This window comes from Corapipo altera, unplaced genomic scaffold, assembly GCF_003945725.1.
Source record: "Corapipo altera isolate COAL_440 unplaced genomic scaffold, ASM394572v1 0, whole genome shotgun sequence".
Classification (NCBI taxonomy): domain Eukaryota; kingdom Metazoa; phylum Chordata; class Aves; order Passeriformes; family Pipridae; genus Corapipo; species Corapipo altera.
In genome coordinates this window covers 6,206,902-6,351,080 of record NW_020884872.1, presented here as the reverse complement: position 1 = coordinate 6,351,080, position 144,179 = coordinate 6,206,902, and the positions used below count along the sequence as shown (strand labels likewise).

The window sequence follows — 144,179 nt, the reverse complement described above, 5'->3', positions numbered from 1 at the left end:
TTTGCATTTTCACTTTCCACCAGCTCAGTGTTTCGTGCTGTTTCCAGGTTAACTAGTGCCTGTAAGTGACTGAGTTTTGCTCAGCCTGAGTATTTGAGGAAACATGCCCATGACGTGCCTGAGACACGGCACAACCGTAAGATACAGGGAGGAATGAGCCTGTTGGGAAGTATTTTACTCATGGAGGGATCTTTCACTGGGCTTGGTGAAACAGTGAAAAGGGCCTGACTTTCTAGGGTGGCCAGGGCATGTTATGTTGCATAAGCAAGCCTGACTGCCTTTCCCTGGTTAAAGAGCTGCTCTATCCTAGCGCTGTCAGGAGGTGTTATTTCCAGAACTGTGAGCCTGTTAGTTATCCATTTGTGTTTCACACATATCCTGCCTTTCTAAACAGACAAGCCTATTTCCAAGCAGGCTGAGTCTTATTAACTACATAATCCAGAACAGAAATATGCATTCATAATTTACATATAGCTGAAAAAGCAATTGTAAACTCTTAAACATTCAGCATTACAGTTTGGCTTTGCTTATGTTACATAATGGTATGAGCTTTGGAACAAATTACCTGCAAGTTTGCAGTGTCTGAGTATTTGGTAGCATTAGAGATTTCCCCCCCTTCCTAGATAACATCTAACTGACTTTCTAATCTATTTACTGTCAAAACTAGGATTGAGCCATGTGATGCACATTACCTATTCCCTTTCCACACTGCACTGGCTTGTTTACAGGCCAGATTTAACATGGATACCACAGCAAGCTTTTCAGACAAACAATAGATTGCAAAAAGTGCATTAGCCAACATTTTATTCTATCCTTGTACTAGCAGTACTGTAAACAGGATCATGTTCTTCATTGTATCTTGGCCTCTTAATTAGACTCTCCTTCAACTAATTATCAGCTCATTTACTTAGACCTGATAGCCAAGGTACTTTGGATTTTAAAAAGCCCTTATGTTCACTTCCTTATTCATGTCCTGTTTCTCATTCAAAAACATTGAGGGACTCTTCCTCCCCATTGCCTTGGTTCCCTCTGTACACCTGGCAGTTTAACTGCTCCCTTCCCTGCTGCCTTCCAGGTGTAGGGTCATGCAAAAATACCCATGAAACATTTATCAAAAACCTCAGATGCACCTGCCTGAGTTCAGTTCCTGTTCAAAATGAGCTGCAGATCACAGGGATGTTGTGCATGTTTCATTAACTTTTCATCAAATCTAGACACCAGGTTTCTCCACTAGAACTTTCCTTAATGAACAAACTGATTATTCACTGCCAGACAGCTTTTTCCACTCTGAACTGCTCTGTGGAAACTATCCCGTGGGGCGAATTGCACAGTAGCTTGTGATTGGAATAGCAGCCTTCCTTCCCTTCCCTTCTGACAAAAGACAAAGCCATGCAAATGTGTACAGCCTTGAAACTGGAATTCTTGTTCTGGGGTGTGACCTGAGGCAAATTGGATTAATTCAAAACTATGTGTAATAGAAAAGGAAGGATCTGCATCTTATCCACACAGACGATGAAGATAGAAATAAAAGGAGACTGGTTTTGAACCCGAATTTGTAGGGCACATGCAGCTTTTGGGCTTTGCTCATACTCAGGAATTAAAAGAAATTCAAGGTTGGCACTGTGCACCTTGGGAGCAGTCCCATGGGGACACTCGGTGGCTTTAGCCTGCAGGTGGCACACGGAGAGCACCGAGTGAAGAAGAAACAAATGGGCACAGAGACCCCGGGGCTGGCGATAATAAAGAGAATTTTCTTCTGATTAAATCCAGCCTTTGCATCTCAAAGTGCTGTAGCAGCTTTCAGGTGTCTTGAAAGACCTGCTCACAGACACTTTTGCCATTATGCTCAGGGAGAAAGGAAGGGAAAGGCAAGGCAAGGGAAACAATTGGTGATACTAGTTTAAAACAGAACTATCCTTCTCCAGGTAAAACTGATCTCAAAAACTGTCATAGCTAAAGAAAAGAATGTGTGGAAAGAAAAGGTCTTCTCCACTGGATAGTAAATAGCTGCAAAAGGAGTTAAGCCACCTGTAATTTGGCATACAATACCATTGAGATATTTGTTGTGGCCCAGCCTACAACAACAAATACAGGAGTTTGACTCTGTATTAGTTTACAGAGTAAACTAATGGGGTATCCAACAGGATACAAGAGCATAGCTAATGGTAATTCTAGTTCTGGGGACTGAAAGTCGTGTTATACAGAACTTAATATCTTCTGAAGATGCAGGCCATGAACTCTGAAAAATAATAGTTCTGTACTGAAATATCTTCACTGCACCACAGCATCAAGTCCATAGGGCCACATGAGCCAGTGACCAAAGAGAGAGGATGAGCTGTTCTGGGCACTGAGAACCACTGGGATTTTCATCTCCCACCTTGGGCCACCTCTTCTTCTGGCTTTCTGGTTTGCAAAGTCTGTGAATCCTGGCAGTGCCAGGCTGCTAGAGTATTGTCAGCTGGGCACTAACATACAGAGAAAGGCATTTTCACGTTATAGCAATATTGGCTGTTTCAGAGAATGAAATTCTGGTAGCAATTCCACTGGAAAACCCTTAATCAAAGTAAGTGACACAAAAAACTTTGACAAGGCTGGTGTAAAGGTCATTTTGTTTGGCATGACCACAGCTGTGCTTTGTCATTATTATGGTCACCAAACGAAAAGGTTTCATGGTGCATTAACTTTTTTTATTAAGCCACATCACTGATGCAACTGTGCTTTTTGTGTCTAATGCACATCAACATTAACTAGGTATTGACTGGTGCCTGGAGTTCACTGTTAAGGTGGAGAAAAACGTAGAATGATAAATTCATAGAATCACAGAATCATAGAATCAGCTGGGTTGGAATGGACCTCTGAGATCATCAAGTCCAACGCTTGATCCACTTCCACTGTGATTACTAGACCATGGCACTGATGCCACATCCAGTCTCATCTTAAAAACCTCCAGGGATGAAGAATCCACCACTTCCCTGGGCAGCCCATTCCAATGGGCTGATTACCCTCTCTGTAAACAATTTCTTCGTAATATTTAACCTAAACCTCCCCTGGCAGAGCTTAAGGCCATGCCCTCCTGTCTTACTGAAAGCTGCCTGGGAGAAGAGACCAACCCCCACCTGGCTACAACCTCCTTTCAGGTAGTTGTATAGAATTGTTTATGTTGGAAAAGACCTCTAAGATCACGGAGTCCAGCTGTTAACTCAGTCACTGCTAAGTTCACCACTAAACCACATCCCTAAGAGGCACATCTACATGTTTTTTAAATACTTCCAGGGATGGTGTTTCAATCACTTCTTGGGCAGTCTGTTCCAATGCCTGAAAACCCTTTTGGTGAGGAAACCACAATAAATAAACTGGCAAACAGTTATTGGTGGTGTCATTTTCAGGGGGAGTTGTAGAGAATACTGCCAGACCATTCCACTGACTGATCCACCACACTATATACTAAGAATGGGGAAGGCTTCTGGATCTGTTTCTGAAAACACACTTGCTAGTAACTGGCAGCTTCAGTGATGCACAAAATGACCATGACTGTGAACACCCCAAGGGCCACGAGAGGAACAGTGTCTGCAACCTGAGAGCACAGGCTGCCATGCAGCTGCCACAGCCAGAGGTGAGGTGGCTCCTGACCTCCGAGGGAACAGGAGCAGATCCCTCTCACAGTCAGGATGCAATTTGCTCTCGCAGTCACCACAGCCATTCTGGGATACATCTGCGTATATTGGAACCAGTATAACCAGTATAACACTACATCAGTATAACCATACTGCTCGTACCATACTAGTTTAACCATACTAGTTTAACTAGTATAACCATACTGCTGTAGTGAGGATCCAGCACACCTGCCCTGTTTCTCCCACTTGTTCATGAAAAACACATCTTTGAGCAGAGGAAGGAGTAAGAGGAGTGGAGCTGGGTTAGGGAAGGGATGCAGGGGAGCAGAATTCCACTCCAAGCAATCCCACATTTATGTGAGGCTTTGGGTGAACCTTGCTTTAACAGTGTCAGAGGTGTCCCTCCACATTTTTGAACAGGTCCGAGGTGTGTGTGACTCAGAAATGTGAATGGTTTCCTGATTCTCTCCTCTCTTTCACCTCTTCCCCAGTGTTTTGGGTCTTTGTAGGCCCATCTATTCAAAATATACATTCCATTTCTTTCAAGTCAGTAAGGTTTTTCTCTTCTCTCCTTGTGTCTTCTACTTACAGCTTGCACAGCTGTTGTATTGATTTTCATGCTCATGTATTTCTATACACTATCACCTTTGCCCATACCGATGTGCCCTTTATATGGCACCCTTCCTGAGGAAGTAAATATTGAAGAATCACAAATAAACAAAACTTCAGGTGTGGGGAATGTAGGAGACTTTACCTTGGTGGAAGAGTTAGAGCTGGAAAACAGAGGCAGCATCAGCAGGAACTAAAGATTTCTCTCCAATTATAAAAGTGAATGGTTAGGAAAGCAATCCACCAGACCTCAAATAACAAACCAAGTGAGGCAAGCACTTCTCAGGCCTGTGGGTTTCATTCCCTTTTCTATTCATTTACTTGCATCTTGCTCAATATCCAGTGCCTCCAAGCATGCCCAGCCCTCTTTCCTAGTGCAGCATCTCCTTTGATAATGCGGTCTGTGCAAATTGCATCCTGACAAACTTCAGTCTCATCAGGATGGCAGAGGCACAACACAAGTAGGTGCTTCCCCCTTGTAATCCTTTACCGTCAAAGAAGCCAATAAATACAAAATCTTCATTTGCTTTGAGACACCCTATGGCAAAGCAGATCAAGCTGCTCTTTTCCTTTGTTACAACTGTGTTTCCTCTCTGCAAGATTAAGAAGCATTACTGTGGATTTGGGGTATCTGCACTGTCAGGGATTGCTTGCAGGCATCGCCAGCTCAAGTGCAGCAGCACAGCAACTGCTGGGACACTGCTCATCAAACCCAGCAATCTGTGCTTCTTCTTCCTCATTAAAATGACCAGGGCTGCATCCTGATTTGGCTGTGTCCGTGCCTGTTGCCTGATTCACGCATGATGTGGAAGAATGCACTTCTAGGAAACCAGTCCCTTTCTTCAGGGCAGATAAGGCAGTGTTGTGAGATAAAAGGGAAGTTTACTAGACAACACTGATTTAATGATGTTAATAAACCACAGCTATTAGTCCAATTACATAAGAGCAGGTTACCCTGCCAGCCCTAATACCAGAGGATGATAAATGCAGATTAATTTCAACTTCTTTACCCTATTCAGTAATCCAGATAGGGAATTAAATGCCCGAGTTTATCTTTTTGTAAATTACTCTGATATAGTTTAATTCTAACTTACAAAGAGATTTCTGACCAGCAAAGGAAATCCTTAGCTCTCCCCTTAAGTAGGGCTGAAATTGTTCTCAGCTTGCACTTACTTGCAGGCTGAAAAATGAGTTCTTAAGGTGATTTTCCCATTTTTTTTGTACTTAGAAATGCAGAAGGGAAGCAGTGTTTAGCCAGTCTCAGAAATGTTACATTTTGGGTTGTTGTGTTTTTGAGCAGTTGTTTGGAAAGATACTCAGCTCACTGGGTACCACTGCAATGGTGCAGGGCAGAATGAGGTTTTGTGCACCACATCATGGCAAGGCTCCAAAAACCAGGACAGCATCACCATAACATTCACTATATTGTTAGTCACAGAAGCACCAAACAGGATCTGAGCTGCTGAGCCATCCACTTCACAGGCACAAACAGGCTTATATAACAGCATGTTCCCCATGGTGTCAGCACTTCAGCCCATGGCTGACCCCACAGCCCTGCTCCCAAAATGACATTTCGATGCCCCCCAGCACTCTGCTGACATGGCCCTTGGTGGGGCAGCCATGCTGCCTCATGGCTTTGAAGATATGCCCTTAATTAAATGCTTACAGTTCACTCAGTTGAGGGCAAGCAAAGAGAAGGGATTCTATTTCCTGTTTGTATTTAGCTAAATTTCCTCTAGTTACACTTCATCACTTGATCCTGTCCCTTGATCCTTGTATAAGGGACTAAACAACAGTGGCCACCCCAAATTACAGGGCTGGAAGTCATGGAAACCCATGCTATGAAATGTGTAGTCCTGCTGGAAATACAGAACTCATTTTAATGTATTTAAAATATTAGTTCAGAGTTATTATAATTATCCTATTATAAAGCATATTTGCAAAAATAACAGTTCTGGAGGTGGGTCTTTCAGGCCAAGTTTCATCTCAAAATGAACTCTCACAGCACTTGATATCACTGTGAGACTGTTAATTATATCTTGGCAGAAATGGAACCCCTATAATTAGACTGATGTACTCGACAGATTGTTTTCCACAAAAAAATTGACCACAAATGAACTTCTTGATGGACCTAGCAACTCTCCCATTTGAAAACCCCTATGCAAATGTAAAAGCTCCAGTCCATCTTGCCTCTCTAGTGGCCTTAATATGACTTGGCAGGACTTACTGAGTAGCTTGAAGCCAATTTATTAGTGGAATGAGCTAAGAGGTGATGAAAGAGTTTTAGGTCTTGAGCTGTGAGAAGGCAGTTGGCCACACAGCTTCTCCTACATATTTTTTTTCCAAAGAGAACTCCAAAGCTTCTGACCCTTCATCTTCCCTGTACCAAACTCCCAACTGTGGCAGTGTGCTCTGGAGTTATAGATCTCTCTAGCCCTGAGACCCCTGGCTATGATATCAAACGTGTAATTCCCAACATTTCCATCACCTCCAGGGGTGAGGGCTTGGCTGGAGTAAACCACAACCTGGAGACCCTGTTCCAAAACCTACCACAACCTCCTTTCTGCCCTTCCATCATCAGTCCCCAGCAGGAAGGACCTTTCCTGACTTATAACAGTAGATATTTGGGAGTGGGGCAGAGAAGGGTGGGAAATGGACATTAGTTTTCAAAGCTTCATTCGATAAATGGAAAATAAAATGCATTGCTGGATGAATATTCCCAAAGGATTCATATACCCTAGAGTGCCTTTGTTTCCAGTGTGCAGGGACAGTCAAAGATCCCTCAGATTCAGCCTTTCGTTTCATATCCTTGCAGAAGTTACTTAACAGAGAATCACAGAGTTCATAAGTTTTTTGAAGTATTTCATAATTTTTTAAAGCTGGTAAACATGGAGTGGTTGACCCAGTTTGCTCTCAGTAACTGACTGGAACTTGCTCTTCATGTGTCCAAATTAATGCCATGTGCCTTGGCTTAAATTCTGCTTAGTGAGGTTTAGGCTAAGGGAAGTTATTTCACAGCAGGGCGAAGATAAGGACATACACAGGGGTATTTAGAGGGACTGAGCTGAAGGAAGCTGACTCAGGGAGCTCAGTCATGTGCCTACATTTGATCAAGAATATTCTTCTTGTCTCACACTCCATGTCCAGCAGAGTCACCTCCAACACAGAACCCTGGCGTGGATACAACCTTGCCCCTTTCCCATGTGACACCTGTCTCTCTTCAGGATGAAGGGCTATTTGCTGAATTCCTAGACAGTTTCAGAGATTTCCTTTTGAAGTTTTCCTTTTGAAAGCTTTAGTTTTGATTATTATATTAAAGTATTATTTGTGAGAGGAGGTCATCATTGCTAGGCTTCCAGAACGAAGATTTGGGAAGGCTCTATCCACATTTGTTACAGAGTGAGAGGAGATATTTCTATTGTAAAGATACAGCAGTTTTCCGCAGGATTTTGTCCATTCTATCCCTATAGAAAAGCTTACTTTTTTTAAAAAAAGACCTTGAAATCAGAAGTTAAATTGTTGAGGTGCAGGAAATGTGCTAGGATAATGTTCCAAGGACAGTACTCCTGTTAAGTGCAAAATCTCTCGTGCCTTCAAAAGGTGTTACTAACTAGGGCTGCCTTGACAATACCACAGATTGAAATGATCCTTGAGATTCAAAGCCCTTTTTTCTCATTTTGTTTGATTTGTCAAATAAATTTGATAAATAGATAAATGGCTTCTGGAAGTGAAACCTCACGTGGGGCAGACTGTGCTTTTTTGGCTGGAAGGAAAAAGAAAGTTGGACTGCACATAGACTGGGAGAGAAAGTCTGGGCTATAGTACCCACAGAGGAGCAAAGGAACAGCTTTTGTGAATGAGCCTGGTGATGTGGGGTTTTTAAGTGTATATTCCCATACATGCTATCACTAATAAACATTTATGTTGGTACAATGCCCAGTCGTTTCAGCCTGATGAGAATCCCTCCAAGACTCCACTCTGGTAACTTCTCTACAAACTGATGACAGTCTGTGCTTTCCATTATTTTGGAATACTTGATATATTTTTATTACACTGGATACCTTGGCATGAATGATGTGCTTCTGGACACATTTGCAGCCAAGGCCTCTTGTTTTCCCAGAGTTGAACATTAAGATGTTTGCTAAGAGAGATGAATTTCCTTATACCTCAGTGATGTTCAAAACATGCTTTTTGGATAATTCCTGCAGTTTCTCCTCCAATTGAAACATATTCCCTAAACCTTGTGAAATTGTGGACTTATCTAATTCCAACACTTATCCTCCAGAAACCTCTATGCTTCTTCACAGTATTTTTACTGCAATACCTACACTAGTGATCTTCAGCTGAGCACTCTGAGAGACTGAAGTGTCATTATCTTCAGCTTTCCAAGTGGGCACAGACTAATGCAGGAAAGGAATTCATCTCACTTAACTTCAGCCCTGTGAAAGTTAAGGATTTGGTATAAGCTTGTTTTTGATAGGCTCCTTCTGTAGTCCCCGTAGTAAGAGATCCCTTCAGAAGGTGATTAATCCTGTCTCTCAGGCACTTTTCTTAAGAGTGGGACAGTTCATCCTCTGGAGGTGCCTTGGCTGTGAGAATATTAGAAGGATGTGAAAGAGGAATGAACAGTATCCAGGTTGCCTGATTTCTTAATTCAACACCTCTACCTCCCTGTCCAACTACATACGAGAATGAGAACACAGATTGTTCATTCCAACACTGTATGTTCTGTACAATTAATTTCTTCAATATTTTATGCAGTTTATTGGATCTTATGCATGCTTATTTACATATGTATGTATTTAATTTTATTGTATCCAGTTTTACATAGTGACAACAGCACTCAGCAGACTCCACTGCAGTGTTTTCAGGGAGTGACTAAGGCTAGAACAGGTAGAGAAATGTGTATTTTTGCTAGAACCACTCTTGGGTCAGAAGCTGCTCTGAAGTTCACATATGAATTATTATTTTGTTTCCTCTGTGTGTGTGTTATAATTTGTACAGGTATTATGCCTTGCTAAAGGTATGATACAGCTCTTATCTCAATATGCCAAGACTCTGTGCACATTTACTCACAGTATAATAATGCCCAATTATGAGACCTCTTGATTACCAGCAGTGTTTGCATGCCAGGAGCATTCCTTGCTCCTTTTATGTTTGTAATTCCGTATCTTCATGTATGGAAGTACTGTATGCCAGCATCTGTTTCACTCTCTGTTGACAGTTAAGTAAACTTGGATCTTAAGCAGTTGTGCACCTAAAGGTCTTTCTTTCCTAAAGAAGAAAACTGTATAAAAAGGAGACAAATTTTTCAGTGCATTTCTTCAGTGGACTTAAAGATGTGAAAGGCTTCTGAGGCTCAGGAAAGGGCTTACAAACTAGCATGTTTGCACTTCTCTTCCAGTGTCTTGTAGAAATTCAGGCTTCTGAAGCCCATAAGCACATACATTTTCTTCTTAGGGTAATGAGTTCAAAGTAATGAAATCAGAATTCGACAGAGTTCATAAATATAGACTTCATTACCATGCACTGTTAATGTTGGCATTTGAACTTTCCATCTGTATTTCTCTTTATATATTTGGGAAGCAGTGATTTGCGGAGTCCAGAAAAGCCAACTTGTAAGCAGGAAGGAAAGAGGATTCTTCATAATTTCTGACCTGAGCAGGGTGACTTTCCAAAGATGGAACAGCCTGTGAAAACAATGTCACTGGCCAATCAGGATCAACAAGCTGTGAGTTCACCCTTCTCGGCTTCAGCCTTGGACACCACGGAGTCCATGGCTGTGCATCTTCAGATTAGAAGAGTAGCTAAAGTTATAAAAGACAAGCTCAGCTGTGCATAATAATTAATGGGCAAACTTTTCCTCTTCACTCACGCTGAGTGACCTCTTGCTGAACAGAGTGGGGCTATTCAGGAAGAAAGATAAGTGCTGCAAGTGAGCAACTGCTGTAATTTTCCAGGCCTTTCTATACTGCAAAAATAACCATGGCTGTACAGCTGCACAAATGGATTGCTGGGGGTAAAGGGAGCAAAGATCTGGTTCTGCAGTCCTGGAGGACTTAAAGATGTATGTGCATACACTCCTCAGCACCAGCTACATTTAAGTAAAATGATTCCCATGAGTAGGGTCTGTACTGTAACAAAGGGCCTCCTTTCTCTAGCCCAAGTCCCACTCTGAATAATGAGAGAGTTATGGTGGATACACCGAGAGCAGCCCAGCAGGGCGTGGTTGCTTTCAAAGCACTGCTGCCTGTGGATAAGCCAAAAGACTACTTGGCAGCTGCATGAGGAAATTTACACTGATTATGGTCTGACTAAACAAAAAATAATTTGAGGCCTAACATATGTAAGGCAGTAGCTTTTCCCAGTGCTTACTCGAGTTTAAAGGAGAACTGGGCCAGTTCCAGGTAGTGTGTGACCATGGCCAGTCATGAGTGATTAGTGTAATTTTAAGCAGGCTGGGTGCTGGCTAGTGAGAGTGCAGCTTGCAGGGCCGGAAGGGAAGCAGGTTTTCACTCTGTTCTTTACAGATCATTAAATGTTTCTAGAGTTCAGTGGGAGAAGGCTGGCACTGCACCTGTAACTGTCTTGTCCAGGAGAGAAGAGAACCATGGCTGTGAATGTTAAATATAGATCCATACAGTCACGAGGTGGAAAGCAAAGAGCACTCTGTGGGCAGCCAATGCAACTCCACTCCTGAGCAAGTGAAAAGCAAAAAAGGGAACTCATTATCTTCCTTTGCAGCCTTAAGGGAAGCTCTGCTATAAGGAAGGTTCCTTAGCATGAACTGAATTTGGTGACCAAGTCTAGCACAAAATAATTTGCAAATTATCACCAAGATGCTTAAACCACTAAAGTGTTTGGCTTAGAAATAGTGAAATGGTGGGATATATGTCTGCTTGTGTCTATAAGGTAAATATATGGGCTGCCTCCAGTTTGTACAGCAAGATTTTTCTACTCCTCAGTGTAACTCCATTTAAAACTCTCAGATCTGAAGGCAGTCAAAAAAGCTGTCTCTGAGAGCTTTCCCATAAACATTTGTCTGCAGAAGTATGTTATTTTTTAATAAGCAGCAGCTAAATGGATCAACATTCCTGCCAAAACAGGGACTACATGTGTGTGGGTATCCCACATAAGCAGAGGGATAAAGTATCCTGTAAGTTAAATTCCACCAAAAAAAAAAAAAAAAAAATAATGTGTCCAGCTGATGTCTAGGTTCCAGTTTAAGACAAGGAAGGTATAGGTTCAGTTCAAGCTCTGGCAAATTTAAGGGAGAGCTTTTCATTGCTGGGTGATCTCAGGCACACAAAGTAAAACTTAAGCACTCAAACAAGACCAGGTGTGAACCCACTGCAGGGAACAGACTTGTGCTCCCTGACAGACATTATAGAAATACAATTTTGAAAAGTTTTCTGTTGCTCAAAGTCAGACAGGGAAAGTCAAGTTTTACTAGCAGGCTCAAAATGGCTGCATGAGCTGGAAAAATAAGTAGATCCACCTGCATCTAAGTGGGCCATGCGGGTTGCCCCATGTGAGCACTAATAGTCTTCTATCACATTTAATTTTAAAAGTAATGGTAAAAAAGCACATAAATTACATATACTGCCTTTCTATTTCATCACCTCTACAGTTCACCTTTCTTTGGAGTATGACCTTAGACAGAAAGAAAAATAATTATTTCATTTTAAACCCCTCTGTAATTGACATAAATGGTTTTGGTTTGTTTAGGGTTTCTTTCTTTCACACAAATGCATTAGGTTTTTAATGGTAGGAGACTCTGGATGACTGGGAAGCTATTGGACTGTAAACTGGACTTTTGAAGAGTTGCTACTATTATCAGGCCCAATGGCTGTGTAATTTTGGTAAAATTATCCAGATGGATGGGAAATGAAGATAAGAATTCTGTTTATCAAGGAGTGCAAGTATAATCCTACAGCAGATTAAAATTGGAGGTGTCAAAGTTATTAAAGTTATTTTGAATTATCAAATATATCTATATTTTATTACATGGATGCTACTATCATGAACACAACTGGTATCAGTGTCATTTCACTGGGAAAATTTTGAGACATTTTAAGATTTACTTAAATAGTTTTACCTTCTGTTAAATCCTGCTTTGCAGAAGTCTAGCCAAATCTGAACTAGTTCCCTTGACTTTTCTTTGGAGACTGAGATCTCCACATTAATGTGAGGGAGAATAATTGACAGTTCACACCAACCATGTGTTAATGATGGCAGCAGAGCTACTGTTTCATAGGAAATATCATCAAAAGGACATAGACTTCCAAGGACAAAAAAGCAGAGTGAAGACCTATGCCAAAAGGTTTTGGATGGAGTATTCACATTCCGAGCACTTTCAATGTATAATAGCTTTCCTTCACTACCAGCTCTCATATTCTGATAAAACAACACTTCATCCTTATTATCTGTGAGATGAGTTTGGTGAGATGTTCATAGGCTGAAATCTGCAGACCAAATCATTCAAGATTTTCTGTGGGCCTGATTCTGCACCAGGAAAGTTGATGTGAATTTTATTGCTGATTTGTCAGGGCATCTGATGCTTTTATCTTAGAAAATGTTCATATGAAACAAAACCTGAAGTACTTTTGATATTGCATTTTATTCCTTTAATATGCTAGCAGAAATTCAATGAGCCAGTGCTGATATAGATTTAGATGATGTGGACTGTATAAAATTGCAGGCTCTGAAGAGCAACCTGCAAGTAGCAGGCAACCATTGTAAAAAGTAGCAGGCAAAACTAATCTTTAAAAATACACTGTTTTTTATTAAAGAAGGTTGTGCTGGTAACACACTAAATACTTTTAGAGTGTGGGAGGTGAGGCAAAGTGGTTGAAGGAGTCCTTGAAAACTGTAGAAATGCAAAAGGTCTGACCAGCCCTATCCCTCCCTCCTTCGCTGCCCAGAAAAAAGCAAGAAGTAACACTGGGATTTTCTATGTTTTCCTGGTCACAATACAGTTTTCAGAAGACACTTTGATGTGATATGCAAATTTAAAAGAGAAAATATTTGTCTTTTAATGTAGTTTGGATAGTAACTGTAAAATTGGATGTTTACTGTAATTTCAGATGTGCTGTTACCTTTAGTAATCTGATTCTGTTCTGCCAGTTTCTGGGTAGATGGGCTGAGAAGCCATTCACTGTACTATGCAAAATGAGCCAGGTTATTGCTTTGTCTTCAGAGATCATTCTTTTATTCCTTTCTATCACTAAGGTTCATATAATATTATTACATTATATTACATTATATTATACTCTACTAATTTCTGGTTTCTGGTGCTGTATCTATTAAAGTGTTATGGGTGAGCTTAACAGGCACCTGTTTATGCTGCCAATGTTTGTGGCAATTACTAAAAACACAAATATCTGCTTTGCACTAAATTGCATTTCAAGGGTTCCTGCTGCACATAAAAAAGGAGATTTGTCACAGTAAAACAGTTCCACAGACCAGACTTTGCAATAGGTCCCTGCTACAGCACGGGAAGGGCTGGAGGAACGAGCCCATCATCCCTGGGCTCCCCCAGGCACTGTCTGCCTGACAGTGCTCCAACAATTTCCCTGGGCTCTGCACAGCTCCAGCAGCCCCAGTGTTCAGACACCATGGGAGAAAAGCCCAGTGTCAGTAGTTGACTGGCTCTGGTCGCTACTAAAAATTCCCTCTACAGGTCGTGGAGATGGGTTTTATTGGCTGTGAGTGCCCTTTGATTGCACACCAGGAGCCCTCTTGCAAGCCTTGATAGATAAATGCTAGCAGCTCCTGTTGAGACTGACCATGGTTCAATGTGGAAAAATGAATGTTCAGAGATATTTATTCATTACATGGAGAGCTTCAGTTTGAACCAGGTGCCCATGGAACAACCATTTCACATCCCAAGGTTTCCCTAAGCTAATATTCAGTCTCCTAGTGAAGGCAGTACATGATTAAGGGTCTCTCAAAAAAGAAATGGAACTAAACCCTGATGAAAATGATTTGAAGAGGAGGTAGGTCCTTACACAGCTAAAGGCTTTAAGCATGAAAAACTGGATCTGACTATTTTGACATGGTCCACAGATACCTGCAAATTGTCAGACAATGAAGTCCCAGATACAGCTGTAATGGCTTCCAAAATGGATGCCATCAGCAATCCCTGACAAGTTTCTATTGCTGAGCATGTTTAATTTTAGTTACATAAAAGTATATCACTCAAGGAGCTCATGTCATTGGGCATCCATAGCGGACAAAAACAGCGTGTTTCATCAGAGCTGTTCAGATTTAAAAATTTCAGATTTAAAAAAAAAAAAAAAATATCATACTTCAATTAAAAAGAATTGGATTAAGCAGTAAAATCCTCGTAAAGCACACATTGTCCATTTGAGGAATTGCAGTGCTAATGGCAGGGTATTGAGGTCTCAGAAGGCAGTTTAGGCAGTGTCAATAATGCTTCCTATTAGTGCAAGCAAAGCTCAAATGGCAAAAAAGGACTGAATTTGCCCACATCAGAAGTAGGTGCCACTCCATCGATAAACCAGCCTACATTTATCTCATCTCATGTCACCTCTCATAAAAAACCTGGGTGTTGCTGACAGATCCTTTTATGATCATTCCTTTCTACGTGCAGAAGGTCCCTCTTCCCATATGCAGGAACATCCTTATCAAAGTCAACAGAGGCTGGCCAAGATCTCTAGTTAGTTTGACTTCTTTTCTCCAAATCCCAGTATAGCACCATAACTACTCCTTTGGTCTGCTGAAATCCAGAGCCACACCCTGAGCTCGGTATCAGCCTGAACCACCTCAGCAGGCACCAGTCAGAGCATTGCTTCTTCTTGCCCTCCAAGGCAGGTGTTTCCAGCTTAGTGTTTCTGATCTGTGGAGAGGTTAAAGCAAGCTAATGCAATCTAGTTCCAGTTCAGCAGAGCTTGTAAGTGCATGGCTTAATTTGATTGGAGTCTCTGGGACTATTAAGTTGTGTGTTATTAACTGTGTGCTTATGTGCTTTGCTAGCATGGGAAAAGACTTCCCAATTTTGTAGATCTCTAACAGTAGAACTATCTAGACAACACTTAAAACAACCATTGTTTTTCAGTAGTTGTTTGGTAGAAGCCATTTTTCCTCCATGTATTTTGCAATGAGGTTTTGCCTGAATGCCCTTCTGTGAGCCCAAGAGCCTGGGGTCTGAATGCACAGATTGACACAGGATCACCGGATCCTGAAGTCCCAAGTTCTGTTGTTGGACATGTCCATTAAGAGAAGTTTCAGAGAAGGCTGAATACATATCTACCTCAACCAGCCAGCTGTGTTGTGTTCCTTATTCCCTGCTCCATATTGCATGGAGCAACAGAAATGAGCTACTCAAACTCCATGAGAAAAATTGCATTGACCACGTTTTTATCAGCTGGGTCAAGTGCTTGCTTTTTTCAACCTCACAATGTCACGACTGAAGATGTCTGGTCTTCTGCTCCACAGATCTGATCTGCCCAAGGACTGTTAATGCTTTTTACCTTCTTTTCATTTTTCAGCTGTCTATTCTATGCATAAAAAATGACTGGGGACTGGGAGATTGTAATTATGGTAGTTTTTGCACCCTTACAGAAAATTCCTTCATGCTGAGCCCTGTTAGCCCTCACTATCCACTGTTTGGATGCTTTTCATCAGGGATGCCTCAACAGTACCATGCACACCTGTGATGAGGCAGGTAGGTGCTGCTATCATGTATGTATCTCCAATGAACATCTAAATTAATGAGGCATAAAAATAGCTGCAGTTCCTTGCAATCAATCACAGACTTTAATGGCATGAAACCCTAATGTCAGAGCCTTTTCATGGAAAAATGAAATTTCTTCCAAAAGAACAGATATTACTGTATAAATTAAAAATTACAAAATTCATAAATTTCTGCCCAAAAAGTGATTGACGTTAGATCATAGAGCTGCTGTGTTAGAACACTCTGCTGTAAACTGGACGAGAAAGGGATACGGCATTAAGTAGTATCAGCTACAACATTTCGGAAAAGCAGTGCTTTTTTTTCTGCTATGCAACAGAAATTGAACATTCCTGTGTTCATTCTCTAGTTGCTTGTGCCATTTCAGAAGGGTAATTTCAATTAAAGGAACATATGGCCTTCTTTAGTCCTCAAAGGAGACTCATTTAATCCTCTGGTGTAATGCAGCTGGGTGCAGCAAACCAAGTCTTGTGAACCATTTATCTAAGTATAATGTTGTTGCACTAAACCAAAGAAAACTGTTTCTATCTGTGTGTGCCAATGTTGGACATGGGGATCTTATGAGAATATCAGATGACCCATTAAAAAACTTCAGTGTTTAAAAATCCATGGATGTTTTTCTACTCTTTGGACATGGTTTCCAATTCAGGGTTTTCCCTGGCATTGACCTCTCTGTATTTTTGATTTACATATCACTGTTTTCTCGTAGATACAAAAGACTATAAAACTTAACTCTTAGGCCAGTGCACCCTTTTCCCTCTAAAACACGCAAAGTAGAGTGTGTAAAAGTGACCTGAAGTGTGTGCATGGACGTGTGCACACAGAGGTGCCACAGGGATTCTTTTCAGTAGGATGACACAGTTCACCAGCTAAACTAGAAGGTCAAGCTTTTTTTATGCCTGGTTTGGTCAGGGATGAGACCAGAAGATAAAGGAAGAAAGCAATGTAAAAATTTTAGAATCTATGTCTTATAGAAATATAGAAAGTCTGGAAGCTAAAATAAAATTACCCGCTGCTGAATTGATACAGAAGGGCTGCACTTCCAAGGGATGCACTGGAAATACTATAAGCTTATGGAAATGGGGGAAATGGCACAGCCACAACGAGAAAAGAAAAAGAAGTGTATCCCTGTGTCAGGACCACAGCACATAGATACAGGCAGCTACTTTGCAAGAGAGAGGGAGGCATTTAAATGGCACTGCCATTTAAAAAAAACAAGACTCTAAGCAGTGGGGTCCCAGTCGTGAGTCAGGCAGACCAAGCTATTGTTCTTGCACACAGAACAATCAGAAATGATGAAAGGTCTGTGGGATTTTGTCTTTGCCCTTCTAAATCAGAAAAAAAAAAAAAAAAAAAAAGTGAATTGCCTTTCACTTAGTGGGTTTTTAGAAGGAATTAGCTGAAACTGGAGCTCTTTCCTTGTAAAGACAGAACCATCAAGGGGCAAATGTCTGTGGAAAAGCAAATGGTTCCCATTGTCTTCCCTGAAGGAGCAACAAAATGGGGATAATTCCGTTTCTATTTCCTTGCCACAGGAGAGGGATAAAAAAAAATTGAAATCCAGCATTAGGTATTCCTAAGTGAAAAAGGCACAGAGGAAACATCATTTGACTTTCTTTCATACTACGGTAAATTTACAGGTTTGGCTTTGCAATTAGCTCACAGTGCAGCTGGGTGAAACTAAATATAACGCACCAGCCGGAGGAGTCCAGCTGTAAGCAAACCCTGCCGCAACTCGAAGAACCCAAAGGATGTGCAAAACAGAGGGTGCCGAGGTCCTCCCGGCGCAGAAGCCGCGGTTGCCATGGGAGCGCGGATACTTTTCCCTCACATCAGCACCACATCTGTCCGCCAGTGCTCTGTCCTTACAGCCGTGCGGACCTGTTCTCCGCAAATGCGTGTGACATGACAGACTTTGGGAGCCCTCCGTGTTTATTGGAGGGAGGACCGACGACTCAGCCCTGCAATTACCTTCTGCCCCGCTGGATTTTTTTTTTATTTTTTTTTGGGAGGGGGAGGAGAGTAGGGGGGATGCAGTGTTCTCTTTATCTTTTGAGCGTACGCTGTGCGCGAAGGGCTCTGCAATAGCCGTCGCTCGGTGCCTGGCAGGGATGCTCAGGGATGCTCAGGGATGCGGGAGCGGGCGGGGCGGCGCGGAGCTGCTCCGGACAGCCCGGCCCCGGTCCCAGCCCCGGGTGCGGCGGTGCTGCCCGCAGCTTTCACGAGCCGATGCCGCCCTCTCGCGGGCTCCGGGACCGGCAGCCGGCACTGGGGAGCTCCAGGAAACCTTATTCCTATGTGAAAAAAAAAAAAAAAAAAAAAAATCCGGGCTCCCCTCTGCTCTCCAGACAAATACCAGCCTTTCCAAAGGCAGGGCGCACTCAGGCAGAAATGGCAGAAACAGCACTCTTTAGGGTTTTTTCCTTCTTTTCCTCGTTATACATTTACTTAGGTATTTACAGGTCTATTTGTATGCGCCTCCCAGCGCTGGGATACGCGGGTGCTATTCCAGCTGCTCTCACGGGCAGAAAGCTCCTGGGGGAGGCAAACGACCATGGCAGACTGACCCTGGTTCTGCTGTACTGATTAATTAGGGGTCTGTCGAAGCAAGCACACTCTCCCTTCAGACCCAACATTCACAGGTACTGGGTCTCCCAGGCAGCTTGCTGGAGAAAGCACTGTGTGTGAGCTCTCCCATGAGAGCTCTTTGTCACCAAAGCTCTTTTTTTGGTTTCAGACATCAAAAAACCACCACGAAAGCTGCCCTGCAGACTCAAATTGCATGTGTTGTTTAGTGGTTCTTATGAGAAAGAAATTACGCCTTTGGTAGCAAGTCTCCAAGAAAGGCAAACTGGAGTCAGTCTGAGATTTCAAACACTGCTTTAAATCTTGTGACCTCATCTGCTCAAAGCTACAAAGGCTGATGGTGTCCCTGTCCTGCCAAAGATTTTTCCTGTCATCTCAGGTAAGTCCATGTTGCTGGGACTTGACCTGGGTGCCTGGACACTTCTGAAATGCTGAGCTGGGGGGGGTCACGTTCTCACCCTGAAAAACAGGTAAGATTGTTCCTCCCTGTTCTGCTTGCATGTACGGGAAAGAGAGAGGGGACTCAACCAGTGTGATACAGGGGCTGTAAAAACAAAACTTTAAGCTTCTCAGCTGAAGTGTCTTCAGAAGAAAACACCCTGCCAACCAGGCCCTGGCTGCACCGTGTCACCCTCTCAGGAACAACAACAGGTGAGTTTGCACTAGAAAGGAGGGTTTGCATCTTCCTAACTCACCTGGGCAAATACGATCCATAAGAATCAGGGCTAAATATCAACTCCATTCAGTGATTATTTGTAAACTGGGTGTGCATATCCCCACAGTGGTAACACTTTGTGGTCTGAGATGTTTCCAGGCTGTTGTGTTCTGGCAGCATTTCTTTAGGGCTACAGCCACAGGAAAGGCTGCAAATCAGCAGTAACAAGGAAGCCCACACTTGCACCCCACCTGGGCCCAGGCTACCAGGGACCATGGAATAGCTAGGGGAGTGGACAACATTTTTCCTCTAAATTAATATTTCCATGGAAAAGGAGAGCAAGAGCTCCCAAGACTTCACCTCTTCTCCTGTAATCAGTGCTGGTGAGGCCACACTTGGAGTGCTGTGTCCAGCTCTGGGCCCCTCAGTTCAGAAAGGATATTGAGGTGCTGGAGCAGGTCCAGAGAAGAGCTGGTGAAGGGACCGGAGCACAAGTCCTATGAGGAGATGCTGAGGGAGCTGGGGTTGGAGAAGAGGAGGCTCAGGGGCGACCTCATCACTCTCTATAACTACCTGACAGGAGGGTGTAGCCTCGTGGGCATTGGTCTCTTCTTCCAGCTATCGGTAGGACAGGAGGGCATGGTCTTAAGCTGTGCCAGGGAAGGTTTAGGTTGGATACTAGGAAGAAATTTTTTACAGAGAGAGTAATCAGACATTTGAATGGGCTGCACAGGGGGGTGGTAGATTCACTGTCCCTGGAGGTTTTTAAGATGAGACTGGATGTGGCATCAGTGCCATGGTCCAGTAACCACGGACCATGTGTTGGATCAAGGGTTGGACTTGATGATTTGAGAGGTCTTTTCCAACCCAGTTGATTCTGTGATTCTATGATTCTAAGAGCAAATCCTATTTGTTTGTTATCATTAACAGTCCTCTCGGATCAGTACAGCCCAGCTTTCCAGGTCCCAGCACATCTGTGCAGCTGTACCCTGGAGCTTGACAGCAGTTTGGGCACCATGAGGAAACAGCACTGCGGAGCTGCTGGTCTTGGAAGGAGGACAGCCAAAAAACTGAGCATTAGTACAAAAGATCTTGGAGAATATAGCCATGGCACTAGAGGGACCTGTAAGCATTTTACACTGAATTATTTTCCTCCAAATGTAAAGGGTAAGAAGGCACCACAGAAAGAGCTCCAGTACAAACACTCACCAGTGTTGGAAAACCTCCTCAAGTGCAGAGGCTCTTCCCAAGGACTTTATTGCTTATCATGGGCAATAACAATTTATTTCAGTGTCTTCACTGTTAGATATAATAGCCAAACAGAGGTATGAAAGACCCAAGCTGACACTCTGGTTAAAATCTATTGCTCTGCCTAATCTTCGTATAACCAGTAACGGAGGAACAACAAATCACCAGTGTGGCTATAAATTGTGTATTTGCATAAATAAATAAACAGGTAGTCTTGTGCAGACAGGTTTCCCATTGCATAATGTGATTTCTCTAAGACTCTTTCGGGGACTTCTGAGTGTTGCTTCTCAAGCTCCCAAATCTCAAAAGACAGCAGGATTGTTAGTTTTCTACCAAGTTGAAAAGCACCAACATCTTTGTCTGGTCCAGAGAACATTTGGGTGCATTTGGGCTGCATATATTTTAGAGAAAGGGATCCAAACTATATAGAAGGGGAAAGATTTTGGACAAAAAAAAAAAAAAATAGAAGGGATGTGCTGAGCATCTGTGGCCATGAAATAATCAATTATTCTTCTTTACAAAGGTAGGATAAATCACCACACGGTTCTGTGCCCTGCCCCATCCTGCCTCCAAAGTGAAATTTCCACTGCAGCTTTACCATTGTGTGAGGTTAAAAGGTTCCTGATTTCCTGCCCACTGTGGAAGTAATTATTGATATATATTCTCATTTGTAGAACACTTTGGTATCTTTGGGAAATGAAAGACAGCAAAAGCATGCAGAATTTGGTGAGTATCTGTAGATTTCATATTTTCTGGATGAACAGAGGGAGCAGTAGGCTACTAATCACATCTATATGAATCTTTATGTTTGCTCCATCTCAGTCTCTTTGGTCTTCATTATTGGTTTCCCTTTCTCCTCCTTGATACAACGAAGTAGACCTGGACATTTTGTGATTCCTTTAATAGGCTCGGTGCAGCCAACTGGTTTCTGTTTATACATGTTATTTTGATTTCAGGAAAGTAATGGCAAAGTTAGGGGCATTTTCAGAAAGAAAAACAATTTTTAACTGTTATCTCTAAGACTCCCTAAATAACTTACCTTGAGAAAATTTTTCCTGAGAGCTCTGGGTAGGTGTACTATTATTATATGCAATTTTTGTTGGAGTTTCTGGTTATTACAATGCTCAGTCAATTAAACAAGTAATCTTGATTGTTAGTACTTTTGCTGGTGTCTTAGGCCCCAGCTTGGCAGGGGCTTCTGACTGGACCCATCCACATGAGATATACCCCACTGAAACAGAGCATTTGTGGTAAATGAGAAGAACAAAACCACAAACCAATAGAAAACCTGTAGCATGTTTATCAATTTGCCATTGTTTGACAGGATGAGAGGAAATGACCTAAAGTTGCACAAGGGGAGGTTTAAATTAGATATTAGGAAAATTGTTTTCATTGAAGGGGATTTAAAGCATTGGTACAGATTGCTCAGGGAAGGGGTGTAGTCACCATCTATTGAAGTGTTCCAAAAACATGTAGATATGGTACTTGAGGTGCTGGTGAACTCATGGTGAACATGGAGGTGGAGCTGGGTTGACATTTAGCCTTGATGACCTTAACGGTCTTTTCCAACCTCAACGATTCTATGGTTCAATGAAAACAAAGCCTGAGTGATAAACCTGGCTCTTCTTTGTAAAGATGTAATGCTAAAATGACTTATTCAGAGGCATAGTTTCCAACACTGGGAGCAGACTGCAATTGGAGGTACTCACATTCTTGTTCTGCCAGGAGGTTGAAGGTTTGGGGCCATATTCTCAACTGAATTCTCAGCTGAGGTTGTAGTCTCAGTGAGCATCACTTCTCTACAGCCAGGCCCAGGCAATGTCACCTAAATCTGGTCTAGTGTCTCTTCTCAGACAAGTGCTTAATTTTTCCACACTAATTTTCTCTCTCTCTAAACCCCCATACAGCTTTATTCTTATTCGTATTTGAGAAGGGATGGTGGGGATTACTTCAGATGTTCTTCAGACTCCTTTTGGTGTCCACTGGATGTTCCTTCCCAACAGGTCTGTCAGGACTGTACCAAAGTGAAAGCTTTTATCACAAGTTGAATATTTTATTGACCCCTGTATTCATTTGCCACATAGATATTTTGGCTTTGGGTGAAGTTAGTCAGAGACTTTGGTGTTTTTACCAAGGATTACCTTTCCTTGGTAATCCAAGTCACGCATGAGAAATAGGGGTTTCAGTGTAATTGGTTGCTTAATGAAGCTTGAAATTATTGATGGTGTCCACTGATGAATGAACAGTGGACATTGATCCAAATCATGAAGTTTAAGCCCTTTTTGTTCAGCAATTCATTAGCAACAATTAGCATACAGCATGTGGGACATCAGGTGTTCTTCACTACAGCAATCAGTTAACTTTCAGTGCAGGCTGCCAAACAACTCATCAAACTGCTCTGACAGCACAGGTGGGGACTGGTCCATGTGTGAGCACAAACCAGAGGGCAGGCACAAGAACCTGATCCTGCATTAATGAGAGAATTGCCATGCAAACACCACTTTACTCATTGATGAAAACTACATCTAATCTAGAGCATCCTGGACATGCCTTTCCTTGTTCTGCTCTGCATTTCCTTGGGCTCTCCTGAGCTAGTAAGTAACCCCAGGCATCCTAAGGTTCACTGTGTGGGGACCCAGTGCAGATGCCTGGCTGGGCTTTGATCTTCAGAAGATGTGTTCCCCCACATTAGGTCAGCACAGCCTAATTTTCATGCCCAGTGTCAAAGCTAAGAAGATGAGAGGACTCAGCTTTTCTCCAGCTCCACAGATATGAGAGCAACTATTTCCCAAAATGTTTCAACAGTGCTGAAGCATTTGAGATGTGCACACCAGATAATGTGCCAGTGCTTTTCTTAACATCTTCCCTTTCCTGTACTTTAACCAAGAATGCACCTTTAACCCCTGTGCATGTTTCTGTCTTCTTGAATGAACACCTTGCTCTGTTGGAAATCTGGACCTTAATTTTGTTTCACACCATACTTATTTTCAGTTAGTGAGTAGCTTGATTCATCATAGCCTGGCGTACTTAGCTGGCCCCTCTCAAGCAGTACACAGATCAGACCATAAAATATTTGTTAGAAAAATGCCCCTTTGTTATGGTTATACACAGCAATCTCAAATAGAGCTCTTCCCACAAAGCAAACATTACCAAGAACCTCAAAACATAAGATTAGACCACTTCAATTGACTGTGCATGAAATCCAGAAAGCTGCCTGTGTAACGAAGTTCTTTGTTCCCTCCCGAGGGGAATCACTAATTTCTCTCAGTGCTGAAAGATAATCAGGCAGAAATGACCAGGCAGCTTCCTGTCCCTGCCCGTAACTCTTTCTCCAGACCTTTCTCCTTCCTCTTGCCTCTCTCTCTCTCTCTCTCCACTCTCTCCTCACACCCTGCTCTGGGCTCTGCAGCCCTGCAGCAGCTGGAGTTTGGCCATGCCAGGTGCCCTGTCCGGATCCACATGTTTTCCCTGGCAAGTGGGAGTGTTGAGGTTCAGGGTCAGAGCTCAGGTTCAACCAAACCTAGGTAATTGCTTCTTGTCTGCAGCATTGATGGTCCTGGAGTATCAGTTAGTGGGAGTGTACAAATCTCACTGCATCAGCCTAAAATATCCCCAGACAATCTTTATCAATATTGAACACGCTGCACAGGGTTTGTCTCAGAGCGTATCAAAGTGGTAAAATAATGTCCGATGCAGAAACAACATTTTTTTGGTTCATCCACAGGAATTAACCACTGAATTAATTTAGTGTGGGTCTGAGTTAATGATATTGGAGTCTGGTCAGGCCCAGCCTTTAAAAGAATACTCTGCTTCAGGGTACTGCAGGTCACAGATATGTGGGACTCAGGACTAAGAAATGCCACCAGAGTGGGTTTTGCTGTCCCTGTAGAGAGTTGTCCAGTAGGAGCCTTGAAAATACAGGTTCCCAGAAGCTGTCCAAGAGAGAAAAGATCATCAGATCTTTAAAAAGACACAAACACTTCCAAAGTTCTTGTGGCATTAGAAGTTGTGACATCTTTTAAAAGAGATGATGCCATTTTGAGTTTCAATATTTTTCATATGATTTTGGCTTTGAGCAAGAGCTCAGCTGGGGAGTTTGAATATATTGACAGTATAATTGGATGGGAAAAGAAGGAAGCAGAGAAAAAAAAAATCATGTCTGTTAATGTCTAAAATCTTAACATGAGCCTGAAGTCCAGGAGTGTTGTTAAAGATCCAGTACAGCTCTGGAGTTTTGCTTTTCTAGCAGGCAGCCAAGCATGAAGAAAGATGCTGGTGCCTTTACTGAACTATTTCTGAAACTTTTAGAGAATCATACTTTGTCTCTGGAAAACCTGAAACACAAGATGTTGGGTAGCAAAGGGTTTTGCAACAGCAGAGTGTTGCAAGGCTTCTTTAAAGCCTCATTAGAAAGCCCCCTTCCTTATCCGTCAGGCAAGGGGCCATGTGCTCCTGTGCTGGAGGATATTTTCACAGTTGAGAAGTGACCCATTGGAAAAGCAAATGCCTTGGCTTTTCCAGCCGGCCTGTCAGAGGTGGCATGGAGCCAGGTGACAGCCTGCTCTGCACCTGGGTGCTGCAGGAGGCAGTCCCCCAGACCCAACTCAGCTGCTTTCCTTGGAGAGGCTTTCCCATGTGGTTTGGAGGCAGAGTGTCCAGGCCACCCCAAGAGCTGCCCTGCTATTTGGGACAGTGCCCTCCTTACTCACAGCTTACTCGCCCCTCAACAAATAAAATCCCTGTGGTGTGTGCATCCCGAGGAGTCTGCTCAGGAGGAGAGGAAATGATCTAACCCATCCCTGATCCAGTTTGTGAAAACACACAGTGCCAAAAACTAGTCAGGAAACAGCCCCATCCCCCCCTAAATCAATCTGACAAAAAGCACATGAGGAGGGAAGAGGAAGAGGGGAGATGTCCAAAAGTGCTGTTACCAGAGGAGTCATTGTGAACATGATGCAGGTGTCTCTGAGAAGGAAGAGCAACTGTCAGGGTGGGAGGGGAGGCTGCTGAGGTGCAGGTACAGCACTTACCCTGCCGAAAGGGTGTAAGTCCATTACAAATGGCAGACAGGCTAACTGAGATAGAAAGAAGCTCTGGTCAATAAGAAGACATGGTCAGACAAGCTCCAAGGCTGGGGAAATCATCTAAAACACTATCTTTCCATTTTGTACCTCAGAGGCCTCTCCCAGAGAGACAAATTCTCAACCAAAATAAAGTTGCAACCAAAAAACTTTATCCTTCGCTTTCCCAGACTGCTTTTTTTTTAACTTTCATTTACCACCTTTGAAAAGAAATCACCTGACTTTGAGAAACAGGCACTATATTTTTACTGCTCCACAGATATCCAGTTGTTAACAGAGTGGCATCTACTTTGCACGTTTACTCCTGGGCAAGCAGGGCAATTCTAGGACATGACTTAGTAGCCACCAAGCTGGCAAATCACAGTCCAGCCTGATGACAGAATGGTTTGGGCTTGAAGGGACTGTTACAGGCCATCTAGTCCAACCCCTTGGAGGGAGAAGAGACATCTGTAATTAGATCAGGTTGCTCAGATCCCTGTCCAAACTTTGAATATTCCAGGGATGGGGCATCCACCACCTCTCTGGGTAACTCGTTCCAGTGTTCACCACCCTCATCATAAGAAATATTTTCCTTATATCTGATCTGAATCTACCCTCTTTTAAAACCATTACCACTTGTCCTATCACAACAGGCCCCGTTAAAAAGTCTGTCTCCAAATGTGGGAGTCAAGTACCAGAAGCTGGAAAGAAAGAGGCAGTAGAGTGACTCTATGTTGTCACAGTTTAAGCTTAAATATCTTCCTTACTTTTAATTGGTGGCTAGGGTTTACTGCTGAGATTTTTATTAATGTTCTGGAAGCAGGGGAATTAATTCAAGCCAGCTATGTTGGACCACAGGAATATTACTTTTCTTAGCCTGTGAGATATCTGTAATCCACTATTCCAGGTCTGTCACAAGGAGCACCTACAGCCCCGATGTTAATTCTTTAGGGTAAGCTTAGCCAGCTTATGGTTTTATCTCTAAATATCTACATATAAGCTACTGGACTCCGCTGTAATGGTGGCTGTCACAGAAGCACATACCCTGCTGTTTTTCTCTCTCCAGCTACAACTGAGATTTTAGACTCCCTTGGGAAGCATCATGATCCAGGCTAAGTCTTTGCAAAGGCAACCCTTTCTGACATGTTTAAGAATGTGAAATCTATCCCATTCCTGCTCATTGACACATTTGCAAAATGTCTCTGTTAAATGCCACTGAAGTGAAGGAGTTGAGCACCACTATTTCAACTGACAACTTTTGCGAAAGACCAGCAAAGTGCAGTGCTGCTGGTGAGATCAGCAGCCTCAGAAAGCTTGTTCTGCTTCTGTGGCTCTTAGCATTCAATGAATTCAAAAAGAAACAGATGTGGAACTCCACCTCTGACTCACTTTCCTCAGTAGCACTTGTCCTATACCTGGGCCACTGCCTCTGTCCTGAATGCTGGAGCACCCTGAGGAAGTGACATATTCAGTGTCCAGGCAGGCTGGGAGCCTGGTCTTGCTGCAGTCCCTGGGAGATAACCTGCCATTTGTTGTGCCAGCTGTGTCTGTCCCCGCCAGGAAAGCAACACCTGATCTATATTACATTTTACAGTGCCAACACTGTGCATTAACTGGATTTTGCATAACATATTTGCAAATGTTGTACAAATATTTCATTTATAATCCAGCCTCTGTTTTGCTATGGAAAGAAAGAAGGAAAATATTGATTACAGAAGAGTATTAGTACAAGTACTACATAGGTATGGAAGGACATCTGTATTTCTAATTGTCATAAAACATCTTGTCTCCACAAGCTTGTTCCTGAAGGTGCCATACATTTTTATATAAATCATTATGCTTGGACAGAAATCATAATTGCACTATTGGAAATGCTGTATTTTTGTACCAGCTGCCTCAGGGCTGAGTGTAGAGAAACAAGAATAAAGAAAACAACCATTGAAAGCTCAGGATTATTCTTCCTAGAGCCATGCCAAAAATTTCCAGGCTTTTCTTAAAGTTACTACAACTGTTGGATTTTCCATACAACTGAGATGCACAACAAGCACTGCCCATTCTTCTGCCTCCACCAAAGATCTCATGGTTATGAGAATTTGTCATTAGAGCTTTGGATTCCAGGTTCTTAAGATGATACGAAAATCTTGGACTGTGTTGTTATTAAAGAAGCACGTTTCTGCTGTTCATATCTGCAGGGAAGAAGTTGCACCTGTAACTTCAGTATAAGCTAACCATGCAAAAGAAATAGCAGAAATACCCCTTTTCCTTCTAGGGTTTTCCTTTGTTACGAAGAGTTTTAAGCCCATTTCCCTTTTTTATAGGGTCTGTCTGATGGTGCTTGGATATATGCCACCCTCCATCCTGGGAACTGTGAGAATGAAACCAAGTGTACCCCATGATTTGGAGGTAACCACTGCCCGTGTTGTTCCCTTCGGTCACCTACCTACACCTCTGGTCATCAGGAATTATACATCAGCAGGTGCCTTCAGTTTTGCCTTCACAGATAACTGGAGAGGGAGTGCTTAGCCACGGAGAGCTCATTTCTAACAGGTCAGATGGACTGGAGTAGCTGTGCAAGGAGAATGCCACATACACAGACTGCTGGGCTTCAAGAATGCTCCTGGTAGCACTTCCAGACCATGGGGAGAGGGAGGTACAAGTGGATGCAGAGTCTCTCTGAGGCTTGAGGTCTCTCTGATGGTCACCTCCCTTCTGCTTCCCAGCACACAGTGGGACTAAACCCATTGTTTGGAGCTGCTAAGACTCTGGGAGGAAAAGTGAATTCTGACTCTTATGAAAAGAGCCATCTTTCCAGTATCTCAGCTTTTATATCCTGTCCTAATCAGATGGAGACTGGCCAGAGATGCATGAAAGTGCAAAGTAATCAGGAAGAACTGTGGCCTTTATTAACCATGAAGGCTGAAACTATCATAAAGTCTAACCTTAACCCTAACCCTCTGCCTATCTTACGCAATTTTCAGAAACCAGAAAGGTTTAAGAAAAATGTTTTTATCTTGCTTGCCTGCTTTTCCAGTGGGTATTGCAGGCACCTACCTGCTATTCATGAAAAGAAAAAAAAGTTCAGCTAAGTGCTGTATTAGCTGTAAAAAAAAAAAATATTCTACAGCTGCTAAAAAAAATCAGAAAATTCAGAAATTACTTTTAGGAAATTTAATCATCAGTTCATATTTAACAGATACTCTAGGATTTTGCTGTTTTCTACATTCACAGGTACAATCCTACACAACAGAAAAATATCCTCACACTTTTTTCTTCTTTTCTTTCACAGGTGCTTAAAAATACCTGCTGCCTTCTGGAATGGATTTCTTCTAGAGAGCCACAAAAACACATTTTTCAACTTCCTAAATATTCTGTTTGTTAATGCAATGGTTTATTTTTAATAGGTTTCTCCTTTTCTGAATTAGCATTTTCATTTTTAAAGGTTTTGTCAGCTTCTGGTGTAATGGATTCTGGAACTGATCTTAGCACATGGACTTTGTTTATATTAAATTCCTAATGAGAGGGTAATGTGTGCCTGAACCTTCAGAACTTTGTGTGTTCGTGTGTACACATTAATAAAAAATATTATACATACACAATTCCTCTGTTAAAGGATCTGGGAACAAGAATGAGATTTTGGCTACAGTCATCACTGTCAAGAGCTTGCTAAACATACTCATCTGACAGATTTTGTGCTGTATTATCAGCAGGTTGGTGGCTGGCAGCTGTCAAAATGCAGGTCAAACTAGAAGCATGAAAGCTGGAAAGTTACCTGAGCTGTCCACATATCTCAAACTGAAATCCAGATGGTCTTTGTATATTTAGGCAAACTTGGTGATGGGCTCAATAAGAAATTTCCCAGAGGGAACGCATGAAGTCAGCACATCTGTCTTGGGGATGACAAAATGGGACAGTTTTCTCTTGGGATCTCAACAATTCCTTTTCCAGTCTCAGCCATGCCAAAGAAGCACTGAAGCATGCAAAAATGTAAGTAGGACCCTCAATATTGTGTCTTGTGCTTGTGCATCTCATCATTCTATGTGCCCAAAGTGACAGTGAACCTAGAGGCAGCATCCCGAAGTGCTGTGAAGGAACTCATCTGGTCCACAGCATTTCCTTTCCAGTTCTAGTTGCCACCAAAGGAAAGTTCTATTTTTCTTGGGGTTTTTATATTGCCTACCACTGCCACACATTTACCTGTAAGCACTATTTGGGCAGAATAAATTGTGCCTGTGAAATACGTCCCTCTCTCTCTGAGCTATACAGACAACCTAGATGCCTTCTCATTAGGTCGAGCAGGAGAGATGTGTTGTACTCAGAGCCACTGTCTCCTTATTTGGCCTGACAGTAAGGGATGCTTTTGGTTATGGATGTCCCAGAAATAATGCAGGAACATCTTTTCACCTGCAGGAGGCTTGAAACTGTGCAGTCCACCTGGGTGATTAAGCAAAAGCTGTGCAAGCAGGAGATCCAACTTCTTCTCCAGGCTTGGAGAGCAGGAGTCAGGCAGCCAGCACGCCCTGCAGATTGGGAGCTGCTCTGTTAGTCAGGAACAACTCTTACACTTGCCTGCAACCTGTTTTACTTGCCCTTGGCCCCTAGACTTTTTTTCCCAACAGAGGGAAAGCCCCATGTTAATTATGGATTGAAGTTTGGGCTTAAGACCTGGGATCTTCCTACGGGGGTGTTAGTGTGGTGCTGGTAGGGGACACAACTGAGGGGAGGTGGTACAGACACAGGCTACCAGATTGTCACCTCCAGTTCACAGCAGCTCCATGGGATCTGTCACTAAATGGGTTCAAGCCTGCAGCAAGTTGAGTGGGAGCAAGTGGCTCAGCTGCCCACTCAACCAGGAGGACCAGAAACACCATACCATGCCTGGGGCAAGGCCACGAGGAGGACTGCATCAATCCTTGCATCTGGAAGTTGCTCCTCTGCTCAAGTCTCCCTGTAAAGCTGTCCTGGACAGCCAGAATCCCCCCTTCCTGTGTCATGGCTGTGAGTGATCACTGCAACGTGTTTCCCAAATTCCAAGGCTGCTGTCTGTTTGTTCTCGGACAATATTAACCTGCCGGATCCACATGTGCACTGACCACTGACTGCAGCAGGCAGGATAACCACAGCATTTGTAACAAGAAGGATTTTCTACTGTATTACACAGCATGATGATATATATATATATAAATTTTAAAAAACACAGATAATCAATATGGTTTACTCCATAAGTATCTGAATTACACGGCATAGTAATAGATATTTTTCTTCCGTGGAAAATAAAATAAAAAGATCTAGCATAGTCCTCATAGAAGAATATTTAATAAATAGGATCATTTCCCCTCAGATTGGTCACTAGGATCTGAATGTGATCAGCACACCTTACACAAACAAGGAGTCTGAGCGGATGGCAAACATAAACTAGAAAAGAATAGCTATTAAAATTAAAATAAGCACAGCTCTTTCACAAGCTGGTGGTTTAAAAAGGTGTGGAAAAACATACAACAGAGTGTTTTGGGAGTGGTTCACACCAATACCTATGTCCTAGCCCACAAATACACAGGAATTGCACACCTAATACTTTATTGTAACTTTGTTTATTCATTTTCTCTCCCAGAATCTCCTGTCAACAGTCATTCCCTTACCATAGAATTGCTTTCTCAGGAAAAAGAAATTATAACTGGGTATTATTTCTTTAGAAATATATTTGAAAGCAGTCAAACTGCAGAGGAGGTAGAATTATACTTTCAAAAGACTCCATGATTCACCACTGTGTAAACTTCAACGCCTGCAAACACAAAATGTCCTGCAGATAAAAAGTCCAGGCAGATATAAAACATCAAGTTCAGAAAGTGTACTTTCACACTAGAGAGCAAACACAATGAATTGTTTATTGCTCTAGGCTGCTTTTGATGGCTCTATGGCATTCGAGATAGTAAAACTCAGATCTGCCAGAACTCAAAATCCAAAGAGCACCAAATAGGATATTTGCTTACTTAAGCACTGTACATTGATACACAGAAATAGTCTTTACAGTGAGACATTAGGTAAGGCAAGTGCCCGAAATTACTAGAGGCTGGGGAAGCTGCAGGAACTTGTCTCAGGTGGCTGTGTCATGTAGACAAGAGAAAAAGTCCAGAAAGGGAAATTAAGATGCAGAAAAATATGAAGTGAGATCCACAGTCAGAGTTCCTGCTGATGGTGCTTGCACCCTGCAGCTTGTCTGGGCACTTCAGCCTGTGCTGTCCTCCCCAGACCCTGCAACAGGTGGAGAAGTCACAAGCTTCCTCAGAAGGGGCAGAAATCAGCTTTTGGAGGCACCGTTTTTCTTCTAGTTCCCTTTTAATGCATTGCAAACACACAAGGGAAGGTGTTGTGAATGTCTCCTCTCAGCCCCATGCCTCCGCTTCCAAATCCTGGAGTAGGTATCATGTCACCCCAGACTGATGATGCTGTCCCCTCTCCCTGCTGCCTCCCCTGGCACTGACTATCCAGCCTGGTGGGCAGAGAGGTTTCATGGTGAGAATTAGCCCTGGTGGACCCTGCTGATGGAGCCATGTACATGCCTGTCCAGACTACATCAGGTAACTTCTTCTTTCTCACTGTGAACACAAAGTAAACGTACACTCCCATGTGTGGTTTTCCCCTCAGTCCTCTTCTCACAAGTGTAAGATGAAGATTGAACTCATTATGATGCCTGTAGCTCATAACACTACTCACAAGACTTAAAACCACTTTTACAGTCCCCTAAGAAACACCCAAAAATATTCAGAAAATTGCACCTAATCGCTCTATCTCTTAAATGACCCATTAAGAAAACAGACAGCAGACAATGCATTTTCCTGATTACTCCAGAGAACAAGGTGCCTGCAAACCTGCCTGCTGCTGCTCCCCTCATTTCCAGCTCTATGGAGGAATGAGCAGCTTCATGGTCTGGTGATAGCAAGTACTTTGCCACCCTGCCTGGGCACCTGCACTGGCAGTAGAAGTACAGCACTGTACTTGAGTGTGTGCCAAAGGTGTAAGCAGAATATAAATACAACTGCCTCCCGCTGCTGTAAATCACAATTACATCCGCACTTGGCATTTTGGCTAGAGGTAAATCAGCACCACTGAGGCAAGCAGCAAGCAGCTCACATTTGAGAACAGCTCTCCTGTCCTTCCTCTCTGTTTCCTTGACACTACAAATTGAACTCTGATTGCTTTGCTCTGCCCGTATCGTGTATAACCCTGTGAGGCCCTGCAGGCTCACACTGTGTGCAGTTGAATGCAGCAGGGCTGCACATGTATTTATTAATCAAGGAGGTGTGTGTAGGCAGGGATTTGCATTTGCCTTCTGGGACTGTCTGGAACAATCTTTTTGAAGCTGGTTGTGACTACTGCTAAACAGAGCTATGATGTGACTTACATTGATCAGAGATTATTTTCAGTTTGAGGATTTTGGATTTTTTAAATCTAGATCCAGATGAAGATATTTTTTCTCTGAAACAGTCAAAAAGTTTAATATGTTACTAAGTTGCATAAAGTAGAAGTAATCAATACTCTTCTAGAGAATGTTTGATATCACCAGATAAGCAATAATGACTATCATAAACACTGCTGAGACAGTATAGTTACACCAGAGGTCAACGAAATTACTAGCAATTCTCATGATTTTAATTGTAACCAATTTATTTAGAGTTCTTAATTACAAAATCTGCTAATTCATTGCCCTGGTCAATTTCTAACAATTGTCCAAATTTGAGTAATTGTGAGAGGAAGAAGGATGCACTTCTAAGTCAGTCTTAGGAATGAGCATGATTTAGGATCTCAGGTGTTCTACTTAAGATTTGCAAAAGGAAAAACAGGTAATTAACTTTTTTTTTTTTTTACTGCAAGATTGTGGTTCCTTGGGTCACACTAGAAAGTGTGCTAAATCTACAGGGTGACTTCCAGTGAAGGAGTTTAAAGAAAAGAAGAAATGGTACCTTGAAAATGAGCCCTTCTGTCCTTGTCAGTTATTCTGTCTGACAGGGATGGGGGTATGTGTCTGATTTCTACCTGATGGAACTTGGGGGTGGGTCTGATTGCCAAGTGCCAGGTCACTGCGCAGTCAGAGGAGGGCTGGCAGAAAGGTTTGTTCATCTCCCAAACCCCTGCAGTAAATTTGCTTCTCAGGAGGAGCACTGAGGGTTTTAGGTGTTCAGTAAAGTAGTCAATAACCCAGAAGAGAGATAGAGCTGTGCACAGGGCTTCAGTTCACTGCACCCTGTACAGGATTTGCAGAGAAAAACCTTTATTTCTTTAGATGCTTTCTGTAGGCTCCCAATGCTGTTTTACCTTATAGACAGTGAGAGGGCATGACAAATTTCTCTGATCTAGTTATAACCAAGCTTTTTGATGTCTTTGGTTATTGTATCAAAGGCTGGAGTTCGATGGCTCTAAGTGCATTATTTATTCCTGCTGGTGTTTCCACCAGGCTTTTTCTTGCTCCAAGATCAAATCTGACTGTACTTCTTTAGCATTTAGATGTCTTCACTAATGATCTCCACTGATGTCTCCATATTCCTGTAATGGCAGCTCTACTTTTAAAAGCCTGTTCAAACTACAGCCAGGCTTTGTGATCTATAAACAATACTTGTTCTCTATCATATTCAGATTGTTTTTATCTCTTATACAAACTCTGATCTTACCTCAAATGATATCAGCAATCCATGAGCTATATACAAATCACTTTTTTATGGAGCTGGTAATTAAAGGATCATTTAGTAAATATCAGTGAAAGTGCGTTTTAAAATCTGATGCATAAAAATTATCTAATAGTGGGATGGTGGTGAAGGGCACAGAGAAAACTTGATAGCAGCAATGGCACTGCACAGTATAAATCTGCTTCGTGTGCTTTAAAGAACATGAGCAAAGTTCAGGCCTTCACATAAAGTCCTATTCACTAGCTGGGGCATTTGTTGTGTAATACCAACCCTTTCCCCTCCAAAGGTCAGAAGGCACTTGCACTCACATGGTGTCTAAAGCCTGAAAACCGAGTCTGGGCAAACTAACAGAAGCTGCTAAACTAAGAATCGAATTAAGTCAATTTAATATGCCCTCAGAAATACCACAGGGTGAGTCTGGTACACAGTGACACAGTCAGAGGCCTGAAACGCACAGATCGAACGTTAAATCCATGACTGCTCAGGGGCTGAGTCCAGGAGGGAAGACACAGCAATTTTTCCCCATTTCCAGAGGCTGAGGCTGCTCTGCCATGGCTGTTCCTTGTTATCATCTATACATCTGCTTGGGGTCTTTGCACGACTTTTGGCCAAAAATCTTGCAGACATCTGCTGGCAGCTATTTGGGCAGCTCCTTTCAAAAGGGAGCCCCTGCTCTGAACTGTTTGCACGGCCACTTTGCTCCAGCTTGCTCCTGCTGTGCAATGAAAACGTGTGCTGCCAGCAAGGTCTTTCCCCACCAAGATTGGATGAGCTCCAGAAGTTTGAGGAGTACCTGAAGCCCTTTTTCTAGACCTTCCTTGCAGTCTCTCCCTTATTGACTTCATACTGACCTTCTGTTGGAGCTGAAAGTGTTAGCTAAACTAAGGTTCCTGAAGGATTTATTTAGTTTAAGCTTCTTGAAATAATTTCAAGGCTTCTTTTACTTGAAAGCAAATAAAGACATATACATATTTCTTAAATCCTCTTTACTGCAGTCAGTGAATGTGTTTTATCTCACAGTTATTACAATCAACTCCCTTTATAGGCAAATGAGTCATGAAGATAAATTAGGGAGAAAGGGAAAGACTTCATGTCTGTCTTAACTCTAGCATTTGAACTAACACATATAATTAAAGACAAAAAATCGTGAGCTAAAGAGATTAAAAATGAGTTAACAGCATAATCTTTTTAGTCACGCATTCTAACTTTAACTTGAATTACCTCTATTTATTTTATTAGCAACAGATGTATCCGAAGCTATTTTTCTTTCACATATTCTGTAAAAAAACCCCACTCGCATACAGGGGGCTTGTATATTTTTAAAGGCAACAATAATATTTTGTGATCATCTGGTACAGCTCCCAGGAGATGTTTATCAAGAGGTGGTCTGGAATCTGTTGGTGCCACTGTAATGGAACTTAACGTGCTATGAAATTACACAGATCTCTAAAAATCATTGTTTTCTTTCAGAAAAGCTGTGTAGGGGAGAAGTCTGAGTCTGGAGAAAAAGTGGGCTTCTGGCACTTCATGTACTTCTTCCTGAAGTACTGTGTATATATATTCTGATAGTAGGAAGTAAACTCTCCTCACTCTACCTGAACATATCTGGCTTCTGGTACCTAGAGGTTTGTGCTTTATTTCAGCCACTGATGAAACTTGCCTAATGTTCATCAATATGATGCTCAAATTTTCAAGATAATAGAAAAATTATTTTAATTTAAAAGTATTTGATAATTCTGAGACTTAGACAAAGAGCAGCATTTAACGCTGTTAAAAGATCAATAATTCTTTTAGTCAGACTGCACAATTATGCAGAGAAGTTACTGTAAAAATTTTAATGAGGTAATTCAGTCTTCTTCTCAAATTATCTTCTGAATTATTGTACCCCGCATGCCTAAGTATGTTATATTATAAAATGAAATAAAGAGCCAGAAATATTTTACAAAATTAAATTATTTATGGTCTCCTATCACAAAAAGAAAATATTTACCTAATTCCTTGGTGGCTAAGAAGTACTTAAAATTTTATTCCACGTTACTGTAGAGTCAAAATATCTTTTGGTGTTTTGAGGTAGTGAGACTATATCTGGTGAATACATAACATGTTTCTCTGGGGAAACAGAAAACTGCACAGTTCACAACAGAAAATTCTCCTTTAGGAAGTAAATCTCAACTTGAATTTTGTTTTTCTGTTCCCAGGTATAGATGAGCACTTTGAAATCTGGATGAATGTTTTAAATATATTTTAGTAGATTTACGTAGGGACATTATCATAGAATCACAGAATCACAGAATATGCTGAGTTGGAAGGGACCCATCAAGATCACTGAGTCCATCTCCTGGCCCTGCACAGGGCACCCCCAGAATCACACCATGTGCCTGAGAGTGTTGTCCAGATTCTTCTTGAACTCTGTCAGGCCTGGGGCTGTGACAAATTCCCTGGGGAGCCTGTTCCCGTGCCCAGTCATCCTCTGGGTGAAGAACTTGTTCTCAATATCCAACCTAAACATCCACCAACTCAGCTTCATGGCATTTTTTCAAGTCTTACCACTGTCACAGTTGCACGGATGTAGTTGGCCTTTTCTTCATGGCTTTAAGAAGACTCCTTACATGTAATTGCCTGTTTTTCCCATACCCAAAATTTCCGCACCCCTAAATGCAGTGCAGTCACATGAATGATGCCATCTGCATCCAGGGCTGTGGAGGGGACCAAGGTCTCAGGAGTGACACAGGGGATGGAAAGTGAGTAAGAAGGTCTGGTGTCAATTGGTCACTGAAGAGCAGAAGCTCTGCCAGTGATGGGGGCTGGCTCAGATCATCCCACTCTCCACATACCCTTCCACATCCCACTGCCACCTTCTTGCACGTGGGGACAGGCACCACACCAGAAGGTTTGTTGGATGCTCAGTAACTGAGAGAGTGGGAAAGATGAGTCAAAGAGAGGGTGAGCAGTGAATTTTTATTGCCTGTGCTTATATTCCAGAAGAATCCTGGTTGTGATGAACTAATCAAATGTTAATAGCCATGAGTGATGATTATTTGCTTCAAGGTGCTTATTCATTGATTAAAGTTTAGCACAGTGCCTGAAATAGAGCTAGTCAGGAAGCATGAAGTCACTACAGCTGTTGAAAATGCACCAGTAAAAACGAACAGAGGTGAATAAATATGCTACAGCCACCTTTGTGTACAAAAGCAATTTTTATACTAGTGACGGCTGCTTTACAATATCAGGCTGTTGATTGTTTCTTGATGGTTTTGAATACACATCTAAGGAAGAAAGTGATCTTGAAAGCTAAGAATATACATCCTAGTCTATAAAAATTAATACTCTACAATGCCATTCATAGCCTACCAATCTGATTCTTGCCAATTTTTACCAATATGTTACACAATCTCTTTGTGAATCCCCGGGTGGTACCATTCCATTGCTCTAGATAACCACCTGATCAGGGGAGCAGAGAGAGGTGGAGAGATTACAGTATTCCCTAAGGGACTCACTGAGGACATGGGATCATGATGTTTAACATTCAAGACCTACTGTGTAGTGTTATGAGTTTAATGCTTCTGAAAACACCTCCAACTGAAGAGGTTTCCAAACAGGAAGAACCCAGAGTGCCCTGTGATGTAAAAGGGGCAACAAGCACAACCTGGAGACACAGGCAATCCTAACCCAATATGAGGGGAGAAAAGGGTTCACTGTGAAGGTGGTCAGACCTTGAAGCTCACAGAGGATATGAAAATTCCATCCTTCAATGTATTCAAACTAGAAAAGTCCTGGATCTGCTTTGGGCAGGAGGTTGGACTCCCCCTTCCTTGCTGCTTGGGAGTATGTGTTTTCCCTCTTTCCTCTTTCATGCAGTCCTTGGAGATACTTTGATCTGGGTTTGGTCATTTGGAGTTTGTTTCAGAGGAAAGCTCTCTGAAGCCTGAAACAATTTATAGTAAGTTTTATAGTAAGTTTCCCTTTTTTTCCTACTTATGATGTGCAATATTGTCTATTTCCATGTGCTACATGGTATTTTATCATTTCCATTATTGATAAAGCCATGGGTAGGGAGGGGGGAGGAGAGGAAAACCACAATTAGCAGTAAATTAACTGTTGACTCTAAATTCACCCTTAGATACTAAGATAGATTCAAAGACACTGTTCCAAAATAGAAAATTGTTCTTAGAAAATACAGTATCACCTACAGCTGAGGTTTGAAATTAGTCTATACCATGTGCACTCTTGCCCCACAAATGGACTGCCCCACAAATGAACTACTGAGTCTGATATCTGGGAGTGTTTGGGTTATTTTTCACAGCTTTTCATATTTCAGCTTGATGCAACCCAGAGTTGTAACCATATAATTATGAGAATTAAAATGTGTGTGAAAGTAAATTTATGTGATTCAAGCCTCACAAAAGGGTCTGGTACTCTCTGGAAAGCTCATCTTTGTGCCTGCAGAGTGGAGTGCTAATCAACACAGATGATGAGTTAATGGCAAAAATTTCAGCTGACAGGAACACTTAAGATGACATGTTCTACAGTATTTTAGAGAAGCTCTGTTGATATCATTAAGATACAAGAATTATGTGACTTTAGATGTGGCTAAGTGGTGGTAATTATGACCTTAAAAATTACAATCAGTCTTCTAGTGATAATGCATTCTTATCTTACAGAAATTAGGTTCTATTTACCTCTAAAAATACATTCATAATACAAATAAATAACTAAAAAGTCTGTACTGGATACGATATGTACATGTATGTACACACATGTATTTAAATGTGTGTACATACATGTATGCAAAACAGATAATATTTTTTTATTTTTACAAAAGCATTTTATTTTAATGTTAGGGATTTTCCCTTCATTTGTGTTCTAATTTTCAAATGCATCAGCAAAATAAATAACAGTGAAATCAGGAAGGAATGAAAAACATATGTGTCTTTGGCAATGATTATGACTGATTTAGCTCATCATTTGAGCTACCAAGCAGATATAAAATAAAACATGTAATTGTGACTCCTGATGGCATGACCTGAGAAGTTTGACTTACTTACATCAGTAGCTGGCAAAACTAAAAGCAAAACAATTGTAGTATAATAAAGGACTTGGTGATGCCACTTTTACCTTTGGATATTTTCTTCATGTTCTTTGATAATTGATCCATTTTTGTCCATTCTTGGGGCTACTTGACAATTTTTGGTTTTGCTGACATGGCTGTGATCTCTAGTGAAAGCCTTTCTCTGGGTATTCCACTGTATTTCTCAGCAACTTTCAGTATTTTCTCCCTGGTAAATTTGAAAGTCTGTGCCAGTCCTGTGACTTTCTATACCTTCACATTAATGATCATGAACATTCTGCAAGCTCAGCAATTATTGCTACAACTCACTCACTGAAGTGACTTAAATCAACCAGAGAGATTGCTAGCAAAGGGTTTCAACAACAGAAGCTTCCATGTTCACCCTTCAGTATTGTCCCTGGTTTTTATCATGTATAACGAAAAGGGTCCATTAGCAAGCATTTCCTTATTACTCAACTCTCTGTTCTGAGCAAAAATTGACATATTTTCAAATAACATTTTATCTGCTTAGAATAAGATTTCCTTTACTGTAAAGTTTGCTGTCCCTTTAATTTCTGCTGATTTCTGGCAACTTTCAAATTCCTCTTTGAAAGCACGGTCATCACATTTAGGAAAGGAGAATCACTCTCAATACAAAAAATCATCTTCTTCCTTCCAGGCTTCTTGCATTTTCAGCAAATCAATTGGACTCATCCTCCTGCTCTCAAGCCAGGCTTCATCATCTGCTTGTTTTGGTTTTTCCAAATCCTAGATGTCTGCAGGTCTGTGTGAGTTGAGGTAGAATTATTCTGAGGTCTCTTATTTGTTTCATACAGACACCAAGGACTAAGCAGTTACGCAGTTCTGACAGCCGTTGTTACCTCTGCCAAACCTTGGTAACCTCCTAGGAATTTTTTCATTCCTTACTGCAAGGGTTGAGCCAGCAACAATGTGTACAATTCACACTTTTATATCATCTCTCATCATTAGAGCTGCTCTGGGTAAAACCACTTCAACCACCATTGCTCTTTACCAAGACTGTTACTGCTCCTTTTAGCATTAGAGATTTGCTGGCAGGCTTATCTGTCAGCAAGTTATCTAGATACACACAAGTTTCCTGTTGTTATCACAAAGGATGTTTTTGCTGCTTTCCTCCAAACTTGGCTTCTAGATTCTGAGGGAGGAGTCCTTTGGTGGAGCTTTCTATTCATCAGATTCCCTGTGACCTTCTCACTGGAGCCAGCAGAGCTGTGGGAGTGGGTATCCATATCACCCACAAGAAACAAAGACTTTTCTTTCCCCAGTAAGCACAAACAGCTGTTGGTATGCTGTATTTTCTGTTTCAGAACACATACCACTCTCACAATCTTGTTCTGTCCCCTTTTTTCTCAGTTTGCTCTGGCATGGAAGCTGCAGCAATCTCAGTGATAATGAGCTTCTGTGTCAGCAGATGAACTCTCAGAGCAGCAGGGATTATGTTTTTCTTACTTGATACAGTGTCTGGCACTTCTGTGTCTGCAGCTCTTGCAACACACTTACTTAGCGCTGCACATTTACTTTGTAAAGTACTTGTTCTTAGAAGATCCATTATTCTGTCTCTCATGCTGTTGCTTAGTGATTTTATAGATGTTTCTGCATTTAGTCACTGCTGTCAGAAATCATAGAATGGTTTGGGTTGAAAGGACCTTTAAAACTCACCCAGTCCTCCCCCCCTGCAATGAGCAGGGACATTTTCAACTAGACCATGCTGCTAGGAGCAATCTGACCCTGAATGTTTGCAGGGATGGGACATCCCTTACCTCTCTGGGCAACCTGATACAGTGTTTTGCAACCCTCATTGTAAAAAATTTCTTCCTTGTATCTAACCCAAATCAGCTCTCTTTTAGTTTAAAACCATTATTCCAGTCCTATCGTAACAGGCCCTGCTAAAAATTCTGTCCTCATCTTTCTCATAGTCCCTCTTTAAGCACTTAAAGACTCTCTCTGGAGTCTTCTCTTCAGGCTGAACAAACAGAACTCTTTCAAATGTTCCTCATAGTAGAGGTGATCCAGACCTTTACTGTAGCCCTCCTCTGGATTCACTCCAACACATCTACGTCTCACTCATTTGGCACAATTTAGTATTGCAGTCTCATTTGATTCTTTGGTCACACCCAGGCATGGAATATGAGTGCAGAATCGGGCAACTCAGAACTTATATCAATATTTAACATGAAGCAGCATTAGGATTTTTTGTAATTGTGTGAATTTTAAAGGTCTTCTGTGCTTACTTGGAAGGGGATGGATGGACAGGCTCTCTGTTTTTTTTTACTCACTTCACAGAGATGACATTTGCACTTTATCAATAAAAACTGTACAAGCTGTAAAACTCATGGAAAAAAAAAATCACAACCATCAGATATTCCAGAGCCAGAATAGTAGCTAAGGACTAACTACTATGAATTTTGACAACTTCAGGCATTGTCTTTGGGAAGACACTTTCATGGAGTTGACCCCTAGTTCCCTGGCTCATGGATGGAGCACAGCTTGATTCTGGTAGGAGATGAGGACTGTATGCTGCTGTAACCTTTGGCTTTATGGATGTCCTCCTCTCCCACACTCACTGTGAGTTACTAACACGGGATTAAGTGAGGAACAGGCTGTTCCATGTGCTGCATCCTGTAACAGGCACGCTGCCGCCCGCCTGCTGCCATCCCTCCTGAATCACAGAATCTATTAGGCTGGAAAAGACCTCTGAGGTCATGAAGTTCACCCTTTGACCTAACACCACCTTGTCTACTAGACCATGACACTCAAGGACACATCCAGTCTTTCCTTAAATGCCCCCAGGGACAGTGACCTCCACCACCTCCCTGGGCAGCCTGTTCAAATGCTCAATCACTCTTTCTGTGAAGAACTTCTTAATGTCCAACTCCTCTAGCTCAGCTTAAGACTGTGTCCTCTTGTCCTATTGCTGTCTGCCTTGGAGAAGAGAGTGATACCCACCCAGCTACACGCTCCTGTCAGGGAGTTGTAGAGAGTGATGAGATCTCCCCTGAGCCTCCTCTTCTCCAGGCTGAACACCCCCAGCTCCCTCAGCTGCTCCTCATAGGACTTGTGCTCCAATCCCTTCACCAGCCTTTTTGCCCTTCTTTGGACATGCTCCAGCACCTCAGTGTCCTTCCTAAATTAAGAGACCCATAACTGGACACAGCACTCAAGGTGCAGCCTCACCAGTACCAAATACAGGGGGAAAATCACTTCCCCAGTGTTGCTGGCCACACTATTCCTGATACAGGCCAGGATTCCATGTTCTTCTTCCTGTCAAGCAGAACCCCCAGGTCCCTTTCTGCCTGGGTGCTCTCCAGCCACTCTGTCCCCAGCCTGTAGCGCTGCACGGGGTTGTTGCGGCCACAGTGCAGGACCCGGCACTTGGTCTTGTTAAACCTCCTGGACTGGTGCGACACCGAGCCGGTCCCGAGCCGTGCCCATGGGATGCAGCATTCCCGACCCCCCCAGAGCACTCCCGGTCCCGCTCCCACCCCGTCGGGCCGGACCGGGGGCGGGGCCTGGCCAGGCGAGACCCCGCCCTTTGGCCGCTCCCATTGGTGGATTTGCCGCCTGGCCCCGCCCAGGGGCGTGACCGGGGCGGGCGGGACGGCGCTGTCCCGATCCCGGCGCCAGAGCCTGGACGGAGTCGCCGTCGCCGGAGCTGGGAGAGGGACCGCGGGGAAAGAGCCATGGCAGAAAAATACGACGTGATCGTGATCGGGGGCGGCATCTCAGGTGGGTCTCGGGGGGATCACCCACCGGCCCTCCCCGTGGGGGCGGTCCCGGAGCGCGTCCTGCGCCACCGGTGCAGTGAGTCTGGGGGCGGCGGGAATGGCGATGGATAACGATGGATAACGCCGGTGGATAACGAGAGTGTCAGGTCTCCAGGGGCTTCAGGTGCGCTTGCGGAAAAGAAAGAGGGAAATGGTCCAAATAGCTGTTTTAGGGCGAAATTGCTCCTCGCTGCGTTGGTTTGTACTTCGTGCTCAGCCAGAGGGAGTCTGTAGGAAAACTGACTTTTGGTGTCCACAGGTGCGGGAGAATGCAGGGATACAGGCTGGGGTTGTTGCGGCCCGAGACAGATTGCTTTTTGACACTGAGGGTTTTTTAGGTTGCTCTTGCTGAGCTGGAAGGTGTTTTCTTTTGATAAATACTGCAGAAAAACATCTGGGAATATCTGGGGTTTGTCGCTGTGAAAAGAGCTGTGCCAATTACAGGCAGCCCAATTCCCTCCTCAGACTTTACTAGGCACCACTTCCCAAAATACTCTTCAGATCTACTTTGCCATTAGCAAGTGCATGGTGGCCCCTCATCCTTTGCTTTACAAAATCCCAGTAATTAATTATTTTTACGATACCTAAGATAAGAATGTTTTTATGTTGGAGAAAAATCCATATTTAGTTTGTCTATCAGACCAATACTGTTTTGGCAGCATCAGCCAGGTTTCAGTTTTCAGACAATCCTTGCTTCACTTATGATTCAGAAAAGGTGAGTTTTGTGACTGTGTGACTTCAGCTCTACTACAGCCATTATTGCTGTAGGTAAAGTTAGGTTTTATTAGTATTTTAGTTTTATTAGTATTATTAGCTTTCCTTTCCTTAATCTGCAGTGAATTAATGTGTGAAACAGCAAGTGGTTTACTTAATTACATTATTTCATTTACTAAAAGAATGGCAATTGTTTAAATAATTATTTGTGAGCATGTAATTGTGCAAATAATCTGTAGTATCACCAAACAGAAGGAATAAGTTTGGACCTAGATTTTCTTGCTTTTTAGTTTTACCAGATGCCTGGTAATTTTCCTGCTAGAAAGAGACATTTGGTCTTCATCCTTAAGGTTCCTGTAATGCACAGAGTGTCCTTAGGGAATTACCACCCATTCTGTGTGCAGCTGATGGCAATGTCATCTCGATATGGTGTTTTAGGGCTCTGAGAAGCATTCATTTCCTTCAGGGTGCCTTACTCTTCCAGCTTTCCGGCCTGTTGCATTGTTTTGGAAAATGCATTGAGCATTTCTAAGTGGTATTTTGCCTCACTAGCACAAGAATCAGTAAGCTGCTTCAGAACACTTATGCCTTGGACCAAAACCTGGTGTGGGGACTGAAATGGAGCCAAGCAGGAAATTTCAAGGCATTTTCACAGTCCCTGAAAATTTGTCAGTGGCATGAGGAAGACAAATAAACACGTCACAGCACTCATGGGGTACAGGAACATTTTTCATGTCAATGGAAACTCTTTGTCAGTGGCACAGAAATTGGTGTTTGCTTGTTATGAATTAGAACCGGCATCATTTTAAGAAAGCAGCCTTTGAAAAATAGACGATAAATGCCTTATTTAATAATTAATCCATCTTTACTCTACAATGCCGTTCACAGGCGAGGAATATAACTCTGATCAGCCTCTGGTCTGTTTTGCTTTTTGCACAGCTTCTCTGTCACTACCATTCATGTACCAATACACCTACACCTCACTTCTGCAGGAGGTTAGACAGTGCTGTTTTCTGGTCTTAAAAAAAAAAAAAAAAAGAAAAAGGAATCTGTATCTAGAATTTTGCTTCTCGTGGGATACATAGTAAAACATGCTCCAGTATGGGCAGGATTTCCTCTCAACGTCTCTCTGACTCCAATCTTGACTTGCTGTTTCTGTCTCTGAAGTTAAATTTGCAGTTGACTCATTTGTCTTCTTTTCTTCTTCTGTATTTAAATACTCATTACCTGGTGCTTGCAAGAAAGGACGGGAAACTTTGGAATAAACTAATTATTTACTAGAAATAGAGATGTGTATGAGATACAAGCAAGGTGCTTGTTATATTGAGTGTGAGCTTCCCAGTGGTGAGGTTATGACTTTTAAAAATATTTGTACAGTATTTATGAAATTAAGCTCAAATCCTGACTGGCACATCTGGAGTTGTCCATTCCTAAAAGCAAAGCATGGTCCTAAAGGCCAAGCTCTGAACAGCCTAACACACTCTTCTCATCCCTGCTCCTGGCCTGTGTATCCACAAGTCTGTACGTGGTCACTCCCAGGGACACAGAACTGACTGCCTGTAGGAAGCTGCAATCTAGGGATGGAGGGAGCTTCTGCAAAGAGTGATGCTCACTAAAGAAGCTCTTGGAAGAAGAACTCAGCTCTAGTGGCCTCTGCTGCTGAGATTTTCCTTCTGCACCCCATGGAATAATGTTCGAACTGTCCAAACTTTATCAGTAAATGTGTTTGGACCCCTACAGAGAGGGATCTGCAGAGCCTGGGCTAGATTCCTCTTTTCACAGACTTGCATGTTAAAAATGTGGATTGCGGCCAGTAAAAGCCTCAAGCACATTTATTATGTCACTCTTAATAGATAATGTCCCCTGTAATACAATTAATATTAATTATAGCATTTTATTCCGAAGCATAATAAATAAACTGATACTTGAAGTTAAAGACTTTGCCCATACCCACAGGGAGTTTTTATTTATACACCTTGAATATTGCTCCCATTTCCTATTTATGGGGTTTTCTACAGAACTGAAGAGTGTGTGCTGGTTTGGATTGATTTTGACCTTTTCCTTGTGCATTTTGGTCTAGGCCATGCTACTCCCTCATTTGTTGAAACACAGCAAGCTGATGGCACATGATGTGTCATGGATGAGTGTGTGATTAATTGTCAGGATCATAACCCTGACATCCCACCAGAGAGTCCTCTGCTGCCTGGTTTAAGGGTGAGGACACCTGTTGGAGTTGTTGTGGACTAACTACTGTATTGACAGCTTTCAGAAATTGTCCCTTTTATGCAGCATATCACTGCCATATCTCTCCCAACACACTGTCCTCATCCCAGCTACATTACCTCTCCACAAGGAAAGGCCACAGTTACAGGGAGATTCAGATTTTGGCTCCATAGCCTTTGGATACAGCGTGCCCAGGTACTCTGAGATACAAGATGGGTTGTAAGGAGGTCCTGGATGCTCAGCCACTGCTTGGGGACTGCTCATTATCAACTGGACACCACTAAGTGCTCAGAGTTTTGACTTAAACCTCATATATTTCAGCTTGTCACTTCTGGAAAATGGCTGCTGCCTACGTGTGACCTGTAATTTCTCAAAACTTTCTAACTGACCTTATCAGGGCATATTTTCACATGGATAACAAAATGTGCTGTTGACTCAAAGGCTACCTCCTTGCCAAATTTCAAGTTGCTGCTAGAACTTCCAAAACAGGAATAAAAAAAAAAATAAAAAAAGCGGCGAGTTTTCAGAATCAAAGAATACTTTTTCCCCTAGATGTTTAGAAATAGCCAGTCAATTTTGACCAAGATTTTCCAGCACAAAAGAATCAGCCTGATAAACACACCCTGAAAATTCAAGCTGAAAGAGCTCCAAATTTGTCAAAAGGAAAGAGTGTAAGCAAAATACTCCAGCTTTTTTCTGTAGGAAGTTTGGGGTGGATTCATGTGCCAACCTCACCTTACATGGAAGCCAAGTTTATCAAGAGATGTCATGGAGAATTAATAATGTTTGTCTCCATAATGCAAACCAGAGAGGCCTCAGATATGGAGAAGTATGTCCAGAAGCAGGCAAGTCCAAGAAAATGTGTGTGCTAATATCTTTTGGAAGAAATTTCAGTACATCATGTTACAAGTACAAAGCACAAGGGAAAACCAGGCGTAATTGAAACTTATGCTTAAGATTATAATTCTATTACATGGATAGTTATTATTGCCACATAAAAAGACATTTGTTCTTATCTAGAAACAAGGAGATTGCGTGATTATACAGAATGGTTGCTTAGATTTTATTGGCCAGGAAAAAGAACTGTTTTCTATTGCACTTAAAGAGGAGTCCATGGGCCACAAATTGTAGGAAAATCTGGGATGTAAAAATAGTAGTGATTAGTCTTTATATTGAAATAAAACATATGATATATTATTAAAACGTTTTTCCCCCTCTCCATGGAAAAGAACTCTGTGTTGGCATCTCCATCTCCACAGTGTGTGATGGACAACTTTACCACTAGAGCTACCTACGCCTTGGCTGCGTTCTCTGAGTGAAAGACAATAATGAGGAAATGCAGATTTTCATTGCTGGCTATCATGGCAGCACAACTTATGTTGTATACTGCTCTGTTTGTTTTGACAGCATGCCAAGCTGCTGGTGGGTGGTGGTGTCAGATAAACTGTCAAACACACAGTTGCTGGTGTAAGATAGAATCATTCCCACTTGTATAAATCTGGAGTAGTTTCCAGTAGATTTTTCTTTCTACTGTTACTTCTGAATTTGCATGAGATTTGACCTGTAGGACAGCTGGTTCCTAAAATATCCTCTGTTTATCTCTTTGCATTTCCCCAGTGCTGGGCTCTGTCTACCCAGTTCCTTCCAGCTTTCTCTCTGGATCCAACTGGAAAGCTTATCATCAGTGATATATTGTCATCTAGAACCAGAGATTCCTAAAGACCATTTTTTGGGATGCAGAAATAAATGGAAAGGTTTCACAGAGCTCTCAATTCCCTGTGTACTGCTAGCAAACTGTCATTATGACAAAAATTTACAGCAGGGAACCCATATAAAGTGTAATGGATGTTTTATAGAATACTTGCAAATAAGCAGAAGAACTTTGCTGCTAAAGATGCAAAACCTTATGATGTTGGGCATGGGTTTTGATTAACACACTCCTTTGTGTTATGCCCAGTGCTATGTATTTAGTTTTGGCCAAAATATGGTTGTGATGTGTTCATTATATAATTCATATATATATATATATATACATATATATATATATATTCTGTATCATATTAGTAGACAATATAATTTAAATGTTCACTTTTCATCATATCTTTCACTTGGACTTCTATGGTAAATGCCTCATTTATAAACATTCCCTAACCTAGGGGATAATCTGAGTAGTGACAGCTGGTTCTGTTCCTGGGTGAAGAATGTGTCATGTTTGGTTTTGGCAAAAAGAAAGTGTACACAAGCATGATTCATAGGTTAGCAAATTCAGAGCTCTAAAGAGGGTGCTGTTAACTTATGGCTTGTCCTTGAGGAGCAGATTTTGCACCATACCTGAGGCTTAGGAGAAAGGTATTGAAAGGTAGGAAAGAATACTCCTGTTAACTGGGTAGGTCTGAAATCTTACAAGTGTTATTTACCTCAAGGAGGAAAAGAAATAGCCGGGTAGTTAGGACAGATCCCAAAACATCCCAGCATAACAGAAACTGGCATGGGACAGGCATTATGTCTTTCCTGGGAATACCAGTGATTGTGTTCTTGAAATTTGTGGCAAGGACATTGATCATAACTCAGCAGCAACATTTTTTCACATACTTATTTAGTTGAAGATCACTTTTAGCTAACAGGAATTTATTCTGCATAGACTAAAAAAAATGATCAATAGTTGTAAAATGTGGATAATTACTTTAGATGTTTCCATTAATCAGGTGGCATCAAACCATTGTTGTCTTAACTGGTGCTATTCATTTAAATGTGTAAAGGGAAGGAGGGTACTGCATTTCTAACTAATAATGCTTACACTTGCTAACTTTTTCTGCCTTTGTTTTGAGAGGAGGACATTACTTGGTCGAAGAGATGTTTACTTCAGTGGGCTTTGGACATGAAATTCTCAGTGGGAGTGTATGGAGAGTGGATTCATCCCCAGGGTACAATTCCCTCTTCCTGCCCACTGTGTTTCTGTTAAAATTGTCCATGAGAAACTGCCTTTGTGCTCTTCAGAACAAGGCTTGCAGCTGTAGAAAGCATTCAGACAGTAGTGCCATTGAAACCACTGAGTGGCTTGGTCTCAGTTGGACAATGTACAGTGTAATAGAAAATATTTATTTTCTTTTGCTTAAAATCTTTACTGAATCACGTGGTTTTGTTTCGGGAGGGGGGTGTGGTTTTTTTGTTTGGTTTTTCAGTTGTGGTTTTGAGGTGTTTTTTTCATTTGTTTGTATTTTGTTCCTAGAAGGGAAAAAAAGAATTGATGGAAAAGAAATTAAAAACATTTACCTGAAAATTGCAAAATACATGAACCGAGTCTGACTCCAATATCAAGTATTCTATAAGAAAGGATGTGGACAAAAGTATGGAAAGATAAAACACAGCTCCTGACAAACAGAAAATTGGTGATGTTAGGGTATTAAGCAATATTGAAGAAGAAATAAATGTAAACTTGTGATCCACACTGTGTATTTTTGTTGTTTTGTGAATTTAAGGGGCTGTAACTTAATTAATAGTGTTGTTGGGGGGGTGGTTTATATTTTCAGTGGCAATTTAAAATCTTCAAATCCTTGGTCTGTGAAAGGAAACAGTTCTTTCATTCTCAGCCTTCTGTATTTTGTTGCCCATTAGTGACTTCTCTGGTCAGTCTGATGTAACTGAGCACATTTTAACTGTATTTGGAAACTTCTTTAAATACTTTGATGTGCACAAAAATTCCAATGCCAGTAAAATCAGGGATGGGGGAGAAGGAGAAGAGAGAGGTGAGGAGGGGGTATTTTACCCTGTGGTCATGGCAGAAATATTTTCCTTCTCTCATGACATGTTTACTTGGCAAAGAGACTTCTGGCTGAAAAAATGAGAGCTGATTCTAAGGTGGCCACTGCCAGATTTAATTACTCAATTGTGTTTGGGAAAAGTTAGGTTTTCCATCAGTGAAACAGTAAAAATAATCACAGCATTAGGATACCATTATTTTGGAACTTCAATAAGGATATATTGCTAATTCTCTCACTTTAATGATGTCTATTAGAATAATGAGCAGAAAAGTCTTAAAATTATTTCCCTGCTTAAGATCAGAAAAATGTAAGGATTTTCCAGGAAGATTTTTTTTCCCCCATGCTACTCATTTAAAGCTCACTCGTACACTACAGTAATAAGCTAGTCTTCTTTCACACAATATAATTATCCCACGCCATGTGTAGTAGGGTGGATTAACAAGGATTTTATGAAGGAATGCTTTAATAGGTTGGGTTTGGTACACTTTCAGCTTGATAGTGGATTGATAAAAGGCAAGTGCACTTTGTCAAAGAAGGTAGCAAACAGGTAAACAGCACATCTAGAAAACCAGCAGTTTCTTTTTCGGTAGTGACAGGTAACTTTCTCTGCCTTCGTTTTGGTGTGCTCCATATGACACATAGAGAGTGGCCTCAGTTTGAAAGGTTAAAAGTTTAATGGTATCAAAGTGTATCACTGGTATCAGTGGTATCAATGGTTTCAGTGATATCACTCCACTGCCCTTGAGTGTTTTGCAGAGGTTCAGCATAGACCATGTGAGAAGTGCTGTCTCTTATGAGGGAAAGGTGCTGGTGATTTTTGTTTCTGACTGTGGTATGTCAGTGAATCTGCTTGGTGCTGTGGATTTGCAGAGCCTAGTTTTTGAAAAGTAGAATTACTATTTATTAGTATAGAGTTACTATCACATGTCCAATTAAGTAACTTTTCAAAAACTCACGTTGTTTGTGCTACAGAACTCATATCTGCTTATATGCCCTGTATCAACCCTGATATTGAGGCAACTTGGAATTATTCTCGTAAGTCTACCTTTATAAATGCTTCCCTACAAAATGAGGAACCCCTTCCCACATTACAGGACTTGTCTGGGGATCAAGGTTCGGTCTGTTAAGTCCCAGTGTTGTGCAGTACCTGTAGAGTTGAACTTTTCTCTCCTGTGAGGTAAGATATGGCCTTTGTTGTATTTTTCATCAGGCTACATACAAAATTCAGTGTTGTTCAGCATCTGTGTGTTTCAGCCTTGAGGTATGTTTTGTAGTCTGCAGATTGGCATCAGTTCACCTCAAGTTTTTGGTTTTTTTTTAACTGTATATCCAGTGTTTTGATGAACTTGTAAGTGCTTTGCTTGCTAGGATTATGACAATTTTCTGAAATGAAAGTGGCAGCACTATGATTTGTAGCAGCAGTAATTCCGAGTCCCTTAATAGTGCTGCAAAATCAATAGGAACAGAGCTTTCCTGCATGGCATCTTCAGACCGGGGAGCTGCTGGTGAGATTGCCATAGAAACCCTTGTGGAGGATGTCTCGCCTTGTTTATTCTCATTTAACAGTAAGTGAATTTCTACAGCCAGATACTGCAGATGAGGCATGGTTTTGGCAGGCTCCTTCCATCTTGCTGAGGCAAGTAGTATATTTCTAATTCATAGAATTAAAGTGATATCTGGAAGGAGTGCAGCCAGTGATTCGGGGAGGTTTGCAGCTTTATCTCAAGGCTACACTTGGAGGAGCTGGAGATGTCACTGGGGCACAGACACAGCCTTGGCTGAGACAGGCATGTCTGTGCTGCAGTCACACCCACACACACCAGTGTGTTTTAATTACCTCACCTGGGCCTTGACTGTGACCCAAGAGGTCTCAGCTCAGTTCTGGGTTCAGCTCGATATGGTGTGTTCACACAGAATGGTTTGGGTTGGAAGGGACCTTAAAGACCATCCCACTCCAGCTCCCTGCTGTGAGCAGGGACATCTTCCACTAGGCCAGGTTGCTCAAAGCCCTATCCAACCCAGCCTTCAGTGCTTTCAGGGGTGAGCATCCACTGCTGCTCTCTCCCTTGGCAGTTCCTGAAGGTGCACTGTGAACTCTGGGGAAGTACTGGAGATGATGGAGGGGACATGAGAGACCAGCTGAGGGGAGCTGAGCAGGAGCAGATGGGGCAGGGAGCTGGAGAGGAGGTCTCATTCCTTCCTCTCTCATTCTCACTCCATCGATCAAACAGTCACTCTCTGGTGTCCCAATGTATTTCCTTCTCTTTCCCATTTTTTTTAACTCTGAAGCCTTTTTTCTTTTTGGACAAATGTCTAAGGTGACACTTGAGTTAACAATAATGAAACGAATCACCTGTAAGTCTGGAGTGCAAGTACAGTTTTACAGGCAAACAGGTTAGAGAACCTTGGCCACATTGCAACACGTTCTTCATCCTCTAGCAGACCTTCTTTATTTGGATTTATCACATAATTAAGCTATAATCCAGTAGTAAGCTTAACTTCCAACTCAGTCTGGTGCAACCATTATTATTTCCAAACAACTGTGGCAGCAATATAGCTATTGAATACCTCATGAAAGGATGGTCTTAGGCACTGAGGATTTTCATACAACCTTTTTTCATACCTAGGCCAGATTATTTATTGCTTTATGTTCCATAGGATTACACATAAATGCACTATGCATTTTTTCAAGATGTATATCTACAGTAAACTTTCTTACAAAAGAATTTCCCACTCAGGCCTGAGTGTCTGGTGGTATTCACACAGAACAGAGAATTCAACCTTTTATATTATGCATGTAGGAAATCCATTATTTGGTGACAAAACCTGCTATATGTTTTGAAAAATCACTTTTGCTTATATAAAAAATATAAATATTGGTAAGAAAATGCTGCTCTTTGTGTTTCCAACATTATAGACTCATGGTTTCTATGTTGAGGAACACATGAATGCCATCACTGAAAGAATTAAAGAATCAACTTTAAAAAAATTGTAATATATTTCTCTAGACTTTCTTGGAGGAAAAAAAGTTATCAAAACTACTGAAATAAATTAGATCAATTTATAAGATATCCATTCCACAGGCAAATGGTTTGCATTTTTAAAAATTAGAATATCAGACAGAAGGAAGAATTAAGTATAGTTCTGCCCCAGCAGCAATCTAAAGAATGTGTTGCAAGGATGTAAAGTTATTTTCAGATGAGCATGAAAGTTGTATGTATAATTTCTGCCTATGTCAGACATTTGAACTTCCTCAGTTCTGGTTTCCAGTGAACAGTGTTCACTTCCCCATTAAAAGATTATGTGCACGGAAGTTTATAGTCTATTCTGTATTGTCCTTAGAATAAATGATTCCTCTCCTCTGATCCTTTCAGACATGCATTCTTTGTAGGCTCACCGTTGATTTTAATCAAATTTCAAGTTAGTGTAATAAACATGAGTATAATATCATTATTCCTTCCTGTAGGGTATCTTGGAAGTTCTGATCAATAAGGCTGGCTTTTGTGTACTTAAGGAGGGGAAACAACTTCAAAGAAACAATGCTTCAGTGCCAAACCAGCCTGCAGGGCAACAGGACAATCTGATTTCACCAACTCATGATTGCTTTTTACAATTTCAGATCCCATTTGTCAAAAGCAAAGAGGTCTCCTGTCCTATTGAATTTTCAGTTGTCTCTAGTGGCTCCATCACAAAGTCCCATAATTAGATGATTTTTGCTGAGACCATAATTCCTTTTATAAAGTGTCTACATACAGCCTCTTTGATTGTCATGGTCAAACTCCATTGCTGAAAATGAACCCTGACAGTGAAGCAGACTTTCCTCCTGCATGTGAACGAGGGTGGATAGGAGTGGAGTGAGTAGAGAGTTATGTGTGAGAGAAGGCATTGGAAGACTTTCTTGCTGCAACATTGCTATTTTTGTCACTTTAGCACTGCAAATCCCACAGTCTGGGTGCTGCCTTTCTATGCATTGCACAAATGAAGAGTAAGATGTGTGTCCCTTAATAATTGAGATTTTACTGCTTTTAAAATGACGCAATGCTGATCCAAAGGGGGAACTTCAGTCTGTGAACACTGCCTATGGAGATGGTTATAACAGGCAACTAAGCAGCAGCCACATGATTTCTGTGGTGAGACACCAGGAAAAGTTTCTAATTTCTCTCAGGAATTTTTGACAGCGGTTTATTGAAATCTCTGGTTGAAGCTTTGGTTCAGTTTTTAATGTGGCTGATTGCTGCCAATTGCTTCAATGTACTTTCTCTTTTTCTGGTAGGTTTGTCAGCTGCCAAATTGCTGTCTGAGTCTGGGGTCAGCGTGGTGGTCCTTGAGGCCCGGGACAGAGTTGGAGGAAGGACATTCACTATCAGGGTAAGTGCTTCTTGAGATGCTGGACCCTCACTTGTGCTGGTCTATGATATGGCAAGCATTACTCCTATCTTTGAAAAGATCAATTCTTTTGACCCAAGGGAACTACAGCCTCAACTCAATCCTCAGAAGATGACAGTGCAACTAATCTGAAGGTCATCAGTCAGAATGAGTTCACCAAGAGGAATTCATGCTCAATCAACCTGACAACCTTCTAAGAGGCAGTGACTGGCTTGGGAGATGAGGGAAGGACAGAGAATATTGTCTACCTAGACTTCAATAATTCAGCACTGGCTTCCATAAGATCCTCACAGATAAACTCATGTAGTATGGGTTGGTAGAGCAGACAGAGAGATGGACTGAAAACTGGCTGAACAGCTTACTCCAGACGATGGTGATCAGTGGTACCATCACTTTTGTCAAAGTAACAGAGCTCTGTTTGGACAGGTTGCACTGCAGTATATGCCAGTGGGCTTCCCTTTATAGGAGGTCATTTAAAATTGGACCTGGAAGCCACTCTCAGAGCCATCCAGTGGGATTTGTGTGCCTAACCAGAAGTGTATAGTTCCATTTTAGCTGCCCTAGGATACCTTGCTTGGCATCCAGCTACAGGTCTTCTTTGGATCATTACTCAAATTTGTCACCCTTGCAGAGAAGTCTTGGATAGCTTGGGTTGTCTAAAATGGTGTTAAACATCTATATTAAGGTGAATTCCACCCACACAGTCCTTTAGCCTATGTCTAAGGTAGGATCTGCTTTGCTTTTCACATTACACAGGAAAACCATCATCTGAGAACATGAGTGTCAGAGCACTTCTCCTCTTATTCCCATCTTGCTTTTTGTGATGTGACAGGTATGATAACTTAGAGCCCTAGAAGAAGAAGGCTGAGCAGGACCAGACATCATTACAGCTCAGACACACATTTTAAGGCATCTTAAAATTATCCAAAATAACACTCCTTCCTCTAAAAACAAGCTGCATCTTGATTGCCATTAAAAAGCAAATGAAATAAGTGAAGAGTCACCTGTGGCACGGGGTGATGTAATACAGACATTACCTCTGTTTCCCACTCTGGAAGTGAGGGAGGTTTAAATTATATGAGATGCCATTGCTGGGCAACAAGAGATAAACAGTGGTGTTCCAGCAGGAATCGTTGTGCGTGAAACATGAAGTATAAACACCATCCTTCTGTGACACTGAGAATGCCTGGCTTAAAATACTCACTGTAAACAGTGTTAAAAAGAGTTACTGTCTTGGGAAATCAACCTGCTGTAATGGTATGCATCCCTGAAAGTTCCTGCTTGCTTCCTGCTTCCCAAGGGAGTGCAGTGCTGGACTGAGAGATGCATTGAGCAACTTTGATGACAGGCATGGCTGGAGGCTGCTGGCCAGATGGCTCCAAGGTGTGCAGTACTGGAAAGGAGATTAATCTCCTTGAAAACTGCGGTGCAGTGCTCAGCACCTGCAGCATTAAGTCTAAGCAGGTATCTGCAGAAAGAAAACAAGCCTTGGTGCTGGAGATGGTTTCAATTTGTGAAGTGTCTTGCAGTGACAAGAAAAGTAGCATGAATTCTGAAAAAATTCAGTTAGATTTAACCAAAGTGTTGATGGGGTTGGATATTTCTTCATATCTCATGTCTTTTGTAGAACTAAAAGGGCAATACTGAAAACTAGTGAAATTTAAAAGAGAGTTAAACCCAACTGCACACTTGTGTGTCACAAAGTGAAGACACTGTGAACTCTGTGTATCTGTCATTACAGAGCTCAATGCTGCCTACTTTTAGGTCAGTAAATACACAGAATCACAGTCACAGAATCATTTATGTTGGAAAAGACCTCTAATATCTTCAAGTCCAATCTTTGGCCAATCACCACCTTGTCATTCCAATACCTGACCACCATTTTCACAAATAAATTCTTCCCAAATGTCTTACATATAGATTCCATGCACATTTCAGCATGGGATAATTTCTTCTACTTCTAGATGCTCGTATTGAGGACCTTCCTGCACAGCTTCTGATTCCTGTGTTCTTTTGACAGAATGAACACGTTGGTTGGGTAGATGTTGGTGGAGCCTATGTGGGACCTACCCAAAACCGGATTCTCCGGCTGGCAAAAGAGCTGGGTGTTGAGACCTACAAAGTGAATGTTGAGGGCCATATGTTCCATCATAAGGGGGTAAGTATTGCATCTTCCATGTTGAGATAACCAACGGTATCCTTGAGCTTTGGAAATTACTGACAGTCATTAACAGGTTTTCGTTTAAAGCTCATGTTTAATAATCCAGAAAGCAGCTGTTTTAAGTGTTGTTATTCTGTTTTAACTTACTGGGATCAGTGGTTCTTATACTATTTTCAAAAGATTTCAGAAAATGGAACTGAGAGGAGTTAAAAAATCTGGGATACATTTGGCACATTATTTCTGAACAAGCCCCTACCAAGGCTTACCATAAGCTTCATGTCTGAGATGTGAGTCCAGGTGGCTGGTCTTGAGTAGGTACTGGTGTGGCTAAAGCAAACTAGAATGAAACCTGCCTTCAGATCAGAATTCCAGCCCTTGTCTGAGATCTTTGAACCACTGGTTTTTTGCTCAGGTCCTAATCAGGACCTACTGCCAAAACAAGTGCAGAGTGAGAACAGTAGGGAGAGGCACAAAAAAGGGCTTAAGATTCATAGGTAAGAGATAAACTGTCTATCTCCTCAACTCACAAACTATTTTAGTTTCCAAAGACCAAATTTTCAATTTTTTTTTAATATCCTTTAGTTTTGGTACTTAACACACTCTGGCAGAACAAAACTTGAAGCCTATATGAGTAAGAGTTCACATACTTGGTAGGGTCAAGGCTATGTGATGGATCCTTAATTGGTTTCATTTCTATTACCTTCCCACTTTTTCTTCCAAGAATTAAAGCAATGTATTCATGCTGCAAAGTTTTATCATCTGGTTCTGCAAGCACCCCTTATTGGGGAGATTGGTGCCATACTTATAAAGTAGACACATCCTAAACAATTGCATAGTGACTCCACAATAGTAAAAAAGTTATTTTTCATGCCTTCATGTAAAATGAGTGTAATTCTACAGCAGGAGGGCTGAGCTGATTTGTACCAGCTGAATGTTTGTCCCAATCTATTTAATTTAAGCTCGGGCATGGATCTCTTAGCATCCTAAAAGGCACTTATCTTCTTTATGTTAAATAAAAAGCTGTAATGGGTTACATGAATTTGAGCCTTTAATCCATTTTGACACTGAAGCTGCAGCTTTTTATTGTCCCACATTGCATTATGCACGTCCTTGCTAATGACCATGTAATTTTGTACGATTTCTTTGAAGTGAAAGCATGTTTCTAAGCAAGGGGCAGCATTATGAGCTATTCAGCCAGATCACAGGCTATGAATCCATTCTGGATTTGGCACTGTGGTCCTGCTAAGCTAATCAGGGTCCCAAGGGAGCTGTAGTTGTTGGACAGCAAAGGGGCTTTAAGGTCTACCACCATGGACAGACTTAAGCAATGGACAAATCATAATGATGCTTTTCCTCCAGTAGGTCTCATTTCTCCCACATCGTCTTCCCATGAATTGTAGGGTTTGTCTTTTATTTTCTTTTCCTAAGGTTTTCCACAGCTGCTTCTCCTCACTCTTACCTTGAGACATTGTGTAGTCACCGTGTCCTTTGATTTAGGGATGTGTTGCTGAAATCTGTCTTACATCCCACTTCTACAACACCATCTGTGCAGTCCTGGCTGTTGGCTGGGTGGGTCAGTGCCCAGGGCTCCAAGGAATTGTACGTTTTACCTGCTGCACACTGTTATCACGCTGGATGATGAGTTGGCCAGGTAGGGATTTGTGCTCTCCTAGCTGTAAATGTGCCTTTCATATTCCTTAAAGATTCTGCAGGAACACGAGCACCTGTGGTATTTCCTAGATGACAGAAAATGTTAAAGACATGATTTGATATTAAAGGATCATTGCCCCAGAAATTAAATATTAATCTGAAAGACGGACGTGTTGGGCTAAGACACCATCAACTATGGGCCAGCTGCTGCCTTTCAGGCTTTAGTTAGACCTTTCAAACTTTCCTCCTTGTGTCTCATCTGTTATTTCTGTCAGCTGGTGGCTGTCCAGGAGCCTGTAGCCAGGGCCAGACAGGAAGGTCTCTTCCCAAGGGCTTTCTTCAAAGTCTGCAATGTTGTGTGGTTTGTCAGAGGCGACAGAGAGTGTTTTGAGCACTGACTAAGCATGGCTTTAGATTTTGTTGTGACAGTCAAACAACTATACGCCATCTCCAGCACCCGCAGATTAAGAGATTTTTGATCTCCTGTTTACCACAGCAATCAGTTCAGTTTGGCTTTTTCAGAAGATTTCCAGGGTGCTGCTTGGATTGAGTTAGGGGAAAGTGGGAAAGTGGTTTATCCTAGCAACGGAAGCAGCCAAGGGAAAGTGGAAATCCCCAGAGGGATTTAATGAGCTTCTTTTCTCTGAAAGGAATTTTTCCCATATGTGTGTGGAAAAACTCCACGTACTGCAAGCTTTAAAAACCACGTTGCTTCATTTGTGCAGGTTTCCTTTGTAGTTACAGTTTATTTGAAAATCCAGATATGCAACTGTTGTTTATCTTTTTTCTTTTTATTTGTTCATTCTTTCCCATCAGTTAGCATGGTAACATGAACTGCTTTGGCGTTAATTGGGATTTTTTTGTATCCTGTTGTTGCAAATTTGTAACTTCAAACTGCAGTGTTTGTTATGAGCCCCAGACTTTCTTTCCATCAGAATTTCTTTGTGGCTACTCTCCTGTAGTTCAGCAAGAATGCTTTAGGACTGAGAAAAGGCAGATGTGCTGGAGTTTTCCCTTCCCTGAAGAGGCAGACAGCATTTTATTTTTACAGAGGTCCTTGAAGGTCGCTCTGTCGTTTTCACCTTTTTTTTTTAGAGGAAGACCCTATAAAGTAAAGGTATTAGGGCCTTGGTGTGGTGTTAAGCTTCTCATATAATTGCAGTCCTCTCAGATCTGGCAGTAGCACCCAGCTCCAGTATATAGAACATTAGTAAATAAGGACTGATTCTGATTATTTTTTGCTTATGATTCTCAGAGCAAGGTAGCACTTGAAAAAAGATGAGCATCTCTATGCAATGCTTCACGCTGGACATCAAGTCTTTTCTTTCCAACATCTTGCCTTAAGCTTAGGGTGCAGCAGGTAAGTCTGTGCAGATCACCATAAATCTACAGTTCAGACACAAGGAACCACAGACAGTCCCAGGTATTGCAATGCTTTCAGCGTTGGACCTGTTGGAGATGCTGAGCAGAGGAGGAGCTGAGGTCTCACACTGCCCAGAGCCACTGCTCTGCCTGTGTGTGCTGTGCATGGCCCAAGGCAATAACAACTCCTGCTCTGGGGCACAAGGGATGCTCCTCCTGAGCTTCCTGATGTGTACCTCGTCCCCTGCACAGCAGGCAGGAGCCAGACTTGCCTTTCTCAAGACTGCAAAAATTGTCAGCTCCTCTGGCACAAATTGAAACTTGGAATGGTGTCACAGCTGGGGTGACTTGGGACTAATTCCTGTAGTTATGGCTACAAGCTCCAGAGTAGCCCTGGGCAGGGAAAAGACAGACAGAGCTCATCTTCCTCTGCTGCCTTCTTTCTAACCACTGAAGTATGGTGCTTGAGGACCTTGTTTCCTTTGGATTGGTGTGAGGTAACTAATCCAAGCAGGCAGCAGGACCCAAATCTGAGCTCTGCAGGAGCTAGGACACGCTAGGAAATGAGAAAAGATAGATAAACTCTGTGGGTCAGTCAAGCAGCCATGTGTTGGCATGGGAAAAAAGCCAGTAGGTTATTTGCCTTTCAGTTAAGAAAACAGTTGTTCTCAAAATAGTACATCCAGAACACTATAAAAACTTGTTTAAAATCAGAATATTGCAAGACCTTCCCTGTTTGCAGTGAGCTCCTCTGTGAAACATGCAGCCAGAGCTTCTCTCCCTAGTAGGGAGACAATATTAAAAACAAATTAATAACTTACCAGCCCCAGGTCACTTGGGCTAGATCTATTCCCTGCTGTGGAGATACTTGTGCAAGAGAGAAAGTTGAAAAACTGATGTGTCTAAGGCTGTTTGCCTTGCGCTGTCTGATGGGCAACGGGAATTTCTTTCCTGGGATTTGTTAGAATTGGGCTTTCCCTTGATCAGCTCCCATGTCTGGTAGGTGCAGCCCCATCTCACAAGGGGTTAGTGTGTCTGTGAACTATTTCAGGCTCTCTGAATTTGGTCTTAGCCTCTTCCAGGTCTGTTAACACTGTTAAATTTTTCCAGCTTTTCCTGCCATTGCTCTCTAGTCTTACTAAAATTATGGTTTCTTTGCATGCAGAAGAGAACAACAAATAATACAACTTTAGACTGTTAATTATCAGCTGCCATTTTTAGTTCTCAGTGGATAAACTATGTTTTCCCATTGATCTCCCTGGGCTATGCCATTGTCCAAAGATGTGGGACTAATAATATTTTCAAATCAGCAATGAAAGGGTTGTTCTTTTTTCAAATAGCAGATAGTTGAATATCACATGTGGTACATGTCATACCAGTGGCCAGGATGGTAAGATTTCTTGATCAATCCTGAGCAGTTTGTGGTCATGGTGGTCTAATGCTAGTATAGAGTGGAAAAGCTGGAGAAAAATACTAGCTAGCCACAGTGGACAAGGTCTCTCATCAGTTGCTCCATCTGCAGCAATCAGGACAGTTTGGAAGTTTCTCAACCTGTAGCTCTTGAACTCAGGGGAGTTTATGCTGGGGGTTGGAAAAGCTGTTTTGATGCAAATCTCATCATAGAGTTTCTGAGAGACACTTTTCTTGGGCTGGTTTTTTCCAGCAGTATAAGGAGTAGGTTTGGCTGAAAGCAAGAGGAGGAGAGGAGCCTTAGAGGAAGTTAACTTTTTACTTTCTTTTTAAAGAAGTGCTTCCTGTTTTAAGTTAAGTAAACTAAGGATAGGAGGAGGGTTTGCAAGTTACACCACTCCATATAAGCACAATCACTTATCAAAAAGCCTGTTGTGAAAGGAGGTGTCACTGAACAGTGAAAAACTGGGAAGTTTTCACTGCTACTCCTGATTGGGAGGCTTATCTTTTCCCTTTGCCCCCTTGCAGTATTGACATTACAGAACTTAAGTAATAACTTATTTTCACCTGGATTTGGGTGGCCCGACAGCATTGCTTAAAGGCAGGATTATTGGTGTTAAAACATGTTAAGGAAGACACATGGATGGCACCTGTGTTCCCAACCAGAATAAAAAGTTTTGCAATAAATGAACTTTGAAGGAGTGATATTTGATGATCTTTTTCAAAAAGTAAATGTTTTTATGTGCATCAAGAAGAAAACTATTAGCAGTATATTGCTGCTTTGTATCAGGATATCCTTCTTTGATACAGAATCGCTTTATGACAGCAAAAGCTGTAACATGCAGTACACCCCTTTGCATACATTTTTTGTTCCTCTTTTCTGTGGCTGAACACACAGTGCTCCAAACTGACAGCGAGAAATTTTCCTTAAGAGAAAGGAAGAGGCAGCATCTTGTGAAGGAGTCCCCTGCTGGTGGTTCACGGGAGAAGTTTGTCTGCTCTTGCCGTGGCAGAAGTGTTTTGCATGCACATGTGCACCTGGTGAAGGCTGAAGCAGCAGCATCCCCCCCTACACCTTCCTCCAGTGTAAATCTCTAAAACAGAATGAAATGGAGATAAAAGAGAGAAAAAAGTATATGGTACATAAGGTTAAGATTGCATACCCAGAAATCTAGGGGTAACCAGCCACCTCCAGAGTCATCCTGGTGACTTGAAAGCTCAGTGTTTGTTGGAAATTTGAAAAAAAACCAAACCCTTAAGCACTTGGATCTCAAGCTGAACTGAGTGCTGAGATCACAGCCTGGTGCTTTTCTGGCCCAGAGCAGAGATTATTGTGTCTAGGTGGAACAGGAGAGTGGCTTTGCTGCTCCCCTCACTGAAGATGATGAGGAGGAACAGCACAGACTGGCCCTGACAGACTCCAGAGCTGGGGCACTGCTGTAGCCCTCTTCTGAGGACAGAGGCACCAAGCAGTGTTGGCCAAGTCTTGTTATGGCCCCTTGCCCACATACACTTGTCTCTTCTATTGCACCTGTCCTGGAGCTGACAAAAGTTGACCAAAATGTAGGAATTTGGATATTTTACTGCTTTTGCCAAGCCTGAAAGCTCACTATGGTCTCTGAGTTTCATCTCACGCCTTTTGTCTTTGTTATGATCTTTGCAGAAAAATGTTCTGAAGAAAAACAGAAATCCGTAAGTGGTACACACACACACACACAATTATCAGAGAGAAGACCAATAAGTTCTGTCTTGACAAGTGGGAGGAAGGTGCATTTGGCTCCTGCTTCGTGTCCCCTGTCCTTGGGTCACCATCTCATGCATTTGCAGTGCTGCAGCCTCTTGCTTGGACTGTTCAGGAACAAGGAATATTGCCTCTTTGGCCATTGCTTGAGTCTCCTTAGCCCAGAATTTGACAACCTGCTCAAATGTACCCCTCCCCATCCCTTCTGAATAACAATAATAATAAAAAAAGGTGTTATTGTCCTTTTTAATATCAGTCCAACTGTTTTTTCCCCTCCTACTTAGCTAAAACCATGTCATGACTTTGAGAATTTTGTGTCCTTTGGTAATGAAGGTTATGTTTTGTTTTATTTAATTTGTTTGTGTTTTTATGTGTATTTTAGGGAAAGTCACGCAATTTCACGGGTATTTGCCCTTCAACATGCAACCCCTTAGTTTATCTGGATTACAATAACTTCTGGAGAACCATTGACAAGATGGGAAAAGAGGTAGGCTGTGGAAATTGCATGTTTCCTACAATGTTCAGGCCACCATGAATAAATCAGTTTTGGTTTTGTTTGGTTTGGTTTCTGGTATGTTTTTTTATTGCTTCTTTAATATAAAAAAAACTCCTCAACAACAAAACAGAAAAGAAACATCCATCAGGAAAGATATCTATATTGCTAGGAACTGTCAGAAATAGTAGGTCTTCCTCACTGAGAGGGGATTGGACTAGGTGACTTTTAAAGGTCCCTTACAACCCAAACTATACTATGATTCTTTGAGAGGAGACAGAAAGATCTGGAGGTGTCTAAGATATCTGAAGAAAAATGAGGTTGAGCTCAGTGTATGTACTTTCTCATGACAGAGAAAACCATTCCATGAGCTGAGATGAGAAGGGGTTTTTTTTCCCTTCCCTTGTGGCAACCTTTTTGAGTAAAGATGATTCTTTTTTTGTAGCTGCCTAAGCTGGGCTTCAGTTTGACTTCACAGTAATTTTATTTTTAAGATTCAAAATTTAAGCAGTATGACTGCAGCCCCTGGAGCATTATACTGTCTTTCAAATATTCATAAGTTACCTTATAATCTATCTACAAACCAAGGACTCTACCTTGTCAGAACCTTCAGGCATAACTAACTGTATTCCTGCGAAGTTCATTGGGTTTATCTGGTTATGCAGAGTCAAATTTGTGTGTGATGTTACACATTTTTTGTAAAATAATACATTTTTTTTAAAGATTCATATATATGGTAGTGTCCTCACATGTCATGGTACTTACACGCAAAGAACTATTATTAAGAATTTACCTGTCTAAAAATAATTCAGTAGTATCTAGACATCTTTTTTTTGCTCTGTAGTTAACAGAGACATAGGGGCCTTTGGATACCCATCTTGGAACTGACTCAGTCTCTACTGGGGAAAGAATTTCCCCCTCAACTCAAGACAACTAAATTGGAGTAGGCACCTCACTTCTGGAGAACTAAAGGCCAGATGAGTCTCATCATAAGGATATAGTTCATTGTTCAGACAAAGCCAGATTTTGTGATCATGGTACAATTCATGCCCAAAGGTGTGAATGGAAACTGTTCCATTTGGTGAATTTATTCCAAATGGATATCCATTTGCAGGGGACAAAATTAACTCCTGGTCAATATATCAATCAAATCTGTGCTACTAACTATGTCAAGGCAACGATAAAGTTCTGAATAATTTCTTGAATATTTCACCTCTGTCTCCAGATTCCTGTTGATGCACCATGGGATTCTCTGCATGCTGAAGAATGGGACAAAATGACCATGAAAGATCTGATAAATAAGATTTGCTGGACCAAGTATGTAACTCTATCCACTTTGAACCCCAGCTGCAGAATGATAGTGGCTTTCTGGTAAATTCTGTGATACAGCTGAGTTCAGCAGGGGTACAGGCAGTGAGAGATCAGGAGGTGCTTGAGGTGAGGTTTGGATTGGCTGGCAGGTGGCATTAAAGGTGCTGGAGAAGCCCAGGGTTTGCTTCAGCAGGCCTGTGCACACAGGAGTGACAGGGTGGGCTCTTCCCACCACGCTTTTACTTCAAACCATTGGAGAGTGTGTGCCTTTGGCGTCGGGAAAATCAGCATGTAAATAAAACTCCGCTTTGTAGACAAATAAAGGTCACTTGCAGGCACAGAAATGGAGGCAGGTGAGGGTACTTCCCTAGTCCCATGTCAGGCTAGGAGGAGTGATGTCCTCTGATTCTTGGCTCCTACACAGTGTCATGTGCATCTGCTTTTATTGTGTGAGCTGCATGGCATGTGCCACAGAGCAGGCAAGTGCCACTGGTGCATCGGAGAGCAGCCACGGGAAAGCAGCTTCCCTCTGCCTGCTCAATGCAAGGGGCAGTCTAAGGCCTGAAGAGTGGGGAATGAGCAGCTGTTTGGTACTGGAAACTCTGGATAAGTCAAAATGCTGCTCCTTGTTTCAGCAGTGGTGTCTGCTGGGCCTCTGAAACCCTTGCAGGGAAACAAGGGGCAGCAGAGGCAACCTTTTTTGTTGCCTTACGCCTCCCTGGTAGGTTTGTGCCTGAGCCAGGCCGGGTGCTCCGTGTTTCTCCCAGAAACCTGTGACTGAGCTTGCTCAGCTCTGCCTGTGGCTGTGCCCCCTCCCTGTGTGCCCAGGAAGCTGCCCTTGAACACCAGCCAGTTCTCCTGGGGCTCTTTGCCCTACAGGATAGTTTCCTGTGGGACACTGCGAAGCAGGTGCTCAAGGAGGATGAAATCTGCTCTTCCAAATTCCAGGGCTGCAATTTTGCTGTTTGTCTTACTTCTCTCAGGATCTTAAACTCCACAGTCTCATGGCCACTGCAGCCAAGGCTGCCCCTCACCTTTGCGTCGTCCAACAGGGTCCTCCTTGTTTGTGAGTAGCAGGTCCAATGGACCATCAACCCCAGCTGGCAGGAAGAGAGCTAAAGTGTTGTATCACCCATAAAATGGCCAGTGTGTTTTATGTGTCTGTAAGGGATCACATTGTATAAATAACAAAAGGAACAGTGTTCAATAAATTGAAGTGACAACAACTGGAAATTCTCTTTTCTTCTTTCCCTTTTTCAATCAATTCTTGTTATAAGGCAAAGAGAAGTGTGCCCATATGAACCCTCATATCCCTGTTTACTGTGCCAGCCCCTGTGCTGTTCTGTAACACTCTCCTCCCTCATATTCACTGTCTTTTATTTGTGTGGCTGTGCTTTGTTCACCCTTTCATTCTGACTGCAGTTTAGTGCTGTGCCTGCAGCTTCCTGACCAAAACTTTCCTTTTGAAATTTATTTTGATGGCTTAAATCTTGCTCCAGCTCCATGTGATATGTGGTATGGCCATTTGGACTTGCTCTCTGTGGCAATGTAGTTTTCTTTACAATCAGTTTTATGAGCCTTTTGCCTCCAAACTCGGTTACTTTGAAGTACCCTTACTGTAGCAAGTGCACTGGCTCTTCCTCTTCTCGTTTTTACTGTTCCTCTTAGTCAGGGAGCTGGTGGAGTATAAACAGAACTGTGTTTATAGTGATCCCTCCTGTAACAGGCTTCTATGCAAGGCAGCTTCTACTGCCAGTGGTTTTGTGGCAGTTTTAATGCATGTGCTCAGCTCAAACACATTCAAAAACTCAGTAAAAACCCATTTTAGATCTTCAAGCCAAGCCACATTTTTCTACGCATAGTTAAAAAACACAGTGCTTAAACAGAAAAGCCCTCCCACAGCATTTTTTGTATGACTTGGGCCCAGATTATAAAAGAAGATTTATTTGCCATGTGTCACAGATCAGCACCTTCTGATCCTGGAGACTACCTTCATATTTCTTAGGCCTGAACCTGCTACAACTGCTTAGTGTCTTGGTGCTTTTGGGATTGTGGCAGAGGGGTCTTGTGTGCAAGATGTTTTCATGTCCTGGCTAATGGGATAAGGGTGACTGGACTTCATACTGAGGGAAATAAGGTTACAAAAGTTTATAAGTTACATATTTTAGCCCAGATAATTTGCAAAGTTCCTTTCTTTAGCAGAAGATATTAAATTCATGTTGTTTTATGAAACTTCATCCAAGTCAAATTCTTTTTACCTTCTTTGCAAAATTATCTCAGTTTCTTTAGTAATCTGTAGCCAGAAATTAAAGAAATGTGAACAGGCAGACCTTCAGTTCCTGCTGTTGTATCTCTGTTTATGTTCAGAGGACTTGCTGTGGTGACCCTTTCCTTATATTTATGGCAGTGATTGCCAGTTTGGTTTCTCTGTCTGGCTTATTTACTTTTTATTTACTATGTCTGATTCTTGGTTTCACAAAAGATCTGTGCAGCACTTCTACATGGGAGATGGGGAGTGTCTTGGTTAGTTCAGTCCCTCAGGACCCTTCAGACCTTGGAATTGTTCTGCCCAGTAAGCTCCCCATGGAGGAGAAATGCAGAAGTTTCCTGAACTGATTACCAAATCTATTCTCCTCTTGAGAGAAATATTTGCTGTGATGAAAGGAGTAGCAGCTGGGAAACTATTTAAAGACATAACTGAAGTGAAATCAGTGGGATTTCAAGTTGAATGGGTAAATACTTTGAGAGGGAGGTGCTGGTAGAAACCTTTTTAAAAAGTCTCACTGCAGACTGAAAAATCAAAGAGATATAAATCATCTTGACTTTTCTAACTTTGGAAAAGCAGTCCTTATTGAGAATAACAAAAAAAATCCTGAAAGCAGTCAGGAAGTCACATTTCTCACTGTCTTTTTCTGCTCCTGTGTCTGATGCAGAGCTGTTAGAGATTTTGCCACCACCTTTGTGAACGTCAACGTCACGTCTGAGCCTCATGAAGTGTCCGCTCTCTGGTTCCTGTGGTATGTGAGGCAGTGTGGGGGCACATCCAGGATCTTCTCTATCACCAATGGGGGCCAGGTACAAAATGTCTCATATTCTTCCTCTTCTCTTGAAGCTATAGGGAGCAAGTAGAGTGTTGTACCCATCAAAGCCCTGCAATTAATGAAAAGACAAGAGCATTTGGCACTGGAGACAGTTTTGTTCTCATGGGGTGATACAGCCCTTGTCAACTAACCCTGTTTAATGAATAACTTTATTAGGTAGGCTTTGGGATAAATTGGGACTGTTTAAACAACTGGGGGGAATTCTGCATTCACTTCAGCACAATACTCTTGTTACTGTTGTGGTGCTTTTTTGCCAATTTATTTTCTGTGGTTACTTGGCACATTTGAATGTTTTCAAGAGTTCAAAGTAAGTGTACTTCAAAGTGAAATAGGGTGTTTTTTCAGTGTTGAAGCCTCTAACAACAAGAGCTGGACGTAGATAGCAAAAAGCCCTTCATTTTTGGGTCAGCTTACATGGCAACATTTTTTATGAGCTACTTCAGACTGTTCCTTCATCATGGCAGGTGTCTGGCTGCCTGGAGAACATCGTGGTTTCCATGTGATTGTTGTGGATGAAATTTCAGAAAAGAGAGGAGAGGTTTGTCCAAGTAATTTGGATGTGGTATGTTGGCACCCTCTATTAGCCTCCTACCTCAGTTAACACAGCCTCAGAAAGTATGTGCAGCATTTCAGACTTAAGCTACCAGCTGGAAAAGAGAAATTGCCTGGAGAGAGGCAGTCTCTGTCTACATCTGTCTGCTGGGGCAAGAATAGACAACCATGTGTCAATAAGGATGTCAGTGGTGCTAATGCTGTCCTGAGGAGGAGCCAGACCTAAGAGTCTTCCTCCTCAGAATCCCCTCAATCATGTTTGCTGTCCCACATCAGCAATGGCTAGACATTGCAGCAAGAATTAAAAAGAAAATTAATCCCAGGATACTCATAGCTAAACAAGACATGTGGAGAGGAGCAAGCTAGCCTGGAAAGAGTACTTCCTTCTCTTTGTGCCTAGGTGGAAAAAGTTGTCTTTGTTTCTATAAGGTTTCCCTCTTCCTTTACCCCAATTAATATCAGTTGAGTGAAAACACTAAGAGTTTCTGACTTAGTGGCCATGACAAGCCTTATAAAATTTTCTTAGGCAGCCATTTCAGTTTTTCAGCACAAGACTTCATGGACCTTTTCCTCCCTACCAGTACCATCATCTTATATGTAAAAGTGAGCTGCTTTGATACAGCACTGGTGGCTCATAGATAAAAGAGCATTTAGTGCTTCCCCTGAGCCTCTGCACAGACATCACAGGGAAATGTGTCACAGACTGCTTTTTTCCAGATAGCACAGTCTTTGTGTCTTCCCAGGGACAGATAAAGCCTGTTGCCTCTTGCACTTGAGACCAGACCCAGTTAAATATCTGTCTTGCTTCTGGGCTGGTGCAGTCTTTCACTGTACAAATGCAAGTTGGTTTCTTTGTCAGACATGAGGGTTTTGGTAGCACCGTGATGGGTAAAATATTAAAAACCTCTTTTGAATGAAGTGATATATTTATGCTAGCTAGAATACCTACATTAGATGTGTGTGTTCTCTAGGTTTCAAGAGCCTTTAAGCCATATCATTAGGGAAGCCATTGCAAAAGTGGTTTAGTCAGCAATAGACACTGAGGCTCAGGTTTATGCCCTCACTCTTCTGAAAGTCTGGGTTTCTTTATGCACCCTTAATTCTTGCAGATTTGGCCTGGAGTTTCGTGATGGTGAACAGACATCATATTCAACGTTGTTGTGATTAATGCTGTTGATTTTTTTGATTGTGTTTGTTTTCTCTTTTTTTTTTTTTAGGAGAGGAAGTTTAAAGGGGGTTCTGGTCAGATATCGGAGAAAATAATGGAACGCCTCAAAGGCAGAGTTAAACTGGAGAGACCTGTGATCAGTATTGATCAGACAGGTGATAATGTCCTTGTGGAGACTCTAAACCATGAGATATATGAGGTAATTCGATCAGAATAAAAGTAGAGTACGCATTTAGTAGGGGAATACATCTGCTGTAGCTCTAAGCCAGATGTAATCAGGAAGTACCCATTTGTGTGTGTCTATTTCTTGGACTATGCTGACACTCTGTGAAACCTGCTTTACAGCTTCGTTTGTGACTGGGTCTCTTTTTGGTGTTCTGCTACTTAGTTCCTGTCATTACTCTGACTTTTTCTGCCGTAACTTTTTATGCGTTCATATATTTTTACATTTTAGTTCTGCATTGCAACCAGTTCAAAGCAAGAGAAAATAACCTTCCTATTTCTATCTAAGTTTGTGGTTTGCAGCACAACAAAAAAGAAGACATTTCAAATACCTTGAGTAAGATTTTGCCTCTGTGCAGGGGTGCTATGAAATGCTCCATCAGCACATCATCACCCATGGCACCCATGGGGCAGCAGCTCCTCTGCATGCAGTGCCCAGCATGCTGTAGGAGTCTATGCAGTATAGTCAGGATCTGCAAGACCCTGTCTCACTGGTGACAGTATTTGGAGGATATTTAGAGAATGCTAGCAGAAAGGACTGTTTGACAGGGAAGCTGGTCCAAAGATGTCCTGGAGGAGGGACTCTCCTTTCCCCAGGGATTTTTAAGCCCAGGAGTTAAACTGCTGTCTGCCTCCGTTATGACTGACTGACAGTCAAGTTGGAGGAGATAGGCTTCCTGCACTCAGCAGCTCCACCAGCCTGAGAGAAGCAGTGTCATGATATAGTGTCACCCTGAGCCCTGAAACACAGCGTCCTTCCTTGCTCCAGTCAGACACAGAACCTGCAAGAGGGATGGAGCCTGTTCAAGAAACCTGAAATCACCATCAGTATAGCTTGTCCTGAAGTAGTGTCCTGTGAACATGCACAAACATGATTTTTTTTAGCATCTTATAATTTGGACAAATGTGTGTTGTATTTTCCTGGGGATGATAAAAGGCAGTTTTACCCATGCCATAAGATCTCTCTTGTCCCATTTTCCCACCTGTCATCAGCCAAGTTTCAACTCAGATCTGTTTGTTCCAGCTCCCTTTTTTTTTTTTTTCTGAAATGGCAGAATTATTTTGATCCCCTGGAAATATCTGTGTGGGAAAGCCATGTAGCAGATTCAGGTGTGGGAGAGATATTAACAACCATTAAGAGTGTCTCTCAAGGCAGCACCTTGTCCGTGCTGACTGTGTTCTACATTGCAGGGCAAATATGTGATCAGTGCCATCCCTCCAATCCTGACAACGAAGATTCACTACAAACCAGAGCTACCACCAAAGAGAAACCAGTTAATTCAGCGTTTGCCTATGGGGTCTGTCATAAAATGCATGATGTACTACAAGGAAGCCTTCTGGACAAGGAAGGGTATGTGGGGAAAGTGAAGGGCTTGGGATCCCCATGCTATGCGAATTTCAAAAGCTCTGCTGTCTATCAATCAGGAAATAAACCCAAGGGAGGGTTAAATATGCCAAATCCCAAAACAAAACACACAGAAAAATGAAAAGTAAAGCTCCTTAGAAAGGGTTACTCTTCCTCTGAGCTTGAATGCCTGCCTTGTCCCAAAGATGAGTCCAGAGCCAAATACAATCCCAAATCTCATTGTTGCTGAGGTGGGGTGACCAAGAAAACAAGCAAGATTTCCTGAGAAGCATTGCTGAAACCTGCATTGCACAGAAGAAGTGGACCTGCAGCAACAGCTGCCTGCTTCTCCCTGCCAGGGACAGAGTTAAGTCAGCCAAAGAGAATTTGCAGCAGATGACAAGCAGAGCTTAAGGTGTAAGCAAGACCTTTCCCTGGTTTTAATCCTCTGTTCTGCAGACTTGATATCTCAGAGGACTGGGAAAAGTAGGTTAGCTTTTTGTTCATCTCAAGACATTTTTTCCATGCTGCAATATCATGTTTTTCTCAGCTTTGGTTGATACCGTTTGCAGAACTATTTGTGTGAACAGATTAGTTTCCATTTCCTTTGTAACAATGCTGAGAGTGGAGAGAATATTTCTTAATCAAAGTAATATAATTTTTGCATGTTTCAGGGCATAAACTGGCCGTTGGGATTAGTCAGAAATATAGTCAGATTTATACATTTTTCTCTATGAGATTTTTTGCATGTTCATATGAAACATGTCCTAATGTAATACTGTATTACACAGTCCATGTTTCCACTGCATTACTGTTATTATGGGACAACTTTCCTAACAATTTTATCATCAGCAAAATCAATACTGAGTGTAAATTTTAGCCCACAGTGACCAGATGTGATTACACTGCGTTTTGTTTAGGCCAAAGTTGTTCATGGAATGAATCACTTTAGTTCTTGCTAGATCAGTTTATTTTTAATGTTTTTTGCCTGGGCCTGTAGCAATCGACAGGAATTCCTTGCTAAGTAATAATGGAATTTAAAAGACTTTTATAAGTCTGTGTACAAAATTTCTCAGAGTTAGAGAGAAGAGAGTAGAGAGACTGTTACAGAAACACTTCAGACATGTAGATATTATTGGTGACAAAGGAATTACTGTACAATTCCTTTTATGGATAATGTTCCTTGCTCGTTACTATCAGAAACAATGATCATCAACGAGTTTCTCTGACAATCCTCTGGGGGTTTTTTCCTCTTAGGTTACTGTGGTTCCTTCATCATTGAGGATGAAGAGTCTCCAATTGGAATAACCATAGATGACACGAAACCTGATGGATCTTTCCCTGCCATTATGGGGTAAAAGCTTCTAGCCCGTACTTACAGACATGTATTTCATGTTGTATGAGTGAGTGAAAGAAAGAGGTGAAAGGACCAGGCTACATCAGTGTTGCCCACTCCCGCAGCCTACATAGCTGGAGGAGAGCACTTCTAACAAGCCTCTTGTGCCTCTCTAGCCCATATAATCTTTTTGGTAAAGGCTCTGCTACAAACAGCCTCTCCAAAGGATATGGTTGGGAGGAAGTTGCTCAGTTCAGCTGAGCATTCAGTTCATGGGGGTTTTTTGCTGAGGATTGGATTTAGAAATAAATCCCTTCCTTACCTAGCTGTATGAGCCTGTATTTGGTTTATGTTGGGCTTTTTTCAGCACCTGGGCCAAAATGACAGTGCAGTGGTCCAAGGAATCCTCATTTGCTTCCTCTCACTGTTGAGCTGAGTCAGGACAACCACCCCAGCTGGTGGCTGAGCAGGGCAGCAGCTGTGCAGTGAAGAAATCAGGATTCTGAAGTAACTGACAAGTAAAAAAGTTACAGTTTGGACAAACAGATGGGAAAATATGTGGCAACATTGACTGGCTTTTAAAAGAGGTGAAAACAAATGAACAAACAATCTTTACAAATGTTTCCACTGTAATCTGAGGTAAGACTGCCAAGAAAAGGCCAATATAAACATCAGGCAAGTACTCCCTAAGTGACAGGGAAAGTTTACCACTTCTACTGAACTGTACATGTTTATGGCCATGTTCAAGGCTTAAAAACTTCCATGACCTGAGAGCAGTAAGCCTCCCACAAACCCCACAAAGTGAAAGGTTTCCTGCTTTCTTTTTCCTTGTGGATTTATACAACTTTCTAAAAGAGTGTAGGAACATACTTGCTCCCCTGGGTACCTCCACTAAGGTCAGATGAACTAATTGCCAAATCTGTTTCCTTCAAGATGAATAAACATTAATCTCCGTTCTTCCAGGACTGGTCAATGACACTGTGCAGAGCTTGTCAGAGCAACAGGCTTTCATCACTTACTAACACCAGATGACACAGGCAGTGGTGTGTTCAGCTGCCTGATAGACTTCTGAAGCTCAAGAAAACTTGGGGTCTCAGTCTTTTTGGATGAGACCTAAATATAAGAGGGTGGGCAGCGCAGGTCTGGTTTGCTGGACAGTGCTGTGTCTCTGCCCACTTTGGGTGCAACTTTGCTGTCGTGAATCAGTGGGGACAGAGAGTTCATTCCCACAGAGCAACATGAGGCCGGTGCTGGCAGCTTTGAGAACACTTGCAATCTGCAGCTTTCTCATCTGGTAGCTGCCAGGCAGCCCTGCACATCTGCCCTCTGGGAATTCAAACCCTCCCTTTCAGTTAACTCCCCAGGGTACCCTGCACAGGTCTCTTCACCTGTGTGACCTGCAATTATTAAGTGCCAAGGTATGATGACAAAACGTCAAGCACATCCTTTTTTTAGAGTCATTTCAGGCAAGAGCTTGCAAATCAGCTGGGGAACTGGCGCTGTGTGATATTTATATGCCATTTTTTTTCTTTTCAGTTTCATTCTTAGCAGAAAGGCTGGAAAACTGGCCCATCTCAGTAAGGAAGAGAGGTAAGAGTTCAGAAGCTGTAAATATTTCAGAAGCAAGTTGGTTCTCTGGGATGCTTCCCTGCAGGAATGTGTGTGAATATGTGTGTGCATGTGCACATACGCACACACTCAGTGCAACTACCAACACTGGAAACTGGAGCAAGAATTGAGCTTTTAGCATAAACAGGCCTAGATACTAATGCTAATATCCATCCAGCTATGGATATTTCTAAATTTTCAAGTTCTGCCCACTCTTCCATGCTATGACTTGTCAGCTCTGCATCTCTGTGTGAACTGAGAAGATTTTTCCAAAGGTGTTCCCAGACTGCATCCCCACTGAATGATGCTTCACCCCAGGGATATAGGGAGCACTGACATGTCTAGTTTTGGGTCTCCTTCACATTCAGACTGGGTGATGAGGTTTTTGAACTTCTCTGTTTACAAAAGTATAGTTTCTCCATTAGTCAGTGAAATGAACAAACAGTACTTTCTAAATGTGGCTTTTGGTACTGTGCAAGTGAAACAGGAGTTCTGCTTAGGAATGTGAGTAGTATTCTTCAGTTCATATTTTATTCTCTGCTGTAGTAAATCTGTAGGGATTTCATTGATTTATAGTGCTTTTCTTCTGGTCTTACACCAGTGAACATGAAAAAGAATTGGCTCTGCATCCCAAAATAACTGTATGAAGATTTACTTTTTTAGACCTCATTGCCAAAATCAACCTTTATTTCCCACTCCCTGGGTCCGTTTTGGATGTAACTTTTAGGCATCAGCATTTGAAATATGTATGCTAAGATTAGAACTTGAAATCAGACTTTAAAACAAAGCCAAACACAACTTTCTTTCCAATATGTTGCAATAAATTTGTTTAGTTTTTTATAAGGAGAGCAAGAGCTGAGAGATTTTTTCCCTCCCTTTTTTTTCTGATTCTGATTTTATTTTCATATAGGAAAAAGAAGATCTGTGAGGCATATGCCAAGGCATTGGGAATGAAAGAGGCTTTACAAGTAAGAAATGAGTGCTTGTTTTCACCTCTGTTGTACAATAATGTTGCTTCTTTGTTCTAGACAATGAAGCCAAAGTTCCTGGCACCTAAAATGTGTACCTAAAAATGCACGTTGTGCCATACAATCTGTACGCCCAAGGGGAGGGCAGCAGCATCTAGTACAGGAAGAAAAGAACTGCCAGTCTCACTCTGTACAAGAAAAGAGAAGGCAGGGCATGTTTTAATTTGTCCTGTCATTTCCCCATGGGAGGCTGCTGTTTCTGTAAAAGCAAAAAAATTTGTTTTGTGCAGATGGATAGCATTAGCCAGATGACATGGCACTCCTTTGATAGGTCTTCTTAGAGTGGTTTTTTCCCTCTTGAAAAGAAATCTATTCTTTATTTCCAATTTCTCTGCCAGTGTTTCACTCTTTAATGTCTGCTGATACTTACAGCCTGTGCATTATGAAGAAAAGAACTGGACCATGGAGCAATATTCAGGGGGTTGTTACACAACCTACTTCCCACCAGGCATAATGTATTCCTATGGAAGGTAAAACAGAGAATGCTTTTCTTTCTAATTCACATTTCTTAGCTCATATGCAGTGATATACCTTATGCAATAAAATTATGGCATATGTAGAATATACCTCTTTCAGCTCCCCTACTCCCCAGCTAGCAAGGATCTTGTTATTCACTTGAACAACAGCAGAGTTTCTCTTGTGACTTTCAAGGAAACAAAACACAAAGTCACAAAGGGACTTGCTAGAGGCACAAAACCTTTCCCCACTAGATTACTTACAGTATTTTGTGCTACACAGTATTTGCAGTGGATCCCTTTAAAGCCTAGTGAGACCTGGAGGGCACACATGAAGAGTCTCTGACTCCACTGACTGTGTAGGTGGAGCAGCAGATTCAGGTGAAGCCCAGGAGCTCCTTAACGTGTCCAACATGGGGTTACATGCTGTGTCCGAGCAAAGATGCATGTGGGAAGAAGTTATCTCATGCACAGACTCTTCTGTTGTCATTTATCTGAACACTTGGGCCTCTGGCCTGGGGAAGCTGGTGTCATACAGACAAGGAAAACCTAATTATGGGTTAGATGGGAGCCCTTACACCAAGCACATCCTCAATGGGAAAGGGAGCTCGTTACCTACAGCTGGGCTGGCCGGGGTGCTTTTGCAGCTTTACACATCTGAGGCACTGGCTTATATGACCCTACAGGGTGAATGCAACTCCCTGAATGCCAAGGCCTTCAGCTGCCATCCCCTTTTGGCAGGACTTACAGCCAGACAAGTCCAGCCTCCAAATAGAAGCAGATATTAGTGACCCGTCACTGCAAAAACATCATTCACAGAGTTCCTCTGTAATGGCAGGATAACAACAAACCTGTCATGCAGAAGACATAAATCTATCAGCTGCACTACATTTCTGGAGTCTGGTAGGATTATCCCTTATCCCAGCACTAAAATAAGGCCTGTATTACTTAGCTCAGAAGTGAGGCAGGCTGATTTATGCCTTAGATTTTCTCTGCCTCAGATCTTGAGTTCTGTGTACAGAAGCAAGTAGGTGGTCGTGCAGGGACAGCCTATTGCTCCGTGCTCCCCAGCCCAGGGCTGCAGGGATTCTGGAGGACTGAAGCCGAGCGCTCCATCAAAGCCATAAATTGCTTTCAGAAGGATCATCACCTTCCTGTTACTTGCCATCTGACACTCTCCATTTGTTTTGAAGGATCATTCGCCAGCCTGTTGACAGGATCTACTTTGCTGGCACGGAGACAGCCACCCAATGGAGTGGATACATGGAAGGGGCCGTGCAGGCAGGGGAGAGAGCAGCCCGAGAGGTACAGACCGTTGGTTTGCTTTCAACATCTCTATTAAAAGGCTAAAAAGGTTTAAGTAGAGCTTGGAGGGTCTGATTTTTTGCAAAGACTCCTAGAACTGGCAGGGAGTGATCCCAGAAAACAGCGTGAACTAAAGCCTTTTTTTTTTTTTTTAAACTTACTTACTTTGTTTGGTTTTGAAAAAAGCGAAGCCAAGAATCTCTCCCAAATCAGAATATAACTGCACTGGAGACTTAAAATGAAGCTCATGTCATTTACCACACATCTAGAAGAAAAAACCTTCCAACCTGATGCTGCCCACAGATATAGTACCTCAATTCCTAACAAATGCATGTTTTAAAAGTAATCTAAGACATTACAAATGCTCACAGCTATTTCCTATGCAGAAATCTGGAAATCTGAACATTATTCTCATGTTTGATCTATGCCTTCTAATTCTCCTTTTACAAAAGAGTACCATTAGCTCAGCTTTATGAATTTGTAATGTGCAGCTCTGATAATGTCGAAATCTCAGAATGACACACATTGGGCTGGATTCCCAGTCACAGTGAAATCCCTTTACAACAATCTGGAGGGAGGGAGGGGGAAAAAAAGCATTAAAGGGTGTACATTACAGTTACAACTGCTGAATGGCAAAGCCACAGAGCTGTTATTTAAGGGAAAATCAGCCCTTTACTTCCACGTGGCAGAACTTCCAATCCTCATTACTTGCTCTGTTTCAAATCACCTAATTTCTCTTTCCTTTTCTCCATGCCTGTGACCAGTAGTTACAAAAATGGGGAGTTTGTCTCTTCTGGAGGCGTTCATTTGCTCCCAAGAACCTCCATGATTGTTACAATCAGTTTATTCTCAAGAAAAACCCTTGGTGAGCTTTGTACTGCCTGAACAGCCAAGAGATGTCTTCATAATTCTATGCTTTGAGAGCCCCAGGGTCTCATTTCTCCTCTTTCTAGTTTGTGATCCAAACACCATCACTTCTAACAGGCTTTGTGTTCCGAGCACATAGCAGTAACCTCACCTTGCTATTTCTCAAACATTCTTGAGAAGAAGCATTTTCAGTTGTACTCAGGAAAAAGAACCAAAAACAAACAAACAAACAAAACCCCAACCAACCAACCAACCAAACAAAAAAGGCAAAACCCAACAAAAACCATCTAGAGAAGCTGTAGTAGAAATCACTGTACATTTTCTGGTACAAAACACTTTCAGCTAGTTAATGAGCATAACAGTTAATGCCTTTTATCAATGTCACGTTGCTCTGACTTACCCTGCTTTTCCAAAACTGGAAGTAGCACAGGTTATAATTTTTTCTCATGTGGTACAAATAATTTTTTCTTCTAGATATTGTACAGTATGGGGAAGATCTCAAAGAGAGAAATTTGGATGCCAGAGCCAGAGTCAGAGGTAAACCAGACTTTCTTATTGTCACCCAGTCAGGCACACACCCCTCAGTGAGGTACATCCCTGTTTCAGTGATTCTGTGGGCCCTATCCCCAGGAAAGGTTTTAGTCACCTCACATGCTGATGGCATTAATTTTTGTGACTTGTCCAAAGAATATTATTACCCCTGTCTGAGAGTTAGATGGCCAAGAGCGAAGGACAATGACCTCAGAGCCTGGGGGACTGAAAAATCCAGGAAATCATCCTAGTTCTGCCCAGTCCCAGGCCATGGGTTTAAGCTAAATATAATGTCCTTCTAGTCACAAGGAATTTCATCTTCACTGTCCTGTTGCTCTTCAGGATGACAGAAAACCCGTGTTTTACATCCATGACCCTTCTTGCCCCCCACCAACTGGGTCCCTGGGAAAAACCTGTGATCCCCTCACCCTTGTGGGGGACATTTGCCACCTCCCTGCTCGCGTGGTGAGGGGACCCTGCATTGTTACCATCTCCTCTCTCCCCCAGGATGTCCCAGCTCGACCATTCACCACCACCTTCTGGGAGAGGAACCTCCCCTCTGCTCCAGGACTGCTGTGCCTGCTCAGCTGTACTGTGTGTCTCACCTCTGTGGCTGCAGGGCTGTTTGCCTGTAAAAAGGGACTACTAAATCGAAACTAGCAGGAACCACACGCCCAGTGGAAGCTGAATACTCCCTCTTCTTACCTTTTATCAGACAAGTGTTATTTTGGAAAAGGGCAAAAGTTATTCTCCTTGTGATTTTTCTTTTTGGCCCCGTAATTAATGCATCAAATCCACTGGAGCTGCTACCAGCTAAACAGAAATAAATCAAATTTTGGGGGTGTTTTTTCAAATTTGCCTTTTTCTTGTCCATTTGTTTTGGTTGGACATGATCATATCAGTGGTATATTCCTAATACAAGCAAGGCAAAATGCAGATCACACCTTTTCTGAATTACAAAGAGGTATTGGAGAATGTTTTTGTTTCCACTCAGGACTATTTTTTCACCGTACAAGATAACAAATGCCCTTATGTATTCACCTCAGTTACCAGCTCTGAATATCCGAGGTTATTCCCACAACATCCCCGCTGCACAGAAGAGATTAGCTTGCCAATCAGAGGTAGAATTGCCAAATTAATTTCCAAATGCATTTGATTAATTATTAATCATTGTGACGTGAAACTTAACCCCGAGCTGGATGAAAGGGGGTAATTATCAAAAAGCACATGACTACATGGCAAGGGAGGAAGCATGGCTTGACTTTATTCTACCCACTGCCAAGCAAACATCTGCACTGACCTGTCCTGTGTGGTGCCTGATCTGATGTGGCATGGCCAGGATGGGGCTCTTGGTCCCTTCCTGCCCTGAGAGCACCTGATCCAGCCCAGCCGTGTGCTGTTACAGCACAGTGCAATGAATTAGCAAAGTGAAATCCCCTCTGACTTGCAGCAGGTGCTGGCTGTTTTTTTCCAAATGGGAGCAGCTTCCTGGCTGCCTGTCAATTTGCTGCCCTCCGTTCTGCTCGTGAGCCGTACCGCCTTCTTCCAATAAGGAGAAATGTGTTTGAGGCTTGAATTACTGCCTTGTAAATTACAGTAATTGGATGCATCTGCCTGTTCCGCTCTTATTATGTACATGATACACTTAAAATAATCACTTTAGTGTTTAACTGAAGTCTGGAATGTATGTTTCACGATGTACCATCATTATGTGGTCTTTTTGCCGTGAATTTTGAGCATTGTACGTGTCCATGAACGCAACTGTCATTCAACATGGGTGAAATGTGCCTTTTAATAGCCCTGAAACCTTGATCTTCTTATAAACTTTTCTTCAGATTCTTTCTTGCTTTGTGTGTTTTAAGTCTGAGGAAGCTGGTTCTTCTCTAGTGTGTAAAGGCACATCACATGTGGCAGCCACCAAACCCTTGCTCTGTTTGATATAATTCTTATGTATGTGCCAATAGAAATACCTACCTGCCCCAGATGACTTTTCCCTGGGCCTCTGCCTCAACCACATTCTTATGTCTTCTCACTTTTACATACAAAAGCCTTGTAGAGACACCAGAAGTGCAGACAAATCTCAACCAGGCTCCCCACCAGAAGCCTTTTCCAGAGGGAAGGGGTGTTTCAGGTGGCTCCTTGTTTTCAGATGTGAGCAGGGTCTCACAGTGCCAGAGTTAAGCACCACACAGAAAAGGTTGTACAGACAGTACAGTTCTCCTGAGCTACTTTGTTCACTGTTGCAGCCATTCTGTGTGAGGATCAGCCAGTCACTGCTGGTTTCTCTGGGGGAAAAAATGCCTGGATGGATTATCTATAAGAAAACCATCTACATTTTCAGCTTCGACTTTCCCATCTACCTTGAACTTACACACATACTTGAAATTATTCTCACTGGCAAGGAGAGAACAGTCTCAGTAGGAAGCAGCAATGTTGGATTTTGAACACAGTAAGTGCAATATTAAATGCTTGTTTAAAGGACTTTTGACAGGTTGGTTTAGCATCCACCTTAGGAATATTTTAAGGGGGAAAAAGGGACTAGCGCAAATTGCTGATTGACTCGAGGGCTCCTTGCTGAACATGTTCCTCCCAGCTCCAGCCATTTACAAGCAGGGATTCCTGTGTTCAAGGACTACCCTATGCATACAACCTGGTGCAGCCACAGTGCCTTCTTGGGGAGGGAGCACAGACTTGATCCTGATGAACCTTTTGTGATGGGAAACAGTTCTACACCATCACACACTTCCCCCAGGGGATATTTCCACCACCTGAAAACCACTGCTCATATCTGTTCAAAAATAATTTGTCCATATGTGTATTTGTAGCAACTAGAGCCATTCATTTTTGGGCTTACTTTAAACTTGACATCAGAATTTTGTGTGCATGTGCAGAAGGACCCCAAATCATCTGGAATACGCTTACGAGCCAACACCTTCCAGCTTTACTTTTCACCTCACTCATGCACGTTTCTATTGCAATTAGTTTGGGGTTTGAAGTACAAGTTCGATTCAGCTGAACTCGTCTCATGCTGTTAAACAGGGCCAGGTACAATGTTCCCCACTTCAGAAGGAAAAGCACATCTGACTGCTGTGGGATTGGCAAGCAGCAAGTGAAATGAAAGAGGTTGATTAAAATTGGCATTTCTGAAACTCCTTGCGGCTCCCAGGCACCACGCTGCTGCAGAGAAAGGGCAGTGCCTGTCAGAGATTATAGACCAGTTCCCATCCTGCTTTAATGCCCTTTCTGACAATCAGACCAATTTCCTGTTTAAACATTAAACATTTAGCTTAAATATTAAACAGCCAGGCATCTTTCTTAAACCAATTTTTAAACAGAATGGGACCAAGTTTATCACTGCTGACAACTCTCCAAGAGGGCTGCTGCTGGTATTAAATCCATGATGATGAAGCACCACTTTCTTGTGGGGCCCAAGTGGAGTACTCACCCAGGCTGTGGAGTGGGAAAACCTTTGGTCACCTCCCCTAACCAGGAGTGATAAGTCCTCCAGTTTTTGGAGGAAGAACACTGCACTCCTTTGACACAGGTGGGGGGTGCTCTGTCCTCTAAGTAAAGGGTGAAATGGGAGAGGCTGAGGTCCACATTAAGTCCATCAGCACCAGGGTGGGAGTTAAATTGCACTGACATGGGAGATGGGGAATGGGAAAAGCTCAGGTGAAAGAGCTGCTGTCTGATGCTTGAAAGTAAAACAAACACCAGAGCAAGCACTGGCAGAAGGAGCAACAGAGAGAGGAAAGAGAGAAAAAAAAAGACTAACCATTTGTACTAGCAGTGAAATAAGAAGCACCACAGAACAGATAGATCAGGTGGTCCAAAATAAGCAAGCAGAGGTGATATACGTGAGAAAACCTGCCTCTTTTTAATTAAAATTGCTGGGTTTACTTACAGATAGCATACCAGTTTTATCCAGACAACAGGGATGGAAAGACATTCCTGTGAGACCCTCACTTTCCACCTCCTTCCTGCCCCACTCCCCTTGGCTGCAGCTCCTGCCTGTGCAGGGAGACATGGCTGCTCCCTCCCTGGCTGCCATCAACCGGCCTCATGGGCATGGAGAGCCTGAAACAGGACAGGCTGTTGGCTCACCTGGAGCTGGATGGGCAGCAGGTGCAGGAGGAGAGCCACTGACTGGCTTTTTAGCCCCATCGGTCCAGCAGTGCTTTCCTTCCCTCATCAGCTGTGTGGCACGCAACCTCTGAAATGCCCAGCATGGGAACTGACAACCCAAACCCCTGTGGCTGGAAACCCACTGTGTGAGAGGTCTGGGAAGGGGGATTAAATGCCAGGTTGCAGGGGCTGTGTGCTTTGGAGCAGTGAAGGTGGATGTTTCCCAGGTCAAGCAGTGGCCCTCCAGTCACGCTCCTCACGCAGGGCAAGGGGAAGGTCTGACCACATTCACCTGTGCTGCTAAAAGTTACATCCAGCCTCAAAATGCTGAGGCACTGGAGCGGGTTGCCCAGAGAACTTGTGCACGTCCCACCCCTGTAAGTGTTCAAGGCCAGGTTGGATAGAGCTCTGAGCAACCTGGTTTAGTGAAAGGTGTCCCTGCCCATGGAAGGGGGGTTGGAATGATTCCAACCCAAGGCATTCTATGATTCTATGAAAATCCACTCTGGGGAAGCAAGAGGTTGCTGCCTTCACTTGGTCTCTTTGGTAATCATTCACCAGCAATAGTTTACAATCAGTGTTTGATCCAGCCCCTGGTTTCATATTTGATTTCCTTTCCAGGATCAAACATACCCCAAACTACCAGCAAAGATTAGTATTATATATTTTAATAAAAATACCACCCAGGGTGATGTGCCAACACTGTGCAGTCTGGCAAACCTAAACATCCAGGTTTCCTGCTGCTTGATTCCCACGTCCCATTGACCAGGTTCTGATGCCTGACAGCAAGGGCTTTCCCCATCCCGAAACCACACTGGGGTCAAGCTGGGGGCTGTTTTTTTGCTCTCTGCACAGAGGTCAGCTCCCAGCTCCTGACAGCAGCATCAAGAAATAGAAAAATTAACAAATCCAGAGAGCCTTCTTCAGTGGAAACATGATTCTAGTCAGTTTTCTTCTCTTCCTTGTGGGCTTTTTCTCTCCAACAAAGCAGTTGGAAGCAAACAATTTTGCTTTGTAAATGCTCACTGCAACAGTTACCTTTCACATACACACAGAGAAAGCAAATTTCATCTTGGTGAAAATCCAGGAGGGGTAATCAAATGTGCTTTTTGTGAGTGAACTGTAACTTGTCCTTTTCCCAGTCAGCTCCTGCCCTTGGCAATGAATGCTTTGGAATCCAGTTGTAATTCCTATTCTGCTCTTTATTTGTAGCACTTGGCTTTCCAGTTTCAGTTCCCTGTTTCTTGCTCTCCTTGTTTTGTTTGGTTTTGGGTTTCTTTTGCTTCATCTTGTGTAACAGAGACAGAATAACTAAGGACACATAGAAGGAGCAGGGAAAAAGGTTCCCAAGTGAGAGCACATTACTTATGAGAGGAGAGGGAAGCTTTAGAAGAGCAGTGGTGGCACCTTGCTGGGTGCCAGAGCAGGTCAGCAGTGCCTTCAAGCTGCCCATCTCCACTCCCAGGGTCCCAGGGATGTGATGTGTCCCAGACCATAACCGTGAACTGCACTGCCTATGAGTTTACTGAGCACAAGAAATTATCAGTCCTTTGTCATCTCTATCTTCCCACTGTTCATCTTTATGAAATACACCTGTGAACTCTGCTGCCACTCACAGTACAAGAGGGCAGCTGCCGCTCAAGATGGAGTTGAAAACGAAGCAAAGGACATAATTACTGCCTGTGTTGGCATTTGGACTTCCAAATGGCCAGACCATACACTTGAAGACTTCTTGGATTATAGCCTGAGCATCATCATTTTCATCAAAATATCGGTTAAATCCAGGAAAATCCAGGACATCTGGCTGAATTCCATTTGAGTGGGAACTACTTTTAGCAGACACCAGCTGCAGAGAGCTTCACTGAAGCATGCCTGGCAGCCCTCCTGATGCTCAGCACTGTGGCACAGCAGGGCTCAAGGCTGAAACAAAGGCTGCCACCCTCTGGCTACCTAATAGCAGTATTTTATCACCTCACAAACAAAACGGTGGCAGAAGCTTAACACTTCGGTTTGCAGAGAGGTCTCAGTGGATGTTTCTGCACTGGTGCTTAATATTCCCGTCACCTACTCAAAATAAACTCTGGAGTGGAAACACACTAAAGGAAAAGGATGCAAGTCCACAGCTTCAAGCAGCAATTCTCACCCATCTCCAAGCTCTGCTAAGCCACACCAGAGAAGGCAGAGAAAGGCAGGCTCCATCCCTGCAGCCTCTCCTTCCTGGCTCTAGCCAGTCCCTGGCAGAACTCAGGGCAGTGAAATGGCTGTGGCACTACCCCTCTGCCAGCTCCACAAGACTTCCTCCAAAAGGCAGCTGAAATCCTTACTGCTGCTTGGTAGCATGAAGGAGCTGGAAGAAAAATGTGAGGACAGATCCTAAACGCACCTGTACTTTCCCCTCCTTTGAGACGGAGATTTCTTTGGAGGCAGTTTAAAGCAAACTGAGATAGATAGAGGTGTTGGCCCAAATATGCATGGTCTGAAAAATTACTCTGGCCAAACTCCATCTCATAAAGAAATTATTGGGAAATAATATAGTTTCTAATTTAGTTAAATATTCTTTTTCCGCTTTGGGCTGAATTGGCAAGTGGAGGCTGGAGTAACATCTCCCCTTGATTTTGATTAAGTACAAGAACACATTTCAATTGTTTAAGATAATGACTGCACAGCCCGATGGGACATCTCACTGCCTCAGACCTGGAATAGAAGTTTCCACATCTGAAATTATAATGTAATTTCTGCTAAATGCAACACTGCTGTGCAAAGTGTTTTCTTACAACTTGGAGCATATGCAAATTGGGAGTGAACAGCCTGAGAGCTGACAAGGATGCCTCAGTGCATTATTAATGTGTTTCCTTTTCTCCCCTCCTTCCCATCCAAGAACCAGAGCACATTCGAGTGCAATGTTGAATCCCATCAGAGGGCAGTGCAGGAGCAAACTGAGCCACTTGACAAACCCAATCAGCCAAAGGCTGGTGTTTCTGCTGGGTACCACTTCCTCAAGTGCTTCTTCAAGACTCTGCTGCCTCAGGGAAACAGCACTTGATGAGACACCTCCGTCCTAAAGTTACTACTGACGTTCAATGACATTATGCCCTTGGGCAGGTGAGGCTGGTCTATGTTTGATCAGACCCTTCCTGCTGTAGGTCAGATGAATGGAGCACTTAGATATGGATGAAGTTCCCCCCCCCCCCGTCTCAAATTTGCAGGGATGGTGGGAGGAAGTCTACAGAGCCTGTAGATGCCAGAGTAAATGGAGCTGAATGGATATGGATTATTTTGTTAAGGCTGTTCTGCTAAGAAAGGATTAGGAACATCACTAATAGAAAATTCACTGTGCACATAGGAAAAAAAAAACCTCGATGAAAGCTAATACCCTTTGCTTCTAAATTAGAAATGGTATCCCACATTCTGCCAAGATGCAGAGTGAGACTGTCTTGGACTCAGAACAACTTGATTTGCCTCTTTCAGCAATGCCAGCAAGAATGGAAAACTGGGATAAGCCACAGCTATTATGAGAGCTAACAGGAAAGACCTGGACCTGTTGGAGCGGGTCCAGAGGAGGGCATGAAGTTGATCACAGGACTGGAGCACCTCTCCTATGAAGACAGGTTGAGAGAAGTGGGGCTGTTCAGCCTGGAGAAGAGATGGCTCTGGGAAGAACTTAGGGTACCTTCCAGTACCTAAAAGAGGCTTACAAGAAGGCTGGAGAGGACTTTTTTCCAGGGCCTGTCGTGACAGAACAAAGGGTTTAAAGCTAAAAGAAGATAGATTTAGATTATATATAAGGAAGAAATTTTTTACAACAAGGGCGGTGAAACATTGGAACAGGTTGCCCAAAAAAGTTGCAGGTGCCCTATCCCTGGAAACATTCAAGTCCAGGTTGGACAGAGCTCTGAACCATCTGATCTAGTTGAAAATGACCCTGCCCATGACAGGGGATTTGGACTACCTAACCTAGAAAGATCCCCTCCAACCCAAAGTATTCTGTGATTCCATGATTCCATTTTAAAATAATTTTTGAACATTTTCTAACCTAGCCACAGAAGAGCTTATTGCTCCTGACTGTACAAATCATGCACACTAAAATCAACTTACAAAGCCTCTTACTCAGATGTATGTTTTTACAGCTTAACTTGGCACTCAGCTGCTAACTGAAGGCTTTTCTAGCAAACACTGCTAATGTTATGACTAGAATATCATGCCTTTGTTTCCAATGACAAACAAAATAATTGTAGAGTCTGCCTGCATAAAGGACATCTGCGTATTAACATTTTATATGTGCAGCTATCTATTAACATGCAGCTTATTATCTTGCAACACATTGGATTCACAGAGCCTGCATTATCCCTGTTTGCATTTCTTCAAAACTAAATACCCCAAGAAGCAACTAATTGCCATCAGCAGGTAGTGGGAGGCAGAAGCTGCCTGGTTTGGTATCCAAAGAGCATCTGTGCCACCATACTGGGCTGGTTTAGGACACATTTTCTCTTGGGTCTCTGGGAGAGCTGCCTCCTTTTGGAGCAGCAGTTGGAGGCTGGACAAGGTGCCCTCCAATGTCTGAGAGGCACAGAGCAACTGTGGTTTTGCTCATGAATTGCTCTCTAGGTGGGAAAATACGTACTCTTTGCAGAACAAGTGATACACATGCGTGAGATTGATGTTAATGCCACGTATTTCAAACATATAACTGAGATACTGATTTAGAAACCCCATCCATTTAGATATTCTCCAACATGGAGAGACAGAAGGACATGTCTGTAGGAGTCCTACAGTACCTGCATGGGTTGAAACACCATATGAGGAGTCCATCTCTCCCTGCTCACCACACAGAGCAGGACCAACCAGAAAAGATCAGTGTCTTTTTTCCAGCAGATACCAAGCCATATCTTGGTTTTACAATCTGAGGCCAGTTTTGCCTTTCATTCTTGGATGCTTTTTTTTTCTGAGGCAATTCCACAGGGTCAGGGGGAATTTATTCTGCCTTGAGCCAGAAGGCGAAATTCATCACTCCCTCAAACATTTTGGGATTTGCTCCAGATGAGCAATTGGTATAATTACACAAGACAAAAGGAAAAAATGATCCAATGATCATCAGCTCTCATAGTAGCAGTGAGTTTTGCATGATTTAGCCAAATAATTTGCAAACACGTCCTAATCTCTTCTAAACAATGAGGGGGATTTCTAATTGGTTTCTTGGGAAATCATATTTGTATCTTTCATAGATATTAAACAAAATGGATTTCTCCTGTATTAATCTGTCCACATTGATTTTCTGTATGCTAGACTGCTGGAAATAATGAAGTGTCCCTTGGCTGACAGAGTCTCTTTGACTAGCACACTGAAAGCTTTGTAAATAAGTAAATTATTAATAACACCATTTCAGTTGCCTGCTCTGGGATTCTACAGGATATGTCTGAACAAAGGGTTAAAGAGGTAGGTCAGATCTGACCCAACACAGCAATGTTTTAGAGTCATAACCACTTTTTGGCTGTTTTAAGGGCTGTGAAATGCGTTGTTGGTTCTGACATGTGTCTTAGGGGATGGATGCTTTATAGACCGTGCAGAGGATTAGTTGTGGATATTTTCTTTCATGGTATTTGTGCTCCTTTATAACTTGTAATACTGCAAGTTAAGCCCATACAAAGAGCACTGCACACTTTTGATGTTTTTCACATGGATGGTTCCGCTTTTTCCAGTATTCATGGCCTACGGTCCCTTCCTGAGACCAAATTTGTTCTTCAGTTACATTATCTCTCCAGTACTGACACTGAGCTGCTGGGTGAAATTAAACCTGTGATTTCTGTCTCTCTTTTCTTCCAGGGTTTTTATGTTTACACCACAAAATATTTGGTACAAGGTTCTTCTTCTTTGCGTGTTCAGCTTCAGCCACACACCACCTGCCCTTGACTCTTATGAGTAGCTACAAAATATGCCCCTGCCCACAGTGTTCTGGGAAAGAAGGTGCTGTGAGAGGTGTATGTTCATGATGAGGACACTCCAACCCCCCTCCCAACAGCAATAAAATCTAATTCTTAGCTGTAAGACAGTTGGTCATCTATACTATTACCAAATGTGGTTTGATTTCTTTTTTGTAATTGTTTTTTCGAGGGGATGTGTGGGGTTTTTTGCACTTTTAGGGGGTTGCTTGGGTTTTTTGGGGATTTTTTATCCTTCTCTCCTTTTTCTTTACAGAGCTTTCTTTACTGAGAAAGGCTGAAGATACCTCACTAGCTTCAGTATGAAATGCAAAACGTTGTGGTAGCAAGTAATACCATCACCAACCAAGTCAAAAGGACCTCCCACTAAAGAAAAGCCTCTAACAATACATGTGACATGACAATATTTATTGATTCTAATTAAGGTTAAAAAAAGTTCACAGCTGTCAGATAAAAATATCTGCAGAGCCTATTGAAAAGGGAGCTGAAGAAGGAAACCAAGGGAGACAGTCACCACAGAGGCACTTTAGAAAATGCTACAGTTATAAAAGGCACAAATTCATCACACACAGAGCATATATATTCCTGCAAAGTGAAGTCATTCTTTTTTTTTTTTCCAAAACACAGAGGCAGGCATCACTGAGCACTGACCTGCACATGACCACAGGAGACACGCTAAAAGCAGCAGTCTATGACAACACCTAAACAATGTGACTGCAGAGACACTTTGAAAGCAAGACAGCTTTGGCTGTCTGGTTTTTACAATCTGATCTTCAACAGAAGTAAGATCAAGGTGACCTTAAGGTGGTGGAGATGGGAGAAGGAATGTCAGTTCATTTAAACACAGGTCAGGTTTATTTGTGAGCATCTGTAATCTGTGATTTAAGTGGGTTTGCTTCTTGCCTGAGAGCAGTGGTAGATCTGTTATTTAATCCTGGCTCCCTTTTGCATCCAAGTACTTCTGGAGGACATAGAATTCCCTCTTCTTCAAAAAAAAATCTTAAAATTTCTGCACATCTGTGAAGTCTAATTCAGTGAATCAACAGTCCCACCGAGGACATGGTAAGATTATTTTAATAGAGGACCAAAGCTTCTCTCCAGGCCTTGGGTTCCAGTGATGGACAATGCTCAGACACACACTTAACTGTGATTAATGTCATTGTATTAGAATCAAGATCTGCACCAAGAAAAAAAAAATGCACTAGTTAAAGGAAAGACAAGGGGCTGCCTCAGACTGCTCACATCCTTGTTATTGTCGAGTAGTTTATGCAATCAGCTTTCAAGTACTTTGGTTAACATAGATTATCATGCCATGACCCAACACCCTTTCAAATGTACAGCTGCTATCAGAACAGTGTACAAGAAAGTAAACCTCTTCTTTTTTTTTTTTGACAACTCTTAAGAGCATTACAAAATATGCATGGTAACACTATTCAGTTCATAAGAGACAAGTACACTTATTTCCATGATTGTTCCTATAGTACCTTTTACAAAGCTGGTAAACTGCTGGAACTTTCATGATAGCAGTTGTCTCATCAAACTTCTTTATAAATTAACAAGGCAGCATGACTTGTTGCCTGTTAAACCAGACTTCATTCCTCTCTTTGAAGGGTTGGCAGGAATTTTAATTTAAAAATGTAAGCCAGTCCTAACAGTTCCCTCTACCCAAGGGGAAGCAGCTTGATTCTCAACCTACATCTGTCAATTCGCTCATCACACTGGTATCCATGTACACAAAGTGCCACATACTCCTTTCACGTGGAAAATGTTGAGAAAACGGCAGCAAATCCTTTTTTCTTTCCCACAGTCGTGGTAAGATCCTCAGCATAATCATAGGAAGACATGTCGGTAAAGACAAAGAGAGCCTTCCTAACACTTTGGCAGCCTGCAAGGAAGAAGACAGAGACTTCAGTGTGTTAATACAGATGTTACAATTCAGACCTCCCAGCTTCAATCAGATTTGGCTAGAAGTCCCAGGGAATCCAAATTTAATTTGAGATTTTAAGTCCCACCTGCTTTTAGTTGTGCAGAACAACACGAGAAATGTTTGTGAGATTTCAGGTTTTTACATTTTTGTTTCACTTCGAAACTAAGAATAAGAAATGTTGATAAGTATAGAAAATGTTCAGGTTTTGTTTTTTTTTTTTAATTGACCAGTCTCATAAAAAGTCCATGATTCAGTTCACTTCTAAATACCTAACTTCTGATTTTGTTTGGAATTTCTGCCTCAGTTAGTTAGACTGAGACAAACTTCTGCCAGAGTCAGGAGCAAAGAAGAGAGAGATACAATCTGGATGTGAATAAAACTAATTTATCCTCATTAGTTTCATGAATCTGCTACCCTGTAGGGAACTGAAGAGTATTTCTAGGGCAGAGGCAGGACCTGAATTCCAAACAGTTTTGGCAGGGAAATCATCTGCAAATGAAGCAGCTCTTCATGTATTAAGTGTGCATTCACTGTCTAGCACTTACAGATATCAGGGCCAAGACTTTAAAAATTTTTTCCCAAATTTAGGTTCCTGTGTTTATTTCTGGCCTAAGAATTGTCTGAGTTGCAAAAGCTCTGAACTTCCCATCCAGTTTTCGGTTCCTAATTGATTTAGTAAATAAATCCCATGGGGAGAAAGCCATGTAGAAGCAGTCTGCAGTAGGCAAATGTCCCAGCAAATTAGAGCTCTGTGTGATACAATGAGAAAGGCCATATGTACACTGACTGCACTGTTCTGACTTAAAGATCTTTATGTCTGGAAAGTTCCCCTATGCATTTTAAAAGGCTGTTATGAGGATATTCAATTGTGATAAAATCCAAGCTGCTGCTACAAGATGTTTAACTGGCATATCAAGCTAAAAAGAATGAAACCTAAGGGCCAGAAAACGATGTGCTGCTCACAAATATTGCAGCTTGCAAAGTAGTTCAGTAAATTTCCATGGGACTATTTGGAGAACAAAGTACTACTCTGCACGAGTAAGATCAGATGCTGGCCCAAAAAGTCTGCCTGAGACTGCTGGTACAGTTCCTCTACCGTCTGCTCACACTAGTTGTTGAATTTATTATTATACTTCCCTCCACGGCTTTTTACTGAAATGCAATTTTATTTTACATTTAAATTGACGCTGTTTGAAGGGAGAAGCCCAGCAAACAGGCCAGGAAAAATTCCAGATGTCTCGAACTTTGCGTGCACCAAATCCTGTTCTCAGCTACACCTGTGTTTTCCTGTTTTTTTATTGTGCAGATGTAACACAACAGAAGTACCTACAACAATGCACCAACACACTGACATGGAGGCACTGAGGTTTTGGTGGTTGGGTTTTTTAACTTCCTCCCCTACACCCTGTCTTCTTTATTTTTTCTATTTTTTTTTTAACATTGTTTGAAAGGTACCAAGCTACAGAGGGCAGAAGCACTTGCATGTGACTCTCCTATCAATGGTTCTCTTTCATCTATCGTTTAGATCCTTGGTTAGTTAAAAGTGCACAGTCAGTACAATACAGCACAGCAGGCAGAAGTGGAAGAGTTAATCCCATCAATAAGGTTGTTAGGAGAGACCGAAGCTCTGCATCAGCAAAGCTGTGTTCAGCATGAAGGGGGGAGATAAACTGGGGGGTTTTGGTGGTTTTTTTAATGCAAACACTACATTTTCAGGCTCATTGTGTGTGCCCCACTGGGCAAGAGACAGCCTCAAGGTGTTCAAAGAACAAATTTAAGTAGCTGAAAGAAAGCAAGGTGTTAAGAAAAAAGTATATGAGAGAGTTCTTTATGGATGGCTCTACAACTTCATGGGGTAGGCAGAAGGTAATCTATTCTCTTGCTATCTTGCAGCAACTTAGGGAGCTAAAAGAGGACCTTGGAGGCAGAAAGGTGTCGTATACGGTGAAAAAGGCTTGAATGGCTGTGTTTGTACTTTAGCACAAGGTTTTCCATTCACACTCAGCCTAATCCATACTGGATACACACAGAAAGGAAGAAATCTTTTGTTTACAACAAGAGACTGCGTTGTTGCATAGTATAGTAAAAAAAGAGTCTGTAAAGACTTGGAGTTCAGCATATGTTTCAGACATAAATGCATAAGTGTAAAACCAGATGGAAATCTCACCAGAATAGGCTTTATAGAGGTGTTTTGTCCCTTCTGTTCTGAGATTTGGATAAAAACCAAGGTGATAATGCAGGGTATCTTAGAAATTCAACAACCAAAACTTTACTGCTAGAAATAGGCCTGGATTCAAGGGGTTCTTCTTCAGTATGGATGCCCTTTATTTATCCCTCCCCTCCAGCCTCTTTTCTCTATGGTTTTCACCTCTTCTTCAGTCCTGATCTGACTTTGGAGACACGGAAGTGCATGCCAAAAAACCCACAAAAAAAAAAAAAAAAGAAAGAAAACCCCTCAAGTGTGAGGCTTTGAGATGGCACCTTTTTCAGTTTCGAACTAGAAGTCCCCTTTTGTAGGCAAGTAACCCAGCTGCAGCCACAGAGGTGAAGAAAGTGGAAAATCCAATCAGCTTTAGCAGTCCTGGCACAGATGGCAAGTTTCTCTCCCAGAAGGTCGTAGTGATGGGCAAAGCTGGCACATCCTGCAGGGAGAGCATCCCTTATCAACATAACATCTCCATTGTAAGAGGCAGGATATAAATCAAGATTCTTGCAGCAGAAACAGAACTGGGTTGCAGCAGTGAAATGCTATCAGGAAGAAATGTATCAAAATTTTCTGCCCAGTTAAAGGGAAGAAGAACACACACATGGTAAGGATTCACAGCCCAGTTAAAAAGTGCAGTTCTTTCCAATTCTGCACTACAGAGTTGTCAGATGGGTGCCCTCTCTGAGTTTCTATCATGTTCCTGTTAAGGAAGGGGCAGTTTTGGTGAGTAAGGGAAAGTTTATTGTGGTTTTGATTTAGTGAATTTACATAAAACCAATCAATTTTATCTCATCAGCAAAGCAGCAGAAAAAAAAGCCAGACCCTTTAATCTACATAAATACTTACAATTGATTCAGGTTCTGGCTTCCAAATTTCACTGTCTGGGATTTTCTTCATAGCAAACAGTATCTGAAAGGCAGTAATGTTCTCAGTAAGTACCATTGATTCTTCAAAAGGGGAAAAAAAGCTGGCTTCAATTTTTGTTTTAACATGGCATGATGATGACTGAGCACATAAACAACAGTGTATTGAAATTTTAGAAGAAAACTCAGCCTTTTACAACTCATTTCTGGGGAGCCCAGATATTTAATAAGACATTTCTCCTAGTGGAACATAGAAAGAGTAACAAAAAAATATATTTATGCTTAGTTAGTCCACGGAAGATATCAGAACTTGCCCAGTCCCACGGGAACAGGGCAACGTGAATATGACTAAGAGTAAGCAGACACTCCTGGCACACGTATGGTGTGCCTATGTCAGCTACAAGGAGTAGCTTGCTTTGCAAATTTTACCATGATGTAGGAAGAAGAACAGCATCCTGAGAGTGATGACAGACCACTACTTTCAGCAAGAGAAAAACAGAACTAAAAAGAAAACCTTTGCAATGAAAAACTTACCATTCAAAATATCAAAGATACCAGAGATCAGTAGGATGGCAAAGATTATTTGAAATGGTAGTCAGGGAAGATAGCAAGATTAGTTTCTTCTACGGTAAATAAAACGGTGATATTAATGTAAGGCACTTGTAGGTTTAAAATTTATCATCTTTTATGATGGGCTTTTACTGTAGGCAAGATTCATTGAACCCCTCAACTCTACAATGCATGGGAATGAGAAACACCCTTACACTACGTTTTAAACATATTTTCCTTTCAAAAGTAAACAAGGAAAGGAAAATATCAACATTTTTACCAGTCCAGAACACTTGCCAACTTCTCTGCTGAGGCCTATGGAGGCTCTGCTGTAATGTCTGTACATTAGTGAGATCATGAAGCACTGCCCCTGGAGGTTTACAGAAGGAGGTTTGGTATAATTTTCTCAAATGGGACAGGTTATGAATAGTTGATCCTTGTCTTTTGGGGCAGGAGTATGGGCTAGACAAACTCTCCAGATCCTTTCCAGGAGAATTTCTGTTCCACAACTGTAGCTTTTAGCCACAAGGTTCCCTTCACCTCATAAAACAAAGATGACATTTCTTTTGCTGCTCCATAAACTGTAATGTTCCTGAAAATAGTTGAGGAATTGCCATTTTCTCAGATGCAAAATAAATCTAAGTCCTTTTTTATTGACTTCACGTAAGGCTTTCTCAAAGGTACTTCACTGTGTCAATGGTATTGTTGGGAACACAGGAGGAAGGGACTGGCTTGGTGGGTAGAGCTGCAGGACTGAGCTGCTCCTGTACTCTAACAGCCGTGATGTCTCAGCAGGATTACTAATAGAGTGATCATTTGGGGGAAAAAATGGTTAGGTGAGAATCTGGGATTTCTGTAAAAGAAGAAAGGATTTGGTTCCTGGAAACAAAGAAGATTTTGAGGAAATAACCACAGCCCTTCTCAAGTATTCCAAATCTAAGTGCAAAATCTTCATCCTTTTTGAAGTCTTTCCCCTTTGCAGGGACTTGTATCAAGATTCAGAATATGTGATGCTGTCAACACTCCCTTCCCGTTTCACCTCCAACCAGAACTTTCATTTTCCACAGGATATTTGACAGTGTCCCCTGATCTTCTGTACCTCTCTGGCTGCTCTTTCTCCAGCCTGGACAGCCCCCTCCATGTATCCACTCCACTCTGTGGCTGTTTCTGTGCCAGCAAAATAGATCCTGCCAACGGGCTGCCGAATGATTCTGGAGGGGAACAAGCAGTAAGTCTCATTAGGCATATCAGAAAAGAACCAAAACAGTTGAGTTAAGGTTACAAAAGTTTTTTAAATAACAGCAAGCACTTACAGTTAGTAACATTGGGTGAGTTGAGCTAGAGGGGGAGTCTGCACTGCATTTAATTTCTTACAGCAAAGACACCAGCGTTCGCATTTTCTAAGCATTTACACTGCTCATAGGTGTAAAGCACAATTATTTTGAGATGAGACTTACTCTATCTCACAATTCTAGCCAGTGTCATAAATACCAATGCTAAGCATTACTGGCATAGTTCAGCATTCTGAAGTATATCCTCATAATATATAAAGCAATAAGTAAATAAATAAATAAAAGATTGTTTTAACTCTGTTTTTTACAGAATTGGCAATAATTATCACTAAAATTACTTTAAATACTAAGGCCTCCATAAGCTCTTCATTACAAGTGCTTCATTGCTCTAAGTTCTTTTTAAATTGTAAAAACTTAAACTTCAAAAGTAGGGCTATGCCTCCACATTAAAAACTGTGTATCTGGATCCAATCACTGGTCTGATGTAAGTCTTTTTATTCCTGCTAAATCTTATTTTCATGCAAAAACTTAGGTAGGAGAAGACTGTATCGAATGGCCCACTGATTACTATTTTAAGCCTTGACTGCTGAAAAAAAAGGAACAGTCCAAAGAAATCACGCATTACCGTAAATTTTGGCAAGAATTAACTCTCTGCCAGTATTTATGAAACACCAGCTAAAGATGTGCTGGAAATGGTTACACAGATCTCAAACACCCAAAGCCAGTTTTGTAAACAGTCTGTGAAAGCTTCCCAACTCCCTTCCCAGAGCCTACTCAGCTGTACTCACCGAATTTCAAGAGTGAATAAAAGCCCCTAATGATGCTGAACTCATCCATCATAAAGCCCAGCTGAGAGAAGTGGAAGGTTATACTATCTCTTCAAAATATTCCCCAGTGATCTTAAAAGGTATAAAGTGAACAGTGACAGAGGATTTATGACCCTTTCTGAGGATATTTATTAACTTGGTCTTATCTCACTACTCCAAAGCCCACTATAAATAGACACTGTACCTTCCATACTGAGTCATTATGCCTGGTGGGAAGTAGGCTGTGTAGCAGCCCCCAGAATACTGCTCTTCACACCAGTTCTTCTCTTCATAATGCACTGGCTGTAAAACAGAGATTAATTCACTCAGGGAAAGGACAGAGTCCCAAGGAAGCTAATAACAGAACTGATGAGAGAGCAGAGAAGAACAGCTTATCATTTGTTGCATGTCAATGTCTGACAAGACAAGCACGTTTAACACATCTCTTAATGCAACATCAACCCAACACAAAAAGATTTAATTTTTTAAAAATAGCTAGCAGCGACTTAAAAACTAGCTAATCTAGCCACTGCAGAACATAATCCTCTTAATCTGTCAATGTAAATTGATACTTTGTGCACAAATTTATGGTCTGAACCATGTAAAGTAAAATTAACCTCTGGTGTACACAGATGTAAGACTTGCAATATGTACACAGGACACAAATATATACTTGTAAAAATGCAAAGTGTGGCACTTGTATAGTTCTGTGTACAGTATCACTGTGTTGGAAATTATGTGTTTTCCAGATTGGTGTCTACAACATTTAACTGCTTTAAAAATGTCTCTAAAGCGTAAACAGTGTTAATCACATAATCTAAGTGTGAGATCACACAGAGCCGAGCAGTCATTCAACATTACAGGGAAGAGAAGGCGAGGGAAAGGTAAAGGAAAAACAACCCAACACATGCAGCAATGGGTGTTAACAACTGGTGAGAGAGAAGACACAACATAGATGAAAGGGAAAGCAAGCCTGTCACACCTGAAAACAGCTGAGATGTGTGGTGTAAGCACTGAAAATGCCACCCACAAAGCCGGACAAGAATAAAGTTTCATAAGCTCATTCTTATCCTCACAGTCAACCACAACCAAAGACTTGACATAATATTCTCTCCACTCCTCTAGAGAGGGCAGTAAGTGCTCCCATAGCAGCTACCTTTTCCAGAGGTACCTTTTCCAGAGAGACCATGGTTAGATTTCGTGCTTACATGTAAAGCTTCCTCTGATCCCAGAACCTTTGCATAGAGCTCACACAGCCTTGTCTTCCTGCAAGAGAAAAGCAACATAAGATTTCAGTGTGAGGAAAGAGCAAACAAACTACCTCTAATATACCCTAGTTTCAAGAGAACATGTAACGTATCTGCTTGAACTTGAGGTTCCAGCTTTTTGGGATCTATCCTAATTGGTCAGCCTCTGGATCACTAGAAATAACTCAAACTCCTGTGCTGCATAAGTGCTGGTTTAATCAGCAGTTACACAAGCTGCTCCCTTAAGATAACTCTAGCAGCCCAGTTCCATATGTTATCCAAATGTTTTCCAGGCTGCCAGAAAAGAAAGTAGTAAGGCACTGCAATTTTTTGTCTTGGCACATAGTCTAACTTATGTTTGTTCCTACAGAGATGCAGGTATCGATATACTGCAGCTCTCAGGGAATTAGTACTTTATTTCCATATATATAAAATTTCCTCCATTTTAGTTTATGAGTCTATAAATCCATGAATATACTTCATTCCATAGGAAACCCCAAGCGTAATTAAGTTTGTTCCTACAAGCTTTTGGGTCTTACTCTAAGCTCTGCTGCGCCAATTCCCAAAATCCAGAAGATCAAGATGAAATAATAGTTAACAACTATAAAAACAAAAACTCCAACACTGCATTGGAAAAACATCTACTCCTGGAAACAAATCCTGCGCTCCACAGGAAGCCATGCTGGGCACAGAAATAGAGGAGTCCCAGCTCTGAAACTGTGTGGGCTACACTTGCAGCTATGAAAGCCCATGAGGACATCATATATAATTGTTGTATAAAGCAACCCAACTTCTACAGGAGCCCAGCTATACCCATGGGCAGCTCAACCCAAAGAATGCTACAGGATGGGGCTGAGGAGAAACAGGATGACTAGAAGAGCCTTGAAGGTGTCTTCATGTGCAAATTGGGGCTTGAGCAAGAAAGTGAAGGGCGTTACAGTTCAGGAAGAGCCGTGGCGCTGGGGTGATTTTGCTGCTGGCAGGTGTCAAGTTAGTTTAAGATGGTTGTGCAAAAAGAAAATATTAAGCTTCAGGTCAAGGGCATCTTCAGACTCTAAAGAAATGTCAACCTTGGAAGGAATTATTCATCAATAATAAGGTATTATTTGACAGGGGAAAAAAACACACACAAAAAACCCCAAAAAACCAGCAGTTTCTAAAGAATTTAATTGTATCAGCAGAAATCAATCATTGAGGACATTACCCCTAATAAGAGCAATCTATGCTGCTGTGGTGGCTTCTCTGCAAGATCTGCAGCTTTCATCCCAGAACCGTTCAAATAAATTCTTATTTATATATTTATAGTTGAAGCTAGCATGGAACACACAGAATATGCAGTGAGTAAAATCCTTATTTCTTGGCTTTGAACTCAGCTGTGAAACTGCCATCAGCACTAAATAAGAGGAATGTTATGCCTGGAACTATCAAGGTAGGGTTCTGTTGAAAGTTACACTGTGCCCAGTGTGGAAGAAATGCACATGCACAGCTGTTTTCCCTCCTCTCTTATTTCACAGCAGTGTGGAAAGCTAGGGTACAATCTAACCACTGTAATTACTCACTGGTACCTGGCCTGGGAAGACCACCTGGAAGGCAGCAGTGAGTTTTACTCCCTTCAGTCAGGCTTAGCCTGTAAAAAGGTTTCAGTCCTCTCCCACAGCTGCTGTTCCTAGTCATGATTTAGGACAGCTGTCACAGACTCTACATCCTACTCTTCATATCCAAGGATTACCAAAACCCTGTAATAAGCGTGATGAAGGGAGAGCCCAGGCTGTGTTGTAGGTGAGCACAGCATCTCAGCAAGATACACCCTCTGTAGGGTGCCACAAGAAGCCTGTGTTCAGAAGGGAAAACACCACACCCCTTATTTAAACAATATAAATTGGTTGCATCCCAAGTGTACATTGGGAGGTCTGGGTTCATGCTCTGCCTTTCCCTGGACCCCAGTTTCCACTGGAAGGAGACTTATGTGAAGGACAGGAGCTGCAGAACAGACCAGCAGGTTCCTGCCTTGGCTGGCTGAGGTCATGACTGCAGGTGCCAGAGGTCTCCCTGCACCAGGGTACACCCAGCAGGTACCAACCTGGGCCTATTTCATAGCCATTTGTTAGCAAAGCAAAGCCCTTCCTAGTCCCAGGTTTATTCCTCAAAAGACAAGAGTTCAAAACTCTTGTTTAAAACTTGGCTGTAGGCAGCAGCAGAGTCAGGTAATTGTGCCAGCAATTTTAATGCCCAGGGGAAAGGATGGTGCCTTGCAAACAGCCAGGACAGCCCTTAATTTCATAAAAAGAGAAGCTGTTCTTGAAGACTCTAGGTGCTCAGTTGTATCTAGGGGGTTCACACACAGAGTAAGACACCATTTGGTGTTTGGGTTGGCTTTAAATGCTAGGCAATTCTGGGTTTCAGAAAACCTACATGACTTTTATCATCTGGCACCTGCTGGGGGTCTATCTCAAAGCTTCAGTGCTTGTCCATTCCTGCCAAAATTGAAAGGGCTCTGTGGTATCAGGTTGTCATTTGAAAAGACTGGGACATTAGCAGCTCCATTCAGACCCGTTATCCACAGACTGCCAGACTACCTGCAAAGCAAATCTGAGATGACTACATCTTCTCTAGTTAGACTGTAAAAATGTTACTTGGACACAGTATTCCTTCTGGCATGCTTTCAAAACAATTTTATTTTCTTAGTTTCAAAATAAGCCTCTGCTCATAATCCACACTCTCTGCTTCTAGCTTTAATTTGATCAGATACTGTAAACTGGTGAGATGGGAAAAAATCATTACTTTGTAAATTCTATTTTAGTAATATGCCAAAGAGCAATATGGTATGCAGAGACTTGTTTCAAGAAGACAGTAAAATGGCCTTCATCTGGGCCTGAAGGGTATTTTTTACCATAGCTGAGTGTGGAGAGATGGAGGCAGCTTTCTGATCCCTTCATGATGCTGAGGTGTTGCTCACAGCAGCTACAGCACCGTCAAGGTTGCACTTAGTTACAGACACTGAAAGGACCCTCCAGGGTGATTAGAAGAAATAAAAATCAAACACAATGGTCAAGCCTGTCCCTTCTGACAAGCTTTCAAAGAGCTCAGTGCACCTGCAGGAAGCCAGAAAGGCAGCAGTGGGGAGAGGAGGCTGGACCTGGATCCTTTCCAGTGAGGGCAGGTGGATTTCTACACTACTTTCATATCCAGCAGCTTAGAGCAGTTCTTTACTTGGAGTCACATAAGCAGAGCAGCCTTGTGGGAAAATAAGAACCAGGACCAGAGAGTTTCCAAAGGGCATGGGTTAGCTACACATCTGTTGCCAGTTTGTGGGAATTCTGTGGAGCCTTCATCCAAAACCAAGATACCTTCTTCTTCCAAGTGACATGTCTGCCTACTGTCACAAGGTTACAGACAACTTCCTTCAAATCAGGGCATTATTTTCCTGCCCTGGTCATTTATAACAAAATTTTGACTCGGATTCTGCACAGATCTCCAGTGTTTGGACTTACCTTTCTTCTTTTGTGAGACCTGTCAGTCTTCTGCACTTCCGAGCAAGAATGAAGCTGTAGGAAGACCACAGACAATTTACTGCCATTATGTAACTACATTTCCTGCATTATTTAAAATGTCAATATGTTATGGTGGGATGCTGTGATTAACAGTAATAGCTTTAGGGTCTCTATCTAAAATATCCATTTCACCTCTCTGCATAATGTTGTATGCTCTGTCTGCTGCTTGCAGGAGTCACTCTAGAAGGAAACACTCTGAGATTCATGTTACAATATTTGCATGAGCTGTTTCCCAATTACCTTAATTTTATACAGTTGTGGGTGCAGGCATATAGGAACAAGAGGTGAAGCCTGGGATTGAGCTGGAAATTATTTTTTAATAAAACTTTTAAGACTGATCACACTCCGTGGCTGCTAAAAAAACCAAACCAAACAAAATATAATTCTAGAAAACAAATTTTGATTTAAAGAACTGGAATACTGGGAGAAAACTTTATATTTCTGCAATCACCCTCTTTTTTCTTCTCGTTTCTTTCCTTTTCTCCAAGTCTACACTTTGCCACACAACAAGGCAAAAGATGAAAGTGAAAAAAATAAGACAGAATTTCATTTTTTAAATTAGCAATGAAATCATAGAGAAAACTTTTTTGAAATAAAATAATCACAGAACATATTCAACACAGACTCAACCCTTAATTATTTTAAAGTATTTCCTTTCAAAAGCAGTAGGTTTTCCATTTCAGCTGCTGCCTCTAAGACAAAATAAAAAAGCATTAATTAGACACTTTCTCTTACCCTATTATGGCAGGAAAACTGCCATCAGGCTTAGTATCATCAAGTGTTAAACCAATTGCAGCGTCCTCATCTTCAATGATCATGGTACCACAATACCCTGTTAAGCAAAAGTGGAAAAGTTAGGATACATGTATCCAAATCTAGGAACAACCTTCCAAGAAGATGTGAAATATTCAGAACGTGACAGGAAAAAGCCCTAAACAACCTGATCTAAATTTACCCTGCTTTGAGCAAGGCATGGGACTAGATGACATCCAGAGGTTTCTCCCAGTCTCTATCATTCTCAGATATTATGATTCTGATACAGGGAAGCAAGGTAACTATTAATTAGCAAGGTAATTGTTGCACAGAAATGGACTGCTCTCAAATACTGAAGATGTTCAAGGGCCTTTGCCACAGTTGTTTCCATGTATGACATTTATATCAGACAGAGGAGATATTTGTACATTGTTTTGAAAAAACAACTGTTCTTAAAAGAAGGGTTTAAAGAAAATATATTGTTCTTAAAAGAACAATGGTGTTGGCAAAGCACAGTATGCTACAGGTTCTATCAGAAACAGGGAGTCATCCCCTGTCAATCCATTCCAAACCTAATAGCCAGAACATGACAGGATCCAGAACCCCAGAAGTCATTCACAAAGATGGAGGGTGGATGACATTTGTAGGCAAACAGATGTGGGCTCATTATAGCCAAAGATGAGAAATGGGCGCTATTACACTGCAGTTTTTCTCAGATTCAGTAGTTCTAAAAGAGAGCCGAGGAACCACGATGGAAGTATTCAGCCTGTAAGGGGAGTCCAGGATGACTAGCCCAGTTGGGGATGGAGATGTAAAGACATTTTCAACTAATGCTGCCCAGTGCATCCAGAAGGCAGAATATTTGCAGACTGATAATTGATGGGATAAAACCCCTTTCCATCACACAACACTTGCACCTTTACATTCCTGTACAAGTGAGAGAGACCCATACCCACGTGCCACTGAAGAAGAGGACAATAAAGAACAACCAAGACAATAAGCAACAGGCATGAGTTCTCCCTTCATGACTACCTCCCTCTTTTTATTCCCTCATCCACCCTCTTTTCCCTCTTTTTATTCCCTCATCCACCCTCTTTTCCCTCTTTTTTCCTTCTAAGGTTTAGCATCCTCTGTCTACCCCATTGCCATGCACCCTCTTCCCTTTGTCACAACTATTCCATTCAATTAAAACACAATACCCTTCTTCCTCCAGAAAATTTCCTTATAGTACACAATGCACTTGATGACTGAGCCCATGGGGACCCGGTTGATGAGCTGGTTTCTCATTGGGGGCAAAGGTGGGTTGAAATGAATCTTCAGACCAAGAGCTGGGGGAATGGCACTGATCACATATTTGCCCTGGAAAAGAAATTATACATAAGCCAAATACATTCTCCATTACTTCAACCTAGGTATATTGCTCCAGTGATCTTGGCAGACATCTGTGGAGGCTGCAGGGTGTATCTTGTGAAGCAATTTTGGCATTTAGCATAAGAATTGTAAAACTAAACCCTCACAAAATCCTGCTCATTAAATAACAAACAAACATCATATAAACAGCCATCTGTTCAAATGATTGGCAGCTGCCCTTTCCTCAGTACTTAAAAGAAATCACTGTGCTGTAAGAGTCCATTGGTCTCCCTTCCATCTGGACTCCTCTGTTACAACTTGGAAGTGAAGTTTGCAGGTTTTCCCAGAAAGTTTACTACTAAGCTACATTTTTGTGTTCACACTTTAATTCAGAAGGTAACTGAACACAAAGAAGAGACGATTGCTTTCCAGGCATCACTTTAAAGATCTATCACTGCTATTACTTCAGGACAATGAGAAAGTGTGACCTTCTGTCCTAGTCACTCATATCTCTGCTACGTTTTTGGAGAGTATTTTGCAGCAGCCAAAAAGGACAAAGCTAAAGGGTTTCTAGCTATCCATCCCACCACTAATGATTTCTTACAAGGACATTCCATTACCTCGTATAATTCATGATCTAAGGTTTCCACAACGACACTTTCACCCGACTGGTCGATGCGGACGACCGGCTTCCTCAGCTTCACCCGCCCTCCCAGGCGCTCCATCATCTTCTCACTGATCTGGCCAGCACCCCCAACAAACTTCCTCTCCTGAAACACATAAGCAGCAACTCAGCAGAGAGGTGCTTGTGAAGCAGATATCATTTTGTTCAGCATTCAAAACAAACCCCGTTCTTCCATTGTTATCAAAACAACATATTTGGGAAGTTTGGCAGTTTCACTTGGAAACGTATCCGCGTTACTTTCTCTTTTGGGGATTTCATCAAATACTTTCCATATCTGACCAGCAGTCAAAACCAGAAGTATCAGTAATCTCATGAGAAAACTCCTTCTCATATGGTCTCCAAACAGTTTCCTCAGGCCTGTGTGAATCAGTAAGACTTCTGAAAAGTGCTTTCAAACCTTCCTCTGAGTTTATTCATCCCTGCAGAGCTCTGTGCATCACAAATAGGAAACTTCACAATAAATAACAGAGTAAAAGAAATAATGTAGCTCACATAAAAAATGCCTGCTACGGTCCGTAATCTAAAGTAATTTAAATCACCTCTAGCATAGCACAGAATTCAAATATTTAAACATATGTACAGTTAAATTATCTATGGTTATTGCTTCTATATGCATATTTATGGATTTGATATGGTTTCATGTATTTGCATTTTTATTTATTTATGATTAAGTAACTTGCATTTCAAAAAATATATCTATTTCTAATACAATTAGTAAAATTTGCATTTCTCAAGTAGAAGACCATTAACAGAGTCTTTACTTTCTTCAAATGCAGAAGCAGCACTAACATACCAGACTGCAAACATTTCAGAGCAATACCATTTTTAAGAAGTGGCGGTCATTTTCTTCAGGCTGATTTTAAAATCATAACAGTGTTAATCCTTGGAAGTTTGCATCTTAGGAACCCAGCTCTGGGCTACATTTTCAGCATTAATTTGCAGCTGGCCTTGCCATCTCCATTAAGTGCTTCTGCAGTGGCAAGCCTTGCTTCAGCCTTGTGACAGAAATAAGCACAGGTAAAACTTTCCTTTTTCAGCGTAGATAAGCAAAGTACATGTTCTAACCGGAGTCCAAAAGGAAGCCAGAGTCAGGGACAGATACAAAACTACTGAACCCTAGGGCAATGCTTTCAGCACAGGAGCAGTTTTCAACACCAGTTTGGCAAGATCCAGATGAAAGTGTAAATGAATAAAACCAGTTATCAACGTGCAACTGGCTCAAAAGTCACGGACGACTCAGTTTGCCCTCTGAACTAAAACAAACAAGCAAAAGAATGAAGTTAAACCAGGGCCTGTCAAGAGCTGCAGAAGGTGATGGCTCACAGTACCTGTCCTCCGTTTGTCGTTGAGAATATCCTCGCTGTCCCCCCACACTGCTTCACATACCACAAAAACCACAGGGCAGAGACCTCGTGGGGCTCAGAAGTGACATCCACGTTCACAAACAGAGTTGCAAAACTCTTGGCTGCACTGCAACAAAGACAAGAAAGTGAGTTAATTTAAAAAATTAATAATGCTGACCAGACTGTTCTTGAATGGGAGACCGTCTTTGACAACCTCTTTTTTTACTGTGGGCAAAGGATTCCTTGATTTCTGTTGAAGTAGGAAATTATCAATTCCTTTTATGTAACATTTTTCAAATATCCCTGCAAAAAAGTGTTAATCAAGTATTTGTATTCCACACAAATTAGGGCTCCAGGAGACACCAAAGCTCATGAAAGCTTATGTTACTAATTATGCTACTAATGCAAAGTTGTCATTTTAGGATTAAGGGAAGCAAGCCCTCCGGCTTTCACTGGACTCCAAAAACACCATGTCCTTGGCTCCTGGGTTACAGACAAGATCTGCACCTGCTAAATGCCTGTCCCTCAAGCACATAGTAGAGAGATTATTCAACACTTGTCATAAAAAGTTAGCAATCTTGTCTAAGCTAATTATCTAATATCTCTGGATTAGTCAAGATCCCTTCACTGCCCAATCCTCTGTGCTCAGGGAGAGTGCTGCAGGTGGAACACAACAAGGAAAGAAATATAAGTAGGAAGTCAAAACAGACGAGACAGCATTCATGAAAGAGTTTGACAGGGAAAAGGAAAGGATTCTGTAAATTACTGTATAAGCCTGTACAAGATTTTTGGGTGCACTAAGACAGAATTTATTAAGGTTCAGGGAAACATTCCTCCTGTTAGAAGTAAATGCTTCCCCCTGCCCTCATTCTGAGGAGGAGTTTTAAGAGACATAGACAGGACCACGAGATGCCCAGTTTAACTACTTTGGGCTTAGGGACTAAGATTTCATAGGTGTTTCATATGCAAGGCATCAGGCAATCAATAAGTTCCAAAGCCAGTACAGAATCCACTTTTTTGTTGCTTCTTTCTTTTTTTTAGTCTTAGACTTCAAAAAAAGTGAAAAGTGTATCTGTAGCATACTATTTTAAACAGCTGTAGATCTACGTAGAAAAAAGGCATCTTCTGTCCTTTCTAAAAATGCAAAGTCCCGCTGAAGTACAGACCTCATCCATTTTCTGAAATATGAGGGCATTCTGGCTTCATTCTTGACAGCCAAAAATAATACAGAAATTATTCATGATTTTTTGTCAGTATAAACACATATTGTAAAATATGATCAACTCTGTAAGGTATTTTGCTAATGTGTATGTGTCCATTAATATTTTACAAGCAGAGGCTATTACATGGTGGTTACATTCTCCTAGTTTCTGCTGCCTTCTCCCATTGCTTTTCAGTTCCTGATGTTTTACCTGGGAATACCAGTATGATTTCAACCAAGTGCAGTCAGGACATTTCCATCATGCATCTGTAGCCGAAAGGAAATCTGTACAGTCTGTTAGATGAGAGGCAATAGCAGAAGATTACCCTTCTGGATCATTACCTTCCAGAGGGGGAATTTTCTATGGCATGTTACCTAAATCTTGAACAAACTGAGCAAATCAAGCTGAGGTGCACGTATAAAATCTGAAAAGCGTCTCTGTTTTATGCCAATATTCAGGTAAAATGTCAAGTCTTATTCCATCAAAGTTGGAAAATCATGAATGTAGTCACATGAGCTATTGGATATTGAATGACTACTGGTGCATGGTGTTTTGCAAACTTGTCCAATTCCTTACCAAGTCAGAGGTTCAGAGAGCCAACAGAGCTGTCAGCATACATTTCTATCTGGTTTTACTGCACGTGGACCGTGATACAAATGAGAAAGGCTTTTTATATGCTTCTGTGCAATTGTCACTCCTGTTAAAGTAAAACAAGTTTTTGACAGGGGCCTACTGTCCATTAACAACCATGGAATTATTGAATGGTGAAAGACCCCAAAGGATGACCTTAAAGATGATGATCATCCAGTTCCAACCCCCTGCAATGGGCATGAACACCTTCCACTAGACCAGGTTGCTTCAAAGTTCCATCCAGCCTGGCCTTGAACACTTTCAGTGATGGGGCAACCACAACTTCTCTGGGCAATCTGCACCAGGGCCTCACCACCCTCATGGTAAAAAATTTCTTCCTAATATCTAATTTAACCCTGCTCTCTTTCAGTGCAAAGCCAGAACCCCCTGTCCTATCACTACATGCCCTTGTCAGAAGTCCCTCTCCAGCTGTCTTGCAAGCCCCTTTTAGGCTCTGGAAGGCTGCTCTCAGGTGTCCCTGGAGCCTTCTCTTCTCCAGGATGGACAACACAACCCTCCCAGCCTGTCGCCATAGGAGAGGTGCTCCAGCCCTCAGGTCGTCTTTGCGGCCCTACTCTGGACTCGGCCCAAAACAGCCATGATCTACATGAACAACAATGGTCACGTTGCTCTCTGGAGACTGGCTGAAGCCATAGAAATGCCCCTGTTGAGAACCAGACTTAGTGGGTGCTAACAGGCTTCGGCACCAAGCTCATGCAGGCTCGTGGCAGCTGCATGTGGGGTGCTTGGCAGTTCTGAGGTGGCTGCTGTAGAAATCAATCTGCCTTACAGCAAGGCAGAATTAATGGGCTTTATTTTTCTTTAAGTGAGGAGAAAAACCATCAAACTGCTGTTGAATGGCAAGGGAAGAAAAATTGCTTTGATGTATACATAAAAACAGGAAGCATTTTCACTTTCCCTGCTATAGAGCGCGCCAGCTAAACAATAGAAAGATGGGTGTTAAAGTGATTTAGTGCTATTGCAAGACAAATGTTATCTTTATAGCACTTTGGTAAAATCAGCTGGTCCAGCACAGAATAAATGTGTGTTGTTCCATCAAAAGTTTGATTCAAAAACCTGCTGTAACCAGAACATTTTTCTTTTAAAGGCTAAACACACAGTAAAGAGCAGGAAAGCGCACATAACAGATTAGGTACTACACATCTATTCAGAAGTAACCCTCCCAAATACATTTTCCCTTTATCTTCTTTTTTAGTCTAAAATGTTAGGGAAATAGAGTGTGCTGACAGGTGTTGTGGTCCATTATTACAAGATTTTCTCACCCCATTTCTTTAGAAAGGCTGTGGTTTAGGGGTAGTTATATCTCTTTGCAAAGCAGTAACATTTATTTGGAGCTCTAAGGTATATAAATATGTCATTATGTTTTGTATTAAAAAGTTTCTTACTTCGTCCAGCAAATTTTATCTATGAAATCTTGCATAGTCATTTTGTCCCATTCTTCTGCATGTGGAGCCTTCCATGGGGCTTCACTGGGAATCTAAGGAGACATAGAAAAGCATCCATCAGCAAATGAGTGACAGAAGAATTACCGTGTCTTTACATGGTAATTTAGCCTGCAAATTTCTGGCAGATAATACAGTGAACTTAACAGTGAATGCTTTTAGGGTTTTTTGTTGTTTGTTTGCCTGCTTTAAGAATTTTCTCTTTTTTAGATGGAAAAACAGAGAATAAATTTAGAGCTAAGTGATCTTTCTAAGTTGTTCCATATCTCTTGTATTTATCTATGCAAGTAAGAGCAACCTCTTCTCAAAGTCTTATAGCTCATTCAATAGAAAACATACACTACTGGTAATAAACTAGAACAGACAAATTGAAGATAGAGAAGGGCAAACGTCTGAGGTTGACAAGCCTCTTAAAATATCACTATGATTCACCAGGAAAAGTGCTAAAAATCAACCACAAACATAAGCCTTGACATTCCTTTAACCAGAAGAGCAAAGCTATGACTGCAGACAGCCTCAGCAACGTGGCCCTCAGAAGAAGTTTCAAGGATGCCTCTTCAGATGCGCTCTGACCATCAGCGTGTACCAAAATGTGTGGCTGCTCTTGCCAGCACCAGGTTTTTTCAAGCTAGAGCAGCTTCCCATCTTTCACTCTGCCTCTCACGGAGACAAAGCTGAGCTGAGACAGTCAGCTGCAATGCCTCATGCCATACCTCCTTCCCCATTTCATCCATGGTCCTCCACAGGTTGTTGTAGTCCAGGTAGGCCAGTGGATTCCGCATAGGAGGGAATGGACCTTTAAAGGGGTGAGACTTACCCTACAAGATGAAGAACAAACAAAAACCTCGTTAAAAACTAAACACAACCATAATCATAGCTTCCATGCGTGGGAAGCTGCACCAAATTAAGTGTACACTGTAAGAAAGAACAAACAATCAATACATGTAACACCTGACAGATCATGTCTGTGTGTGCACACAGGAGGCAATGGGCACAAACTGAAACACAGGAGGCTCCTTCTGAACATCAGGAAATGCTTTTTCCCTGTGAAGGGTGACTCAGCACTGGCACTGATGGACCAAAGAAGTTGTGGAGTCTTCTATCCTTGGAGATCCTCAAAAGTTACCTGCACATGGTCCTGGGCTACCAGCCCTAGGTGGCCCTGCTTGGTCAGGGGGTTGTACAAGTGGTCCATCCAACCTCATCCATTCTGTGACCCTGTTATCTTGTATGTGCAATTTAGCTGTGATACACAGCTGAATTAGTAAGTCCCATGTGTGCAGAACTGATACTGCCTTCATCTTCAAAGCTTTACATTTGGAACTTCTGGGCAACAAAACTAATACCCTGCAGTAGAGTCACCAAGATCAGACTAAAAAAATGAGATGAAAAATTGGCTATTTACTACTGAGAGATATGTATGTTACTTTTTTCCTCCTAAATGTTCTGTTCATGAGAAGACTGAACTGTTAATTATAGTAAGCAGTTTGTTTTTAGTTGGTTTTTTTCTCAAAATCAGGCAAAAGCAGTTGTGGTGAGCTTTATTATACACTAAAATCATAGGTCAGAGACCTTCCTTAAAAAAAAAAAAGCTGTTTTGGCTAACCTAAAAATTACCAGTCCTGTAGAAAATGTGGCATTTACTATTAATGACTTATTCTTCCAGTCATTAACACCTCTGGCTGTAAATTCCAGTGATGGGGTGACCAATACCAATGTCCTAATTACATCATTACATATTAGATTTTATATATCTGTATCTCCACTACAAGATACTCTGAAAGTCTGGCTTAATTAGGAGTGGAGATAACAAGTAATTTGTAGAACTATTTCTCTGACATGGGATTTCCCTGGCTGACTATATGGATGGCAGCCTAATAGCTTTAAAAATTCACAAAGAAATGTTCATCAGCATTATGCAGGTACTCCTTTCTTCACTATGCATTCCAGAGTCCATAAGATAGGTAAATAATAAAGGCTACATTGTGTGCCACATCTAATTTTTCAAAACTTGTATTAAATTATGTATTTAAGTGTGCACGGCCCAAGCATGATTGCCAAACAGTAGAAGTACCAACTTTTAATACATATTTGATGCAGTGCCACACCAATCCATCAGTAAAAAATTATTTACACTGGCTTAAAAAAAATCATAGTGTACCAAGATTTAATATTTAGAACCAGGTAACAACAACAGTGCATCTTCTTGAGGAGAAGTATCCAAAGATCACTTACTCAAAGAAGTGTAGGGCTTTATTTGATTTAGTATCTTTATTAATACTGTGAAAGAAGGGAGGGAGAGCACATTATTTAAATCTTCAAGCATTTGTAAGCACCAGAAAAGACAGTAAAAGGGCACAATGGGACCCTGACAGACTTAAAACTCGGTCTGGATATAACAAAAGGAGATAAAACCTTGAAAATGCTCACTAATAACTTTGAGGACTTCTAATTCAAAGAGAAAGATACTTAGAGAGCAGTAAGGCAAAAAATCAAACCTAAGGGAAAGAGAAAATTAGCTTACAAAACTCCCAAACAGGTTAGAGAAAGTGAAGAAGAAACTGGTTTTTCACCTCGTCTTCACAGATGCAGGACTCCAGTGGAATCCTTGTCAGAAACACCAAGGTAATAAAACTTTGGAAAAAAGTAAAATGGGAGAGGGGAGGAAAGGATTTAATTCTTTGGTACACATGAAGAAGTAGCTGCAAGACAACAATTTCATTTTGCAGTGTTTTTGAGGAGAAATTATGTTTTTCACAATGCCAAAACATGAAATTTTTAGAAGTTTTCTACCAGAGGTTTTATCACAGTCAGAGTAGATCTCCAGTCACTTCATGTGCCAGAGGCACCAAGGTTGAAAACCTAGAACTTCCAATTTAAGTCCAATGGACTTAAATGGACATTACGGCACATTCACCCAGATTATTGGAAGGGTGGGATGTTTTTTTGTTTTTTCATTCAGCACGAAAATAAAAATGCATTTCTATACGTCTTGTGCTCAACCATACAAAAATACTGGAATCAGGAAAACAGATCCCTATAAATGGAGATGAACTGAACAAGTCTGTTTCATCATAAGCACTTGGTCCTGACATGAATATTTGTGTATGATTACAGAATCTCTTAATATGGAATCAATTTGAACTGGAGCACACCCTCATACTCTGCTGCCAAAGGGCTATGAAAGAAGAGCAAGAAGTCTCAAAGTACCTTCTTGTCCCAAGTGATAACACCTGAACCATGTTGACAATTACCTTTTAGCCTTTGGGGCACATTAAAATTCCATAAGTGGCTCCTATGGCAACAAGAAGTAAGTTTTACAGCGCTTTCTTCTGAACACTGGAGCCACTCTTCACTAGTGTAAACACCATATAGGTATCCCAAAGCCAGACCATATCAGTTTGGTTTTAAAAACTTAGTATTTCCCAAATTTAGGTTTATAAAACAAGTATACAGCTGTGCTCAAGAAAACCAGGACAGCATCAGAATAGGTTATTCTAATTTTGTTCTGAACTTCCTGCTTTGCCAGAGGCAATCCTGAGTTATTCCCTCTGAGTTAACTCAGGTCTTATGAGTTCCCTGTGGTGCTTCCTCATGAGCACACAAGAGACACACAAATCATATTTTTGTTTTAGTATTCTTCTATTTCACTACATTTGAACTGCTGAAAGGGAAATCTTAGGTATGTCTCTTGTGTAGAAATCTAGGGTGACAAGCCTCATAAAGCACAAGAACAAACTTAAACCTGGAAAAATATAAACAAATCAAAGTTAGTGAGTACCTTGTGAAAGCTACTTCCAAGAGCTCCTAAGGCATCTCCTAAGGCCTGATCCTTATTTCTTGCACAAACAAAACTCCAGGAGCTGTCAATCAGAATTTTGTTTGAGAAGCAACTGCCAGTCTAGGCTCTACACAGAAACAAAAATAACAGCACCAAAGAAAGACTACAGAAAGTTCAGAGTAACTACCAACAAACTGAAATATTTCAGCTCTACTTTTGCTGAATTTGCATTTTTGCAAACACAACAACCTTTTTTGATATTTAGGCAAAATTTGCTTATTGCTATCATCTTCCTGGGAATAGCATTCTCCATACCTCCTGGTGCTGAAAAATCCCTAAAGAATAACAAGACACAGATGAAAAATATGGTCCAAGATGAACAACATGTTCCTTTTTTGAATATTTTTATACCTAAATCAGAGCTGTATAGAAACAGCAATAGTAACCACCCTTTCCAATCATTTGCCACGGTATTTCAGCACCAGTACTACAATGATCAGAAGTATTTCTTACCCTTTTTTATTTAATACAGGCATATATATAATTTTAGAAATAATTTCATGATGCCACTTGCAATGTTTCCAAGAGCTGAACAGAACACAGCAGTTGGAAGTCTACCTGCTATTGTATGGATCACTTGCTCACAAAGGCTGTTGCTGTAGTAGGGGCTAAAGCTCACTGAAGAAGCTGAAACCATAAGGGAGGAAACTCTTGCAATGCAGCTGCCTCAGGAATAAACCAACAGGGAAATGAGAAATCCAGTGTTTGTCACAAACACTGCAATACCCAACAGATTTTCTCATCCATCTGTTTCACATCAACCAACATTTGGCTTAGTTACAATGGACCCATGTAAGTGCAGAAATAAGCTTTCTTTATACATCAGCTCTGTTTCAGGTCAAATAACTGACATAAGAAATGGGTTATTACAGGTGGAAAAAAAAAAAACACAACGTGGCAACTGAATATCAGTAGCCCCCTGAATATCAGCCCCAGCACTCAGGAGGGCATAGGGGCCAGATCTCACACACTTCTTCCTGTGAGGATGACAGCGAGTAAATGGTTAGCTGAGGAAGGACATGCCAGGAAATACCAGTATAAACATCTTATAAATGTAATCAGCTTTCCTTGGAAGAGAAGAGACGGTGTGGTGCATTCTCTGTGTTACTGAAGGAGCACGGATATTCCCTCAGCTAAACCATCTAAACTGATAGTAACCAGTGGAGTAACTGCTGCTCACTTCACCAAGACCTCACTCTGCATGTTAATTCACAGTTACACAGGTTTGTTGGCAAGCAGTGCCCTCTGCTGATTCGCAGCACTGGTACATCACACACCCCCTGTTCTCTCAACTTAAAATCCCAGGAACTTCACTCATACAAAGCACTGGAACAGTAAGATGCAAAGTCGTGAGGAGGAAAACGAGAACCAGAAAAGAATCACTTCAGGATGTAACTCTGTACATGTATCAGATATTGTTTCTCGTCTGCTGCCCTGTGGAAAAGTATCATTTTTGTTTGGTTTTTGGGGGTTGTTTTTTGGTTTTGTTGTTGCTTGGGGGTGTGTGTTTGTTTAGTTCTGTTGGGTTTTTTAAACCATAGCATCTAACAATATGTTTCTTTGAAAGTAAGCCTCTTTTATAATCATAATTCTCAGTAAAACATGGCAAGTAGCTGGACCAAACTGAGAGATGTACACAGGCCTACTTAGAAACTGTAACAGCATTGAACTACATTGAAGTTCCCTTCGTTGCAGAACTATTCAGGAGCTCATATGCTTAGCTGATTACTATACTGACAGATATCCTAAAAGAAGAAGATACATAGGTTAGAAAATATAAACACTGCATAAGACAATCTGTATAACTGATATAACTGCAAAGCTGCAATATTTAGACACGCCAAAATGTCCTTCAAATACATTTCAATATCTAATTTGAGATCAGCTGTGCATGCCAGTGTGTCTTGTGAATTTGGTTAAGTAAGGTAATTCCAGTTTAAGTGTTGCATAGCCAGACACAGTGGCTTGAAACATGCATTCTAAAAAGGAATGGAGCTAAGCAGGAACAACTTGTTTCTGCCATGTTACAGAAATAAGTCCACCTTCACTCTGCCACATCATGCAATCCGTTAAGTATTTGTCTTACCTAAAGTATAGATAGTATAAGAGAAACAAAACTGAAGTGATTCAGAAAGGAAAATTGAGGATCTGCTCTGAATTTAGATCCTCTATATAACTGTATGTATATTTCTTCCAAACAGCTGTGAAAATAACTAACTAAATCTCCTTCCTACTAGAATGGGATTTTTTGTTTTCAGACACTAAAAACCACCTTTACAAAAAGCATTAAGGTGTCTTATGAAGCACAGATTTATAGGGACTTTGTTTGTAAATACTCTTTGAAACTGGGTCTGCATATGGCTTTCAAAACCTGTATTAAACCAGTCAACAAAGTGAATAAAAATCAACTGAAAACTTTACAATATTTCTAGAATTAGTCTTAAGAAAAATTCTCTTTCCCCTTCCAAAAGCAGATAAATGGGCATAAATAAATGGGGGGGGGGGGGGGGGGGGGGGGGGAAAAAGAAGAAGAAGAAGAAGAAAAGAGTAGCTTCATTTGGGAGAAAGCTTTCAAGAGAGCATCTGCCCATAATATAATTGAGCAGACAGGACACACATACTCTTACAACTAGAACACTGGTTTTAACCAGAAGATGACTTTGGGGTCAGTGGTTTTGTTTCTGAGATACTTCAGGTTATTAAACTCCTTACCTAAAAAAATTAAATCTTACATAAAATTTTACAGACACATGAAATCCAGTATGTTCACCAGGTTGATCTTGTATTAAATACACACTTCTCTAATTCTTTTCTTAATCTCCTTGGGAACATACCATGCAGCCTGGGAAAGCTAAGACCAAGGAAGATTTTTTTCATCTCAAATTTAATTAAGAAATTCATACTTTATTTACAGTTCATTTTTCTTACTACTTTTATCCTTGTGCTACCATTAGGTCACAGCTTCCAGCATTCCAGTCAATCTTCTTGATCAATAAACACCCCTTGCAAAATCTTGCATTACAGTCCCCTTAGACAGAGATCATTCTGCAGATCTGCTGTACATAACCTTGAATCTTTTAAGCTGCTGGAATACAAATATCCATATTTTAATTTCTTCTTGAAATTACTACCAGGTGGCTGGTATAAAAAAAGGTAAGATACTCCTTTATTTACAGGGTAGGTCCAATGAGACCATACGAGCCCAGCTTTTCCTATACTCATGCCAAAGCCTGCTCCACCCTCTTCTGAGAGCCTGGAAGATGCTTTCACCATCTGACCATGCCTGGTCAACCTCAGACGCACTTTTGAGGCTACAAGTGAATATGATTAATGACACAGAATCTTGTGACAGAAATACCTGCATCCCCATATCCAGTAAAGAGTTAAAATAACACAGATCTATGTTCCAGTAATGATATGTGAAACTATCAAGGCCCTACAGCAATTTAAGTGTCTCTGAATTTACTTGGCCTCCTTTTCAAGACACCAAATGCCCAGCTTCTTACAGATTCAGATGTATTCTTCTCAGTTCCCCAAGTTCTTATTTACAAATTGCCAATAAAAGGGGGAAAAAAAAACCCAAAACATGAGGCTGTTTCACCTCACTTAAACTGATGGCAACTGAGAGTCTCACAGACTTTGTTCTCTGACTGCACTCTAATTAAGATATACAAAGAACAATGAAAGTACATTTATCTAGTCATTCAAAAATCCATTTAAGCTGTTGCACTCTATAGTACGGACTATACTGCCCTTAGATTCACAGAGAAGAAGGTCAAAAGTTTAAATAAATCATATTGCTTAGCTTCAGTGCATATAACACGGATATCACAAAAGAAACACCATTAAATTCTATAACTTTAGATACAGCAGTCACTTATCCAGCTGTTAATTAAATCCCAATACAATATGACCATCATATTTTTTATTCATGAACTAGACCACAGCAAACTGCATTTTAATAAGCACAAGTGTTGAAAATTAATGACACTCAAGAGGGCTGTAAAATTTTTTCTGCAAATCTACTTCAGGTTAGTATGTAACCTGGCAAAACTAGTGTAGATTTGGGTCCTAGTTAGAAGTACTGTGTATATAAGACTAAATATTCACCTTCCTGATGTGCTGCAGACAAGGTTCACATCAGCATTCTCCCTGGAGATGCCAATTGTTTATATTTGTATAAAGGTGGTGCCAAACTTCAAGTGGGCATGACATGCATTCAGACACCTCTGGCCAGTGCTGCTGGCAGATGAATTATTATGAGGAAACTCAAGACTCTTTAAGAGAACTTAACTGAGGTAATGAAGTATTGGCCAGTCAATGTCAAGAACCTGTTTAGTGACTAGGGAGGGGATGCTTCCCGTTTCACCCAGCATCTGAACCTGAAAGAGCCCCCAGACAATGCCAAACGTGTCTTCTGGTGCTAAAGAAGCAACTTGCAGGATTTAATCATAACCATATGAGGACTGTTTCAGGTGCAACACCCTGTCAAAGTGGTCAAAATAGCCAGCTACCTCAGCCAGCTGCTAGCACTACCCACAGCCTGCACAACAGAGACAACAGAGATTAGAAAGAACAAGTGTTATCACCACTTTTAATAATCTGGGGAAGGTCCAGGAAGGATAATAGCGTTATCCCATAAAAAGTCCCAGTGGCAAAAAGCATCTCAAAAAAAAGAAAAAATGACAAGAAGCATCAACAGCAGTGGGGGATCTACCACAGACTACCGACTACGTTTTTAAAAAACCGAGCTTTGGTGGTCTGATGTAGCCAGGAAGGAGCCTTTTTGTCATCAGTGAAAATGGGATCGGGGATGCTCAGCTGGCACCTTGGCAGAACAGAGTAGGTCGTCCTTACTGTACATGAAGGAATGAAGTTCTAAAAAGATTCACTGGGCAAACCAGTCATGCAAATATGTGTTTCTTTACACAGATTTAGGGGAGCAAAGTAAACCAGTTCCACAGTTACCTTAGACAAGGAACCGATGTTGCAATTGATAACATTGGTAAATTTGTGGTTTAAAATGCAGGAAGTTTGCATGGTTATTGAGATGGCACAGAAGTGAAGTACAATTTGAATTACAGGGAAAATGTGATAATTAAACCCTCACGACAGCTGGTGTGGTTTCAAATTTCAACATTTCTTTCCAGGGGCTGTTACACAATAAAGGTAAAAATTACCTGTACTATATGTACTTTGGTTTGCTTTCTGAAAGACAAAAACTGTCACTTGTTTTGGTGGGGGAAACAAACACCACCAGTCAAAAGCTGCAAATCTGCATATCTAAGGTAGGATCCTGAATTCTCTCTTGGGCAGCTAAGGAAAAGTTATCTCATTTTAAGAAGCATTTTTAAGATTTTACATCTGCCTACCAGTCTAGTGGGAGGACTGTTAAGAGATGATGAATTCTCAGACAGTTCTGCTTTTGCTTCTCAAATCTGGATTTATGAACCTAATTTCAGTTGGCTATTGAAAATTAATGGTGTTCAGGCAGCAATTTGCCTACCAAATACTACTTGCAGAGCTATACTAATTTTCTCACTAAGGCTGATGAACAAGTATTTACACAAATGAAAAGAACATACTAATCTCTTTTCAAAGACCATGAAAAAGGCTGCTTAACAAGTGGAGGGAAAAGAAAAAAAATGTAGGGCAAGAAATATAATTTTGAATTTCTGTGAAGATATCACATGCAATATAAGAGAGACCAAAAATAATCTCACAATAGAACCTGACATTAAAAGAGATTAAAGGAGGTAAAAACCACACAACCCAATCAAGTTGGTAAAGCCTAATTAGCAGAGACCCATCCAGAGATCAACAAAATGCATTCTTTTCATTTTGTAGTACAAAGAAGCTGCATATATTACTTGTATTAAAAAGCTTCTAAAATGAATTTAATTAACTATGAAAGGCTTGATTTTGCCTTCGGGTATATGTAAAAACAGCAGCTGATTTTACAAGATGCACTGTGATGCCTGATTGTGTAGCAAAAGAAAAATTAAAACCTTTAGGTTTCATTGCCTCTCTGGGTTCAGATAATTTTGTGGCCCAGAATTTAATTATATTTGGCCACAGTGAACTCAAATTCACACAGGGGCGACAGCCCTTTGTCTATTTTGGAATCTGATTTGCGAGCTGAGATTTCAAGGAATACACAAAAGCATTGTCCACTCACAGGGGGAACATGGACAAGCCATGTGGCTGAGAGACCTGTCAGAAATGTATTCCACACACATGAAATGCATGAGGCTGAAGATTTGGCCACATGACAGTGCATATGTCTACTATACTGTGCTCACATGCCAATTATTTTACTGTGATTAATTCTTCAAATATGCAAATACTTTTCCACAATTGTATAAACAAAAGAAAAATGGAAATAAAGGATTTTAAATTAATTAAATCAGGAGATTCAAAGGAATTGCTACTGAATGTGGAATATCTCCTCTCTTTACCTCTTGCCTGGCTACCAGGGAGTTCTGGCACACACTTCAGGAGCTCCTACGAGCAGTTGAGCCCAAAAACTTTGTCTGAATTCAACCTGCTGCTTCTTAGCATGCCCTGGGAGCACCTCAGCCCACAGCTGGGATGTCTCTCCTTGGAGACTTTCAACACTTGACTGGGAATGACCACAATAGATAAGACCTCCAGGCTTGGATGGCTTGAATGCCTCCAGAAGCAGAGTGGCTTCCCCCACGTCTGGATTTCTGGATATTGTGTCCTAACGTCTTAGCATCCCAATTCAAGGTCTTTTCTATCCCCAGTATACAGAAAAGCCAAGGAATGCCCTTCTCTGCCAGCCTGGGATATGTTGCTGGGTGCCAGCAACTCCTATCAGTGCTGGATAGGGAAAGCTGAGATCCTTGACTCATACCAGCGCTCCATCCTGAGCTAAAAGGCATCCAAGGATGATGGTAAAAGGCTATGCACAATCCCTGGCAATTCATATGGTGAGACACTTGTGCTCATGGGAAAGACAGATTGCCCTTGTTAAGAGCTTGAACTTCTACTCTTGTGCCATTCTGCCTTTTCCTCACTCTATAAAAGGTGACTGGAAATCAAATGTTATTTCAACTAGCATAGTAATACCAATATTCCTCCACAACCTGTTTCCTAGAGATCCTAAAAGTAAATAGGGCGTGGCTTACCAAACAATGAGCCTTGCTTGACTGGCTGTTGACAATAAATCAACTTTACTTTTGGCTTCAGTGACTTCTGGCAGCATTTTGGAATGCCACCATGCTAGGACAGCAAGGTTGTCCTGGAAGCTTATCATCCTGACTGTCCAAATCAATTGTACCCTTAAGGTTTCCCCTCATGGCATGACCTCCTATTTGTGTTGGGGTAATTTGAAGGCTAAGTACTGTGAATAAAGAGAAAATTTGGCTTTGTAGACAGTGCCAGAGGCACACAAAACAGAACAGTGTGGATGCACCCATCAGTTCTACTACAAAAATGGTAATTGTGGACCATCACCACAAAGCAAATCACTTTGAGAATACAATTCTTTTTTATAACAATTGAGTGGAAAAAATAATGGAAAACTGACAGAACATCTTTTCTCTATTGCTGTCTTTAGGTCTGTCAATGTTTTCTTTAACCTTTGATCAAACACCAACTACTGACAAGTATTTTGCCAGTCATTGCACAATGGCTTTTCCTAAGCATATAATGAGATTCAGTGTTAATTTTCTCAGTAACTAACATAGAAATTTTTCTTTCTGTGGGAGTGCAACACTGGGCTATATCAGGAAAGGAGATAGGATGCTCTTCTGGAGAAAGCATAACGACTACTGAGAATATGTAGGCTTTTTAACAGCTTTGCCATAGCTGTTCTGTTCCTGATCATGAACAGAGCATTTAGATCTGCCTCCACAAGACTGTTTGACTCCCAGAGCCTTTTGCTACTCTACATGTTAAGTCTCCCCATCAGCAAAACCAGACACAACCTCTTCATGTTTCTGTCAGTCAGGATAATAATTGTCACTGGTTTAGGAAGCCCATCCTGACAAACTTTCAGCCTGCTTTAAAATACATCTAGGACTTCTGAAAGGGATTTTCAGACACCTTGGGTAGTGTATATAAGAGCTGACCCAAATAGAAGAGTGACAGCTGCACTGTTAAAAAACAACAAAGATTTTGAGAGTTTGTAACTAAGAGGTCAGACCTGAACCAAGGCATCAGCTAACAGGATCCATCTACAGGGTACACACATAAATGTGTGTGCATGTAGTAATTTGTATGAGTTCCTTATTACCAACATACTTATTTTTTTCACCAACAAACTCAGATGCTGCATATTTAAACAGGTCTACTCCGCTGTAGCATGAATGGAGAAAGGAGTGAGAAAGGAGATCACTACAACTTGCCTGCCTACAGCAGCATGCTTGAGAGCCTCTTACCTTGACATGGTGTATCAGGTGCTCAACTTCATTCACTTTGTAGGTCTCTATTCCCAACTCTTTGGATAATCGCAGGAGACGATTCTGTGTTGGCCCCACGTAAGCTCCTCCAAGGTCAACATATTTGACTTGCTTATTCTAGTTTATCACACACAAAAGGGGAAAAAAAACCAAACAAGCCAGTAAGTCCTTTGTAAATAGCACACAAGTTAAAAGAGCAATCCGGAGGAATGAAATGAAATTAAACACTCCCATAGTATTTTGCCTAAGATTTCTCTCTCCTTGGAAAAACATAAATTCTTTGGTGGAGTTCTGGTGTGGTGATTACTCAGATCTCAGGTTATGAGTTCATAAATAGCTTAGCAGGCCCATTGCTACAGGCCTTAAACAAATATGAGAGGAAAGAGCCTGACAAGCAGAGAGAGGATGGAGAGAGACATGTGTGCAGCTCTTGCTCAGTCTGGTATCTCAACAACGACTGGTTTAAAACAGACTGTCCCAGGAAGTAGCACAGGCAAGATTCTCTGATGAGCAGGGTAGGAGGGGTAATCTCCCAAGTCGAGGTAGAACAGAAGGTAAAGTAAACATGCTGGCTGAGTTCCCAGCCACTACTCTAGCCTACACCACTCCTCATGGGGCTTGTTAAGGTTCAGCTCAAGGCTCTTTGCAGCATGGTTGACCTTATGGGTGTTTTTTCATAGAGATTTCAATAGTGTCTCTCCCTAGGAAATTACTTTGAAACTTAACTCATCACACTCTCCTTACCAGATGGATGACTCCATACCCTACAGATCACACAGAAATATTCTGTCTCCACCATCACACCAGTCTTTCCCTTCTCTTGCTGTTAAAATATCAAGAAATTTCCCACCTTCTAGTACTCCAGAAATCTTCCCCTTACATGTACAGTATTTACTCTAAGTTTGTACATGTAGAATAAATGGGTTTGGAGATAATTACCCTTACAGTGAAAGTTCTTCCACCAACCCTGTCATTGGCTTCAAGCAACACCACATTCAAGCCTGATTCAGTCAGCAGTTTGGCTGCTGAGAGACCTAAAAGACAAAAAGAAAAGCAATTAAAGGACACTTCTACATATGCACCACGTGGCTTTTGTGAGTTGAGATGTAAAAACCCTCATAGCTATCCATCCAAATCCCAAATTGTTCATTCGAACACTATGACAGGGGGGTGAGGTGGAATTAAAAAACTAAAAAAGCAATAATCATTAAATGAAGCTGAAGCCATATATTAAAACAGTTTGTGGTCAAAATTTACATGTGCTGAGCAAGTTTTGCACCACATGCTCAGCAATTCTGATGCATAAGCCAGCACTTGTTATGACAGTCATCCAACCATGCAGGGAACTTGTTGTTTGTAAACAGAAAGCTGTCTTCCTCAACATGTCATCTTTTATAACCCAAACAGAAAAAAAAAAATAGGAAGTTTTATTAGGACTGTCTTAAATTTCAGAAGCTTTCCTGACACTTGTTCTATGTCTCTGCTTTCCAGTTCTGAATATTTTGAAGTGCAATAGCAAAGCTTCCACACAGTCAGGTCACAGGTTTCGCCTCCAGAAGAACACACGGTCTGATTTAGAAGAAACAGAATGTGCACTTGTGCATGACAAGAAGAAGAAAAGAATATAGGTTAATCTACCCCATAAAATTGTTTGATTCCTCATCCATTTTATTTCCACCTTGCAATTTTTGGAGCTGAGACACTCAAGTGAGGGAACAATAAGAATAGAACAATAAGAATAAGGAACATCTCACTCTAGTTCTGATGCCATAAATCCTCATAAATGCAGAGGGAAATATTAGCTCCAAGCCCTGCAGCAAGTGTGGCAAGCTGCTGTGGGAATGAAGGAAATTAGAAAGGGATTACAGCCTGAAACCTCTCAACTTCTTAAGATCATCTCTCACCTTTTACTTCAGCACACAAACCGAGATTTGAATAAGCTGTGGTGCTTACTTTGGTCACTTGAGAGTGAATTTCTAGTGGGACGACACAAGTTATATTCTAGTGGGTTGCCTCATCCTCTTGAGCCAACAGGATGGGTTGAATAAAGTCCAGCAACAGGCCAGGCTGGAAGCCTCACTCATACACCGTAATTTATCCTTTTTGGCTCTCTGCCTTGTTACCATGAGAATGCAATCAGTTCCCTCTGTGTGTCCTGATACATGTAGTTTTGAAGGAGTTGTGAAAGAGGATTGTTCCAAGCATAAGGCAGCCACAGAACAAATGGCAAAAGCACCAGCAGGAAAAACAGATGGCCAGAGCTAGCATGGCAGGACTGAATGAAAGCATAATGAAGAAAGTATAGCTGTCCTGGATAGAGGTTACAGAACACTGGTCATCAACTACTGGACTGGGAGCAGGAGAACCAGGTTCTGTTCTCAACCCTGTACTGAAACTGCTGTACTGTGCTGGTTAAACCACTTAAGGTCTTCATTTACTCACCTGAAAAAAAAAAAAAAAAGAAGAAGAAAAAAAGAGAGAGAGAGACAATGGTGTAGATCTATCTATCTACAGGATTTTAGATTTTCTAAAGAAAAGCTGCAGATGTTTCCATTAAAATATCATACTGTCCTGCTTCTATTTCTAGCTTCATGGTCTTATTTATCTTGGGTTTTCACATAACCGTTAGTGAGAAACCCAGTAATGAAACTGATAAAGGTCTTTCCATACTTCCTACTGAGGAAATTATATTGCGAAAACATCTGGTTGGATCAGTGGCCTTGACTACACTCACAAATATTTGAAGATACCAAGGAAGAACATAATACAGAAAACAGTCATGGTATGTAAACATGGACCACATCCTCAAAGAACTTGCAAAGTGAGATTGGCTTCTGGAGGAAAAATAGCCAGCAAAGCTCCTAATTAAATCTAGCTTATCAGTTAAAGAGAAAAAAAAATTACTTTTCAAAAAAGAAACATTTCATCAGTTAGGATCAATAGTAGTTATTAATAATTTACAGAATGAATACACAAACTGAAGGCTGCTGTCACTTGTGAGTTTCTGTTGTCTTATCATGCTAACAGGTATTGACTAATCAATTAATAGCATTCAGTTACCAACAATGATTAAGGGATATGAGATTTGACCTTCTTTATTAAAATCTAATGAATAAACATTTCAGTACAGTTGGGAACAAAAGCAGTTTATTCCCGGGAGCTGAACAAACGGAAAAGTTTATGAAATGATAACTCTTTAGACTCAACTGAAATGCAGCTGATTTGTAGCCCAGATACCACTCCCTGTTTCCCCCTGCAACTTTCATCCACTCTATAGCATCTACCTACTATTTACTCCTGCTGTCTATTTTGGGGCACACGCCCCCTTTCTCCCAGACCCACACATTCACAGATGTACCTGTTAGAGGTGGATAATGGTTTGCTCTTTCCTGATGCAAAAACAAAATACCAAAACAGTGTTGAGGGTAGGATCAAGCTCATCAGTATCTCACTGACCCATCCATGCCCATCCTCCAGCAGATCTGATCTCTGCAGGGGGAAGGATGTGTCCTTTGGGCTTGGCTCTGTAGCAGAAGATGCAGTTTACAGGGTTCCCAAACTAAGCACCACCACCTGACCACTTTAGTTCAAGGGCTGGTGGTCCACCTGCTCCTCTCACCCACATCACAGCTCTGGTTTTGCTCCAAAGTTTGCTGGAGAAATTAAGCAGACAACTGCTGACAAAGTCAGGGACCATAGCCAACCTCTAGCTTCTCCTACCCCTCACCACAAACACATGGCAGCAAAAAGATGGAAGAAGAACAGACAGAGGCTCAGGAGGGTCAGATGGCACAGCAAAGGACCAGAGTAGGTCTCATAGCACACATGGTGCAGGATAAGGCAAGACTGCTGTGACAAATATAACACTACAGTGCAATGTTGTCAGGTAGAAATATTGCTCTTTTGGTATCTTACACACTTAGAATCACAGTACTGCCACATCACTCCACACCTGTTCCCTGGAGCTGGACCCAAGACCCCCCCAGTCCTGGGTTGGAACCAAATAACAGTGAGAGGACTGGATGCTGCTGAGGGAGAGCTCTGAGCCGAATCGATACGAGGACAGATAAGGCATCAGAACAGCAACAAAAGCGTATGAAAATGGAAATTAATACTAGGACATGAATACTGGAGCACGAGGTTGAGGTTTGCTTTTCAGAAACTAACAACTGCTGCAGGAAACCCCTACAAACCACAGCCTCTTTTCTGGGCTAGAATCAGAGTGGCCTTTCTGTGCCTGATACCCCAATTGCCAGAAACAGAGCAGGCATGATGCCTGTGAAGCAAAGCCTGGAAAAATCTGTCATACATGATGTGAGATCTCATCTTGAGAAGTTTAACCCTTCACAAGTTTCACATTTCAGCACTGCCTCTGGCTTACCTCTCACTCTCTTGCACATCACTAACAAAAGGCAGACCTTTAATATTGTCCCTATTCCTCACAAATGAGGCAAACAGCCCCATTCAAATGTAAAGGTCATCCAAAAAACATGACTGATGCTGTTACTATTCCTGTTTCATGCACTGTTTTGTCATCCAGTGGCATCTTTCCCTCCTCACCAGAAGCATTTCAACAGAATAAGATCTGAATTGCAATATAAGGGCTCAACCACAGAGGAAAGGAGCTAGGTCCAGTTTCCACTGCAGGTCAGCTTTCTACAAGGGGCAACTGAGAGCCCCACATATATATATATATATATATATATATATATATATACGACAGAAAACATAAACCTCATCTGCAGTTCTGCTCAAACAACTGATAAGCAGTTAATTAATTCAAAGAGCAAAGAAGCAAAGATGATTATTTGAATCCCCAGACTGAAAATACCATTGTACTTAGAGATGCTTAACCAGGCAAGCCTTCACGTGTGTTCCCATAGCAACCCAGTACCCAACCGCAGCCACCCAGAGATACTGGCAAGAGATTGCCTCCCCCAGAATCTTGTAACACAAGTTCAAGCCATGAAAATCACTTCTTCATCATATAGCACTCTGCATTCACACAGATATGACTCAAACATCACAGTGTAAAATCATCATAATAATTATTTCACCTTCAGTTCCAACTTTTTTCTTGTTTGATAGCTCTGTACCCGCTAAGCACCTTAAGTTGCACCATTTGAATAAACAGCTTCCTTACAACCTCACTTTCTAACATTAACAGTTTCCTTATCCTCAGAGAACGAGTAATTCAGATTTTTTAATTTTTTTTTTTTAAAACAGAAAATCTTACATTTCTGTGCTAGAGCAGAATCCAAACTGATATTTCATAGAATCTTAGAATCATTAAGGTTGGAAAATACCTCCAGGATCGAGCCCAACCTTTATCATATGTCTATATTTATGTTTGGATCATATATATTTGGATCACATATATAATATTTATATTAAAATATATTTATTATCTATACATTTGCATTGATAAATATGACAAGAGTCAGACTTTTTTATCTGACCCCCCTGTAGACTACAGTGAAACCCTACAATCAAACACATTAGATTATCTAAAAAATACTTTGAAGTACTTTAAAGAAAAAAAAACAACTGAAATTTAATAACAGATTCCAGTCTGATTCTACCTGGAATCAGCAATTTTACTGAAATACACTTTTAATCTTAGCACTTCCACAAAAAAATCACTAGAAAGGACATGATTGGAAATTGCATCTCTGAAAAGCTGTAAATTTCTGAAGGCATTCCTGCAGTTCCTGTTGCACTTTCTCTGTATTATTCACTACTTCATCATGTTCCTCCATATTTATTATCTCCACTGTAAGAACAAAAAAATAATTATAAAAATCACCTATAAATTCTAAGTTTTAACTCATGTAAGGAGCAAAGAAAGAGTCTCTAAGACACAGGCATTCAATTAATAGTTTCTAAAATTACCGGCAAAAAAAAAATATTTACTCTGTAACCTTAGAAATTTCTCTCTTTGACTGAAATTGTGCATTGAGCAGGAAGAAATGCTGTCATCATACTTGTACTGTACTAACCTGCAGGTCTTACTGCAGAACTTACATGTCTCACATCTGAACTTCCTTCAGTTCATGAAACTTGCCTACATTTTCCTCTCGTCTGTATTTATTTTGACACAAAAGATATGTTCACAAAGTGCTGCCCTGGGGAGGTTTAACATTTGTAACCAATGCCAGACTTGGACTGGGCATACAAACATCAGCTGCACGAGCAGATTAAAAACATTCAACACTTAAAAGAGGCAAGGAGCTGGTTTTTACCTTTGTGCCCCCACAGTTTGGATATCCAACGCTGCACTGGTCTGGGTAACTGCTGACAGTATGCCCCTTGGCATAACTTCTTTCAGCACAGGTTTACACCTGTTATTTAATGGGTATGTGCAGGTGCAGCAGCCACACTGCAAGTTGTCCTCCAGGCAGCCAGCTGGAAGCTCAGGCACGTCTGCATGAGAAGTGTCTGCCACGGCACACCTTGTAAATAAAGCCAAAACTGACGAGTTCCTTGAAGATTTTTTTTTTCCCTCGTACTCAACCTGTTCAGCCTCATCTAAATCACCGTCTGCAGAGACATCAGGTAACAGATGCTCCCTTACACAGAGCCAGTGGGCAGAGCAGCCACAGCACCTTGATGGGGTCCAGAGCAGTAAACAAACATAGCATAAGGCTTGACATGAGGATCTGTCACAAAATGCAGCTTGGAAATGGCATAATAATACTACTTAACCTGCAGAACAAGCACGGTCCTCTGGCCTGGGGTTAATGGAGAAATTGCGGGATGTAAAAATGTTTCACGAGACTGACAGCAAAAAAAGGAAACATATCATAACAGATTATATATAAACAAGTAAGAGTTGAGTTCAGGGTCAGTAAGGCAGATGAAATCAAGTATTTCTTAGCATAAGTATTCAAAAATACCAGTCAGAACATGTTTGTCCACAGACATTTAACATGTTGAAGCAGTTATTTTAGACACCTCACGCTTTGTATTCTTCTACTTGATCTTGAGTCTAAGTCTCATTTTGATGAGAGGGGCCAGGAATTTAATTTTTTTCTCTAAATGAAAGTGATTAGTCTCATAACAAAAAAACAAACAAAAAAAAACAGACAACCAAAACAAAAAACCCAAACCAAACCAACAAACAACAAAAAACCTAAACAACAACAGAACACAAAACAGACAAACAACGAATACACCCCACACCCCACACACAGTGATTTATCTGAAATATTAATGTAAAAAACCCCAAAATCTGTCAAAACCTACACAATCTTAGAGAAGCTGGTATTGCTGTGGGATCACATGGGAAGTACAACCTTCCTCACTATTAGATGTCTTCATACAGTAACCCTTACCTACCATCTCTGGTGCTTAGAAATACATGCAAAACACATACAGCAAATAAAGGAGTTTGGCCAAAACTGCTGCACTCTACCAAACAAAACAAAATCCATCTGTCTTAACACTGCAGAAGAACATTTGAGGGGAATACCTTTGTTAGTGGTCAAACACAGCTGCAGTGTTTAAACCAGGGCAATAAGAAGAAACAAAGAGGAATATGTCCCAAGCAGCTGAGGTCAGTTTTGGGGAGGGAAAGAGAAAATACTCCCTCGATCAAGAATTAAGTTTCTGGTATGTTAAAATTAGATCAGTTAACAGTAGAATACGGTTTGCTGTTGCTTAGACCTAATTACTCTAAAATTCAAATAAAATTAAAAAAAAATTAAAATGTCCCCACAACATCCTGTCAGTTCAGTGCCATCAGCACTGCACAGTTCGCATTCCACTGGGACACTGAAGGGATGGAAGGCAGGACCAGACAAAAGGCACGTTCTCATCCACAGCTAAGCAACCATTTTTCACCAGTGGGCTTTCTCCTTCATTTTCCACAGACTCCTTATTGCATTGCTGTGCTAGAAACTGCAATTTAATAGCACTGGTTTTGTTTGTGCTCTAATGAACACAATCCAATTACTGCTCTGCCGCTGAGAGATTGAACCTGGCGCTGGTCACCTCTACCTCTGTCACTCATCATTAGCCAGCTAAAACATTTTAATTGAAATAATGGGTTGAGACAATAATGCCTGTAAAACATTATAGAATAAGGATTGCAAGTAAAATAAAAAACAAAGCAATAACGACAAAAAGAACAAAACCAACACTGGCCCACGGTCTGGGGGAGTTAAGGTGGTACGGTCTTGTTTCGTAACGTTCCTCACATTGTGGGAAGGTCAAGGAATTTTGCCCTTGTGAAGAACACTACACTTTCAGGGTGAAGGTAACCTTTTAACTTCTCTAATTTGGGCCAGCTTTACAATGGTACTTTACATATCTGACCCAATCTTATGGGAGAAGGATACAAAAGTTCAGAACCTAAAACCATGGTAGAGCTGGGCTTCTGTAAACTGTCACTATTGGTAATGCCTTACCTTCATATTCTAAACAGTACAGTGAATGGTATCAAAGCAACTCTTGATCTAAGTATTTTGACTGTGGGGAGAGATACTCTCTCTTCCTAAACTGTATCATTGTACTGCAGTTAATGCCATTAAAATGAATATAATTCAGGTAAAACATTACAGAACTTCAGAAAATAACAAAATTGCCATTTCAGAAACCCCAAGGAGTAAAAAAAAGACATTATCAACCTGACTACCTGCTTAAAATGTACATTTACTTAAAATATTTGTACAAAGGACATAACATTTCTGCCTAGGATACAGTACTCTATGAGCAAATATAATTTATTTCTATTGGCATTTCATTGTCTAGCCAAGACAATGAGCTTTTCTGTCAGAGCTCTAATTCTGTAACTTTGTCACCAAGGTCAGTAAGAGCATTCCCGTGAGTTAATGGGACTTCATGTGAGCATAAACTCTAATCCCAACTTTCTGTGATCTCCTCTCTCTGAAAGTGCTCACAGATGATTCATTCATGGTGCAGGGAGCAGTATTTATTGAGCAGAGTTCTTAAAAACAACACGAAAAACATTCAGTCTCCTTTAGTCCCAGGAACTGCAGCTGGTTAAGTGATACAGAGCCCGGATAGATACAAATGAAATGAGTGAAGTTGTGAGGCCTTAAGCCCAAGCCCTGCCAGGCATGGGATGAGACAACTTTTTGTGTTTGGGTGGAAACCCAACAGCTTTGGTACAGTGGTGCAAAGGCTCAAGCACTGAAGCCACAGCTGTTTTGCCCAGGGCTTCCCTCTTGTTTCCACTGCACTGTTATATTTGAAGTATCCAATGAAACCTCAGATTGGCGAAACTGGGCACTCCAATTTTTCAAAGGTTGAGTATTTCTAGTATCAATCATTTACTCAGTGATCTGATTTTATTTTATAGACTTGTCATGTCTTACACATGGAGCAGAACACCCATTCAGTGCCTACCTCACACTTCAAAAGAAGGAGTCAGAAGTCTGCTTCTAGGCCCCAATCAGGTAAAAAAAAACCCCAAACCCAAACACATTCTGCAGGTCCTTTGTTATGACTTCAGGATATACTGAAGAGCTAATATCATTATTATTATTATCATCGTCATCATCTGTACCCCGGTATTACCTCATGCCTTCATTCTCAGGGCCCCCTCTCTTCTAGTTTACAGCCTAGGCTGCCTCAAAACACTATAGACAGAGGGAAGAAACAAAGGAGATAAAGAGAACTGAAAGCACTGCAACAAACAGATCATAGCACTGGAACAAATAAAGCTGAGCACAATGAACTGCCTGAGGCACTATACAGGCAGTTTACTAAAAGCATCCTTTCAGGTATTACTATTATGAAAAGATATACAAGCAAATAAAATGCCAGCCAGATTTACTCTGAAGATGAGTTTTGCCTTCCATACACAGCAACGTGGAAAAAAAAAAAAAGAGACTACATCTGGAAACTACATCTGGAAAATTTTGCAAAATTATGCAACAGTTGCCTCAGAAGAGAAATGCTTATCTGTTTTGCCAAGCCTTGCATGGTCTGAAGCAAAGAATTCCTTTTTCTTAATCCCCTGAGAAAAGTAAGTGCTCAAAATATATGATTGAATAGAAGATGTGAATTTACAAAAGATTACCATTTTAATCTTGACAATAAAGAATGACCTGCAGTTTCCCAGATTCCTCGGTATCAGATGACTCACAGGCATCCACCTAGAGGTCACTTTTGTATGACAGCAAAGGCCAGCAGAACTACCATGCCCTCATTCCACGGCTATCCATTTTGTTCCATGTTACTTGATCTTTAGCTAACAATTTTCACCCAGTTGCTCCTAATAATTAATTACAGATTCTATCGAGCATATCTCAGTGTCACTTTCAAATAGCCACGCCTCAGTGACTCTTGGGAAGTTCCTATCATCATCACAGAATCATGGAATATTAAGGGGTTGGAATGGACCTTAAAGATTATCCAGTCCTAACCCCTCCTGCCTTGGTCAGGGACATCTCCCACTAGATCAGGTTGCTCAGGCCTCATCCAACCCATCTTTAACACTTCCAGGGTTGGGGCATCCACAGCCTCCCTGTTCCAGTGTCTCACCACCCTCACCGCAGCCCACATATACAAGTAAGCATACACACACACACAGACTAAATTGTAAAGCTTACAAGGATTTGTGTACATTTTATCTATTTGAACAACTGAGAAATGAAGATGAGCCCTGCCACTTTGCAATTCACCAGCTCTTTCCTGGTAGCCCAAAAAGACCGCTTCGTCTCTTGACAGCCAGCTCATGATGAAGCATTCCCTGGCTGAGATACCAAAGGCTGAGAACATACGTGTCATTCAGAGAAGCCCAAAAGAGAGTCACTAAATAAGACATTTAAACAACTGTCTTCCAACCATCTCTAAGTGCAGACAGGAGGAAGTTTGAGTCAAACAGCTCATGAAAATGTCAGTGCTATGAAAGAAAAATGCCACCATTAGAATGGTACCATTCTGATAGAATGCATGGAGGGGAAAAGGTGAAGGAAGCATAGAGGGAAAGATAAGTATCTAAGGTGTAAAATAAAAGCATTTACACTCTTTCCCTTCCTCATTTGTCCTCACTATTTAGCATTACTCACTGATCCAGACTCTGGCCCAGCTGCCTCATAAAAAATTAACTGATATTGGATGGAAAGAGATGTCTTGCTCCAACATTTAACACATTCAAAACAGATCTATCACTCAAGCAAAAATTATTCCAGTTTATATGCAAGCTATCCATGCAATCCAGGTAATCATGATGCACAGCATGAGCTGACAGTTTGATCAGTTGTTGCCATGTGCAGTCAACTGAGCAGACTGCATTCAATGTTTTATATTTGAATTATACCATCAAGGTAAAGAGCAGCTGGTTACAAAGGCATCATTCATCTCCATCCTCCTCACTTCCAGCTGGGTAGAAAGTGAAAAATGTGAAGAACTTGAAGAGTTTAAAGTAATATCTGTAAGATAAGGAGGTTTAAAATGAATTAGAACTTCAGGGAACTTGGTACCCACCCGAAACATGAAGTGCCAACAGAAGCCAGGTCACCACCATAACCCAATCTTTGTAACTGCAAGACGCCAGAGACTCTAATGAGCCACAGCCAGACTCTCCAGTGTTAAAAATTAGTGCATCTATGATGTATTTTGCCATATACACCAGTTACCAGAAGTAGCTCATGAGGCCTCAAACTTTCTAGACTGGACCATCCATTCTTCCAGGGATGGTTTGCGCTTTGCATTCCCCCATCCTGTCCCCTGCCCTCTCTTTCTCTACACAAACACATACAGACCCCCTACAAAAATCCTGATGCTCATCTTTTCCTTGGGTAGTTCCCTGCTCTCCATCCACAGCTGCTACTGCTCCTGAGGCCATTAAGATCCCACCCCACCTTACCTAAGTCCACGCAGTTGAGTCCTGTGGGTGGCACAGGGACAGCAGCCCCATGTTTTTTGGAGGGGTGGGAGCATTTGTCTGGCAATGAGGCAGCACAAAGGAAGACAGGGGAGAGAAGAAGAGATGAAGAGGAGAAGAAACAGATGGGTTGAATTCCCTTGGACACCTTTGTCTCTGAAAATACTTCACACTCTTTCTCCTTGGAAGCCTGCTCTTACCATAAATATTGTTACCGTTTCTTGACTAAGTCAACGCAACTCCTCTCTGGCTTGAGAGGTACTTTCTCCTTTATTATTAACTTATCCAGAGTTCAGGGTCTCCTCAAATGAGACACTTGTGACCATTCTTGTTTCTGTTCCCTTACAACACTCCAGCCCCAAATACTGGGGGTCATAATAATGATTTGTGGAGCAAATACAGTTTTCCAAGAGACTTCACACTATTGTTGCTTTTAAGCAAGATATTTAAACAGAAAACTGACAGAATAGAGAAGGCTGTGCAAAATAAAAATGCACGGGTGGGTTACTTAAAAGAATGCTACACTTTCATGGTTTAAATACCAATGTCCTGTAGTGCACCCTCACTGACCACTGAAATCGGCAAAAAAACCCTTTAAACAATAATTATGCAACATTAATAAATTATAAACCTTAGACCCAAATCAGCCCATAAGGATAAAAGACTTGTGAATTAGATAAATCATCACATCTTGACAAACCATCTTACAAGGCAGCAAGAACATTAATATCTGACACAATTTTACCAGAATGAAATAGGTTATCAGCCCAGAAGGAAAATCATGTTAAGTTCAAAAATGGCTATAGAAAAATTAAATGACTGAAACTGTAATGAGATTAATGGAATTTCCTCAAGAAACTGAAGTAAGGATGAAGCTCTGGAGTACTCAAGCAGGAAAGACATTGACCTGTTGTAGCAGGTCCAGAGAAGGCTCACAGAAATTATCAGAGGGATGGAACACCTCTCCTATGAGGAAAGGCTGAGAGAATTGGAGTTGTTTAGCCTGGAGGAAAGAAGGCTCTGAGGAGACCTTATAGCACCTTTCAGTACCTAGAGGGGCCTTGTATGAAAGGTAGGGATTAAATTTTTAGTAGGGCCTGTCATGATAAGACAAGGGGTAATGGTGTTAAACTAAAAGAGGGTAGATTCAGATTACATAGAAAGGAAGAGGTTTCTTTCAATGAAGGTGGTGAAACACTGGAACAGTTTGCTGGGAGAGGTGGTGGGTGCCCCATCCCTGGAAACATCCAAGGTCAGTTTGGATGGGGCCCTGAGCAACCTGATCTAGTTGAAGATGTCCCTGCTCATTGCAGGAGGGTTGGACCTTTAAAGGTCTGTGACTGTGATTCATCAGGAACGATGACTGATTCCAGAAACAACTGAGTGCTTTGTGAGTGCATCAAGACACATTCTCTGTAAAGCAAAACCAAGGGAAGGTCTTCAATTCACCAGGGCATTGCTCAGCAAACTTTTAGAACCAGTATAAACTTCACTATCATATCAGTGCCCTCTCTGAAATAACTGCTACAGAACTGAGACAACACAAAGGCAAGCAACTCCTGCTCTGGGAAAGGGGCAGCGAGACAATATGGCTTTTTAATCTTTAAATAAAAGAACTACTTAACTACAGTTGTCAGTTGTGCTACAGAGAAGGGAACCGTGCCAGTGGGAAATATGCCAAAATCACCCAGATTTTTTACATACAGAATAATAACTTCTGAAGAAAAAAAAGCTTTCTCAATTGATTAAATTAAACATGAGACCTAATTCATTGTCATTAACTGCTGTGTAAGATATATAAATAGAGAGCAAACTCTGCTCTGTATTTATCATACCACAAGGAAGTTTTCCTCTGGGACTATCAGGGCTGTGTAAGCCCACATTGCTCAGGCTGCCTGCTTAGGCAGCGCAAACATGACTACTTAGCTTTTTGGCACAGTTCTCCACCTTTTGACAAGATCACCTCCACTCACCAGCTGACAATACCCTTGTCAGCATACTCCCAATATCATCGTAGACAGCCTGAACACTCTCAGGATGGAGCCAGAGCAATGGACTGCTCATCACAGCCACTGGGACTACAGGCACCACCACTGATCCAGACTCATGTCACTGAGGTGAACAAAAGGTTGTTATTTCCTGGAGACTGACACTATGCTCACTCACTACTGCCAGTAGTACTCCTGTACCTGATGATGCCAAGGAGTAAAATGAGCAAATCAAAATTCACAATTACACAAAAATTGATCTTTTGTCAATCCCTCAATGCTACAAGAAAATGAAAGAAAGAAAAAAAGTAGGCAAGGAGAAAACACAGAGGATGGAGATAGAGGATGTAGGTCCACATCTGTGATCAGGATGATCAAATAAATTATTTTTAACTGTATCTTCATGGAAGAAGAGCACAAAATCAAAATGCTTACTCTTTCCATGTCACCACCTTTGAGCAGCCAAACTAAAAGTTTACAAAGACAGCAAGTTTGAAGTGTCTATGTTAGCAAATAGTGCAGAACATCAGAAGTGCAGAGTAAAACAGTGGTATCCTGAATACCCAGTATCCATACCACATTCATGAAAGGGGCTTTATTTAGACTAGCTCTTGTATGGCTCTACAGGGGGCCAATGCCATTAAGGCTTGGAGCTCAAAAGGCGAGTTCCTACAATCTTCCTCTTTGGTCTCATGCAAAAGGGAAATGCTCCAAGCCTTCTCTCTTGATGCACATGGTAGAACAGTAAATAGGGTCAACCAGAAGATGTGGTCCAGGTACACACTTGGTCTGAACTGAGACACTAATGCAGATGAACACGTACCATCACCTGCAGTGTGATTAGGTTAGACTGACAAACCTCACCAACTAAAAACACCCCTGCAAGTGGTTGTCCAAGAAAACAATGCACTGAACTTTCTTACAAAGAGCTTTCAGCCTCTCATGTTCCTAATCTTGTTTGTCAAAAAAAAAAAAAAAATATGCAATTCAGCAGTACAGATAAGAAAATCCTGTGGACCTTTCAGTTTGTAACCCTTACATCTGCTTCTACACATATGCTTTGATTCTCTACCAGTTATTTCGAATATTAGCTACCCAGCAATTCTTTGCCCAAAATTTTATCATCCTAACTTACCCTTTTTGGCCCTTCCATGGTGGTTTTTCCATTTTGTTGAACAGACTGAATGAACTTTCCCTAATGACACTCTTTCATAATGGTTAAATAAGCTAATGGAAAAGCTTTCCTTAATGATGCATCACTTTGAGCCTTGCAAGATGAGATGGCTCCTGCAGGTAGACTGGAAAGCTTCTTATCAAATCAACTTTCAGACCAATTAGGAGGTATCAGACAGTGAATTACAAGTGCTGTCCCTGCTGCCTAGGCTACCAAACTATTTCACAACATTATGCAGCTGCTTTCTGTTCTGTTTACTGTGCACTGCCAAATTTTTCCTGTGAAATATCTAGAAGTCAAATGCAGGCTCCACCAAACTGCCTCATAGTCCTTCACAGTAGCCATGAGAGTAGCTGAATGCAAAAGGAATAACTCCCTGATGGCAGATACAGAGACAGGGGACCGAAAATATGAACCAAGAGCTTCATCAGGTAAACTGACAGGGAAATGTCCTGGATTCCCTTTGCCACAGTGCATCCCAGAGAGGGTGATATCCCATGGAGAGGGTCAGAATCCTCCCACAGATGTATCCATTCTGATTCATCATGCACAGCTATTCCATCCATGCCCATTACCTGTTTTGGTCTGGGGTTTTTTCTTCTCCATCTAGCATAAGACTCCCACAATAGAAATGGTCTCCAAAAACATAGTGCCTCATTTGGCAAAGTATCTTTTCAAATGAAGAGTATTGAGACACTGTAAATTACTACCAGAGAACAAAAAGAAACAAGTATCTACTGAAGATTATACATCTTGTCTATAGTTTTCTTACAGCATGTCCTAGTTTTGTTTTAAATTTTTTTTAAATAGTTTTAAAAAAATTATTTTAAAAAATTTTGCCCCCTGCATTTATTTTAAAACAGATAGAACACTTTCAGATAACAGCCCCCAAAACACTTAGCCTGGTTTGGGGTGTTTTGGTTTGGTTTTTATTTTTAAAGCAACTTGAAACTGGTTCACAGATGCAGTGAGAGCTACTGTAATTATACAGAACATTAGATCATCACACAATTAAAAATCGAGTGTTAGGAAGAGGAAGAGTAGAGAGCACAGTGGTATCTCACTAATGCAACAATGGGTATGTAAATATTTTTAAAACCTAACATAACCTAATCTTACCATATGTTTTGGTTCTAAACTTACAGGAATATGACAAGATTGCTTGTGAACAGCAAAACATTAAGCATACTTCAAATAACATTCACTCCATTTAAGAGAAGGCTTCACCTTTCAGGGGAAAAAAGAGAATCAATTAACCTTGCTTTGATTGTGAAATCTGTGCACCAGAGATGTAAGAGAAGCATTTTCTTAAGAAGGACTGTCATAACATGAGGATAAAATATGCTAACTTACTTGAAAACAAAAGAAGGAAAGAGGTTCCCATGGCGAAAGCAGGGACAGGGAGGCACTTTTGAAAACACATGGAGAAAATCTTCAAACAAAACCTCTGAATAGATTCCAAGATTATATTTGAAGAAAATTTCTATCATCAGTATCTCAATTAAGAAGATAAACAAGTTTGTTGACATAACTTCATAGTTTTCTAATACTTGTTTTGACCCTCATGCTTGAGGAGTCCTTCAAAGAAAAAGGGACAACTAAGCAAAGAAAAGAACCTGTTATGATGCAAGTTCCAGCTCTATGAGGGCCTGTTATGCTTCAGATCCAAATATTCTTTAGTACAAGGCATATTACACATGGTGTGTGGAGAAGCATTTTCATATATGCTTTTTTACACTGGGAAATTTTCCTTTAAAATATTTCTTTTTAAACGAAATATTTCATAGACTTCTGATGAAGTTTTACCCAAAAACCAGGATCTACTCCTTAGTAAATCCCCCTGTTCCTCAAGGGTCTTCATCATCATAAACCCTATTAAGATTGTCTGACATCTTCAGAAAAACCACAGACCATTTTTTTGGACTTGAAAAAATTAAGAGTAGTTTTGAGTAGATTTTCATTACGTAAAATTAAAATTAGTCAGTTCTTCAGTTTTATTGTTGCCTTTTATCAAACCTCCAATAAAGGACACAAAAAATGATTCAGCAAAGGAAGTGGCATCCTCAGATAAAAGATCAGTGCCTTCAGAGGAGAACAGTGACTGGCAGGGTTGTGAAGGCCTCTGCACTGCTATTCCATTATGTGGTTCTTTCACTCTTTAAATTTTAGACCCTACTGATTACATCTGAATAAAAAGATACACAGAACCGCTGCCAAGGAGGGTCTGAGTTTGCAAAAGGACAGCTTGCACTACCCTAAAGGAACAAATAGAATACAGACAGCCAGGTGGCAGCTCTGTGACACGTTTGTTTACATCCTCTTGCTGGCACAGCACCTCTTTGTTTGTTCTGCAATTACCTGCTTTGCTGACTGCTGTAGCCACCAACTCAAGCACATCTGAATGTTACAAGAGCTTTCTGCTGTTCTACAGCTGTGCACCAACTGATGCCTTCCTCACCTAAAGGCAGTAACCACGGAATCTCAGTCGGCTGCACCTCAGGCAGCTCAAAATCTGTGACTTTCTGAAGGAACCCATCAAATGTTGAATAATAACAAACCTGGTCACCAAGGAGTCCCTCATTTCAAAAATCACACACTTCACTCTCCAGTGGATGGGAGAAGAGATTTCTACAGTGGTTGCGCATGTTAACAGGAGTTTTCAAGCAGCATAAGGTGATATAAAACCACAGTTTCATCACCTGGCTGCAAGGCCAATGATTTACAGAGAAGTGTGAATCAGAGGTGAAGCAGGAGTGGTACACAGCAGCTAAAGGGAAGTGACTGAAGAGGGGTACTTAGTCAAAAGTAATTTTTGTGCTCGTAAATTTTCCCAGCCTTTGTGTGAAGACAGGATAAATGTTGCTACAGCGTGAAACAAGAACGCTTTGGTGAAGATTTGGTGTAAAAAGAAGTCAATAGAAAACAGGTTCCCTGCATCCCCACTGCCACTTGCTGCTGTCTACAGGTAGCAAAGAGTGAACCACAATTTAACATGGCATAGCATGTGCTTCTCTGTTCTGACTGCTCTTACAGAAAAACATATGTGGGCTGTGCAGACTTGCCATGAAAATATTCCCATGGCAACCATAAAAAAAACTAAGGGTATATTAAAAGCTGTTACACTAACTCTTCCACTCCAACTCATTCAACAGAGGGAATGTAGCACTACTGCTGTACAAAACCCTGTCATTGGAAATGTTTTTGTTTACAAGACATGAACAGATAATTACCACTGGGTAATTTCTGTAATTGAGTTTCACTATGAAACACGGTGTAAGTTAAAAATTAGCCATAATGCTGTGTCCAGAATCAACTGTGTTTTATAGAAAAGCAATGGTTAATTTTTGCTAATTGTATAAACGTACTTGAAACATTCAATCACTATTCAGCAGTTTGTTATCAGAGAATCATATCAGAGAATCAGAGAATGATTTTGTCACTGCATTTGGTATATCATTCAAATTGCATGCTGCATACCTTAATATAACGGTTAAACAGACATCTAGAATTATATATAAATAAACAGTGGAAATTAAAAGCCATGTGAAAAAAAAATGGATTAACAGAATCACATTTTGCAACACATATCAAGTAATTTGTTTGTGGTTTGGCCAGAAATACTACTTAGATCTGTGGATGTATGCACTGAGGAGACTGCCATACAGGACAGGAGCTCTCACACTGCATACCTCCCCATGCTAAGGAGAAAAAAAGCAATTGTTTGATATGTCAAAGGCACAGAAGAAAACATTTATCTACTGCACATACATTATTTATTTGGCACATGTATTTCGGAACAAAACACACAGGAAAGAGATTCACTGTGGGCAGACACAGAGGTCTTCCAACCCGGATTAGGTTAAAAACAGCAGATTGCCATTCAAATGCAAGAAGGCTCCAGGGCCCACAATACTCCATCCATTTCTACCTGGCTGTTCATGCTCTCAGACCCATACCTGCACTGAAAGGGGAACTAGAAACTGGACATTGGAAGAACCAGAAAAAAACAAAATGTAAATTAGTAAAATAAAATTGAACAAAAATAGTGAAAAGTAAAATTAAAAAATGCTAAAAATAAAAATAATAAAAAAATAAAATAAAAATAAGTGATAATAAATTATTGAATAAAATAGTAAAAATACTAAAAATAAAAATTAAAATAAAATAAAAATAAATAATAATAATAATAAAGAAAATTATAAAACAAAAATAATTATAATAAATTATTAAATAAAAGTAGTAATAGAGTAAATTATAAAATAAAAATAAGATAAAAATAACTAAAATAATAATACAATAAAAATTAATACTAATAATTTAATAATAATAAAATACTGCCTGCATCATATGGTATTCCGCCCGAATTATGGGGAGCGACCTCAGCCAGCTTTACCGAGCAGGCGGGAAGATGCGTTCGCACCTCGGGCTCCCCGGAGGAGCCCCGCTCAGCCCGCAGCATCTCCTCCGCCGCGATGCTCCGGCACCGCCCCGCCGGCACCGCCGACGACCACGGACCCCAGACCCCGCCGAACCCACCTGAGATGCCGCCTCCGACCACAATCACATCGTATCTCTGGGCCATGGCTCTGCCCCGGCCGCTCGGTGCCTCCCGCGGCGGCTCCGGCCGGGCTGTGCCGCTCCCCGGGCGGACCCGCCCGTCCCCGCCCCGCCGGTGGCACCTCCTCCCGGAGCGGGGCCGGGCGCTGGGAGCCGTCCCTGGATGGAGGGATGAGCAGGGTTCCTGGTGCGGGGCCGCTGATCACGGTGCGTGTTGCTGTTTTCTCTCCTGCCCCACGGAGGGTGTGCGGAGGGAACATGCCCCTGGGTGAGGAGCGCAGCGCCCAAGAAGCAGCAGCCGTGGGCTCTCTGCCCCCCCGCTCTCCAGTGGCCTTAGGAGTGTTGGGATCTACTTCTGCATCCTCTGCAGCCACCCTGGCTGGGGGTCCTGGGCGATGGCAGGTTGAATATGAGTCAGCAGTGCCCTGGCAGCCCGGAAGGCCAACCGTGTCCTGGGGGGCATCAGGCAAAGCATCTCCAGCCGGGCAAGGGAGGGGATGGTCCCACTCCACTCTAGGGCAGCCTCACCTTGAGTATCATGGCAGTTTAGGTCACTGCAGTGTGAGAAGGATATGAAGCCATTAGAGAGTCCAAAGGAGGTCAGTGAGGGTGGTGAAGGGCCTTGAAGGGGAGTCGTATGAGAAGCGGCTGAGGTCACTTGGTCTGTTCAGCCTGGAGGAGAGGAGACTGAAAGGAGACCTCAGTACAGTCTTCAACTTCTTTGTGAAGGGAAGGCAGTGATCTCTTCTCTATGGTGACCAGTGACAGGACCCCTGAAGTTGTGTCAGGGGAGGTTTAGGTTGGAATATTAGAAAAAGGTTCTTCACCCAGAGGGTGCTTTGGTCCTGGAACAGGCTCCCCAGGGAAGTGGCCACAGCACAAAGCCTGACAAAGTTCAAGAAGCACCTGGACAATGCTCTCAGTCACATGGTGTGACTCTTGGGGATGGTCCTGTGCAGGGCTAAGGGTTGGACTTGATGATCCTTGTGGGTCCCTTCCAACTTAGCATATTCTGTGATTCTGTGAAGGCATGGACTCTGAAAGACCAGTTAGTGCTTTCCTCATGAGACCCCTCAAAATGAGCAGCACCTGCTACCAACTGCAGTTTGTGCTGTGTGACAGTGGTGTGTACCAGTGCTCCTCCACACTGGCCTCCAAACACAGAGTCATCTGCTGAGACCCCCAGGAGATTCACCTGCAGGGAAAAAGACTGTCTCATTCAAGCAACAGTCATCAAATTCACTGGGAGCCTTTAGGCTGGTTCCTTACACGCTCAGCAGGTTTCTATTTTACTGTGAGGGTGGCTCCAGGAGAACTGGCTTTGAGGATGGTTGAATTATGCTTCATCCGGTGTATCTGTACAAGATCATATCCAGCAGTCATGTCAGGCATACTTGACCTTCCACACTTGGCAGGCTCAAGGCAGAAGGTAACCAGCTCCAAGATTCCTCTAAGCCAAAGACATTTGTTTCGTCTCTGTCATTCTCCATTTCCTGGAGCCATTCACTGGAAAAAATAGGCCATGGGAGTCTGGACAGGGTTCTCTGTCTCTCTTCCATAATACCTCAAGTGAGAGTTTATGATGTTCAGAGAGAGACAGAGGCATCTGTGATGGAAATCACAAATATTAACTACACTGGGTACAGTCCTGCCTTTTTAAGAAAAATGGGAGGGAAGAAAATTAAAGGGTCAAGAAAAGAATAAAAATAGGTTTAAATCAACTGTCTGCAATGCTAACAATCATTTGTGGACTCACCCTCTCTTTCAGTGTTGGTAACAGTTCTTGCTGTATGCCATTCCCTGTGGCCTGCCCAGCCACTGTGTGGCACTGTCTGAGGGTGTGTGTTGGACATGGTTAGCTTACTAGGAGACTTCTGTCCTGGATCTCATGCACAGTGGATCACACTTTTCTCCGTGGGCACCACGTTTAATGTCCAGGGCTAAGGCTGTAACATATTCATGACACCCCAGGATGAAATATTCTTCATCTAACAAGTACACTGTCCAACAAGCATTCTCTGGTCCCTCGTATTTTTCATAGAATTACAGAATGGTTCAGGTTGGAAGGGACCTTTAAAGGTCATCTAGTCCAACCTTAGTTCAATGAGCATGGACATTTTTCACCAGACCAAGTTGCTTAGAGCCACATCCAGCCTGGCCTTGAACACTTCCAGGGATGGAGCATCCACACCTTCTCTGGACAACCTGTTCCACTGCCTCACCACCCTCATCACAGAAAATGTCTTCCATAAAAACAATTATTTTCCATATGCTTCCACAATACTTTCGGTTTTTCTGAGTGATTCTTGCCCTGTCTGAAACAACAGTACACGACTGATCATCTACAGGGGGAATTCCTCATCTTAGAGGGAAGCGGTTAATGGATTGAAAGAGGTCTCACTAAATGGTCTGAAAAAACATTACTGGGAGACTGATGAGGCTAAATTAATGTAAGACGCCATCTTTTAGTTTCTGCTCAGAAATAAGTAACTTACTCTGATTAAAAGAGTCTGTCTGCTTCAAGGATGGCTAAATCAAACTCCAACACCTCTTCATCCTGAGAGACACACAGTTATCAAATGGCTGTCAGAAATAATAGTGATAGAGATATTTCAAACCCCACATGAAACACTGAGAGGTGGAGAAGGCTATTCTAAAATCAGAAGTGGGTAATTTTATGGGCTATTGGCATGGATAGATGTGGTTACATCTATGTACTTAATGCCAAGTGCCACATATTCTCAATGTCCACAATACGTAACACTTATTCCTGGGATTCTTCTGGTCCCTATCTTCCTCTTGTGGCTCTAATAATTTATTTTTTTGTTATGTGTATGTTTGAAACGGAAGGATGTATTGCCTGCAATTGAGGGTGTGTGGTGCGTGCCCTGGGGTCGCGTGAAGGTCCGTGGAAGTGCTGGAGGGCACAAAGCCCTCAAAGGGCTGCTCTTGAGATACAACATCTATGTCATTGAGTCTGGTTTTCTTCCATCATGGACGCATTATATAATCCTTCTAATGAATAAATGTAGCTCTGGCTAGTGCAGGCCAAACCTCTCCCAAAGCCAGGCTGGTAGTTTCTCCCTCCTCTCTCCTGCAATAAATCTGGTTCAAAGGTTCATTTTTTTTCCTCTTAGTAGCTTTTCTTCCAATATGTTTACATCATGATGCATTTAAACACATATCATATTCCCCCCTCTATCTTTCCTTTTGCAATGGTGTGAGGTTTGTCAAGCACATTACTATCCTAACATAATGAGATATGCATTTGCTGATCCTAATAGCTGTTTTATGCACTGATCTCAATCCAAAAATATCTATCTTCCAAGGTACAAGCTGAGTGGTGTACATAATCCTAATAAAACCTTCTGATGGCATAAAGATGGGAGGTTTTTGTTTGGTTTTGTTTTTTTTTTTTTTTTTTTGTCTGGAACCCTCACATCTAATCATATTAGGATTCAGTTTCTGGTTTTTTTATGGTCCCATTACTTCTCTTATCCCATGTTGTTCTAGCTAATTAAATAGATAAAGTGTCTTCTGCCTGGATTTTGAGGCTTTAACCTTTAAATGCATGATGTTAAAAGCAAAACAAACTTTCTGCAAAAACACAGCAACTGAGAGCCTCTACATTTTCTTACCTCAGAACAGGACTAGTCTGAGACAAAATACATTGTTTTTATAAATTTTCTTAGGCACTTCGACACTGTGGCAATGAAATGGCATAAATGGCTCTATTATCTGGTAGAAAATGTGCTGGTAGCCCTGGACTAGATTTTGAAGAATTAGTGGAATGTTGATGGAGTAGGGGTCAAAGCCAAAGATCTCCACATTTACGAAGACTAAGTGGTAGAATTTAGGCTATCTGGTCAGTGGCTGGTAAGAGCACAGTGAAGCATTTTAAATTACACATCCTCTCAGCTTCTACTGAGAATAGCAGTGCATTTAATAATCCAACTTTTCATTGGTTGTTATGTGTTACAGTCACTCCTCATCATATTCAACAGGAAAGTCTCTTCAGGACAAGGCAGTTCCCACTGCTGAAATTTCCTGCTGGCAGGTGATGTGTGTTGACATCACCTTTAGTCAAAGCATCAGAAGGGATTCCTCTGTTACCTACAAACTATATTAGCACCTGCATCACTAGGGTGCTTCAGTGACAGCAATATGATTGAAGCCAGGAATTTTTCCAAATTCCTGGGTCTGGATGCAAACTCCCACTGTGCCAGGTCCACGTCAGCGAGCTTTGGATGTTCATGCTCCTCCCACCCTTTTCCACCACTGCCACTGTCCCCCACTGCACAGGGATTCATCCAGGATGCACAGGCAAGGTGGGCACCGTGGCACACCACAGAGGGTCGCAGACCTTCCTAACTGGGGTCAGAGCAGGACATGACAACTTTCATGGTCAGAGGTTCAGGTTCAGGAGCCCAGGAAAGTCTGGACACAACCCTAGAGCATTGCTGTCACATACAGAGGAACTGTGAAGAGAGAGAAAGATAACAAAGAGATTGGTTGTGTAAAAACCAAGATTGCATCTTCCATCAGCCATGAGTGTACCCTGAGACTTGGTGCTTTCAGGCACCTCATAAATCTGGTGCTCGAACTTCTTTACTGGTTTGTGGTGGAGAATCCCTTGCAGGTGGGGTGAATATGGCTTTCTACCTA

General features: G+C 41.6%; 2 protein-coding genes across 2 annotated transcripts; one reads left to right on the top strand and one right to left on the bottom strand.

Annotated features, from left to right (window-relative positions):
• Positions 1-42,854: 42,854 nt before the first annotated feature.
• On the top strand, positions 42,855-79,585 carry LOC113943730 (amine oxidase [flavin-containing] A-like). The gene is made up of 15 exons (XM_027635920.1): positions 42,855-42,978; positions 53,988-54,082; positions 56,121-56,258; positions 62,807-62,911; positions 64,143-64,234; positions 67,162-67,303; positions 69,099-69,248; positions 70,463-70,622; positions 71,874-71,970; positions 73,489-73,542; positions 74,471-74,528; positions 74,961-75,058; positions 76,237-76,348; positions 77,690-77,752; positions 78,254-79,585. The coding sequence occupies exons 1-15, from the start codon at positions 42,933-42,935 to the stop codon at positions 78,404-78,406; spliced, it is 1,563 nt and encodes a 520-aa protein (XP_027491721.1). The 5' UTR covers positions 42,855-42,932; the 3' UTR covers positions 78,407-79,585.
• Positions 79,586-88,442: 8,857 nt separating this feature from the next.
• LOC113943724 (amine oxidase [flavin-containing] B-like) lies at positions 88,443-139,623 on the bottom strand. Its single transcript, XM_027635907.1, has 16 exons — positions 139,494-139,623; positions 120,881-120,975; positions 119,921-120,058; positions 108,388-108,492; positions 107,618-107,709; positions 104,365-104,506; positions 102,972-103,121; positions 102,201-102,360; positions 100,984-101,080; positions 100,189-100,242; positions 96,659-96,716; positions 95,656-95,753; positions 94,452-94,563; positions 92,787-92,849; positions 92,216-92,376; positions 88,443-89,692 (listed from the first exon to the last, which is right to left on the bottom strand). Exons 1-15 carry the CDS (start codon positions 139,537-139,539, stop codon positions 92,221-92,223), a joined length of 1,566 nt encoding a protein of 521 aa, XP_027491708.1. The 5' UTR covers positions 139,540-139,623; the 3' UTR covers positions 88,443-89,692; positions 92,216-92,220.
• Positions 139,624-144,179: the final 4,556 nt, after the last annotated feature.

Bases quoted from the DNA above. Each gene is read 5' to 3' on its own strand.
- LOC113943730 (XM_027635920.1), top strand. From the start codon at position 42,933: ATGGCAGAAAAATACGACGTGATCGTGATCGGGGGCGGCATCTCAG. The intron at 70,623-71,873 runs GTATGTGGGGAA...TTTTCCTCTTAG, and splicing joins AGCCTTCTGGACAAGGAAGG to GTTACTGTGGTTCCTTCATC. The intron at 77,753-78,253 runs GTAAACCAGACT...TCTCTCCCCCAG, and splicing joins TGCCAGAGCCAGAGTCAGAG to GATGTCCCAGCTCGACCATT.
- LOC113943724 (XM_027635907.1), bottom strand. From the start codon at position 139,539: ATGGCCCAGAGATACGATGTGATTGTGGTCGGAGGCGGCATCTCAG. The intron at 104,507-107,617 runs GTAAGAAACTTT...TCTTTGTTGCAG, and splicing joins GATAAAATTTGCTGGACGAA to TGCAGCCAAGAGTTTTGCAA. The intron at 102,361-102,971 runs GTAATGGAATGT...TTTCTTTTCCAG, and splicing joins TAGATCATGAATTATACGAG to GGCAAATATGTGATCAGTGC.